General features: G+C 33.6%; 3 protein-coding genes, 1 long non-coding RNA gene and 1 pseudogene across 10 annotated transcripts in view; all 5 read left to right on the top strand.

The window, feature by feature from the left end:
- LOC134232496 (hemicentin-1-like) overlaps nt 1–18,201 on the top strand; it is a 38,459-nt gene extending 20,258 nt beyond the window's left edge. The window contains exons 9-19 of the mRNA XM_062714475.1: nt 712–960; nt 1,156–1,446; nt 1,940–2,203; nt 5,273–5,569; nt 6,130–6,423; nt 6,622–6,756; nt 6,951–6,963; nt 7,141–7,166; nt 16,792–16,998; nt 17,284–17,339; nt 17,782–18,201. Of these exons, the coding sequence (XP_062570459.1) occupies nt 712–960; nt 1,156–1,446; nt 1,940–2,203; nt 5,273–5,569; nt 6,130–6,423; nt 6,622–6,756; nt 6,951–6,963; nt 7,141–7,166; nt 16,792–16,998; nt 17,284–17,339; nt 17,782–17,985 (2,036 nt within the window). The 3' untranslated portion in view covers nt 17,986–18,201. The remainder of the gene's footprint in view (nt 1–711; nt 961–1,155; nt 1,447–1,939; nt 2,204–5,272; nt 5,570–6,129; nt 6,424–6,621; nt 6,757–6,950; nt 6,964–7,140; nt 7,167–16,791; nt 16,999–17,283; nt 17,340–17,781) is intronic.
- A 7,346-nt stretch (nt 18,202–25,547) lies between these two features.
- LOC134232495 (uncharacterized) lies at nt 25,548–98,077 on the top strand. 7 transcript variants are annotated; one of them, XM_062714468.1, is made up of 9 exons: nt 77,934–78,016; nt 79,250–79,261; nt 81,050–81,325; nt 81,974–82,066; nt 94,182–94,299; nt 94,850–94,875; nt 95,480–95,668; nt 95,962–96,017; nt 96,686–98,077. In XM_062714468.1, the coding sequence occupies exons 1-9, from the start codon at nt 77,950–77,952 to the stop codon at nt 96,875–96,877; spliced, it is 1,029 nt and encodes a 342-aa protein (XP_062570452.1). In that variant the 5' UTR covers nt 77,934–77,949; the 3' UTR covers nt 96,878–98,077. The 7 variants fall into 7 exon arrangements, with proteins under 7 accessions (XP_062570455.1, XP_062570453.1, XP_062570457.1 ...); XM_062714471.1 differs by lacking the exons at nt 77,934–78,016; nt 79,250–79,261; nt 81,050–81,325 and adding exons at nt 25,548–25,641; nt 29,786–30,061; XM_062714469.1 differs by lacking the exons at nt 77,934–78,016; nt 79,250–79,261; nt 81,050–81,325; nt 81,974–82,066 and adding exons at nt 25,548–25,641; nt 29,786–30,061; nt 31,563–31,655.
- LOC134232497 (uncharacterized) lies at nt 63,579–65,360 on the top strand (annotated as a pseudogene).
- A 23,894-nt stretch (nt 98,078–121,971) lies between the features above and the next one.
- On the top strand, nt 121,972–127,848 carry LOC134232491 (uncharacterized). Its single transcript, XR_009984792.1, has 3 exons — nt 121,972–122,572; nt 123,206–123,270; nt 125,842–127,848. It is a non-coding gene; the product is annotated as an uncharacterized LOC134232491 (long non-coding RNA).
- A 5,162-nt stretch (nt 127,849–133,010) lies between these two features.
- On the top strand, nt 133,011–143,270 carry LOC134232490 (monocarboxylate transporter 12-like). Its single transcript, XM_062714452.1, has 9 exons — nt 133,011–133,248; nt 137,625–137,692; nt 137,865–138,045; nt 138,473–138,562; nt 139,713–139,856; nt 140,028–140,762; nt 141,116–141,385; nt 141,602–141,727; nt 142,966–143,270. Exons 3-9 carry the CDS (start codon nt 137,865–137,867, stop codon nt 143,166–143,168), a joined length of 1,749 nt encoding a protein of 582 aa, XP_062570436.1. The 5' UTR covers nt 133,011–133,248; nt 137,625–137,692; the 3' UTR covers nt 143,169–143,270.
- The last annotated feature ends 909 nt before the right edge of the window (nt 143,271–144,179 follow it).

The raw sequence follows: 144,179 nt of genomic DNA, 5'->3' as shown, positions 1-144,179 counted from the left end.
CGCGTTGATTATTATGTGACCTTTTTGCACTAAAAACCAAAAAAAATTGGGGTATTAAAAAACTAAATAGGCAATAAAACATTTTCTTAAATCAAGCTTTTACGACTTAAGTGCCGATCAGTAACAAGTTTCAAGTACTTTAAAATAATGAAAGAAAAAGTTGGGGTCAGTGATGTTAAATTTGAAGTATTGGTCAAAATATGTGATTTTCAGGCGAAAAATGGTGTTAATTTTATCTTGACTTATTTAACATATCTTCATTTTTTTGGCAAAATTTGTTGAAGGAAAGTGTAATACGTGTTCTAAAAATATAAATTAAGACGTATATTAAATATTCCTAGCAATATCATAATGGAAAATATTCTCCGAGTAAAAGTATGTGAGGCTAAAGTTCCAAGATGTAAATCTAAATAATGTGCAGATTTGCAGAATTATCTGCTAAATATCCTTCCACTACTAGAAATAGTCCCAATTATCTGCTAAATATCCTTCCACCACAAGAAATAGTCCTTCATAAATCTTGCTTCTTTGTAGCTTTTGAGCAGTTTTTTTCGTTTAATGTTAAAACATTAACATTGTTGAAATTAAGTATGTTATAAAATTTGAATTTTAATAAAAAGTTTTGAAGTAAAAGGTTCTGCGTGAACTTTTCTAAAAAGCTGACGAGTGACATACCTTAAACACAAATGCATTTTATACATTAATAAACAGGTGGGCCTGTTGACGTTAAAATCAATGCAATGGAATTTCCAATAGAAAATCATCCGTTTGAACTGCAGTGCTCGGCAGATTGTTATCTTGGATGTTTATCTTATACATGGTTTTACAAGGAGATTCAAATTCACAATGGACAAAATCTAAACTTCAAAAACATATCAAGGAATCATAATGGAGAATACACTTGCACAGTTAATGACTACTTTGGAACAGCTTCTGATAAGTATTCTGTAAACGTTCAGTGTAAGTACATATTTCTACACATTTCATCAATACATATTTTTATTTTATATTGCATTGAAGTGTTTATTTATATAAACCTCTTTAAAAACGTAATTGTTCGTGAAATTTTGGAGAATACTTGACGTAACAAATTTATTTTCAATATTCATACATTGAGTCATGTTGTATTTTTTTCTATTTTCAATTTCATTGAAGTTGGCCCATCCACTGTAAGAATCCAATATACCACTAGTGACGGGAATTTACAAGAAAATCGTCATGGTTCGGTGTATATAACTTGTTATGCAGACTGTTATCCATCATGTTCTTTCAAGTTTTACCAAAATGGTAGGGAAATACCGGTAGTTGTTTACTATCAGAGACAAAATTATATATATATACAAAGGCAGAAAAATGAAAAAAATTCAGGACAGTATAGTTGCTCCGCAGAAAATCCGGGTATTGGACGCATGAATTCCAGTAACTTTGCAGTTATACTGATACTTTGTAAGTAATAATACGTACAATACTTCAATAATTAAATGTTTCATGTTAATATGATATACTATATACTAATAATTTCACGATTTTTAAAAAAAATCATTTGACCATTCTGATTAGTTCATTTCATATTTAAGCAAAATATACACATTCAATCGTGAATTTGCTTATTAATGACGAATATATAGCAAGGAAACATAGAAACATAGAATTCCTTGAGATAAGAACTAAATTTTTTAAACATATTTTATTCGAAATCATTATGCCCTTATCCTTCCGATGTAATTTTGAAAACCAGTAAAAATAATCCTTATGCGTTAGCTTCATGTCTTTCTCTCTTGTTGTCAAGAAAAAATTATATTATTTTATTTTTTTTACTATTTAAAACTATACCTTGTCGGAAGTTTTGAATTAGCGCAAGATATGATTCCTGCTTATAAGTGCAATGAAATCTAAATTATACAATTGTATTTACGTATCATTTGCATTTATCTTATAGATAAACCAAGACTCTCTGTGTCTGGAATAATTCCAGATATTATTGCCCCTGGATCTGTAAAACTTAACTTTAGCATAAAGAGTTTTCCTCCATCAAATGTGACAATTGTTCACAAAGGAAAAATACTGAAATACCACACCAATGTGACGGGTTCGAAATCTTACCAAATAAACATCACAACCTGTCTAGATGAAGGGGACTACATACTAGACGCTAAAAATGACGTTGGTTCTGTTAAGTACCGGAATAGAGTTACAGTTAAGTGTAAGTATCTTTCACGTGGCGCAGCGGTTAGTGCATCTGCTCTAAAGTCGCGAAGTAAGGAGTTGGTCATTACATCAGGTTCGAATCCCACTGTGGGACTGGTCCTTCGAATAAGACCGTATAAACCGAGGTTTAAGTTAGTGCCATCACGAAAAAGCTCCCTCATTGCTCAATGGCCGAGCGCTGAGTATTTAACAAAATATGCAGCTATTTCCTCTATGACAGAGACCTGATTTATATTATATTTTTGACAATTTATAACATTCACTTATTAGAGAAAACCACACATATTTAAATTTCTTAAAGTTTAATGGCGAATAATGGCCATGGCAGCACTACAATTTTCAGGAAATTACATTTAGTTACTGGTTACAATCGTAACCAAGGTTTACCGACCCAAATACATTGGGCGATTTTGGCAACCCAAATGGCAAATACATGTAAATGAAAATCATCATGAAATGGGCAAATACGTTGGGCGATTTTGACAACCCAAATGGCAAATGGCAAATGACAAATACATGTAAATGAAAATCATCATGAAATAGGCAAATATAGAAATGAATATGAAATAAGCAAATACACAAATAAAGCTGTTAAGCAACCTACTGGCAAATAATACATTGCAAATGTTTCATCCAGTCTGACACAAATAAGCAAATTGAAATTTCACACATATTGAAAATAATTATGTACATTTGTAGCGAGCTCTGGGAACAGATGCTCACTAAATATAACCCTATTTAAGTTCAGCTAAAGATTGCATAGTCTTATTCCATCGGTTATACATAAAAATCGGGAATCGTACGAAAAACAGTCACATGTTAGAGAATAGTGAGCCCTGGGGCAAGATAATCACTACACAAATAAATCACTACTCAAGTCCACCGACAGATTGTGGAGCGCATCTAGAGAATTGTAACTCCATTGGTGCGGGTACAGTAACGGTTACATCAACAGCCATCGGAGGTTACAGCCATGACGAAGTTAGGTGTTGAACTAAGAGATGTACAAGGTATATATATAAATCACTATTCAAGTCCAACAACAGATTGTGGAACGCATCTAGAGAGTTGTAACTTCATTGGTGCGGGTGCAATAAAGGTTACATCAACAGCCATCGGAGGTTACAGCCATGCAGTGCGCCTGGACGAAGTTAGGTGTTGAATTAAGAGATGTACAAGGCTGAAAATAGAAAAATTCAAGCAGCAGAAAATTGACACCAAACAGACAATTTATTTTATATATTCATACATTACACACAGGGTGTTGGTGGGTGGGAATTTTTTAACACAATATAAAATAAATAAATTTTTATCTTAAAATGCAGGATATGTCTGCTCCCCTTCATTCTCTAACGGAAAAGGAAGTCCCAAGGATTTGACTAAAATACCAAAAGTTAAAAGAACGGGGAAATGCTAATGACCCGATAACCCAGAATATGGGCCTCTCTAATAACGCGATTTAATTTTCAGCAATTAAATCGAATTATTTCCGTTTGGTGGTTTCCCGTTTTTATCATACCATAAACTATATTTCTGTTGAAAATAAAACTGATTTTTATTAAAACAAAATTAGAACAGAATAAAGTTAAATTTCAATCGTTGTTCAAGACTAAATTGGTCAAACTCAGCTTATATCATTAAAATGCTACTCACTTAGGTGATATTTCGTGCTGTGCATAATAGATTTATGCTTTTTACTGCATAAATTTTTTTCCGAATTGTGGTGGATAGTCTGTGTTGTATAATTAGTGTGCTGGAAGCACTTGAATTTGGTTGGTCACGAGATTTTGGCTGTCTTGAACAGCAGAAGGGGCAAGCATTGACAGCAGATTCTAAACGGAATATGGCAATCGGAAACAATTTATACAATTTTTACTGATATATAAATTACTGTCTCTTAATAAGAATGAAATTTCGGTAAACAATTCTTTTGCCGTAAACATCGATCGTATGTTAATATTAATGATAAACAAGATGACGTTCCTATCCCAAACCAACCTTATTTATGTAGATTATACATTTGTACATTATTATCTACAAATGGGTTTATGTGCCCTAGTTGTTTCAATACATGTTAGCAAGTTCTATGTACTACCTATTCAATGAAACATATGGAGATATCGAACAGCATTCCAGATCAAAAGTCCATAAAACAATACAAAATAGAAGCAGAGCAAACACGGGCCTCCAAAACATCAGAGGTGGGATCAGGTGCCATGGAGGAGTGAACTTTCCCTGCCAACCGGTCACACCCGCCTTGTGCTCCTTGTCATTATCGGGAAATAATAGAAAAATCCGTCGTCAATTCAGTGTATAAATAATGGACTAACAATTAGTACGAAAAAACGTCAGTCAGCATTTGACTCAGTGATAAATTGTATTTGCTGACAAGGTCATTGTATCAACCATAGAACTTACGAAATGATGACTTTAAATTCTTTGCTGAAATTCTTGCTTCATCAACTTGTTTGTCAGTATTTTACTTCGTTGCAGAAATTGTTCATACGTACATGTAGATCATGCTCTTGCGTATCTAACCAACTGAGATATGTAAACTCTGTATGCAGGTGATGAAGGTATATTGCTGCATATGTAAGGAAAGTTGACGATAGAAAAGTTAAAGTCATCACGTTTATCATAGAGCTTGGTTGTTAGATTACCATTAAGGACTTTTTCTAGTAGAATATCTAAATATGACAGAGAAGTGTCAGACTCTGTGGTATCTTTCATCTCAAGCTCACCAGGATACATCGTATCCACATAAGAATGGAAATTACCATTGTTAATTGACAGTATGTCGTCGATATATCTTAAATTGAGTTGAAGGCCATAACAAGTGTTTTCCTCTTTTCACGCATAGGATTATGCACAAATTCTGCTTCAAGTGAATACAAAAATCGGTCTGCTTATAACGGGCGTAATTGTACCCATGGGAATTCCAGTAGATTAGTACAATTCATGGTTCATTTGCAACAGGAGCTTTTTCATCCCCCCAACACAAAATCATATGTACAAGGCTAGTGAAATGGAAATGCTCATTTCTGTACATATTGTATATTTTCAGGCTCTCCTATGATCCTCGAATATTCCAATATCTCAAACAAAGGATATTACATTGGTGATCCGTTGAACTTGACGACAACATTTATTGCAAATCCAGATCCAGGTGTTTCATGGAGCTTTACGTCCTATAAATCAAGAAACGTGTCACAGAAAGTTGAGGAAAACCTGATATACAACAAAGTCAAAGAGAAGATGACAAGTATTATTGTCGATAAACTACAAGTAGACAATTTCGGAATCTATCAACTCATATTAGTAAATGATATTGGAAATGAAACAATGTCATTCAGCATCAAAGGTAGCTTAACTTGTTCAATTAGTTCAAGTACTTGTCATCAATTATTATTTAAAAACTGCAAATAAAATCACAAAATTATTACTGACTACGAAGGTGGTTAAATTTCATTGATCTTATTTGTTATCCACACCCAGAAACTGAGTGTATTTCTTTTTGCTCCCAATGCATACATTGTATATGAAAATTGGCAATAGTATCCTCAATGTAATTTTAACATAGTTACTAGATTGATGATTCAACGTCTTTAGCATTTTGCGCAGTTATAACATACATCATCTTTTCATAGTCTTAGAGAACCGTTTAAAACTTTTCATTATAGTGTAGTGGCCATATTTACTTTAACATTAAATTTCTTTGCGAAAACAGTAGGAAACGATTTTGAGTTCTTAAAAAGGAACTTCTAAACTAAAAAAATTCAATTAAGTACATGATGTTACATTTATTATGATAAATCGTAGGTTAATAACTGTTTGAACTATCATAATTATGCTTATGTTTGTATTGAAGTATATTAAAAATTGTTTTTGTTCATAAATACGTCTTTTTCTTCGAATAAACAGGTCCACCACAACCACCAACTGAACTGACCTTGGACTGTCTTAGTGCAGCTTTTTTGGAATGGAAACCTGGATTTGACGGGGGAACAGATCAAAGTTTTCTTATCGAATACACAACCAATATAACCTCCCTATGGTTCCCTCAATCAGAACTCTCTATAACTTCTAAGGATAACGACCGAATGTCTACTTATGTAACTTTAATGAACCCAAAGGACCGCTATTTTTTCCGTGTTATTTCAGAAAACATTTTTGGAAGAGTCATTTCGGATAAGATTGTCAATTGCACTCTTCAAGGTAGGCATAAATTTTTACATGCACATGATACATTTATTGAAAAAACAAAATTTTCCATTCAATGATTCTGCACATAAACATTGACCCTTTAGACTCTAAAATTGATAACAAAAACCGAAAACTAGTATATCTGAAGTTAATATGATTCGAAATCATTTTCTTACAAACATATTATTTATAAAATCCATTAAACTTCAGCTGTTGGAGAAGAAGAAAGTTTCCTAAGCCTTGACACCATTGCTGGAATCAGTGGGGGATTGGTTCTGATTTTGGTGGCTGTCATAGTCCTTGTGCTTTTTGGAGTAAAGAAATATCAAAATCACCACAGGAAAGGTACGTAATTTGTTTTGAAAGTTATATTAACATTAAAGTTCCAGTGAAAAGAATAGATATATATTATGTTTAATTGTGAAGGAAACTGCACGGGCTTCTTCTTATTAGAAAAAATGAATTAACCTAAGAATATACAAATGTACACGTAGATGCTATGCTAATGATTTCAGAGAAACTTTGTATCTTTTAAATAGGTCAAAAGGCACGGTAAGTTAGTGTTAAAAAATATTATTTTTTGTTAACCTTTATACTATTCATCACTTTATGAAAATTACAGATATCTTAAAGTTTTTACAGACAATTACTTAGAAAAAATATATAAATTTAATTGTATAAATAAATTAAATATATTTGACAAGTATTTCATGTATATTTCGGTCCCAGGAAACAAAACGCTGCCCAAGAAGAAGGTATTTAATTATCTTTATTACCTAATCAAATGAAATTTGTTGTTTTATTGTAAATTTAATATTTTCATCTATTCTGTATGTGTTTTCACTTTTTCTTATCTTTTCAAACCTATCTATAGTATTGACCGGTCAATAGACTGCACGTTCTATTGACCGGAAAAAAAAAAACGATCCGGGTTTCAAATTTAGTTGTTTTAACACTGCACAGACATGGTAAACAATCATCTTATTCGATCTTTCGACATTAGTTTTAAAAATTGTGTGATTTCAATGCAAGGATATTTTATTTAATAAGAGTTACTTTAATAAATACAAAGTGGGACGTGGAGACCGGTCCTTCGGGTGAGATCTATTAACCGAGGTCCCGTGTCGCAGTAGGTGCACTGCTGGCACGAAAAAGGTCCCTCTCCACCGGCAAGTGGTGGCGTCTCCATATGCGTGAAAAATTTTCGAGAGGAATGTCGAATGAAAACAATAGTCTATACAATCAATCTTTAATTAATATTACAGATGCACCATATCTAGGTATAAATTTACAATATGGTACGGGAACCTTCTGTACTGAATATACAATTGAAACAAAACTAGGAATCGAAATGATAAATTCCATTCTGTCCTCCGGAAGCTTTGTGTGTAATAAATACTTCCTGTTTAGTTTACCCTTTCGATCCTCGGAGATCACGTGATAGTTTAGGGTATATAAGAAGCGATATCAGAGCTCTAAGTCAGTTCCAGACAGAAGTCGACACCAGTCAGTTGTTTCCAGTGAAGGTGAGAAACGTAAACTTGCTTAACAAGTCTTATGTGCCTGAATAAGGCTTTCGAGACTGTTGTATTTTTCTGCAAGTTGGTAAATATTTCTTGTTTGCTTAGTAGGAAGCGCAAGCGCTCCAGGACAGAATAGGACATTTTATAAATTGATAATTAAAGTCCTTGATTGAGAAGTTTTATAATTATTTGATTTATTCCTTAAATTGCTCAGGCAGAATAACCGAATCTTCGAACCCAGAAACGTTACATAAATTTGGTGGCAGCGCGTTGAGATTCGGTGAGGAATATTTTTTTATAATCAATTGTTAAATTACATTGAAATCATTATGGACAAGATGGTAGATGAGGAAATTTCATTCCTGGAAAAGAGCTGCGAACAACTGCGCAAAGAAATAGAGAGGTACTCAACACCTCTAGATAAACGTGTGCGAGCGCGCGATTCGGGGATTGCGACCATGGTAGGTGCAAGTGGAGGCCACGGTCATCCAAATTCATCTTCAACAGATGAAACGGTAATACAACAGAGTAATGAGCAGAGTGGATCCGCCACCGCGGAAAGTACAAACACCAATCATGTTACCATGAGGTCTGCGAAGGCGCAAAAGAAAAGGGACAGAGATGATACTGAACTTGCGGATGCGATGTTTAATTACTCTCTAGGTGATGATGAACATAGAGTAATGGAAGATGCACAGCAGACAGCGCATGCGCCGTCAGTAGTGATTGCGCCACGACCTAGCAGTGAAACGCCGCGCCTTTCATCAAAAGCACATCTTCATCCAGTTCATTTGCTGAATAACACTCTTGCGCATTCTCCTTTTGAATTTCCACGGGGTGTGCAATCGCGAGTACCACCGGAAGAACAAAATAAAATTAATCCTCCTGCGCAAATTAGAAATGATGAATTACCTCATGGGGGTCGGGCGCAAAGGAAAGCAAGCGTTCACTTCAGAGACAACCCTTTCTTGATACAACAGGAAAATATCAGAAAGGAAAAGGCTGCAAAATGTAACATCAAACCTGCAACTTTTGATGGTAGTCATTCCTGGCTGGACTATAAGTCCCATTTTGAAGCATGCGCTACCATTAACAACTGGTCAGAGAAAGAAAAAGGTCTTTACTTAGCTGTTTCGCTAAGAGGAACCGCGCAGGGTGTGCTTGGAAATGTTTCAAAAGAAACAGGACAGCAATATAATTTGTTGGTTAAGGCCCTTGAAGAACGCTTTGCGCCGCCAAATCAGACTGAACTTTACCATGCGCAGTTGAAGGAAAGAAAACAAAGAGCGTCTGAGACATTGTCTGAACTGGGACAGGCCATCCATAGATTAACTTGTTTAGCTTATCCGACAGCACCCTCAGAAGTAAGAGAAACACTAGGGAAGGACGCATTCATTGATGCATTAGTCAACTCAGATATGCGCTTACGCATCAAGCAGAGTAGACCTGGAAGTCTTAATGATGCTATTCGGCTTGCGGTAGAGTTAGATGCTTACTATAAAACGGAGAAGCGAGGAGATTTACGGTTGATTGAGGGTGTAGAACGCGACCATGTAAAACCTGCACCGCCATTAGAACTAGTAGACCTGATGACAAAGATGCAAACCCAGTTGGATAGATTGGAAAAACAGGTCCAAGATCAAAACTGGAGACCAAGGAAATACATATCGCAGTTGACAGACAAGAAAACAAATGATGGAGTGATTTGTTATTATTGCAAGGAAAGGGGACATATTCGTCGGAATTGTCCTAAACTTAAAAATAAAGACACAGATAAAAACACCAATACCCCATCAAAGAAATTAACTAGTGGGAATGCGCGGCGAATCCGTAGTAAGCGCCGGAGAAATCAACGTAGGATGCAAGGACACGTAGGTGGGAGCACCATGAGTACTGAGGCTGGAATTTTTATTGAGGCAGAGGTTAATGGTACGTCTGTAAAACTGTTAATCGATACGGGGGCTTCATTGACATTAGTCTCAAGAAGGGTGCATGATATGATAACGCAAGAAAAGCGACCTGAGTTAGAAAACAGTGCACAGAAAGTTTTAAACGCAAGTGGAAATGCACTTTCCCATTATGGAAAAGCAGATTTTCAGATCAGAGTAGGGCAATTTGAAACAATTATTCTAGCTATGGTAACAGATATCACAGTAGATGGTATCCTTGGCCTAGACGTTTTGAAGAAAGGTAGTGGTATTATATATCTCAACAATAACACGCTGAGACTAAACAATAAGGACTACCGCATTTCTTGTGAAGGAACCATAGGTTGTTACCGTGTCATTGCAGCTGATGACATTTGTATTCCCCCTAGGAGTGAAGTAGTTACTGTGGCTAAAATCCCAGGGCAGAATACATTTGGATGCTCAGAGTACATAGTCGAGCCAGAGGCAAAATTTCTGGAGAAGGGTCGTGCGCTGGTTGACCGAACATTTGTAAAAGGTAGCGAAACTGTGCCTGTGCGACTTATGAATATTACAGATGTAGCCCAACAGATATACAACTGTATAAAGGAACAATGATTGCGAAAATGACAGCTGTTGATGAAGAGAAAACACAAGGGACATCAAGAGAAACAAACGTAGGACTCCGATCTGATGTGCAAGAGTTACTTGACAGATGTAAGAAAACTCTTTCAAATGCACAAGCCTTGCAAGCTGAAAAATTCTTGCATAGATATCAGCATTTGTTTGCAACTTCAAATTTTGATCTGGGTCGAACTACAGTTGTTAAACACAGAATCCAAACTAACCCTACAGAGAAACCCATTAAGCAAGGAGCACGGAGAATCCCGTTACATATGTTACAAGAAGTTGATAAACAGGTGAATGAAATGATTGAAAAAGACGTTATAGAACCCTCAAATAGCCCTTGGGCTTCGCCTGTAGTTCTAGTGCGTAAAAAAGATGGTTCAATGCGCTTCTGTATTGATTATAGGCGACTAAATGCAATAACAGTAAAGGACGCATATCCCCTCCCAAATATAGAAGAAGCTTTTGATCACTTGTCCGGACATGCCTTATTCTCTACACTAGACCTCAATAGCGGATACTGGCAAGTTGCTATGGAGGATGAGGACAAGAGTAAAACAGCTTTTGTAACACGCAAAGGTCTTTTTCAGTTTAAGGTGATGCCTTTTGGTCTTACCTGTGCGCCCGCGACCTTTGAACGTTTGATGGAGACGGTTCTTGCAGGTCTCCAGTGGGATATATGCCTGGTATATCTCGATGATATAATAGTAATTGGAAAATCATTCGAAGATATGCTCAGCAATCTTGAAAAGGTTTTCGATAGACTGCAAGGGGCAGGTCTAAAGTTGAAAGCAAGAAAGTGTCACCTTTTTGCCACAAAAGTCTCATACTTAGGTCACATCATTTCGAAAGAAGGCATTGCGACAGACCCAGAAAAGATTTAAGCTGTTGCTGAATGGTCTGTACCTTCAAGCGTATCCGATGTTCGTTCCTACCTCGGGTTATGCAGTTATTATAGACGTTTTATTAAAGATTTTGCTATGGAAGCAAAACCTTTGCACCGTCTTACAGAGAAAGGGCGTAAGTTTCAATGGACAAAAGAGGCACAGGATGCATTTGAAACTCTTCGGAACAGATTGATCTCTGCGCCGATATTGGCACTACCAGACGTATCTTTATCTTTCATTCTGGACACAGACGCGAGCAATTACTCTATAGGTGCCGTGCTTTCCCAAGAAATATGTGGAAAAGAACGAGTGATAGCTTATGCTAGCCGCACATTAACAAAAGCAGAGAAACGATACTGTGTGACAAGGAAAGAGTTATTGGCTGTCGTACACTTTATAAAACACTTTCGCCATTATCTGTACGGAAGACAATTCCTACTAGAACAGACCACGGATCTCTTAGGTGGCTACTCAACTTCAAGAACCCAGAGGGCCAATTGGCAAGATGGCTTGAGCTTATTAGCACCTATGACATAAAAATAGAGCATCGCCCAGGACGAAAGCATGGGAATGCGGATGCTCTTTGTAGAATTCCGTGCACACAGTGTGGATTTGAACCTAACTGGGAAGAAGAAAAATCTAACCTGTCAGTGAGATCTGTGCAGTCATCCATGAAAGTAACAAACAAAGAATTTGATAAGGAAAATAAAAGTCTTGTAGAAGCACAAAAGTCCAACAAAGATATTCAACTAGTGCGCCAGTGGGTGGAAAAAGGCAAACGACCATTATTTGCTGATGTCTCACAGTATGGTTACGTGGTCAAATCACTATGAAATCAGTTTGAGAGGTTGAGCATTCGAGATGACTTCCTAGTGCGACAATGGATTTTACTCCCCTCAAATCGAGAAACATTTCAAGTTATAATACCAGATTCAGAGAGGAGAAATGTATTAAAGATGTGCCATGATAATAAAACATCAGGACATCTTGGTGTAACAAAGACGTTAGCCAGAATTAGACAGAGATATTACTGGCCGGGATTACAAAGGGATGTCAATCAGTATATAGCAGGATGCGATACTTGTACAAGAAGAAAGAATCCCATTCCTAGAAGACGGGCTCCAATGCAGATCGTTGCATCTGGCGTGCCTATGGAGAGAATAGCTTCAGACATTTTGTGTGAATTACCGGAAACCGACAGAGGGAATCGTCATATTCTCGTCGTGTCGGATTATTTCACAAAATGGACGGAAGCGTTTGCTCTTCCAAATATGGAAGCAGAAACTATCGCCCGAACGATTATGGAACAAGTAATAGTAAGATTTGGCGTTCCTTCCGTTCTCCATTCAGATCAAGGGCGTCAGTATGAAAGCAAAGTATTTTTGGAGATGTGTCGGTTGCTGGGAATCACTAAAACAAGGACTACTCCATATCATCCTAAATCGGATGGTATGGTTGAACGCTTCAACAGTACACTAATATCAATGCTGAGTGCTTCTGTCCAGGAAAATCAAAAAGATTGGGATTTACACCTGCCCTAAATCTTAATGGCTTATCGCTCCACAGTACAGAAAGTACGGGATTTTCTCCCAACATGTTAATGCTGGGAAGAGAGGCAACAACGCCTCTAGATTTGATGTATGAAATGCCGTCAGAGATGAAAGACATTCCAGCGCATCAGTGGGTATGGATATTGCGCGAACGCTTAGAGAAAGCACATGCGATTGTGAGAGAAAATATGCCTGGGGAGATGTTGCGACAAAAGAAGTATCATGATACCAAATTATCATGGTCATCGTTTAAGCCAGGGGATATGGCATATGTATACTTTCCAGTCAGAAAGAGTGGCTGCTCCCCGAAACTGACGTCGTTTTGGAGGGGACCATTCAAAGTCGAGAAGAAACTTTCTGATGTGTTGTATGAAGTTGCTTGTGATTCTAGAGGGAAAAGCACCGTCATACATTGTGATCGGATGAGAAAAAGTCATGCACAAGTACTACAAGGAGAAACCGAGGAAGACATATGTGATAGGAATGATACTCCAGCTGGAGATCATATGTCTCCCATAGATGTTCCTGTGGCTGAATTTGATGAACCTTGGGCTTTAAGTGAAGAAGCTGGTGCAAGCGAAAGCAGTAGACCGCGCCGTGCGAAAAACTTACCCAAATGGCTTCAGGACTACGAAGTGGATTACAGTGCTTAGAGCTATAAGATTAGCTATTGTAAATATGTAGATAACCTGTCTTGATAATATTGAAATATGAGTAATTGAAGTTTTTGTCTTATTTTAATAGATCATGGTTAACACAAAGATTACTCCCAGGAAGGAAGGTCATCGATGTCCGATGTGTAATCTGAGATTTCTAGACGAGGTTGAGTGGGAGAGACATGTGGTGGAAGGCGGTAGACGGCGTAGACAGAAGAAATTCGAATGCGCCGAATGTGATTATGCTACTAATAAGAAAAGTGACATGGGGAGACATCGCCGCACTCGACATAGTGAAGTAGTTTCCGCTGCAGCTGATAGCGGCACAGATGATTGGGAACAGTTGGACCCAGGAAACCTGTCTGATGTGGTCGGGAGCACATCACAGAGTCGTCCTGCTGAAGCCGTCTGTCAGAGGAAGCCTACCAGACCAGCTCCAGTCTCTGCGCCGATATCCAAGTCCATAGCAAGCCAGGACCCCTTGACGCCACGTGCCCCATCACCATTCCGACATCCAATGACAACTCCCAGAAAACGGTCCTCTGTTCATTTGGATGCACCTCCCGTACAGTTGCCATCTCTAACTCGGGAAGGCAGTACGCAGACAGACATGTATCATCAATTAGTTGATGCGAGTACCCTGACGGATAAAGACTGTGAAGAGAAAGGCACCCAAACAGAGAAAGACAAACGGCGAAGACTAGACAGGGTACAGGAGACATACCAAAGAGACGGGAAAACAGTCGTTGAAGTGCATGAGGAGGAAAGCTGGTTTTGAAAAGAATATTCTCAGTTGTTATTTTTCTGACATTGATATTGGATGACGATTTCATGTCATATTGGATATGTTTGCACATTTATGAATCATTGGTTGATTGTTTTCTTATTTTATCAATGACAGTGTTTGATGATATTTGTTTACTTTGTGTGTGCAACATTTGTTAAATCTTAGGAACAATGAAAGCCAGGTAGCTTAAAAATTTGTTGTTGTATTTTGTTTTATACCACACGTTATATCTTTAGCCCAGGTAGTTATTGATTTAATGCGGGACGCATTCCTGGAGGCGTGGGTAATGAAACAAAACTAGGAATCGAAATGATAAATTCCATTCTGTCCTCCGGAAGCTTTGTGTGTAATAAATACTTCCTGTTTAGTTTACCCTTTCGATCCTCGGAGATCACGTGATAGTTTAGGGTATATAAGAAGCGATAAGTCAGTTCCAGACTGAAGTCGACACCAGTCAGTTGTTTCCAGTGAAGGTGAGAAACGTAAACTTGCTTAACAAGTCTTATGTGCCTGAATAAGGCTTTCGAGACTGTTGTATTTTTCTGCAAGTTGGTAAATATTTCTTGTTTGCTTAGCTAGGAAGCGCACGCGCTCCAGGACAGAATAGGACATTGTATATATTGATAATTAAAGTCATTGATTGAGAAGTTTTATAATTATTTGATTTATTCCTTAAATTGCTCAGGCAGAGCAACCGAATCTTCGAACCCAGAAACGTTACACAATATTGTGAACACTTAATGCGGGAAAAAATTAGGTAATAAAACAATTATTTAATGCCTGAACAGTTAATAGACCAGAAAATTTTCCCCGAGGTGCAGGGAACAGCTCAGTGTGTTCTATTGCCCGAGGCCGCTGTATAGAAATATTTTAAATTGTATACTGCTGTAACAAAATAGCAATTTCCCTTTTTAATTATCATACTGCTTGTCACATTGTAGATATCTTCCTTATTGCGTCCATTACTCTGTAATCTTTGTAACATATTTTCGTCAGAACTCCATATATCTACTGATTCGACATTTGCATGTGGGAATATTTAAACTTCTTGATTTGATAATATTTGTAAAGTTGTCTTTTTAGCTCACCTGAGCCGAAGGCTCAAGTGAGCTTTTCTGATCAAAATTTGTCCGTCGTCTGTCGTTGTCGTTGTCGTCGTCGTTGTTGTCGTCGTCGTCGTAAACTTTTCACATTTTCATCTTCTTCTCAAGAACCACTGGGCCAAATTCAACCAAACTTGGCACAAAGTATCCTTGGGTGAAGGGGATTCAAGTTTGTTCAAATGAAGGGCCACGCCCTTTTCCAAGGGGAGATAATCATGAATTTGTTAAAAATTAATGGCATTTTTAAAAAATCTTCTTCTCCAGAACCGCTGGACCAGGAAATATGAAACTCATGTGGAAGCATCCTCAGGTAGTGTAAATTCAAATTTGTTCACATCATGACCCCCGGGGCAAGGGTGGGGCCAAAATGGCCGACCCAAGTTTAACATAGGAATATATAGGAAAAATCTTTAAAAATCTTCTTCTCCAGAACCACTGGGCCAGGAAAGATGAAACTCATGTGGAATCATCCTCAGGTAGTGTAGATTCAAGTTTGTTCAAATCATGACCCCTGGGGCAAGGGTGGGGCCAAAATGGCCGACCCAAGTTTAACATAGGAATATATAGGAAAAATCTTTAAAAAATCTCCTTCTCCAGAACCACTGGGCCAGGAAAGATGAAACGCATGTGGAATCATCCTCAGGTAGTGCAGATTCAAGTTTGTTCAAATCATGACCCCCGGGGCTAGGGTGGGGCCAAAATCGCCGACCCAAGTTTTACATAGGGATATATAGGGAAACCTTTAAAATCTTCTTTTCAAGTCTTCAAAGCTATGATTAGTGATATTTATATGGAATCATCCTCAGGTAGTGTAGATTCTAGTTTGTTCAAATGATGATTGCCTGGAGGGGGGGAGTAAATTCAAGCCCGATGTGCTCAGGTGAGCGCTGTGGCCCCTGTGCCTCTTGTTTTAGTGAACCAGTTTTAAAAGATTAGGAGAATATACCACTACTTATTTACATGTACGCATGAAATAAAACTCTGAATTTTATATATACATTATATTTTAACTATGAATATCAAAAATCATAAACTCCTAACAACAGTTTTGAATTTGAAGTCAAAGGACTGATTAAAAAAAAAGATTTTTTTTAAAAAATCATTCTGCCATTGGATCTTAAACATTTACTCTCATTCAATTTAATTAAAGAAGTAAATAAACAATAACATAAGAGATAAATATTTTTTTTTTATTTCTTTGTAAGGACGCATATTTTATTTCATTAAATACAACATAAATTATTGAGAAGCCTTAATTTTTTCATGGTCTTTCTTTGATATATGAACACTTTTTAATTATTTTTTAAATTTATTATTAATTGGAAAACATCATTCTACAGATTGCGGGATGGGTATGATTGAGAATACCTTATATATCAGTGGCGACGACGTAAATAATTCTACAATATTGTCCTCAAAATATCCACAGAATGATGCCGTAAACACGGAAAGCAGGAATGACGTTTACTCAGTTGTTAAAAAAACTGAGAAGATTGAACCTGACTTCCCCATGTATGCTGAAGTCTGTAAATCCCGACCAGTAAAGGGTGAGCACTAATAAGACGTTAACCAGAAAGATGATGATAACATTAGACGTTGGTGCCAATTTAGGCAAAGAAAAGTTCTTTATAGGAAACCCCCATTTCCTTATTAAGTATAATATTACATGTACCTGCATGCTTTATACCGAGCATGTTTTTAATTATCTTCTAAAATATGTATTTGAAATATAACTTCATACCTACATATATACTTCATACCTACATATATATGATATAAATTTTCATTCATATATATATGAATGTGATGTACTTTTTTCATTATCTTTACAGATAATCCAGCAATAAAGAAAAAACCAGCAAAGAAGACTAAAAATAGTACGGGCAAAGTAAGTAAGCTTTGAATCTATCGACTATTGTATACAGGGTTATTTTCCCCCCGTGTTATTTTCGTCCTTTTACACTTGCTAACAATTTTACCCCGTTTTAAACTCGCCCAGTCACTACTTTGTTTAAGAAATTATACTGTGTTCTTTGAATTCGCCCCGTTTTAAATTCGCCAACTTGTGACAAGGGCGAAAGGGGCGAAAATAAAACGGGGACAAAAATTTCCCTGTATACAGTATTTAAATAAAAGGCGTTAAATGCAGTTTGACTATGGTCATAGACCATAAAATGGTTTAAACTTTATGTTTATGCCTTGGTTAGCTTCATAAGAGGGAGATTTCAAAATAAGATCTAAAAATCTCTGCGCAATTCAAATTTTTCAAAACGGAGTACTCGTTGCCATACATTTACGCATTTTGGAATCCTTATTTACATATATTGCAGACCGTCAACAAAGATGGACTGGTTTACGTGGAAATTGATTTGAAAAAAACGCCGGTTTTAAGCGGGAATTCCGTCATTCATGGATCGGACAACAAGACGCTGTATGTTGACATTGATTTTACCCAGCATGCCGACCCACTTCCGGAGTGTGACGTAGAGGACAATGATGACGCCAATCTAAACGAAAAGAAACAACAGGAATAAATTTGCACCAGATAAACGTCAACTTAAACACTGAAAGTTTACAGCCGTTAAAAAATCATTTTCGTCGTTTGCTGTAAAACTTCACCAAAATATTGACGTCAAGTAAAATCGCCCTAAAAATATATGTAAAAGGAGTCACTTTGATAATGTTAAGTAATTTTAGCTTACTTCAACGGATTTGAGAGTTTCTGAAATCTCGTCGATGTTCCATGTAAACGATTTTTTCAAGCATTTTATGATCTATATTGATGAGATATGCATAGTTGATGTTTGGTAAATTTAAGTAGATGCTGTACTTATGTAAATGAGACCAAATTTAATAATATATAGAAGCAGGTTAATATTTTTGAAGCAGGTCTCAAGTCCAAAAAATTATAAGATTTAAAGTGAAAATACACAAAATATTGATCTTGTTAAGAACTGTAAGATAAAAGACCCATATTGGAGGACGACCTTGCTTTCAGTAGTAACAGTGTGATTAATGATGCACTTTTCAATTTTTTCCTTGCTATGTTTGTATTTTTTCTGTATTTTTAGGTCACCTGAGAAAACTCAGGTGACCTATTGCTATCTGTTTTCGTCCGTCGTCGTTCGTCGTCCGTCGTTCGTCGTGCGTTAACATTTGAACACTTTTAACTTCTTCCCTGAAACCACTGAACCAATTTCAACCAAATTTGGCATATAGCATCTATGGGTAAAGGGGAACAAAAATTGTGAATTTCATGGCCCCTGCCCCCCTGGGGCCTGGGGGTGGGGCAAAAACCACTAAAATTAGTGCAATCTTTAAAAATCTTCTTCTTTAATCCTGGACATCAAGCAGTCAAACTGTTTGTATGATTGTAATCAGCACTGAGTCCTCTACCAAAATTGTGAAATTCATGGCCCCAGGGTCAGGGGTTCTAGTACTAGGGCGGGGATAAAAAGGTTATATAGTGAAAATGCATTATTTCTTTAGAATTCTTCTTTTCTGCTCCTGGACATTAAATAAACTAACCAAGTGCATAGGTAAGTTGAAAATGACCGCCTTTTCCAAAATTTTGAAATTTATGGCCCCAGGGTCAGGGGTTCTAGTGCTAGGGCGGGGCTATATATATTATTAAGTAAAAATGAATTATTTCTTTGTAAATCTTCTTCTTTGCTGAGTATTAAATAAACTAACCAAGTACATAGTTATGTTGAATAAGGCTACCTCTTCCAAAATTGTGAATTTCATGGCCCCTGGGTTGGGGGTTCTGGTGTTAGGGCGGGGCTTTATTGATTATACAGTGAAAATGCAAAAATTCCTTAAAACTCTTCTTTTCTACACCTGAGTATTTAACCAATGAACTTTGCACATAGTTATGAGGAGGAAGGATGCCTCTTTGAGATTTTTGAATTTCAGGGTCCCTGGGTTAGGGCTTCTTGTGTTGGGGCGAGGCTCTAATGTTTATATAGTGAAAATGCATGAATCCTTTGAAAATCCTTCCTTTGTTGTTGGGTATAATGCCAAATGATCTTAGTATATATTTATGACAAAAAACCTGCTTCTTCCAAAAATCAAAAATGGTTAATTTCCTGGTCCCTGGGACAGAGGTACTTTGAGGGGGGGGGGGGGGGGGGGGGGTACATAGTCTGAAATAATTTAATGCTTTGAAATCTGCACTTTGGTATTAATCAACAGCATTGTGAAATTAAATTTTAAAAAATTTCTAAAATTTTGAAAGATATGGCCCCGGGGTCAGTGGTTCCTGTGGGATGGGGAGCTAAACTGTTGACCAACCCTAACATAAGTAGCTCTGACCAAGGGGCCCTGAAATTCACTAAAAGTGGAAATGCATTTTCTCTGTGTTACTCTGATCTACCTCTAGGTATTAAGTAACCAAAATAAGCATGCTGATTGCATAATTATGATAAGCAATGGTGCCTCTTTCAAAATTGTGAATTTCATGGCCTCTAGTTTAAAACATGAATCACATTCAATTGTTGGAAAGTTGTCGCATAATACTCAGGTGACCTATAAGGCCCGTGGGCCTCTTGTTTGAGTTTTACATGTATGTTCTATAAATAAATATTGTATCTTTCACTGCTGTGTTGTATATATATATATATATATATATATATATATATATATATATATATATATATATATATATATATATATATATATATATATAAGATTTATACAGATGTTGGTGGCAATATAGATAATTTATTTTGTATTTGTACACTATGAAGAAACTAATATAAACATATTATTTGATGGAGGAGAAAAATATAGTGATAAAATTCGCAGGGATGATACATTTAGATCTTATGATGCACAAACCCTGACTTTGGTTCAGATGCTGGATTGGACCTAAATTTTCAGGATGATCTTTAAATCTTGTAAGCCGTAACCCATTTGAGAACATATAATATTTGAACCAAACTTGTTTTGTTTTTGCAATAAAGTATGCACATCACCAGAGTTGGCAGGGATGTTGAATTTGATCTTCATTTTCCTATAGGATAAGTGGTCAGGTTAAAGTTTTTGCAGTATGCTCAATCCAGCGTAATTCATGCGACTATCTGAACCAGACGCTTATGGAATTTACATCTAGTGATGTACACTATTAGACATGCTACATGTTCTGGATTTCGCCTACATTTTTTGGATGAATAACTTTGTTCAAGTTTTGAACAGGTACATGTACATTTCAGTGTAAATTTAAGCCCAATCTTCACCTAATAAGTTCTGATAGATGATGCAGCTAGGGATACTACACGCTTGCTTTAGATTCTGACCGCTATTATTTTAGGTCACCTGAGTAAACTCAGGTGACATATTGCTATCTGTTTTCGTTCATCGTCGTCCGTCTTGCGTCGTTCGTCGTGCGTTAACATTTGAACATTTTTAGCATCTTCTCTGCAACCACTGAACCAATTTCAACCAAATTTGGCATATAGCATCTATGGGTGAAGGGGAACAAAAATTGTGAATTTCATGGTCCCTGCCCCCCTGGGGCCTGGGGGTGGAGCCAAAACCACTAAAATTAGTGCAATCTTTAAAAATCTTCTTCTTTACTCCTGGACATGAAGCAGTCAAACTGTTGGTTTGATTGTAATTAACATTGAGTCCTCTACCAAAATTGTGAAATTCATGGCCCAGGGTCAGGAGTTCTAGAGCTAGGGTGGGGCTAAACAGGTTATATAGTGAAAATGCATTATTTCTTTGAAATTCTTCTTTTCTGTTCCTGGGCATTAAATAAACTAACCAAGTGCATAGGTAAGTTGAAAATGATTGCCTTTTCCAAAATTGTGAATTTATGGCCCCAGGGTCAGGGGTTCTAGTGCTAAAGCGTGGCTATATAGATTATAAGTAAAAATGCATACATTCTTTGAAATTCTTCTTTTCTGTTTGTGGGCATTAAATAAACTAACCAAGTGCATAGTTATGTTGAATAAGGCTGCTTCTTCCAAAATTGTGAATTTCATGGCCCCAGAGACAGGGGATCTAGTGCTAGGGCGGGGCTATATAGATTATATAGTAAAAAATTAATTACGTTTTTCTTTGAAAATCTTCTTCTTTGCTCCTGAGTATTAACTAAACTAACCAAGTACATAGTTATGTTAAATAAGGCTACCTCTTCCAAAATTGTGAATGATCATGGCCCCTGGGTTGGAGTTTCTGGTGTTAGGGCGGGGCTTTTATTGATTATGTAGTGAAAATGCCTAAATTCTTTAAAACTCTTCTTTTCTGCACCTGGGTGTTTAACCAATGAACTATGTACATAGTTATGAGGAGGAAGGATGTTTCTTCGAGATTTTTATATTTTAGGGTCATTGGGTTGGGGCTTCTTGTGATAGGTCCGGGCTCTTATGTTTATATAGTGAAAATGCATGAAATTCTTTGAAAATCTTTTCCTTTGTTGTTGGCTATAATGCCAATGATCTTAGTATATATATAACAAAAAACATGCTTCTTTCAAAAATAGTTAATTACCTGGCCCCTGGGACAGAGGTACTTTGGGAGGGGGGGGGTAACATAGTCTGAAATAATTCAATCTGCACTTTGATATTAATCAACAGGATGATTAAAATATAATTTTTAAAACATCCAACATTTTGAAAGATGTGGCCCCAGGGTCAGTGGTTCTTGTGAGATGGGGAGCTCAACTGTGGACCCGCCCTAACACAAGAAGCCCTGACCCAGGGGCCCTGAAATTCACTAAAAGTGGAAATGAATTTTCTCTTTGTTACTCTGATCTACTTCTGGGTATTAACCAAAATAAGCATGCTGAGTATATAAATTATGATAAGCAATGGTGCCTCTTTCAGAATTGTGAATTTCATGGCCTCTGGTTTAAAACATGATTCAAATTCAATTGTTGGAAAGTTGTCGCATGATACTCAGGTGACCTATAAGGCCCATTGTCCTCTTGTTTTTTTTGACTGAGTTATTGCCAGGCATTTAATCTTATATAATCCTTTAAAAAAATAAGTTTGCCTAAATATTTAGTGTTTCCAATTTTTAAAAACAATTAGAAACAGGTTTAGAATTCAAAAAGTAATGAAAATTTTGTATATTTTTCATACATTATGAAGATATACAAAACAGAAATTTGGGGAACATATCGTCTGACTTTAATCATGGAAATGTCATGCTAATCAGAATCTTCAAAATTACAAAATCATGGAAATGGACCAATTAATTACTGATTTTGTTCACTATACAATATTCGTCGGTCGTTTAAACATTCCAGCCACAGTTCTTCGATAATAATTACAAAGTCTGCATCATAACATTATAAGATTTCCCATACGAATTCATCGCAATAATTCAACTTGTGGTTGGGCCAAATGTCAAATCCTTGGAAACTATTGAAGGAAATTCGCGTGACATGAAGTCCTAGGGTTTTCGAGTTTTTCATTTCCAACCTTTGAAATTTTCACATTCTTGGATTTCCAAATGTTTCAAACCTCGAGTGAAGGGGTATTTGTTTCGTGGAACATGTGGTTTTAAAATGCAGAAACAAGTTTTAAAATGATACTTACTTAAAGGTCAGTCTCAGGAAAAATATTGATAAATAATAGGGATGTCAATTTTACTCGGACAGCGTAGTCGAATAGTCGAACGATAGTTGAACATTCGTTTTTAACTATTTTTAGCTCACCTGAGCCGAAGGCTCAAGTGAGCTTTTCTGATCACATTTTGTCCGTCATCCGTCCGTCCGTCTGTCTGTCTAGCTGTCTGTCCGTCCGTCTGTCTGTCCGTCTGTAAACTTTTCACATTTTCGACCTCTTCTCAAGAACCACTGGGCCAATTTTGACCAAACTTGGTACAAAGCATTCTTGGGTGAAGGGGAATTTAAATTGTTAAAATGAAGGGACATATTCCCTCGCAAAGGGAGATAATCAAGAAAAGACAAAAATAGGGTTGGGTCATTAAAAAATCTTCTTCTCAAGAACCACTGGGCCAGTAAAGCTGAAACTTATGTGGAAGCATGCTGGGGTAGTGTAGATTTCAAATTGTTCAAATAATGACCCCCGGGGGAAGGGCGGGGCCACAATGGGGAATCAAAGTTTTACATAGAAATATAAAGGAAAAATCTTTGAAAATCTTCTTCTCAAGAACCACTGGGCCAGAAAAGATGAAACTTATGTGGAAGCATTCTGGTATAATGTAAATTCTAAATTGTTCAAATCATGACCCCCGGGGGAAGGGCGGGGCCACAATGGGGTATCAAAGTTTTATATAGAAATGTATATGAAAAATCTTTGAAAATCTTCTTCTCAAAAACCACTGGGCCAGAAAAGCTGAAACTTATGTGGAAGCATCCTGGTATAGTGTAGATTCTAAATTGTTCACATCATGACCCCCGGGGGTAGGGCGGGGCCACAATGGCGAATCAAAGTTTTACATAGAAATATAAAGGAAAAATCTTTGAAAATCTTCTTCTCAAGAACCACTGGGCCAGAAAAGCTGAAACTTATGTGGAAGCATGCTGGGGTAGTGTAGATTTTAAATTGTTCAAATAATGATCCCCGGGGGAAGGGCGGGCCAAAATGGGGTATCAAAGTTTTACATAGAAATATATAGGAAAAATCTTTGAAAATCTTCTTCTCAAGAACCACTGGGCCAGAAAAGCTGAAACTTATGTGGAAGCATTCTGGTATAATGTAGATTCTAAATTGTTCACATCATGACCCCCGGGGGAAGGGCGGGGCCACAATGGGGTATCAAAGTTTTATATAGAAATATATAGGAAAAATCTTTGAAAATCTTCTTCTCAAGAACCACTGGGCCAGAAAAGATGAAACTTATGTGGAAGCATCCTGGTATAGTGTAGATTCTAAATTGTTCAAATCATGACCCCCGGGGGAAGGGCGGGGCCACAATGGGGTATCAAAGTTTTACATAGAAATATAAAGGAAAAATCTTTGAAAATCTTCTTCTCAAGAACCACTGGGCCAGAAAAGCTGAAACTTATGTGGAAGCATCCTGGTATAATGTAGATTCTAAATTGTTCAAATAATGACCCCCGGGGGAAGGGCGGGGCCACAATGGGGAATCAAATTTTTTATATAGAAATATATAGGAAAAATCTTCTTCTCAAGAACCACTGGGCCAGAAAAAGTGAAGCTTATGTGGAAGGATTCTGGGCTAGTGTAAATTCTAAATTGTAGGAATCATGACCCCCGGGGGAAGGGTGGGCCTTTATAGGGAATCAAAGTTTTACATAAAAATATATAGGAAAAATCTTTGAAAATCTTCTTCTCAGGAACCACTGGGCCAAAAAAGCTGAAACATATGTGCCTATGGAAGGATCATGGGGTAGTGTAGATTTCAAAATGTCTAAATTATGATCAGTGGGGTAGGGTGGGGATGCATTATGTATAGCAAGGGGGAAATCTGGTAAAGAACAGAATGGTCAAAGCTTCTCAGGTGAGCGATGTGGCCCATTGGCCTCTTGTTTCATATCATGTTCACTGTTTGACTTTTACAGACTAGTTTACATTATTTAACCTACGCTATCACCATTATAAAACAAACTTCTGAATTGTAAACATGTACGTAGTACAATAAAAACTGTACATCAATGCGTATCCTATGCATTTAATTTCAAAAATAATATATTAGGTGCGCAACTGCACATTTTATCTAAATGCAGGATATCGAACGCTCGTTATTGTCCTTTATTTACTTAACGCAGGCACGTAGCATCGTTTTTGAAAGTAAGGGGGCCAACCAGAGAAAATTGTTTTCTTTATTTACCCGAAAAAGTTGACAAGCAAAAAAAGGAAAATAAAATATTAAATAAGGATAAGGAAAAGTGTAGAAGAAATAGAAATCGGTATATCTTTATTCGTCAAAAGTAAAATCTACAATTATATATACTTAAGTTCTGACTCTAAAAACCAAGACAGAAAAAGGCAGTTGAAAAATGCGGTAACAGATGTTTAAAACGGAAGAAAAAACTAAATCACTTTAGATCTACCATTGGATGCTGTAATGTTATTTAAGAAATTGATCTTCATTTAATTCCTGAATTCAAGTGACATTTTTATTTAAGACAAAAATTTTCTTCCTTATTACACAACAACATACGCTACAGCAAGTGAGTATACAGATGGAGAGACTGGTCAACATTTGTCTTTTGCTCGCGTTGATTTTTGTGCGGATTTCTCTTCAATATGGTGAGTAATACACTTAAATTATCTTACTTTTTGAATGCTTCAGATACATAACGAAAATAAAACCTTGTCAACATTTTTTTTCCATCGAGATCGATGTTATATAAAATTAACATTTTTAATTCCGATTCATAAACAAAAACAATTTACCACATTGTGTACTAAAATACGAAAGGTCTTCAATGCAATTGAAATAAGGTAAATTCTTTGTTGTGTCAGATACATGTACTAATTATTCATTTTAGCATTTCAAATTACACTTATTCTTCAAAAGAAGCTGGGGATTTATGTTAAACATAGATTTGTCAGTCTGACCTTTTGCAAAATGAAAAAAAAACACAATATAGAAAGTATATTGAATTTCTTACTGGGATATTGATACTTGCGAATACACACATCATAGCTATCTTTAGATGTATATGCACATTAACTTTAATAAAAAAAAAAGTAAAAGCAGCTCTGGAGTACCCAAAAGCATAGAAGCTTTAAATAGAGTTTATAGTGAAAATCTAGACATTTCAAAAATTATTGTCTTAAATCAGCTATGGGTAATTTTGTAGTAGGAGAAGGAATTAAAAAATGTGGTATATCATAAACAACAAGTATTTATGTTTTATTTCTGAAGGTTGATGTATGGGACTTGAGGCAGGTTAAAAGCTATACGTGTCTTGGACAAAGAGTGTATGGTTAAAGTTAATTTTCACGTTTGTTCATTGTAAACTTTCTACATATGTCTTTAATTTCACGCACTATGAAAGGATCTCACGACTAAGTTCATATCATTTACTTATCACAGTACTTGACGCTGTATATATAGGATTTGAAATACAGTTCCTAATAAAACTTTCTGTACGAAGTTTGAAAAGTAAATACTAGATAATTACTATTAATTTATATTACAGTGGACCCTCATTTATCCGACACTTTGGTTCCTAGTAATTTGTCCGGATATGTGAAGCGTCCGGATATCTGAATTACCATTTAAACAAAACAAAATAACATTAAAAAATTCTGTTCCCATGAAAAGTCGTCCGGATACTGAAGCATCAGGATATCTGGTGTCCGGATATCTGAAGGTCCACTGTATTAGGTTGAAATCTATATACATGTATAGTGTGCTTTAAACTTGTGATTATTTCTTTTATCTAGTTTTTATAACGGTCATACAAACTTCTTTAGCCAATATAAGATGTAGACAAAAGTTTAAATTGTACTTTATTCATAGTGTCATCAAGACAATTTTTTTGATTAGCTAAATGACATTGATATAGGAAAAGTTATTTGGTGAACTAACCATACCGGTTTCTAGTTTAAGACTACAAAAGCTCAAACGATACTTTCTATGAAAGACAAAATTCATAAAAAGTGGGAGGAAAAAAGTAAAAATATACAAGAAGCAAAGCAGTGAATAATATATTATTGGTCCTGGCAAAACGTTTTTACAAGACCCATGTCTATTAAGGTCAAGAGCAGCACCAAAAATATAATTAGTGCCTCGTTATGCTGTATCATTCCATTTTTAGCTCACCTGAGCCGAAGGCTCAAGTGAGCTTTTCTGATCAAAATTTGTCCGTCGTCTGTCGTTGTCATCGTTGTTGTCGTCGTTGTTGTAAACTTTTCACATTTTCATCTTCTTCTCAAGAACCACTGGGCCAATTTCAACCAAACTTGCCACAAAGTATCCTTAGATGAAGGGGATTCAAGTTTGTTCAAATGAAGGGTAACCCTAACCCTAACCCTAACCCTAACGCCACGCTCTCTTCCAAGGGGAGATAATTATGAATTAGTGAAAAATTAATTGCATTTTAAAAAAATCTTCTCAAGAACCACTGGGCCAGGAAGGATGAAACTCATGTGGAAGCATCCTCAGGTAGTGTAGATTCAAGTTTGTTCAAATCATGACCCCCGGGGATAGGGTGGGGCCACAATGGCTGATCAAAGTTTTACATAGGAATATTTAGGAAAAATCTTTATAAAAACCATCTTCTCAAGTACTTCAAAGCAATAATTAGTGATTATATAGGAAGAAAATGTTTTTAAAAAATCTTTTGATCAGGAACAGCAAAGTCATATGATTTATTAATATGAAGGCATTCTAAAGTAGTATTAAATTCAAGCCCCCCCCCCCCCCGCCTTTCAGTAAACTTTTCAGTTCTGATCTGATTTATGTTTTTTTCCTAGACGATTTTTCTCAGCTGAGCGATGTGGCCCCTGTGTCTCTTGTTTTTCATTGGATTAAATGTACCTTTTTAGTAATTTTCTCATTCGTTATCATCAAAAGATTAGGAATATAGTTGGTACCTCCTTATGCAGTATCATTCCACAATTATGTAGCTAATAAATAGTCTCTAATAAATTACTACCAAAATTCTAGAGAATTTTAGCGTTCAATATCTTGACGTTTTATTGAACGCTGACTTTGTATTACGTATACGAGTATGCCCGAAACATTCCGAATACGAGCGTTCAATATCGAATGCCCCGTTGTAAACAAAAAAAGTCGTCTGGTCAAATTCTCTAAGCTAATTTAACGAAATGGAGTGGTATCTAGGTAAGATGTGTTTATTTTTCACACAAAATGAAATTATCTATTAAAAATTTAGTTCGTATTAGACCCTTTAAAACCTAAATATAGCAAATCATGTCGCTCGGTAGGGTAATCGGAATAATGCGATATTGAACGCTTACAGAACAGACGTTAATTTGAATACCGATATTTAAAAAATCATTAATTCCTCTTTTTTAGTCGGAATAATTATTATAAATTATGTGAAAATGGTTTAGCCATATATAAAGAAGTTATTGAACTTATATTGGTGAATATTGGCGCTAGTTGGCTGTTCAAATGCACCGCAAGCTCGTGCATTCTTTTGCACAGCCAACTTTTGCTAATATTCACCAATATAAGTTCAATAACCCTGTTATATTTTTCATTGGGTTAAAGGTACCTTTTCAAAAATGTTCTCATTCGTTATCCTGAAAATATTAACGAGTCGGAGTGGTTTAGAGCGTTCATTGCTCTAGAGTCCTTGAGTTGGAATTGATCCCACCATGTCTCATGAATTAAGTAGTTCCATTTTGAAAGAATTTCTAAGAAACTTTATTTTCTAGCATTGGGATACTATACCAATACGCTTTTGAGATATGAACATGATAAATGTTCATGTTAAATTTTTCAAAAAAAAAAATTTCCGAGATCTCCAATAACATTAGGTGACTAACGATTTTCTTTTGTTTGGAATGCTGCGGATACATTGCGAAAATAAAACCCTGTCGAATAATTTTATAATCAAGATCGGTTTGATTTAAAACAATAAAATCAAACATACAATTCTTTATAGGATACAGTAAAATTAAAATATTACATTGTGACCAAAATACGAAAGTCTGTTAAGAGGCTGATTGGAAGTTCTGTTTTAATATATAGGTTCTAAACTTAAAAAAAGACACAAGTTTTGTTTTAACTTCTCTTGAATATTAATAATCTGAAAGAAGTTGATTATCAACCATTGGGAAATTTATTTATAAAAAAAAACACTGTTGCAAAGGATAACAAGAAGGGAGAATCTTCATTCCTTTGCGGTATTAAAATCATGGAAACCAGTACTAACCAAATAGAAATATCACATTTCATCCTTGGCATGTCTTACAAGGATTCATGTCTATTATTTTATTTCTACAATTGCTTTTATGATTGTCTGTATGACTTTTTGAAAATAGATGAACAAAAATATTGATTTTGAATTTTTTTCCATAGTTACATAGATTTTAGATATATTAAAAAACACGATTTATTGAAAATCTCTATCTTTATTTAAATTAGTTAAACAAAAACAAAAGATCTTTTAGTTTTGTATATGTGAACAACAGAATGAGAATCATTTGAAAACAGTGTAGGAAAACAGACAGGCCTAGGACTTCTAGGCAGACGACGACTTACAATAATTGTATAAGCTCTTCTGGTCTTTGTGCCAGGAGATTCAATAAATCGCGTCATAGAGGCTAATTTATAATATTTATATATAAAAAAAATATCTTAAAAAAAATATTTTACAAATACTTATCATTAATCATATTTGGAGGTTTAAAACATCTTTCTTTAGATATTTTCCATGTATGAACATAGTTTGCAAAATTTCTATTTCAGCTTTTAATGTAACTGTAACACCAAACATTCGAAAAATATTTTATTCCGATTTTGTAAAAGAGCCCAAGAATAACATTACATGTAAATCTAACTGCGCGAACTGCAGACATAGTTGGGAATTTTATGAAGAGGAACGACACGTGAAGACTGTCAGAGGAAAAGTTTTATTCTTGAGTAACATTGTCGTCAGGAGGAAATATAGTCTTTTCTTTTGTCGTGTTTCGGCATCATTTGAGAACTATACAGATAGCCCGAGGATTGAGGTCATTATTCAAGGTAAGTAAATCTTTACTTGACTTCGATGAGCTCTGTGCATGCACCATGTAATCCATAAATACATAACGGACAGGGTGATGAGATTGAAGTTGTTTTATTGATTAAAAAAAACAAACAATTCTCTATTTATGATAGACATTTTCAATTAAAAAAAAGATCTGTATGACGTTAAGAAAGAAAGTCACAAAAAAGTCGTTCACTATCAAAATGACCATAAGAAACAATGGAATAAAAACAAATTACACACTTCAAAATAATAATGAAGAAAAAGCTTTACATCTTTGAACCTTTAAATATGACCTCTTTTATTTCTCTTGAAAACCACGGTCGTTATTTAACCCTGATATGAAGCCACCAAAATAAATTTTTTGAACAGTAAATAGTAGCTCAATGGACTATTTAACGTACTTTCTCTTACTTTATTTAATATCTTTATTATTTTTTTAGTGTGGGAAGTAAGCTAGCAGCTTTTGCAGATAAAAAAAAATGAATACAAAACATGTTAACGAGTGTGTTTTTTTTCTGCAAAAGCTGCAAAAATAATCTCTTTACTAAAAACCAAAGAAAGCTTTTTATTCTTTAAAGAAATAAAACAATCTAAAACATTATGGTTATCGCAAACAAATCAGCAAAGATGGTATGTCCACGGGCTTTGCTGAAAGCAAAGTCCTTGCTTTAGGCATCATGATCAATTGTTTTACTATAATAGCACAGTAAACAAAAACCCAAACAGCACCAAAGCGGACAATAGTCCCATTGCGAGACGATATTCAAACAAATATTTTTAACATCCCAATCGTTGGAAAAGTTGATAATTAATATTTTTACTGGAGAATTCATTTGAAAGAGAAATCAGATATTTGCTTTATTGGGATAATCGTGATATAACAATTTGTGCACATATCCTACTGAATGCATATTTGTAAACGAACTTTTTTCAATAGCACAGGCTTTTCGAAATTTTGAAATTGCTGAAGAGTTTCATATCGTTTTCGTCGATGTTATGTTAGTGGTTATATTCTGTTTTGATATTTAAGGAAATTAATAGAAAAGTGAATTTGAATTTTAAGAATTAACATGCGTGAAGTCGCTTGACAATGTACATGTAACATTGTTTCTACATGTAGTTGGCGATAAAAGTACTTTTTATTTGAAAGTAAAAAAAATCTATTATAATACACCTGTGCATTATTTTAACTATTCCAAGACTACATTTTTAAATTATGAGAAAAAAATGCTTATTGAATAGTAAGTATGCGAGAATTTTTTGGAAATATTATTCATTAAATTTTAAAATTATAATATATCGTGGGGTCTGGACTGTTAATTTCAGCTACTGGTATATGGGATACTGTTTTAAATCATAATCATACAAACTCAACCAGTTAAAAATAATGGCCAAAAGGAAGAATGTTAAATATATACTAATTTCGGATCAGACAATATACTTGAACAATTAAAGCCCGGCTTTCAGTTCTTTCAATACTTTGATATTTTGTAGAAATTAGACCTACCACACTAACTCCAAGTAGTGTATCGATGACCCAGCCAAGTTTCAACACCGTGAACTCTAATTCTACGTCTGTCGTGAAGTGTAAGTTTTGTACCAAATAAATCAAACCAGGAACACATCAACGTACAAACTGGTTAATATATGTACACACAAGAATCGTAAAGGAATCCTCTTAAACTTAGCCGCGTTTTAGATGGATTTATGATAAGCAAACAATGATGTTTTTTATTCTAAAGAATCCTTCAATGTTACAAATGCTTTGCTTAAATATTTTTAATCAAAGATATTAATTGCATTTATCACTATATTGTGATAAATCCCTTTAATACTAGTTCTTTGACATGAGGGTGATAAGTCGTGCGCTCTTGGTAGTGGTTAAACATTATCGTGACTATTTGTTTTAAATAGATGACGCAATATAATAAGGGGCGTTATAACCCCGATTTTCATAATCTACCGAAAAAGCTAGCAGGGCAGACATGTTGCAAAACTACGTTGCAAAATTTCATGTCATAGAAATACCCTAAATATCCGCTGCCATCGGATCGTAATGTCACTCAAATCAAGAAAGATGGGGGAAACAACATGCGTGATACAGCAAAGCGTATAAGAATACGAAGTAAACGGATGGCGGAGATAGCAGTTAAGAAGGGGATATGAAGATGACACACGTGCCACCCCGGATTCTGGATGGGTAAGGTCTAGCCCCCTTCCCCGCAGTTACGCATTTTAACGCATATACCATTTCCTATATTCTAATGCAAAGTCATGCATATACCGTTTCTCCGCAATCACGCATTTTCACCCACTTTAAAAAGTTCATTTAATCTTAAATTTAATGCCAATTTCCTTCTATTTTATACTTGCAAAAATTTCATAAAATGAAGAAAAGTTATATTTGTATTAAAATATAACGTCATAATATTATTTACGCTAAACTTTAGAGAACCGTGTACCACGCTCTACGGTGCTTGCGGGGAAATGGTAAATGTCTATTTCTATGACGTGAACATTACCGGTAAGTGTATGTTGCATAGCAGTTCAGTAAGTTGTAAAGAGTTAAAGGAATTGAGAGTAACAAAGCTGTACTACAAGATATTATTACTGAATGTCAGTGTTAATGTGGCATGGGTCTCTAGATCAGGGTTAAGGTACAAGTTAGTGGCTCACCACGATAAGTGGCTCATCATGATAATTACCATTAGTCAAAGGTGCCCCAATGTCTAGTCATCTTAGATAAGATTAGGCAGTATGGCAAGGTCCTACATTGATGTGGCATGATAAAAAATATTAATTTAAAAATAATAATTATAAAGGTTTTGTTTATAATTTTTATGTCAAATTTAATGAAAAGCAGTTACACTCGATATCCATTTTTAACGTATACATCTCTAGACTAGAAACTTTTTATAAGTTTAAAGAGAAAGCTAAGAAAAAAAAAACATGCTTAGTATTATTAAATGCTTGGGCTTGCTAGAGTCTTTTGGTTGGTAGAAATACACCGGATACAAACTCCGAGCAGTAGTTCAAAGAAATTAAAATAAATAAATCGTCAATGGGGAAGGTTTGATTTTGAGGGTAATTGGGTAATTTTAATATCACCAGGGCAGTACGAAACATTAACTTTATGAACATTTCATCGGAAATTATATTAGGATAATGTTGGATTTAAGCTTGATGAATGAACAAATACTTAACAAATAGAGTCTGAACTTGGTACACCTAGCCATGGCCAATTTTTGGTACATATCAATAGTAATCCCCTAACTACTACATGTAACGCGTTATTGATTATCGATCCCTAATTGCAATACTATTCATTCCGGTATTATGAACAAATGTTCTTTTACAGCATTATTATAGGGCATTTCTGAACAAATTAACAACTATGCAGGTGGAATCCATAGATTGTGTGTAATGTGGGATATGGCATTCATAGGATACTGAGCTACCCAAAATGACATCATTTGTCCTCGAGGAGAAACGTTTTTCCTCTATTTGATAAAAAGATTTTAAATTGGGTTTGGAGTAGGGAAATCAAATTAAAAGAATTTGGCTCTTTGTTTTAGAGTTTAACCCAAGATGAATCTTGATAACAAGTACATGGAAAAACTAGCTTACAAGTGTCTAATATACATGAATATTTATAAAATTTGAAATTTACTGGTCAGGGGGTGAAATGGAATGAACTAAAAACTTTCATAGAGGCGGGTAAACTTGAATTGTTATTGAATTAAAGAATGCACATTACCAGAGTTTTTTGGACGCTGAATTTTTCCACATAAGTGATCAGGTTAAAGTTTTTACAGTAGGCTCAATCCAGCGTAATTCATGCGCCTTAATTAGAACAGACTGTTATGGAATTGATGCACACTATTAGACATGCTTCATGTTCTGGATTTCCCCTTCATTTTTGGATGAATAACTTTCTTACAGTTTTGAACAGCTACATATACATTTAAATGTAAATTCAAGCCCTACCTTCACCTGATAAATTCTGATAGACGATGCAAATACAGATGCTATACGCTTGTTTTGGATTCTGCATTTGACCGCCATTTTAAGCCTGGGTTATTGTTGGATTATCTTGTGTCCAAAGACTACATAGACATTGTTAATGAGGAATTCAAGCATCTTAACTCATCTTCATTGTACTGTATTTAGAATTAGTTAAGAATTAATTTAAACAAAGTACTCGTAATTAATGTATAAATTGCGATTATGATTCTCTGATATTGAACACTTTTTGCTACTTACATATATGGTGCGGAAGTCAAAATAAATTCTTTTCTTAACGAAAAACAAATATTTTTATGAGATTAATTATACATTAAACTGCATTACTGTAAAATCTATGAAAGGAAGAAACATCACATTTGCAGTTCTGTGTATATAAAAACAATTTTATGATACAAGTTACTTTTTAATCTCAATTGATCTTATCAAGACAAAGGGCTAACGGTGGGAGTGGACGGTTAATTTGACATAGACTTTAAAGGGAACGGAATTTTGGGATCCTAACATGAAATTTAAAATATTTCATTGATTCAAACATGGAAATGTCATATTAACCAGAATCTTCAAAGTTACAAAATTATGGAAATGGACCAATTTCTTACTGATTTTGTTCATTATGCATTCCGCGTCGGTCCTTTAAAAAGTCCAGCTGCAGTTCATTGATAATAATAATAACTACAATGTCTGCATCAAACTATAACAAAATTTTCCCAAATGAATTCGCAATAGTTCAGCTTGTGGTTGGGCTAAATGTCAAATCCTTTGAAACTATTGAAGGAAATTCGCGTGACATATTCCTAGGCTTTTCTTTTTTTCATTTCCAACCACTGTAATTTTCATATATTTGGATTTCCAAATGTTTTAAACCTCGAGTTCAGGAGTATTCGTTTCCCATGGAACATAAAGACTTTAAAGCCGAAAGCAATGAAACATATAGAGATAACGAACAGTATTCTAGATCAAAAGTCCATAAAACAATACAAAATAAGGGCAGAGCAAACAGGGACCTCCAAAACATCTAAGGTGGGATCAGGTGCCATGGAGGAGTGAGCAATCCCTGCTGACCGGTCACACCCTCCGTATGCTAATTGATAGAGAAATAACAGAAAAATTTGTCGTCAATGCAGTGTATAAATAATGGACTAACAATTAGTATGAAAAACGTCAGTCAGCAATTTGACTCAATGATAAATTGTATTTGCTGACAATGTCATTGTATCGACCATAGAACTTAATACGAAATGATAACTTTATACGAGACTGCTGATATTTTTGTTTCATCAACTTGTTTGTCAATTACTTATCTCGTTTTAGAAATTGTTCATACGTAGAGCATGCTCTTGCGTATGGAATCAACTGAGATATAAATTCTGTACACAGGTGATGAAGGTATATTGCTGCATAAGTAAGGGAAGTTGACAATTTTTAAGTTAAAGTCTTTATGTTTATCATAGAGCTTGGTTGTTAGATTACAAGTAAAATATCAAAATATGAAACAGATATGTCAGACTCTGTAGTATCTTTTATCTCAAGCTCACTGGGATATATTATATCGACATCAGAATGGAAGTTACCATTATTAATTGACAATACGTCGTCGATATATCTAAATGTCGATTTGAAAGCCACAGCAAGTGTTTTCTTCTTTTCAGGTAAAAGATTTTGGACAAATTCTGCTTCATATTTATATAAAAATAGGTCTGCTAATAACAAGGCGTAATTGGTACCCATTGGAATTCCAATAGATAGTTGGAAGGACCTGGTTTTAAAAAGAAATACTGTAAAAGTACTTTTTTCCGCGTGGTATTAATTTACGCTAAGTACGCGGTCACAAATTCCCCGCGGAAATTTGTCCAAGCGTACTAAATATAAATGTAAGGCATAAAGTAAAATTCTAGAAAATCCGCGTAATTTTCTACCCGCAGATTTAACAGAAATTGAGATTCCGCGGAATTATGACCCCGTGGAAAAAAGTACGTCTACAGTACATATACATTGTCAATCTGAAACTCAGGCATCTTTTAATGTCACTTTCAGAGTACTTGTTTGTATAATCAGAATGTATCTTAACAAAATAATTTTGTAAATTGCCAATGACAAGATAAGTAAATTTACAATTCCATTTTTATTGAAAAAGCAGCTGTCAATAATATCAGAAAGACTGGCCTTTAGTTTATCGTGGGGAATGGTTGTGTATAAAGTTGAAAAGTCATTAAAAGCTGTTGATTATGGTAAAATCTTGTGATCTCAAATTGTCCAAAAGTTCCTTGGATTTTTAAGTATCCAAATCTGATTTATATTACTTCTTGAATATATTGTTGCAAAGTACTCTTAAAGTTTCTCCTTCGCTACTGTTAATATCTTTGTGAGGAGTAAAGAAAGAGGCTTAGTTGAACATTTACTGGAACCTGCTATGTATCTTTATTTTATTAAGGATTCTTATGAAGTCTCGGAATTCAATATATATATGATAGTTCAAAATCATTTTGGTTCTTTGGGATATTAAAAATATTCAAAACTGACATATGATTTTGAAGAATTTCCTCCCTAGAAAGGGAACTATGAGTATATAAGTTGGATTACCACCGGTAGAATTAAATCCAAGTTCTTCTAAAATACAATTTATATAATAAGCCTCACAAACAAAGACAATGTTGTTACCTTCTTTGTCAGCAGGGACCAGTACGTACTGATCATGTAATCTGTCTAATTCTTTTTTCACTTCTGGATTGTTAAGTACAAAAGGATAGATGGTTTTCATATTGCCCCTCAATCTTTTAAAACGAGAATGTAACATAGATCTGATACACTTAATCCATTCTGATAAAGTTTCAATGTCTTCTTTTTCATATTTGGCCCATCGTCTGACGTAATCTTCTACAGAATCCATAATATTTATAAAATCTCGACGCCCGTTGATAGATCGGTGATACCAATATTTAAAAGTATTGATCTAAGGTCCTCATTGTATATTTTTTTCACCTGTAATAATGTGTCCAACAGGACTATGGTTATAGGGTGAAGACGAACATGAACACGATGAAGGATTATGTTTCAGATATTCGATATCCTGGTCACGTAACGTTTTCTTGTAATTAAGAAGTTTGGAAGCAATAGTCGATTAGTATATTGATAGGAAATACAAGTGTAGTCTTGAACTTGAATTATGGTGGAATGCAAGATTGAAGTTTAAGGAAAAGATGGATTTTCTTAGCTGCATTTTTTTCAGTAAAACGTGGGGACTTAAAAAGCCTATATATGTGATTTGCAATATCCATAATCACAGATCGGAGCATATATTCTGGTGTCGAGGAATCGAATAAAAAATGAACCTTCCTTGAACTTTTCAAGTTTTCAAGAAGACTATCTAAAAGTTGTAAAGGGAGAGAGTAAACTTTGGTGCGAATATGATGTAGACCTATCTGTTGATTTACACAAGGTACAAGTCATGTAGCAATGTATCAAAAGTATTAAAGATTTTTGTAAGACCGATGCCGATTAGTACTCTTACGTATCTGTGTATGGTTGAAAAGTCCCATCACACATTTATATTGTTTCACTGTGGACTGGCAAGATTTCCAACATTATTGACAATGTCATTACATCCATAGGGAAAGGTTGTCCCAAGTTTTGAAATGACGCTTACGTATAACCCAGTCTTACAGAAAATATATAGGTAAATAAGGATAAGGAAAAGCGTGGAAGAAATAGACGCGTGTCTTTATACGTCAATAGTAAAATCTATAATTATATATCCTGAAATTCTTAAAAACCAAGACAGAAAAAGCAGTTGAAAACTGAGGTAAAAGATGTGTTAAAAACGGAAGAAGAAATTAAATCACTTTAGATCTACCATTGGATGCTATAATATTTTTTAAGTAATTGATCTTCATTTAACTCACGAATTTAAGTGACATGTTTTTATTTAAGACAAACATTTTCTTCCTTGTTATGCAAACATCGTATGGTAAAGCAAGTAAATACAAATGGAGAGACTGGTCAACATTTGTCTTGTGCTCGCGTTGATTTTTGTGCCGTTTTCTCTTCAATATGGTGAGTAACAATTATCTTACTCTTTGAATGCCTCAGAAACATTACAAAAATAAAATCATGCCAACATTTTTTTTATCGAGATCGATAATTTCTAATTCCGATTCATAGAAAAATTATTTACTACATTGTGTACTAAAATACGAGAGGTCTATGATACATTTGAAATAAGGCAAATCCTTTGTTATGCCAGATACTAATCATTCATTTTTACATTTCAAGTTACAACAATTCTTCAAAAGAAGCTGAAAAGTGTGTGTGTGTGTAGGGGGGGGGGGTAATCAACATAGGTTTGTCTGTCTGACCGTCTGCAGAAATTAAAAAAAATCATAATCTGGAAGGCGTATTCTTACTGGGTATTGATACTTGCAAAAACATATGGTTAAACTGAGTGAGAGAACTGCACTTAATTGCTTTCATCATACTAACTTTAGAATTTAGTAGAATACATGTATATGCACATACATTCACATAAAAAAATTAAAAGTTGCCCTGGAGTGTACAAAATTATAGTGACTTTGAATAAGGTTGGTGAAAATCTAAACATTCTTAAAATGATTTTCTTAATTCATTTATAGATAACTTAGAAAATATGAGAAAAAATGAAGAAAAACATGTTATAAACAACAAGTATATGTTTTATTTCTGAAGGTTGACGTATCGGTACTAAAGGCAGACTTACAGCTACATGTATACATGTCTCGGACGAAGAGCGTATAGTTAAAGTTTATTATAATGTTTGTACATTTTAAAGTCTCTACATAATTATGTCTTTATGAAATTTCACGCACTATGAGAGGATGTCACGTCCAAGTTCATAACTATTACTTGTACTTTACTCATAGCATAGCATCTTCAATACTACTGAGTTTTTGATTAGCTAAATGACAATCGTCATTGATAGAAAAAGAGTGATCTAGTGAACTACCATATCGGTTTCCAGTCTGAGACAAAAGCTCAAACGATACTTTCTATCAAATAAAAATAATAAAAAGAGCAGTAGTGGGAGAGAAAAAGTAAAAAATATACAAGCAGCGAAGCAGTGAAGAATAGATTATTGGTCCTGGCAAATTTTTTTTCATAAGATCCATGCCTATACAGGTCAAGAGCAGCACAAAAATAAAATTAGTGCCTCGTTATGCTGCATCATTTCATTTTTTTTGTCATTGGATTAAATGTATGTTTTTAGAAATTTTCTTATTCGTTATCATTAAAACATTAGGAATATGATAAGTACCTCCTTATCCAGCATCATTCCAATATTTGTCATTGGGTTAAATAAACTTTTAAAAACTTTTCTCATTTGTTATCCTGAAAAATAATAACGAGTTGCAGTGATTTATAGCGTTCATTGCTCTAGAGTCCTGGATCAGAATTGATCCCTCAATATCTTATGAATGAAGGAGTAATATTTTGAAAGAATTCTAAAGAAACTTTATATTCTAGCAAACATTTTTATACCGTAAATTACAGTGAATATTGATTATAGAAGTGCATATCTTAGTGTACATGTACGTATGTAGAAGGATAGCTTTTTAAAGGATTTTCACAGAATATTCTTGGCATTCGTCCAAATAAATAAAAATTTACATATCTTAGTTCAATTTATTTGCGACTCAATCTTAAAGTTATATATGGTGCAGCGAAGCTAAAATATACCAATACGACTTTGAGATATAAGTATGATAAATGCTCAAATCAAATATTAAAAAAATAAATCCGAGATCTCAAATAACATCGGGTGAGTATCAGTTATCTTTGTTTTGGAATGCTGCGGATACATTTCGAAAATAAGACCTTGTCGAAAAACCTTTATAATCAAGATCAGTTTTATATAAAACAATAAAATTAATCATACAATTCTTTATAAGATACTGCACAATTAAATAATTGCATATGAAAATCTGTAAAGAAGCTGATTTGAAGTTCTGTTTTGATATAGGTTCAAAACTTAAAAAAAAAACAGAAACAAAAATACAAGATTGAAATGTACATGGTAAATGCTATGTACGTTCGAATTAAATTTTTTTTTACCGATTTTGAACTCGAATAACCTCACGTTCCTCTAGTTATATTAACTATAAACAACAATATTTTATTTTGTATTGAATATTAATAAGAGCTAATGGTAATAATAATAGCTGTGGAAAAATACACTACTAAAACCATAATGGAAGATCTGATTATATTATTAGTATATTTTCACTTTATTTCTCTCCATATTTAATACCTCACTATTCTCTTTAAATCTGTTTAATTGCTTGTACTTGATGGTCTACTTCTTCGGATGATAGTTTGCAATTATTGTTGGTTATCGAAACATAGTGTTATGCGATCAAATTAAATTCACACCTCCGTCATTTTTGTTGGCAAATTAATCTGGATTTGCTTTAAGAACATTTCTCTATGACCACTTTCAAAACAATGTAAGAAAACAGACAGGCCGAGAAGGCAGACGACGACTTACTTGTATAAGCTCTTCTGGTCTTTTTGCCAGGAGATCCAATAAATCGCTTCTTAGTGCATAATTTTTAATATCTAAATATATTAATTATTTTTTAAAACATATTTTGAAAATACTTTTTTATTTTTATTCATCATAATCATGTTTGGAAGTTTAAGACATTTTTCTTTGGATATTTTCCAGTTGTATAAACATAGTTTGCAACATTTTTATTTCAGCTATAAATGTAACCGTAACACCAAACATAGAAAAACTATTTTATTCCGATTTTGAAAAAGAGCCCACAAAGAACATTACATGTGAATCTAACTGCCCGAACTGCACACATAGTTGGATTTTTTTTTTTTGAAGGCGGAAGTCATGTGAAGTCTTTCTTCGAAAAATTTCTACTCTTGAATAACACTGTCATCACGAGAAAATATGTTTTTTTCTTTTGTCGTGTGTTGGCATCAAATACGAACTATAAAGACAGCCAGAAGATCATTATTAAAGGTAAGTAAATCTTTACTTGACTTCTATGTGCTCTGTTCATGTGCCATGTAATCCATAAATGCACAACGGACATAGTGATGAGATTGCAGTTTTTATTAATTAAAAAACAACTCTCTATTTACAATAGACATTATCGAAAGTCATAAAAAAGTGTTTCACTGTGTTTCGGATTTCCCCCATGACCAAACTAACCCACAGACTGGATCACCCCGATTTATGCCCTGAATATTTAATATATGTATCGTAATATTATATGTACATATCATGGGAATATCGACAATCATCATATTTTATTCATGAATGCATTATAATTCATTTTCTATGTTTATTTCACGAATATCGTTTGATTCTATTATACAAAATCCGAATTTCCTCCAGAGATCAGCCCTATCATAATAACAAATGGCCGTTTGGCATTGTTATTCAATCAAGGTACCAAAATCCAACTTGGTATCGTTTCCAAAACAATTCCCAAACAACAAATCATCCCTTTTCCCGTATTTGTAATACTAAAGCCTTTACTTAAATTAGTGCAAAAGTTGTTATACCATACAGGGAAAAGAGTACCAATTAATTTCCCATAGAACTCTATACAAACCTTATGCTCTCCCAGTAATTTACTAATTCCCTTTCAAACAAATCCCTGATATCATTTGTGTACATGTTTACATACCTGAATTCAGCCAATCAGGTAAAGACTACCCATTTAGTACTCTGTTTCATCTTGTTCAACCAGGAAATGATGTAAACTACCGGTGCTTTGGTACCCTTTTACCTATAAACGTCGCGCGAATATTGGCGGTACCGCTGCGCAGCATTGTTAAGGCTTGAAAAAGGGGGCGGGGCCTAATTCAAATTTAATTGGAAAAGTTTACTGTGACTTCACAAAAAATATGACTTTTATGTATTTCTTAGAATACCTGAAAATGAAATAATTTGCAACTTTTAACTGTAGTAGCATAATAAACAACAATGAACCTTATCAACGCATTAAAAAAACTTGCTAGTTAAATCCCATGTAGGTGGTTATAAACAAAGCACTTATCGCGATGATTTTGGTAAAAATAACGTATTTCATGTGTGTTTAAGAGGCAGATTGAGGAATTTTTTAACAATGAAAAATGCGTTTTATTATTTAACGGAATATTATTTACAGATTTTAAATAGTCGATTAATACCAATGTATATCCTTTGTATAGTGCGATTATTCATTAACGATCAAGAAAGTGTACTTTATTAATTATGTCGTGTATCTATGCACAGGTTACGTATATTTTACATCGAAATGCCTCATATTTCGTACTTTCGCAAGGGCATACACTGAAGAGATCTTAACCATTTTTTTTAAATATAGATAAAGGACATTTTTCTTAACTTGAAAAGTTCTGCTGCTATCTTTAAATCGAGGGCGTGATTTTATAAGTACATAAAATATTTAGTAAAAGTCAAACATATTTCAACATTGGCTTAATTACCTGAAGATTTTACTATTAAAACGCGAATTCTATTCAAAGCAGCAGAACTTTTCAGAAACTACAAAGAATGCAAAAACAATTTATAGCGTGAATGTTTAATTTCAACTAGGGTATGCCCTTGCGATATTGAAATTTGTTAATAACCTACATTCAGTACACGAACTATGCATTCAACACGTGACTGTCCATCGATGGGACCAAACTTCATACAGTACAGACTGAGTTATACTATGCTATTTCCATAAGTATTTAAGTTCTGTGATAATAAAACAGCTTAATTAAAATAAATTTCGTTTTAAAAATATCCCCCTTTTTGCACGTCTATTTTCCGTTGATTTCTCACAGTAGGCCTTAACAGTGATGTGTGGTTATTTGCGCGTGAAGTAATTCGCACATATGAATGAAAAGGTATATAAAGAAAGCGCTTTGGACGTTTTCTTCAGTCTGGGACGTTGGTCAGTCCCATTAACATCTGACCAACTCAAAGAATCCCAACTCCCTATAATTGGGTTAAAATCTAATGCTACCCATAATTGGTAAATTGATCTAATATTGGGTAACCCAATCTGCTGATTATTATATGCTCTGACCCAATATCAATTCTTGGGTAACCCAATCTGCCAATTTTTGTATGCCCTGACCCAATATCAATCTATGGGTAACCCAATCAACTGATTATTATTGTATTTCCTGACCCATTATCTATTAGTATACTTTGATTGTATTTTATTAATCATAAATTATTATATTTATTGTTTTAATAAATCCATTCTTAAAGATAAACAAAACTTGTTAATTAATTAAAGTAAATCTCAGGAATAAGAGAACCACAATGGTCTAGTCTTCTTAGATAAGATTAAGGCAGTATGGATAGGTCCTACATTGATTTGGCTTGATAAATAATAATAATTTTAAAATAATGAAATTTTAAAGGTTTTTATAATCTTTATGTAAAATTTAATGAAAAACAGTTACACTCGATATCCACTTTTTTACTTATAACTGTAGACTAGTATATATTGTATTTAAAGTTTTAAGAGAAAGCTCAGAAAAAAACATGTATTATTAAACTAAGTATTACTGTAAACGTGGAAATTTTGACGATGTGCTAATTTTGACTAAATTGACGATTTTACTTTTCTCGTCAAAATTTACACTCGTCAAACTTCACATCATATTGATAAGCGTCACAATAGACATTGACCATTGTACAACTTTACCTCTTAATTTTCTCGGCTTTCCCCTATCAAACTAGATCAAAGTTACTGTTAATTTCTTTTGTAATTTGTTATGAAAACATAGTGATATATAATTATCACATTTTTAAAACCATTGTATTGGAAATAGTGTATCAAATAATGCATGCGTAATTACCACGCCGTGTTAGACCTAGTTTGTCACCTCAGGCAATTGATCGCTTATATAATTAAAACAAGATACAAAAGGACGATTTATTTAACAATATTTTTACACACTTCACTTCAAGTTTTTTTTTTACAATCTTCACACTGTAGATAGTCTTAAAGAAAAATTAAATTTTAGTGATTCCGACGCTTGTGAACGAGTTAATCAGGAAGTCCCGGTCCTTGCTCATAACCTCATGAACTTTCATGATCCACTTCGCATGAAGCGGCTTGATCGTAGATGTCCTCATGTCAATGTCGACTAACCCAATGTTTTCACCGGGTTTCTGTTTCTCCAGTTTCTGACGAACTTTTTCAGAATACCAATTTTGAAACTGGGTTTTAAGAAGTTCTTTGTATTTTTTATTAACCGTTTGATCGAGCGGCTGTAGTTCGTCAGTACAACCAGCCGGGACAAACACATAACGAATATTAGCTTTCTTTAATGCTGATAAGACTTTTTCGCTTCTATGAGCAGCGAAGACGTCAAAGATTGCTAAGGCTGGTTGATTTATTTGTGACACGGGTAAGTTCTCGCGCACTGACTCAACATACGGAACGATAACCCCCTCGATGTATTCAATCATTGTGTCTTCCGTACTCCAGTGATTAGCTGAGTGCGTAATTGCCCAATCTAGCCCTAAATGCTAGGGCTTGCTAAAGTCTTTGGGCTGGTAGAAATACTCCGGATACAAACTACAAGCAGTAGTTCAAAGAAATTAAAACAATTAAAACAAATAGATAAATAAATTGTCAATGGAGAAGGCTTGATTTTGAGCTATATGGGTAATGTTAATATCACCAGGGCAGTGCTGAACATTAACCTTATGAACACTTCATCGGAATTTATATTTGGGAAATGTTGGATTTAACAATGAACAAATCCTTAACAAATAGAGTCTGAACTGGTAAACCTGGCTAATTTTTGGTACATATCAATGGTAATCCCCTTACTACTAACGCGTTATTGGTTATCAATCCCTATTTGCAATACTATTAATTCCAGTATTATGAACAAATATTGTTTTAGATCACCTTCTTTTCAGCAGCAGTATTAAAGGGCATTCCTATACAAATTAAGTAACAACTATGCAGGTGGAATCCATAGATTGTGTGTAAAATGGGATATGGCATTCATAGGATACTGAGCTACCCAAAATGACACCATTTGTCCTTGAGGAGAAACCCTCAATTTGATAAAAAGATTTTAAATTGGGTTTGGAGTCGGGAAATCAAATTGAAGGAATTTGGCTTTTTGCTTTAGACTAAATTAAAATGCACATGGATGGTACATTTTGGCTTAAAGGACCTAATCATCTCGCCTGGATCATTATTGTTTAAGAGTATGGAAAGTTCCTGCTTATGCCGCAAGTTAAAAGTCCAAATTCACTTATTTTATCTAATATAAGTTTAACCCAAGAAGAGTCTTGATTACTAGTATATAAAAAAAACTAGCTTACAAGTGTTCATTATACATGAACGTTTATAAAATTTGAAATTTACAGGTCAGGGGGTGAAATGGAATGAATTAAAAACTATCATAGAGGCGTGAAAACTTAAATTGTTATTAAAGAATGCACATTACTAGATTTGGCCCAATCCAGCGTAATTCATGCGTCTTATCTGGAACAGACTATTTTAGAATTTACATCTAGTTATGGAATTGATGCACACTATTAGACGTGCTACATGTTCTGAATTTCGCCTACATTTTTTGGATGAATAATTTTGTTAAAGTTTTGAACAGGTACATGCACATTTAGATGTAAATTCAAGCCCTACCTTCAACTTATAAATTCTGATAGATGATGCAACTAGGGATGCTACACCCTTGTTTTGGATTCTGCATTTGACCGCCATTTTAAGTCTGAGTTATTGTCAAGATCCTGTGTCCAAAGACTGCATAGAGCTTGTCAATGAGGAGTTCAAGCATCTTAACTCATCTCCAGTGTACTTATATTTAGAATAAGATAAAAATTATTTTAACAACGTAAATTATAATCTATTAATTGCGAATATGATTCTCTGATATTGGACATGTTTTGCTACCAAGATATAGTGTGCGGAAGTCGAAATAAATTCTTTTCTTAGCGAAAAACAGATACTTTATGAGACTAATTGTACATTAAACTGCATATATTTAAAATCTATAAAAGGAAAAACATCACATTTGCAGTTCTGTTTTTCTAAACACTATCTTATAATACAAGTTTCTTTTTAATCTCAATTGATCTTATCAAGACAAAGGGCTAACGGAAAGAGTGGACGGTTAATTTGACATAGACTTTAACGTGAACGGAAGTTGGTTATCCTAACATGAAATTTAAAATATTTCAATGTTTTAAACATGGGAATGTCATATTAATCAGAATCTTCAAAGTTACAAAATAATGAAATGGACCTATTTCTTACTGATTTTGTTCATTATGCATTCTGTGTCGGTCGTTTAAACAATCCAGCTGCAGTTCTTTATTAATAAATACAATCTGCATCAAACTATAACAAAATTTCCCAAATGAATTCGCAAAGGTTCAACTTGTGGTTGGGCTAAATGTCAAATCCTTTAAAACAATTGAAGGAAATTCGCGAAACATAGTCTTAGACTTTTCGAGTTTTTTTCATTTTCAACCAATGTAATTTTCATATTCTTAGATTTCCAAATGTTTTAAACCTCAGAGATATTAGTTTTCTATGGAACATAAAGACTTCTTTAAAGCAGGAACCAATGAAACATAAAGAGATAACGAACAGTATTCAAGATCAAAAGTCCATAAAACAATACAAAATAAGAGCAGAGCAAACACGGACCTCCAAAACATCAAAGGTTGGATCAAGTGCCATGGAAGGGTGAGCATCCCCTGTCGACCGGTCATATCCGCTGTGTGCTCTTTGTCAAGATCAGGAAATAACGGAAAAATTCGTCAACAATTCAATTTATAAATAATGGACTAACAATTGGTATGAAAAACATCAGTTAGCATTTGACTCAATGATAAGTTATATTTGCTGACAAGGTCATTGTATCGACCATAGAACTTACGAAATGATGATTTTAGACCGCTGATTTTCTTGTTTCATCAACTTTTTGTCAATTATTTATCTCGTTTTAGAAATTGTTCATACGTAGAGTACGCTCTTGCGTATGGAATCAACTGAGGTATAAAAATTTTGAATGCAGGTGATGAAGGTATATTGCTGCATAAGTAAGGGTTGACACTTTTAAAGTTAAAGTCTTTACGTATATCATAGACCTTGGTTGTAAGATTACAAGTAAAATAGCCAAATATGAAACAGATATATCAGACTCTGTGGTATCTTTTATCTCAAACTCACCGGGATATATTGTATCGACATAAGAATGGAAGTTGCCATTATTAATTGACAATACGTCGTCGATGTATTTAAATATCGATTTGAAGGCCCTAGCAAGTGATTTCCTCTTTGCACGTAAAAGATTCTGCATCATATGAATATAAAAATAGGTCTGCTTTTAACGAGGTGCAATCGGTACCCATAAGAATTCCAATAGATAGTTGGCAGGACCTGGTCTCCAAAAAAAAAAACATAGATATTGTCAATTTGAAACTCAAGCATCTTTTAATGCCAACTTCAGAGTATTGTGTGTACAATCTGGATGTATTTTAACAAAATAATTTTGCAAATGGCCAATGACAAGGTAAGTAAATTTACAAGTTCCAATTTTATTGAAAAAGCAACTGTCAATAATATCAAAAAGCTGGACAAAGTCGTAACTTTTTAAGCTGTTGATTTTGGTAAAATCGTGTGATTTCAAATTGTCCAAAAGTTCCTTGGAATTTCTAAGCATCCACATCTGATTCACACTACTTCTTGAATGTATTGTTGCACAGTACTCTTGAAGTTTCTCCCTCCCTACTGTTAATATCTTTGTGAAGATTAAAGAAAGAGGCTTGCTTGAAGATTTACTGGAACCCGCTACTTATATTTGTTTGTAAGGATTCTTGTGAAGTTTCGGAATCCAATATATTTATGATAATTCAAAATCATTTTGGTTCTTTGGGATTTCGAAAATATTCAAAACTGACATATTATTTTGAAGAATTTCCTCTTTAGAAAGGGGACTATGAATAGAAGTTGGATTATCACTTGTAGAATTAAATCCAAGTTCTTCTAAATTAAAATTTATATCATGAGCCTTACAAACAAAGCCAATGTTACCTGTTTTGTCAGCAGGGACCAGTACGCATTGATCATGTATCTATCTAATTCTTTTTTCACTTCTGGATTGTTGAATTCAGAAGGATAGATGGTTTTCATATTGCCCCTCAATCTTTTAATAGAGATTGTAACATAGATCTGATACATTTAATCCATTCTGATACAGTGTCAATGTCTTCTTTTTCATATCTGGTCTATCGTCTGGCGTAATCTTCTACAGAATCCATAATATTTATAAAATCCCGACGCCAGTTGAAGGATCAGGGTTCCCAATATTTACAATTATTGATCTAGGGTCCTCATTATTTATTTATATCACCTGTGTCCAGCAGGACTATAGTTATAGGGTGTAATTAAGACGTTTGGAAGCAATAGTCGATGTTTATTTATAGGATATACAAGTGTAGTCTTGAACTTGAATTATGGTGGAATACAAGATTGAAGTTTTAGGAAAAGATGGATTGTTTTAGCTGCATTTTCCTCAGTAAAACAAGGGGATTTAAAAAGCCTTTGATATGCAATATCCATAATCACAGATCCGAGCATATATTCTGGTGTCGAGGAATCAAAATGAACCTTCAATGACATTTTCAAGAAGACTATTTTTAAATGTTTTAAAGGGAGAGGGTAAAGTGTGCTGCGAATATGATGTAGACCAAACTGTTGATTTACACAAGGTACATGTAGTAATAAATCAAATGTATTAAAGGTTATTTGTAAGACCGATGCCCATGACTAGCCTACGTATCTGTGTATGGTTGAAAAGTCTAATCACATTTACTTTATTACACTGTGGACTGGAAAGAATTCCAACACTACTGACAATGGCACTAATTCATAGAGAAAGGCTGTACCAAGTTTTAAAATGACGCTTACTTATAAGTCAGTCTTACAGAAAATGTAGATAAATAAGGATAAGGAAAAGTGTTGAAGAAATAGACGTGTGTCTTTATACTTCAATAGTAAAATCTATAATTATATATCCTTAAGTTCTTAAAAACCAAGACAGAAAAAAGCAGTTAAAAACTGAGGTAAAAGATGTGTTACAAACGGAAGAAGAAACTAAATCACTTTAGACCTACCATTGGATGCTATAATGTTATTTAAGTAATTGATGTTCATTTAACTCACGAATTCAAGTGACATGTTTTTTATTTAAGACAAACATTTTCTTCCTTGTTATGCAAACATCGTTTGATATTGCAAGTAAATACAGATGGAGAGACTGGTCAACGTCTGTCCTGTGCTCGCGTTGATTTTTGTGCGGTTTTCTCTTCAACATGGTGCGTAACAATTATCTTACTCTTTGAATGCTTCAAAAACATTACAAAAATAAAACCTTGCCAGATACTTATCATTCTTTTCACATTTCAAGTTACACCAATTCTTCAAATGAAGCTGAAAGGGTGGTATTCAACATAGGTTTGTCTGTCTGACCGTCTGCAAAAATTAAGAAAAAAACATAATCTGGAAGGCGTATTCTTACTGGGGTATTAATACTTGCAAAAAATATGGTTAAACAGATTGAGAACTGCACTTGATATCTTTCATTATACTATTTTTAAAATTTAGTAGAATACATGTATATGCATATTGATTCACGAAAAATTAAAAGTTACCCTGGAGTGCTAAAAAATATAGTGATTTTAATAAGGTTGGTGAAAATCTAGACATTTTTAAAATGATTTTCGACTAAACGACTAAGTTAATAACTACATGTATTACTTATCACAGTACTTGACGCTGTGAATATAGGATTTGAAATACAGATTCTAATAAAATCCCCTGTAAGAACAATAAAGTGTGCATAAAATTTATGATTATTTGTTTTATATAGTTTTTATAACAGTCATGCAAACTTCTTTAGCCAATAAAAGATGTATACAAAAGGTCAAATTGTACTTATCTCATTTTGACTTTAAGACTATTTTTGATTATCTAAATGACAATCGTCATTGATATAGAAAGAAAAACCTACCATGACAATGACAAAAATTTATTCTCTTAAACGTACAAACATACATTGGGAGGAGGTAGGAAAAGATACAAACACATAGAAAAAAAATTATACTACATGCATGATAAACAGTACAAAAATCATGTTAAAGTCCGGTGTAAAGACGAATAATGACCCCCATCGAATAATGACCGGGCCTACCCGTAGAAAAAAAATCATTTTTTGTAGAAAAAGTGTCATAGGGGTCATTATTTTATATGTGAGTCCTATAAAAAATTTGACTCCCATTGAAAAATGACCCCCTTTAAAGTGAAAAGAGATTCTTTAATTGTCAAGTAATAAAATTTCTTTTTAATTTCCTCTTTATAGTGTTTGCTTAAAGAATAATATTCCACTTGTTTTTAGAAATCAAACCATGCAACAATCAGGTTCAAATACTCTTTAATAGAAAAATTAATTTTTCCTTCATTTCAACTTTTAGCTTGTATAAGTTTGGCAAATCCTTTTTCACAATGAAAGAGGAGGAAATTTTAACCCCCCCCCCCAAAAAAAAAAAATTACGTTAAATCAAAACAAAAATAAAATAAAATAAATGAAAAGCAAAAATATAAATAAAACTCTATACCTTTAAATAATTACGAAAGCCGGATAGGCTCATTTTTAAATAGGAAAAAAAAAATTAATTCGTTATAATGAGTACATGTATAGTTATCTCGTTATAACGAGATAACTAATTCGTTATAACGAGATAACTAAGTCGTTATAACGATATAACTAATTCGTTATAACGAGATAACTAAGTCGTTATAACGAGATAAATAACTCGTTATATGAAAAGCAAAAATATAAATAAAACTCTATACCTTTCAATAATTACGAAAGCCGGATAGGCTCATTTTTGAATAGGAAAAAAAAATATTTAATTCGTTATAACGAGTTAGTTATCTCGTTATAACGAGATAACTAATTCGTTATAACGAGATAACTAATTTGCTATAACGAGATACTAACTCGTTGTAACGAGATAATTAAGTCGTTATAACGAGATGATTAACTCGTTATAACGAGATAACTTATTCGTTATAACGAGATAATTAAGTCGTTATAACGAGATAACTAAGTTGTTATAACGAGATAACAAAGTCGTTATAACGAGATGCTAACTCGTTATAACGAGATACTAACTAGTTATAACGAGGTAACTAACTCGTTATAACGAATTAAATATTTTTTTCTTTTCAAAAATGAGCCTATCCGGCGTTCGTATATACTGTATTATGATATGAAAAGTTAATTGAAGACCATTTTTTTTATGTCCCTGTAATCGAAGATTCGGGGGTATATAGTTTTATCGTGTCCGTCTGTATGTCTGTCTGTCTATCTGGCGGTCTGTTTCTGCGCAAAAACTTTAACCTTGACCATAACTTTTCATTTATTGTAGCTATGCCTTTCATATTCAATATGTGTATATTCCTTGTGACAAGACCTTACTTTGGGTACCACCAAATTTGACCTTTTGACCTTTACCTTAGAGTTTGTCCCATTTTACAAAAAAAAATGCCAAATTTTTAATTTACTTTGGCTACAACTTTTTAGCTGTAGATACTAGTACTCTCATACTTCACAAATGTAATCCTTGTTCCATCGAACCTTTCTTAAGAAACCATCAACTTTGACCTTTGAGTTTGACCTACCTTTCAAACACTTATCCTTAGCCATTAATTTGGAATAAGTGGTGCTAGGGCTTTCCTATTTTTCAGTTGTATTTCTTGTGAGAAGACCCTACTTTGGGTACCATAATATTTAAATTGCATTTAAAAAAGTTTAATCTTCGCTATGTTGCCATACAGAGGCATAGCTGTTTCACAAACACATTTTTTTTATATATAAGAGGAGTTGCGGATAACAGATGGATACCTCAAAGCTTAACAGACGGACGGACGGACGGACGTCCCGATCACTATATACCCTCCCGCTTTTCAAGCGGAGGATATAATAATATGTTATACTGCTGATTTTTTCTGTCAGAACGATGATTTCCACCATAGAAAAAGAATGTTTACCTAACCCTTTAGGCTCGATAAATCTTTACTCCTTTAGATTCTGAATCATCGCATTGACCTTAAGGTTTCGTCAAAGGTCAACATGTCCAAAAAATTTTTTACAATAGCCCTAAAACTATGTGAAGTATAAAGTTAAAACTTTTACATTTTATAAATTTTTCATTTATTAACAGATAGAAAGTATCACTTGATAAAAAAATAAACTTGGAAAAAATATTAATTGAGAAAAACTCTTCTTAAAAATGCATATATATGCATTCTTAAAAATGCATATATTTTCCAAAAAATACACCTAATTAATCCCTTGCTCTTAGTGAAAACCATCATTGCAGAAACAAAATATGTTTATCAATGGAGGGCAAGTTGGACTTGGAATGCCTTTGGAAAGTTTTTTTCCCTGTTTATTTTGTTCAAATATTAAGACTTGAAAGTGAAAGTACATTGCAAATGGCAGATTTTAAAGGGGTCTTGTCTTTATACATACATGTATCATGCTTTCAATAACAGCCTTTCAGAGACCATTCATGTCCAACTTGCCCTTCAATGATAAAAATATATTATTTCTGCAATGTTGGTTTTCACAAAAAGGACAGAATTAAGTAGGTGCATTTTTCTTTATATATGCACATTTTCTGATACAATTTTTCTAAAAAAAAATATTTTTTAAAAATATCAAGTGATATTTTCTATCTATTAATCAATGATATATTTATAAACTGTAAACGTTTTGACTTTTTACCACACATAGTTTTGAAGCTATTGTAAAAAAAATATATTTTTTAGACATGTTGACCTTTGACGAAACCTTAAAATATAGCTATATTCGTATGTTATGAGATCAACATATCATCAGTTTATTCCAAATAAGCTCAGGTGAGCATTTTGGCCAATATGCTTCTTTATCTAATTTTTTTTGCCCCTTAAAAATTTCAGCTTTTATCCACAGGGAGTCATTTTTCTACGGGGGTCATTTTTCTTCACGTGGGTTCTGCAAATTTTTAGGGTGATGACACTTTTTCTACTGGCAAAAGAGTCATTTTTCTACGTCGAATAATGACCGGGGGACATTTTTCACTGTCGCAAAATGACCCCTGGTGATTATTCGATGGGGGTCATTATTCGTCTTTACACCGGCGGTTTCTAGTTTGAGACTACAAAAATTCAAACGAAACTTTCTATCAAAGACAAAGTCATAAAAGGTGTAGTAGTGAGAGAAAAAAGTAAAAATGTATACAAGCAGCAAAGCGGTGAAGAATATATTATTGGTCCTGGAAAATGTTTTTATAAGACCCATGTCTACACAGGTCAAGAGCAGCACAAAAATAAAATTAGTGTCTCGCTATGCTGTATCATTCCATGTTTTGTCATTGGATTAAATGTAAGTTTTTAGAAATTCGTTATCATCAAAACATTAAGAATATAACTGTTACCGCCTTATGCAGTATCATTCTAATATTTGTCATTGGGTTAAATATTCTTTTTAAAAAATGTTCTCATTCGTTATCCTGAAATATGTTAACGAATCGGAGTGGTTTAGAGTATTCATTGCTCTAGAGTCCTGGATTGGATTCATTCCTCCATATTTTACGAATGAAGGAGTTACATTTTGAAAGAATTTCTTAGAAACTTTATTTTGTAGCAAAAATTGTAATATTTTGTATTATTTTATGGAATTTGAGATTGAATACTGTTGGTTATCTCCATATCCTTCTTCCAACCAATTAGAAATATATATCAAAATTCATCCATATGTTAGAAGGATCTTTGTCCATTATTTCATTGCATTTCTTCCTACAATGCTTTTATATTTGAGTGTAAGACTTTATAAAAATAAATGAATAAACATACCCGGTATATTAATTTTGAATTTTTTCCCCACAGTAACATAAATTTTACATATACTAAAAAACTATGATTGATTTAAATTGTCAATTTATTGAAAATCCCTATCTTTATATAAATTAGTTAAACAAACACAAAAAATCTTTTAAATTTGTATATGTGAACAGCAGAATGTGAATCATTTTAAAACAGCGTAGGAAATCTGACAGGCCTAGGACTTCTACGTAGACGACGACTTATTATAATATACAATTATATAAGTTCTTCTGGTCTTTGTGCTAGGAGATCCAATAAATCGCTTCTTAGTGCTTAATTTTTTTAATATTCAAATATATTTATTCTTTTTTAACATTAATAAAATACTTTTTATTAATCATGTTTGGAAGTTTAAAACCTTTTTTAGACATTTTCCATGTATAAACATAGTTTGCAACATTTTTATTTCAGCTTTTAATGTAACTGTAACACCAAACATTGGAAAAATATTTTATTCCGATTTTGTAAAAGAACCCACAAAGAACATTACATGTGAATCTAACTGCCCGAACTGCACACATAGTTGGACTTTTTATGAAGGCAAACGACATGTGAAGACTGTCAGAGGAAAAGTTTTATTCTTGAGTAACACTGTGGTCAGGAGAAAATATGGTCATATCGATATCTTTTGTCGTGTTTTGGCATCAAATGAGAACTATACAGATAGCCAGAGGATCATTATTAAAGGTAAGTTAATCTTTACTTGACTTCGATGTGATCTGAACATGCACTATGTGATTCATAAATGCATAACGGACATACTGATGAGATTAATTTTTATTAATTCAAAAAAATTGCCTTTTCATAATAGACATTTTCGATTAAAAAAAATATTTGTATGATATGAAGAACGAAAGTCATAAAAAGTGTTTCATTGTTAAAATAACCATAAGAAACAATGGTATAAAATTTTATTACACACTTCAATATTAATAATAAAGAAAAAACTTTACATCTTTAAACCTCAAAATATCTTTTTTATTATTTCTTATGAAAGCCACGGTCGTGCTTTAACCCTGATATGATGTAACCCGAATAGAATTTTTGAACAGTAGCTCCACTACCAATGAAACATACAATGGAGTACATACAAAAGCCATTGTACATTGATATAATATTTAACGTACTTTCTATATATATTTCAATTTATATAAAAGGTATTTATTGTTTTTTTAGTGTGGGAATTAAGCTAGCAGCTATTGCAAATAAAAAAAATACAAAACTTGTTTCTTGCGGTTTTTTGTGTAATAGTTGCAACAGTAATTCCTTTACTAAAAACCAAAGAAATAAAGGATATGGAGAAAACGAACAGTATTCAATATCAAAGTCCATAAACAATACAAAATAGGAGCAGAACAAACACGGGCCTCTAAAACATCAGAGGTGGGATCAGGTGCCATGGACCGGTCACACCCGCCGTGTGCTCCTTGTCATAATCGGGAAAGAACGGGAAAATCCGTCGCCAATTCAGTGTATAAATAATGGACTAACTTTTAGTATGAAAAACGTCAGTCAGCATTCGACTCAATGATAAATTGTGTTTGCTGACAAGGCCATTGTATCAACTAAAGAACTTACGAAATGATGACTTTAAACGAGACTGCTGATATTCTTGTTTCATCAACTTGTTTGTCAATAATTTACTTCGTGTTAGAAATTGTTCATATGTAGAGCATGCTCTTGAGTATCGAATCAACTGAGAAATATAAACGTTGTATGCAGATAATGAAGGTATATTGCTGCTTAAAGCATTGCTGTGATGTCATTCCTTTGTTCTTGCAGTCTAAAAATTTACCAGTGGCAGTCTGATATTAGTGAGCAATCTGATATTAATCGTAAAATCAGACTGTCTTAGTACTGATATCCTTCAAAATTAGACTGCTACTGAACAAAAGAAATAAAAAGTGTGATAATTTAACAAACAGCAATTAGAATTTCTCAAATAGAATGATGTCAGGTTTTGAAACATTGCATGATCTTACAGAATTGCAAAATCAAAAAAATTGAACTTTCAATTACATGTACAACCATAATACTGTAATAAGAAGAAGAACATGTGGCAGACCAGATAATGCAAATAAAACAAAAAAACCACAAAAACTGGTCAACTTCTGATAAACTTGTTAAAATTAAAGAAGTGTTTCAACCCCTTTCTCTGGTTTTTGAAAAAGAGTTAGCGTACTGGGGATCACCAGAGAAGCACATAAACTTTCAAAGCTTGTTTTTTCTGTAATGAAACATCCAAAAAAGGGTATATGAAGACGTTTAAAGGTACTTGGACACAGATTTGAAGTTAATATTTTCTCATTTTTTCTGTATAATATCACGAATTATATATTTTAATAGTATTTCACACAAAAATTAATTAAAAATCTTATTTCATTTAAAAGTTATTAAAACTTTAAATTTTTTGGCGGGTTTGATTGACACATCCTTGCACTTTCACAAATTTTAACTTTATTCTTAATCCTTAGGGAAAGTGGCAATTTTGATGTGTTTTAATGAGAAATATTAAAACATTTATCAAGAAAAATAATTTTATGCAGAGTAGAAATGTTAGAAAGCAAACACCTTCACAAATATCGTCATTCCGAACTAAGAGATGCATACAGAGTTTAGCAAATCGAGCACACTCGTGTTATGTACACAGTTTTTGTAAACAGGCCTCGAGTTCTGTTATTGTTTATATTTAGAATTCACCGGGTGCGTTCAATCGTCACAGTCTGCTTACCACAACTGCACGGACTGACAATATATTGTGTGTTTGTTTTGCTTTCGAACGTGTCTACTCTGAATTTTCTGGATTACATTATTAATTTTTTTCATTTATACAAAACGAGATTGCCACTTTTCCTAAGGATTAAGAATAAAATTAAATTTGTGAGAGTGCAAGGATATGTCAATCAAACCCGCCGAAAAATTTGAAATTTCAATATCTTTTAAACGAAATAAGATTTTTAATTAATTTTTGTGTGAAATGCTATTAAAATATATAAGTCGTAATATTATAGAGAAAATAATAATTTCAATTCTGTGTCCAAGTACCTTTAACGTAAAAAAAATGAAATGGACTAGTGTACATTTAGCCTCTGCTTAATTTTCTGTGGATATTCTTCATATCAGCATTTTCCATTCCATTCCAAATTCATCATTCACTCGATTGTTTGTATGATAATTCGTTGCACTGCTTTAATCTCCGTGTATGTTTTAATGACGAAAAAATTTGTCCCCACTCTCCCCTCTCTCCTTATCAAATTCTTTCAAATACCTTCTTCAGTGTACCCAAATCCCTATATACTGATTACTTTTCATTTAAGCCTGCATTCTTGAAAGAATTGCTTCAGTGGTCATTAACACCTTTGTCTTTTGTTCTAATATCGGACTGTCTCAGGTAAATCAAAGCCAATGTTTTAAGTACGATATATGCCGAATACAATTCTGTATTAAAAAATCTCAGACAGTTTTCGGCCCTAACGGGCCTCAAACTGTCTGATATTCTTTAATACAGAACTGTATTCGGCATATATCAAATACATAAGTAAGGGAAGTTGATAACAAATATTTTATTCTTTAAATAAATAAAACATTCTAAAATATTATGGTTATCAAAAACAAATCAGCGAAGATGGTATGTAAATTAATGGGATTTTTTGTAGAAATCAGACCTACCACACTTTAATAGATAGATTTATGACAAGGAAACAGTGATGTTTTTAAAAAAGAATCTAAGACTTGCAATGTTACAAATTTTTTATTTAAATATTTTAATCAAAATCATATATTGCATTTATCACCATATTGTGATAAATTCTTTAAATACCAGCGCAAGGGTGATAATTCGTGGGTTATTGGTAGTGGTTAAACATTTTCGAGAGTATTTGTTTTAAATAGATGACGCAATATAATCAAGGACCGTTTGACCCCGATTTTCGCAATCTACCGAAAAAGCTAGCAGGACAGACATGTTGTAAAATTAGGTTGCAAAATTTCATGTCCTAGAAATACCACAAATATCCGCTGCCATCGGATCGTAGTGTCACTCAAATCAAGGAAGATGGGGAAACAACAAGTTAGATGTGATACAGCAAAGCGTTTAAGGATACAAATTAAAAGTATGGCCGAGATAGCAGTTAAGAAGGGGATATGATAATGACATGTTCCACCCCGGATTCTGGATGGGTTAGGTCTAGAGAAATTGAGTTTAACAAAGCTGTCCTACAAGATCAAGAACACTAATCAGTCATCCATGGCTGGAAGAAGTGCCAATGGCCAATCTCGGGGGATGGGGGTGGGGGTGAGGTTAAATGACGGGTACGCATGCATTTGTAATCTGGCAGATATTCAAGTGATGTACCGGGGTAGGTTCAACAATTTAAAAAAGAAATGAATTTATATTATCAGAACGTCAGTGTTAATGTTGCACAGGTCTCTCTGGATTAGGGTTAAAGGTCATAAGAGACAATACCTGGAATAAATTTTGTTATGTCTAGAAATGAGTTCCTTTTTTATAACTGATGGTATGTAAGTTATTTAGACGAATCTGAAAGAAAACTGACACTCCAGCTCGTCAAAATCTTTCTTCGCAAAACACTATATACAAATATGATGACTTTTCTCCCCTTGTTGATGACGTCAGAAAAGCCCACTTGACGCGATGCCAATGGTGGACTGTTTTACTTTATTCTAAAAACGGCCTAGTGAATATTAGATCAAAATGATACAGTGCGTTGCGTATAACTGTAACATAAGAAGTCAGAAGAGTGTCTCAATGTTTTTATTCCCAAAGGATCCTAAATTTAGAAAGATTTGGATACGAAATCCTCGCAGAGATCCCTTAACTGTCACATATTTTTCTAAGCTGTGTTCAAAACATTTCACGGCGGACCAGTTCAAGATACATCCCGCTTTAGCTAAAAAGTGTGGGTATAAGAAACTAGATCTTCGGGCAGATGCAGTCCCAACGCTCTTCGACATTCCAACGACGAAGACAGAGAAAAAACAACGAAAATCGACTGCTTACTTTAAGCGAAGGACGATAGAAGTACGTATTGTAGCCTACATTTGAAAAAAAAATTGTTTTTTTAATAAAAAGTATGTTCCCAATTATATTCTTCAATAAAAATATTTAATGCATAATGAACATATACCAGAGAATTCTGTGCCCATCAATATAATACGTATAATATAAATGTATAAATCACTACATCGTAATAAATATACATACACGAAGAGAGAGAGAGAGAGAGAGAGAGAGAGAGAGAGAGAGAGAGAGAGAGAGAGAGAGAGAGAGAGAGAGATCTATACATGTATGTAAAGAAATTCATAGAACTCTTGTTTACAATATCCTGTTGCATGTCTTTTAGGCTTTAAGAGATAATGTGGAAGATGATGCAGAATTCGAAGAAGCCGAAGTAACTGGGCAGTCTACATTGACAGATACTACATGTAGAACAAGCGAGACCAGTACTGCCACTGCAAGCAACACTTCCCAGTTTGATTTGGTAATGCACACATTATTGCATTTCTTTTTATTATTATTATTATTATTAATTTTAATATCCACTGGCGGTTTTAGATGGGCAACGGGCCCCCTTTTGTGAATGATATATTAAATATGATTTATTTTGTATTTGTGGGTGGGTGGGCGGACTTCTACAAAATTCCTGGATCTGCCACTGATATTTCTGTCTTTAAATAATTTATTGTATTTGAATTTTAAAAAGTTTACAGTTCAGTAATGTTAAGAGAAATGATAGCTCGGTAAGCTCACTTTTTCACAAGTCTAGCTGTGAAATAACATACAAAAGTAATATTAAAATGTAAATTAAATTGTTCATAGAAATTGAACAACGATTTGATGTTTTATTTTTCAGGTATCTTAAGAAATAGGGATGTCACATCAATTCAACGTGTTTACTCAGACTTCTCTTAACCACTGTGTAAGTAATTAAAATTCAAAATATTTAACAATACTTTTTTTTTTCATTTTAAAAAATGTATTTAAAATAAAAATATTCAAATACATGCACAGGAACGTCAAAGTGTCATGATACAAGCATCTCCAGTAACGAGGGAAATAGGTGTTCAGACAGACATTGCCTTACTCAGTTCTAATCATCTGGCAGTAGAATTTGATGATGACATGCCTACAGATTCTGATCATTCTGACATTGAAGACTCGGACATTGAATGGACATTCCCGGATCAGGATAGTGACGAAGGAGATATTAAACCAGCGACCAAGAATGACATGAATGGGGATACCTACGAAAGCCCAGAAGGCTCATTCGAGATTCGAGTTTCCAAATACGAGATTCGAAATTCGAGATCCGGAATTCGAATTTCGAGATTCAAGATCCAAACTAACCAATCAAAAACGGGTTCAACATTTAATTACTCCCCTTTATTATTTTTTTTACTATCAAGAAATCATTTAATATAATTATATCCTTTGGGTCATTTGTTTAAATTACAATGCAAGAAAGAGTGTAATATATATTAGAAGGAAATTTAAATAATAATTGTAATTTTGATTAGCAAGATATGTTTCAATTTATATTATAGATTCTTACATATTAAATAGATTAAATATATCAGGAGTACATATGCATATAATTTTGTATTGTCGACTAATCTTAATTTTTATGTATTTCCTCTATTAGGAAAACCAGAGGTACTTGTGGACCGCAGAGCTTACTGGCCATTTATTTTACAAATTATATTTATTACATTTATTCATCATGTTTACAATACGAAAAAATCGCTGGCGTAAAACCCCCAGAATAATCGCTCAAAAAAAAAAACACTATACATTAGTACCCCCCTATACAAGAGAGAATGCTGTTTTAAGGATAAAATGTGGGATTATTACGAGATGCAGAATCAGTCCGATAGCATGGACTAAGAAATATATGTAGAGACAGTGTGAATCGACATTTAAAGTTAAAATAAAATAATTGCATGTTTTCAAACCTAGAAATACCAGTGGGGGTACAACGTAAACAAACCGGAGTTGCATACCTTTCTCTCTTATAATGTATAGTGGGGCATTTTTTTCTTTTTTTGTTAAGCGATTATTCTGGGGATTTTACAATTTTTTCGTATTGTACACATGATGAATAAGTGTAATAGATATCTTTTGTGAAAAAAAATGTCCAATAAGCCCTGAGGTTGAATATCGAAAGGCGGGGGGGGGGGGTCCGTCTACAAGTACCTGTGGTTTTCTTAATAGAGGAAATACATAAAAAATTAAGTTTAGTAGACAATACAAAATATATATATATATATATATATATATATATATATATATATATATATATATATATATATATATATATATATATATATATATATATATATATATATATATACTACTGATATATGTAATCTATTTAATATTGAAGAACCTATAATATAAATTGAAGTATATCTAGCTGATTAAAAATCCAATAATTATTTAAATTTCCTTCGAAAATTATAAAATACTCTTACTTGCATCGTAATTTAATAAAATTGCCCATTTGTTATAATTATTTTAAACGATTTCTTGATAGTAAAAACATAATAAAGGAGATTAATCAAATATTGAACCCGCTTTTGATTGGTTAGTCTGGATCTTGAATCTTGAATCTCGAATTTCGAATCTCGGATATCGAACCTCGTATTTGGAAACTCGAATCTCGAATGAGCCTTCTGGGCTTTCGTAGATACCAAGTTTATTGTGTACAAGAGCAGTCTTGAACATCTTCTACCCACGAATTGAACTGTGGCATTAATTTCCTCAAAACCGATCATACTTGGAATGTTCTAGGTACATAAGTTAATAAATGTTGTAATAACATTTATTAATAGGGATAAATTCATACACAAAAATGATATACATGGTAAATAGACATATGTACATTACATTGTTTATAAACATAATTGTTTACTGATTCTGAATCACAATAGTATGGTGTAGTACCTAATTGAATATATCTATATTTGGTATTTTGCTTTAGGCATTGCTGTCAGTGTCCATTCTACGTGCAAAAAGTGCAATATCTCCTGGGAGTGGACGAGCCAACCTTTCTCTGGTATGATGCCATGGGGAAACCTTATTGTTGCTGCTGCCATATTATTCAGCGGATGCAGTCCTGTTAAGGAGGAACAGGACCTTTAGCTGAAAAAATTCCTGTCAATGAATTTTTTTCGCATTTTTTATATTACTAATTTAATATGTACTTCACATTTTAAAACGGTCCTGTCATGGGATTTCTTGACTTATTTAAAAGATATCGCCCCACAAATACCACCCTGTGTAGAGTTTGTATGGAGTTTAGATACTTCATGTTTACGGGCCCATAACGGAGTCCATCATGCGAATTTTTACGCACAAACGATAAATATTATGGATAATACTAAATACTCAAATATTTCAGAATATTCATACGGTTTAAATTATCTGAAAGTAATTGTTTTAATTTTATATAGTATTTGGGTGGGATAATTTCTGCATTTTTCAAGGCAGCTTCAACGACAAAAACCTCATTGGGAAAAAATTCTGTCAATAAATATTTCTAAATTTACGATTAAATGTCAGTCCTTCATCGTAATTATTTACTGCATAAACATCACAGGGTGAAGCTTAACTCAATATCGCACAGGACATCGTTCAATTAGACGTAAGCGTGATAAAAACGCTTCACGTTTGTATTTTCCGAGTGCGGGAAATCAATTGTGACGTCACACGAAAACATAAACATTCAAAATCATCTAAATAGAAAGAATCTCTGCTACTAAACGCGAAAAAATATTAATTTAAAAAAATCTGCTTCAGAAATTTATCACGAAACATTGACTGTGACCTGTTTATTATGAAATAAAAGATTATGACGGATGTGTGTACTTGATCTCGCTGCACTGAAAATTCAAACACTACGTCTATGACGTCACTGACGTCAAACTGCAGGGTAAAGAGAAACAAATGTGTGGATTTGGCAACTTTAATATCTAAATAATGGCAAGATCTTTAAAAATTTTATGAACAATAATTTCTAAAATTTAATGTTTAAAAAACAATTTTAGAATTTAGAATAATATTGCACAAGAACTGCTGATTTTAACAACGTTTAACATGTATATCATCACCGATTAAGGCGTAATATGTCTTTTTAGTCATGTGACATGTTCCCTGTCTCCCCTTAAGGCTCTCAACTTCCTTAATTTCGCAGGCATCAGGAGTTTCAGTTACAGGACATATAATGCCCTACAACAGCTCTATCTTGTTCCAGCAATTGAACAGGTATTGTATTACATGTATTAGTATGCTGTAGTATTTTACAATTTTACCATAAATTCTCTAATTTGGTTGGTTTAACTAACTGAGGTTATTGATCAATAGGTTTGGCAGCAGAAGCAGCAAGGTATGTTTGAGGAAATAAAAAGCAAAGACCACGCTGTTAAATTAGGTGGGGATGCCCGGTGCTGCTCTCCTGGACACACTGCAAAATTCGGCTCATACTCAGTCATGGACCTGAGCACGTCAAAAGTTTTGGATATACAACTTGTCCAGGTATTACATCTATATATATTAAAATTCTTCAAAGTTATAAATCCAGAAATTATATGCATATTGATTGCGATAAAATCAAATTTATCATTAGTTAGATTCACAATACCATGATGCTCTCAAGTACTACATGTACTAGTATCTGATTTCTACTCAGAGCAATGAATGCCAAACTCGTATCATATGGAGCTTGAAGGGCTAAAAAGGTGTTTGAGAAAGCTTCACGAGGAGGAAATATCAATATCTCATCTTGTAGCAGACAGGCACAGTCAAGTTAAAGCTTACATGAAGCGCGACCAACCACAGATTGTACACATGTTTGATGTTTGGCATGTTGCTAAAGGTATATACATTATCTGTTATACATGATGATCAAACATAAAAAGTGAAAATATTAAGTTTGGGACGATATATCTCACTTTTGATCTCAGTTCCACTTTTCCACTATACATTCCTTTTGTTAAAGTGAGACTTGGATCAATAGTGAGCTCATCTAGCTTTTATGGCCCAGGAGCTATAAGTCAAGAGTATCAAATATTATACGTAATACAAATATCCGAACATGTATTGATATAAAAAAAGTATTGTCCCAAACCTAGAAAATAAAACCAGATGTAACAGTAGCAACAATATCTTTTCAACTCTATAGGAGTCTACAAAAAAGCTGGAAACTCTTTTGAAAAAGAAAAACTGTGAACTATTTGGGGCATGAACCCACTCTATTAGCAATCACATTTATTGGTGTGCAGTTTCAAGTCATGGGAATGGAGAGATGATTCTAGAGAAATGGGTCTCCATTTTAAACCATGTAACATGTACATGAAGGACATGGAGAACTATACCCGAGATGCCTTCATGGACCAGTTGATGACAGACAATGGGTCAGGAGAGGTATGATGCAAGTGTGGAATTGTTCAAATGATTATATGTACAATGACTGGATATGCAACTGAACAATATTGTTCATGTAAATATGAACATCCTAGTAACTATTGAACATTTAGGCAAAAAATGTATTATATGCATGACAAACTTAAACACTAGTACAACATTACAATATATGGAATTTAAATGATTCACTTGTAAAACCTGGATTTTTTTGTACAATTCATGTCAAAACTTCGTGTACATTGTACCCTTTCTTTTATTTAGGATCAAAGGCATTCTTAGAACTGGAAACAGTTGTTAGGGGAAGGATGCTGCTGACAGATATAAAGCAACTATCAAATGTCGACCAAACCTCCTTCTTAGAGGCTTATCATAAAGTAATGTGCTCTTTTGCACCCAAAGCTGTACACTTCTTTTATATACAGATGCAGGCTCGGTAATATTCTATGAATCATTGTTAATATTTTCAAAATAAAATGTTCAAAACATACATATTGAGCATTAATTTTTACTTCAAGGGCTGATAATTTTTAGACCCTTTTAAATTCTTATTATATGAATTTTCTAAACAGGATATACCTAGCAGCTCTGCATTTCAATGAAAATGTAATCAGGCCACAAAGCAGAACAAGGGAGGGGGAGAGGCAGTACAGTGTTTCTTATCCAAAAGGTCGCCATGGAGAGGGTGTTGCAAAGGAAGTTAAAGTTGATCAAATTTTCAGTTACCCCCCGTTCACACATAGACGCCGCTTCTACTACGATCAAAGCGTGTCCAAAAGCGTGGCCGATCGTGACAAATCACAGGAGAAACGTCGTCATAAGCGTAGTATGATCGCAGTAGGGTCTTCATGATCGGAGAGCTCTACACTCTCGCCATGCTTATTTTGAACATGTTCAAAACAAGCGTAGCGGGATCGTGGCCAACAAGAATCGGGGTGAAGTCGTAAAAAGAGCGTAGTAGAAGCGCCGTAATCGTACAAGCAGCGCAGAAGCGTCGTAGAGAGATCTTCATGATTGTAGTAAAAGCGCCGTAAGAGCGTAGGAACTTACCAAACACGCTTACACAACGCTCCCTCTGCGTTCTCACTACGTTCTCACTACGATCTCCCTACGCTCCTGATGATCCTACGAAGACCTACTATGACCTTACGCCGATCATATCACGACCTATCAGACAGGAGTTTGTTCTTATAGCGCTGATATTTGACCAATCATCATCTGTAAACTACATATAAATGGGGACACTATACTTGGTGATCATTTACAATTGAGCATTTTCACATCTTGTTACAGTAATAATTGAAATTGTTCTTAAACCATGTGGTAAAGGCCCAAAACAAACTGCGGTCATAAGATATGCATCATCGCTAAAATCGTACTACAAAAATCTGCGGTTGCAAGATATATTAACATCATCGCCAAAATCGTACTAGAAGCGTAATGCAAACGTAATATGATCGGCACCACCGTAGCGACATCGCAGTATAGTCATCTAGGTCTGTGTAGCGTCGTAGTATGGTCTTCAATGTCTTAGTGGCAGCGTAGCGTAAACGCAGTAAACACGGCCGCTTGTCGGCAACGGTCTGCGTAACATCGTAGTAGAAGCGTGTTAGCAGCGCGTTTGACGTAGGGACATCGTAGTACGGTCGTAACGAAGACCATAATTTGCCAAAATGCTCTATTTAGACGCCGATCGGCGGCGATCTGCCCCGATCCAAAAAAAATTCAGATCGTGGCTTGATCGGGATGATCGCCATAGAGTCGCAGCTCTGTGTGAACGGGGAGTTAGTAACAGTTCAGTTCTTATTTCGTGATTGAATTTTATTAAAAGCATAAATTGGATTCAGTTTTATTTATACCATTGATGTGAAGAAAATATCTACGTTTATGACTCAAAATACATCAGTAAATATTATTTTATTCCTACAATTTAGATTATATCTCTGACATGATACACCCCTACTAATGTGTTCGGAACCTTTTATTTTTCGATGTTCTGCAAATTATAAACCCCGATGAGTTCAGAGTAGCTCTGACAGTGGCTCTGGCGAGAGTTAGCGAGACTTCAGCGAGATAGGGTAAATTATTCACGGAAATGTGGCTAGGAAGTGACTTGCACGTGGAGACATGGTAAACAAAAAAGTTATGTTGCGTTTTAGTTTTCACCACCCTATAATATCATTCTGTAGAAATGTACTTCAATTGATCTTTCTTGAATTAATTCAAGTTTAAATTATAAATATTCTCTATGATACAATTTTCTGCTGTCAAGAATTAAAATTTCTTTTTAGACAAATATTTTGCATGGGAACCGGCCGCGGGACTATATTTTTTGGCGTCAGATTAGCAAATGAGGCACCAATGTGACTTTAACTGACAAATCAGATGAATGAGAATTGCATTGTGGGTTACTATACGAATACTACAAGAATTTTACGCTTGATAAATTCCTTTATTGTACTATCGGTGAAAACAATTGTCAGGTGGATTCTCTTGCCAACACGCATATCACGAGTATAGTTATGTAAAAACGTTTTGTCCATTTAAATGCATACGAGAAGCTGTTCGTTTCCCCTAGCCTTGAAGTGCTGGTGTTCTGAACTTGACACTAATTACGTATACACTTTATTTAAGATATTTTTCTCTAGTTAACAACAAATTAAAAACGCTTATATTTTTTCATAGTTTCTAATGTTTGCATTTTGTTCATCATATTTATATAATAACATTTTTTTTTAATTTTGCATTCCATTTACATGGTCATAGATTGACCTGAACTACGTGTTCGAAGTAACATGTAAAATGTATTTGGCGTCAACGTATGCAATCAACAATTGGCCAGTTGCTCGTGGTATGATCCTCTGTGCGCATTAATAGCAATAGCCATATAAGGCAAACAAAGGTTTGTCTGTGTAGATGATATTACACATTTTTACCAGCTAGTGAGCTGGAATTTTTGCAGTAAACTATGATAAGATTTATTAATTGTTACTTACGCCTCCCCCCTCCCCTTTATTAACCCATTTCTGTTGAAAATCATGAAAGTCTTTCAGAAAGGTGTGGAAACACATTTTTTACAGGACATGTTTTCAGAAGAAACAGACTATAGTAATTTCCTGTTTACAGCCAATTCTATTTATAAAACCGGTTCTGCCCTATAACCTTTGAATAGGTACACTTAAACCACGTGTCTTGAATTTAAATCACAATAACATTAGTAGGGGTGTGATAGATGCCGTTGTGGATCCGCGCACTGTCAATGACGGCTATACAAAAGCAAGCGAGACTATTAACTTGCCTAGGAGATTACATGAACCACTATCACAGAGCACACCTAAGACACCAAAACATGTGACAGAAACATGTTACGTCGTTTCAATGATAATTGATACTAAAGGTGTTTCAAAAAATTCATTCATAATCTGTCCAGATTAGGTCAAACACTTCTCATGTGTGTTTCCATCGAAATAAACTAAGCTAATAAATCATATATGCATAGTTTAATATGCATTTTTCTCCTCTTTTAAAATATACATTGTACCCTGTTTGAAAAATGTACATCTGAATTTAGTGACAAAATTTTATTTTCATTACATCAACTTTTTTTCTTCGCCGGGGTATCGAAATCCACAATACTGCTGGTTAGGAAACGTCTGATAGCATCAACAACACATGCTGGAAGGATCCTCCTATCGTACCTTTCTAATCGTTTCCAAATAAACCTTGCAAATCGCCGATAGGCAAGGTGTCGATAAAGCCTAATAGTAAAAAAAAGATCACTTAAAATGATATGGAACTTATTGGCGAAAATATATACTGTAAACCAACTTTTATTCGCGTGCGAGAAATTTTCGCGAAGTTCGCGAGAGCCTCGTCATCGCGAATATTTCTCGCCGCGAACCAGTTTTTAAAGTCTATCCGTCTATAAGCAACAGAACCTAAATAGAGTTGATCGCGAAAATTAATCGTCGCGAACAAATTTTACCGTGGTAAATCGCGAAATAAAGTCGTCGCGAATAAAAGTTGGTTTACAGTATCCCTGAAAGTTTTCTGATATTGTTTACATTTATATATTGTCAATTGTCCCTGTTTCCTGAACTTATCATTCATTAACTGGTTCATCATCGCCAGTGGGTCCATTGTCCTGAATATACTCATAGTACGACAACTTCAAGACATGATGATTCAGACAATTAACAACAAAGCTATCATGCTCAGTGATGCACCTCAAGTTCCCTGTATGTTCTTTTTTTGCTACATCAGGTATACCAAAGCAGCATTTACACTCTCTTGTCGTTTTCATAATGACACAATTGCCACAACTACACCTGTGTGATAAAATAATCACTTTTTGTCAGTCTAAACCAGAATTATAATAAATGAATTGAAGTCATGGATAGACCAGATTTAGTGATAAATGTAGAGGCACATGTATAAGGAATACAAAAATAAACTGGATCGTTGTATGTATATAGCTGGTCCATATGGAACGCCAAATTAACATATCTTCAAATAATTGAACCTTTCTTCAAATTATTGTACCTATCTTCAGTTGAATTGTACCTATCTTCAAATGAATTGAACCTATCTTTAAATCAATTGTACCTACCTTCCAATGAATTAGAGATAGGTACAATTCAATTATACTTATCTTTAATTCATTTGAAGATATTGGTACAATTGATTTGAAGATAGGTACAAATGCAATGAATTGAAGATAGGTTTAATCGATTTAAAGATAGGTACAATTAAATTGAACCTATCTTTAATTACTAAGATATTAGCAATAACAACTACTCCTTTCATCATACGTCATTTCCGATACGTCACAGCTGGCGTGAAAGTTTATCGGAATCATCATCTGGCTGCAATACAAGATATACCTACATGATATACATGTGTATTTTACAAGTATATGATGCTTTTTGCACATTTTGAATTAACTTTATTTCTCTTTTCATCATTGTTGTCGTCGCTCTGTAGGTTCTGTGCGTTTCCCTCCATACTCAATATTGTCTCCAAGGGAGCGTTCATTATTTACCAGCAACATAAAATGAATTGAACCTAGGTTTAATTGAATTGTATAACCTATCTTCAAATACTTTGTGGATATGTTTTAATTGAACCTATCTTCAAATCAATTATATCTATCTTTAAATCAATTCATTTGAAGATAGGTACAATTATTTGAAGATAGGTACAAATATTTGAATATATGTTAATTTGGCGTTTCATACGTCCAGCACAACACCCTGATAAAGGTATATAGCTTGACAGAGCTACATAGCTTGATCAGTGTATTACAAATACCTTGATCAAGGTATTTCATGAAAATTCATAAAAGTCTTAAAATATAAATATTGAAAGTCGAGTTCTGAGTTGTTGTCAGTAAATTCACCCATGCATGTAAAGTACTCAAACACAGAGAAATCGGTATAAAAGCATGTGTGAGGAGACGTTATTTTATGCTGTCTTTGTGATACCAGAGTGCCTTTAATGCACGAGTAGACTGTAACGTGGAATGAGCCAGGCTTTCCTTTAAAATCGAAAACAAGAATTTCTTCAAAGAAAACAAGAATTTATTTACAAAAATAATAATGATAAAGAAAAAACAATTACTAATAAATCACACAATCACACACACGCACACTGACTCAAATGATCGTACCAAAAATGTTATTTACAATAAAAAAAATAGATGTTTAAACAGCTATATCAACTATTAACACGTGTAATTCTCAGTAACTCAAACCAATTTAGATGTATTGTCCATCCATACGACAGTCTCAATCAAGTCCAACACTGTCCTTAAACCTCCCAAGCCTCCGGGGCTGTAGTCCCAGACTGTGGTTGGGATCAATGTTCACAAGTACTGGAGATTCCCGCGACCAAGTCGTACACATCATCATTGACATGTCTTCATCAACATTATCATCATTGACATCATCGTCATCGACACCATCATCAACATCATCGACATCATCGTCGTGATCATCACATCATCGACATCATCGTCGTCATCATTACATCAGTTACCACGAACACCTCAGCATGGTGCTAAATAACTTTCCTTTGTCAGTAAAATAATTATATACTCTACATATGGCAATGCTATAATATAATTATACTGGCTTTAATTAATAACCATATAGTTATGTTTGAGTTCAATATAACATAAACACTAATATACTTTCAATATCTTCAGTTTATTTACAGTTCACATAGATACTAAATAGATATAGCGATAAAACTTCTAACAAGAAAACCTACTCAAACACTCTCGCTAATGTCACACCTGTACGCACACACAGGTAAGTCATTGACTGCCTGCCAAGGTGAATTAATGTAACGAATTTTGAAGGTAAATAAAAACATGACAAAAAAATACTTGCAAAATATACTTACCACAGTCTGTTTTCCGCGCAGAAATAAACTAATATAATGCAGAAATCTTGCTGCAAATTAAAGGCACATGCTGGTGCAAAACTTAACCAATCTGTCCTGACCCATTAACGTGTCTTACACGGTGGACAGCTCTGCCGGGAATACCTAGCTATTGTTACCTGTCCTGTCGGCCAGAATTCTGCAAGGAATTCTGGGTGCTTACTACAAAGGTGCTCGAAGGGAAAAACTTGAAACAAACAAAGGGGTAACCTAAAGGTTGAATTAGTGATTGTTGCATGGACACATTGACAAAAACTCAGATATCGACTTTCAGTATTTAATTTTTTTTGCAATAAACTTATACAGCATTATCAACCTATAAACCTTTAGCGGGGTATTGTGCTGGACCTGTATAGGCCATGACCTTTCCTTTTTTATATAGAAAACTATAGATAAATTATATGTATTTTTTAATATATAAAAAAAACTTATAACTGTTACTTCTTAGATACATTAAAAATGTAAGTGATTCATTCTAATTGAAAAAAGATAAAAACCATTCATCATGTTCATCTACCAATCTAGGGCCTAACTATATTCATAAAATATAGATTATGATAACAATCTTTATTCAAAGGGCTTCAAATTTAAAATTTATATAGCATAATACAGCATTAGTTCATAAACACGTTTTCAACTACTTGAAGAATTCAAGTATCATCATCTGTGTAGAGGAAATTCTGATCTGGTCGTAGAATTCTCGTGTGAGATATGGATGCATAGTATGCTTACTGCTTAGCGTAATATTGTTGTTGCTGTTGTTGTTAAAAATGCTTGTAAGAAAATATCAAATGTATCTGTTTACCAGTCAGTATTATACGGAACAGCTTCAACAGGTTCGGAATCGTTTTCCTCTTCACTACATTCAGACGATTCAGAAATTGAAAGTGGTATCTTATGACGTCACACAATCAGAAATTCAAGAACGATAATCAGGGAGCGACTTTCTTGAGCAAGTAACTTTGAGCTTTAGATTTCTGGTGCTTAACGTTATTTATAAATTGGTGGAATATTTTCAATGAAGGTTTTGAGGTACAAAGAAGAAGGTATGGTTTCCATACAAACTTTGCCCTGTTATTTTCTTTAAAATGAAACTGGTGTAAAAGTTGAAAACTCATGCTTTTTAAATAATTGAAATTCAATGCAGAAAAATCATACAAGTCATTTTTCTCACATGTGTTTTTAAATGCTAATTATGACGTCATAAACATTGCATTTTCCCGTTTTTTCTTAAAAAGTTGCAGAAGACACCAATTTTCAACGAAATTTTCTTTCAGATAACATTGTCCACAGGCATCGCCCACAAAGATCTTGAGATATGTGATTGGTTATTGAATTTTGCACAAAATATCAAAAACTTAACGTGGGCGACGGCTGTGGACACTGTTTTTAAAAGGAAAATCACCCTTGAAATGTGCCATTTTGAGGCTTTTTCTGTTGAAAATAGAGAAATGCTTCACATTAATGACGTCATATTTTAAGAATGGTAATCCTTCATGCCATATTCTTTCTTGATTAATCACACTCATATACTTAAGTAATATTTAAGCCAGTTTCAAAACTTTTTGATTTACATTTTTAGGGCGCAATAAAGCTAAAACCATACCTTCTTCTTTGATATTCATGGGTGGAAAACATACTGTTAACACTTGTCTCTTATGACCTTTGAGGTAAGTCACTCCTCAAATTTGTTATATCAAGGAATTTTTGGGAAGTATATTTAATCTTATTTTACATAAAATAGTTTGAATAATATTTATCATTGAACAAATCTTGCAAATTAATGCGCGTTTATTATTATGTGACCTTTTTGCACTAAAAAATAACATATTTTGGGTATTAATTAACTAAATAGGCAATAAGATATTTTCTTATATCAAGCTTTTTAGGAGTGAAGTGCTGATCAGTCACAATTATCGAGTAGGTTAAAATAATGAAAGAAAAAGTTGGGGTCAGTGATGTTAATTTTGAAATATTGGTCAAAATATGTGATTTTCAGGCAAAAAATGGTGTAAATGTTATCTTGACTTCTTTAATGTATCTTCATTTCTTGGCAAAGTTTGTTGAGGGAAGGTGTAAAACTTGTTCTAAAAATATAAATTAAGACCTATATTAAATATTACTGCAATATCATAACGGAAAATATTCTCCGTGTAAAAGTATGTGAGGCAAAAGTTTCAAGACATTAAATTTAATAAATGTGCAGATTTGCAGAAATTTCTGCTGAATATCCTTCCACCACAAGAAATAGCTATAGACCCTCATAAATCTGGCTTCTTTGTAGATTTTTAAGCAGTTTTTTTTCGACGAATGTTAAAAAAAAATTACATTGTTGAATATAAATATTTTATAAAAATTGAATTGTAATAAATAGTTTTTAAGTAAGAGGTTCTGACTGAAATTTTCTAAAAGGCTGACGAGTGACATACCTTAAGGTACAAGTTAGTGGCACACCTTCATGCAGCCATCAGGATAATTACTGTTAGTCAAAAGTGTCCCATTGTCTGACGGGTGCCGTCTTATCATCCTAGATAAGATTTAGGCAGTATGACAAGGTCCTATGTATACATTGATTTTGCATGAAAAATAATACTAATAATAATGATAATAATTAACAAATAATAATTATAAAGGTTTCTATAATCTTCAAGCTCAGGAAAAAATACATGCTAAGTTTTATTAACGATGTCAACTCCTGATATTTAAAGTCTTAAACTTTTTTGTCAAGTATATTTTTATTTCCTACACACATAGCTTAATTAAAAATCATGTCGTAAAATATATAGGGATCAATACGCTTCTTTTGGCGCTACAGTACATTTAATATGAATCTTCGAAAGATATTTCAGAAAGATATTTCTCTGCAAAAAATATCTTTGTGTGCAACCAGCATGGAACAATAGGAATCTAAAACTAACAGTACTGTATATACTTCAAAAGGAAAAAAAAATGTTAATTTTCTTCTAAAAAACCTTTCGCCACAAACCTGGAATAATTTGAATCCTAATTTCGATAGGCTAATGTTTTTAACAATAAATCAGAAAACCTTTCGTAATTTTTTGAAACTCTTATCCAAAAATTATCATCAGATGTTAAAAGTGTAACAAAGCCAAAAAGATCGAAAATTATGCCATTTAGAGAGGCAAGATTCTATTTTTCTTTTTTCCTATTCAAATCACGCCCTTTTCTCATAATGCCTAAAAATTCACTCTAAAACCCTTTCTCCTAAGCCTGAAAACAACACTTGATGTTTTAATGTTATCGTCTGTTAAAAAGCTCTGTGTTATGACCTAAAATAGAAATGCCTTCTGCTTGAACAGGTACATGTACATTTCAGTATAAATTCACCCCTACCTGTACCGAATAAATTCTGATAGATGATGCAACTAGGGATGTTACACGCTTGCTCTAGATTCTGCGATGACCGCCAATTTTATGGCCGAGGAATTGTTGGAAGATTGTGTGTCCAAAGACTATATAGATATTGTCAAAAAGGAATTCGAGCATCTTAACTCATTCCCAGTGTACTTGTATTTAGAATTAGATTATAATTATTTTTAACTAAGTAATTACATGTAATCTATTAATTGCGAATATAGTTCTCTGATATTGGACACTTTTTGCCACTAACATATGTGCGGAAGTCGAAATGAATTCTTTTCTTTGCGAAAAACAAATATTTTATGAGACTAATTATACATTAAACTGCATATCTGTAAAATTTAGAAAAAGGAAGAAACATCACATTTGCAGTTCTGTTTATGAAAAAACTATTTTATGATGCAAGTTACTTTTTAATCTTAATTGATCTTATCAAGACAAAGGGCTAAAGGTGGGAGTGGACGGTTAATTTGACAATAACCTCTAAATGGAACTGGATTTTGGGATCCTTACATCAAGTTTTAAAATATTTCAATGTTTTTTAAAATGGTTCCAAATGTCATATTAATCAGAATTATAAAATTATGGAAATGGACCAGTTGCTAACTGATGTTGTTCATTATGCATTCTGCGTTGGTTGTTTAAACATTCCAGCCTCAGTTCTTTGATAATAATAACAAATTCTGCATCAGACTATGACAAATTTCCCGTATGAATTTTTGCAATAGTCCAACTTGTAGTTGGGCCAAATGACAAATTCTTGGAAACTTTTGAAGGAAATTCGCGTTACATAAAGTCCCAGGCTTTTTTTTTTTTTTTTTCATTTCCAACCATTATTATTTTCACATTCTTGGATTTCCAAACGTTTTAAAAACTTTTAACCCTTGAGTTCAGGGGTATTCGTTTCCCATGGAACATAAAGACTTTAAATGCGGAAGCAATGAAACATATGAACATAGCGAACAGTATTCAAGAACTAAAGTCCATAAAACAATACAAAATAAGAGCAGAGCAAACACGGACCTGCAAAACATCAAAGGTGGGATGCGGTGCCATAGAGGAGTAAGCAACGTCTGCTGACCGGTCACACCAACCATGTACTCCTTGATCATCGGGAAATAATGGAAAAATCCGTCGTCAATACAGTATATCAATAATGGACTAACAGTTAGAATGAAAAATGTCAGTTAGCATTTGACTCAATGATAAATAGTATTTGACAAGATCATTGTATGGACCATAGAACTTATATTTTGGTACTTTTGGATCTTAAAGATATTCAAAACTGACATATGATTTTGAGGATTCTTCTTTGAGTATAACTATGAGTATAAGTTGGATTACTACTTACAGATTTAAATGCAAGTTCTTCTAAAATACAATTAAATAATGAGCTTACAAACGAAGACATTGTTGTTACCTGCGTTGTCAGCAGGGACTAGTACGTACTGATCATGTTATCTAATTCTTTTTTCACTTCTGGATTATTGAATACAGAAGGGAAGATGGTTTTCATATTGACCCTCAATCATTTATATGAGATTGTAACATAGATATGATACATTTAATCCATCTGATAAAGTGTCAACGTCTTCTTTTTCATATTTGGCCCATCGTCTGGCGTAATCTTCTACAGAATCCATAAAATGTATAAAATTCTGACGCCATGTGAAGGATCAGGGTTCCCAATATTTAGGATCTTCAGTTTAAAAATTTTGATCTAAGGTCCTCATTGTTAACTATACTTAAGTCACCTGTAATAACGTGTCCAGCAGGACTATAGTTATAGGGTGAAGAAGAACATGAACACGATGAAGGATTATGTTTCAGATATTCGATACCCTGGTCATGTAACGTTTTCTTGTAATCAAGAAGTTTGGATTCAATAGTCGATGTATATTTATAGGAAATACATGTGTAGTCTTCAACTTGAATTATGTTGGAATGCAAGACTGGACCCTTTTGTGATTAAGGATATTTTTACTTATATTAAGGGCGTCATTTCCTTTGTTGGCATATTGAAGTTAAAGGAAAAGACGGATTTTCTTCAGTAAAACATGGGGGATTAAAAAGCTTATGATATGCAATATCCATAATCACAGATCAGAGCCTATATTCTGGTGTCGAGGAATCAAAAATGAACCTTCTTTAACCTTTCCAAGAAGGCTATTTAAAAGTTTCAAAGGGACAGATTCAAGTTTAGTACGAATATGATGTAGACCTAACTGTTGATTTACGCAAGGTACATGTAGTAATGAATTAAAAGTATGAAATGTTATTTGTAAGACAGTTGCCCATGACTACACTTACGTGGCATATTTCTGCCCCATAGATGCAAGATAAATTATGTTAACATGCAACATTATTATGTAGACATGCAACATATTTATGTCAACATGCACGATAATTATGTTGACATGCAAGTTAACAATCTTATAAGAAAATATAAAATAAATATGGTTAAATTTACTTTATAACGCTGGTATCTGACATTGTAGTTGCAAGATGCAACATAATTATGTAGACGTGCGACTTATTTATATCAACATTCAAGATAATTATGTAGACATGCAACGTATTTATGTCAGCATGAAAGATAATTATGTTAATATGCGACTTATTTATGTCAACATGCAAGATGATTATATTAACATGCAAGATATGTATGTTGATATGATACTTGTTATCTTGCATGTTGACATAAATATCTTTTATGTAAAAATATAATTCGCATGTTCACATAAATAGGTCGCACGTTGACTTAAATAAGTAGCATGTTAACATAAATATCTTGCATGTCTACATAATTATCTCGCATGTTATCATAAGTATCTTGTGTGTTAACATAAATATATTTGCATGTCTACATGATTATCTATTATGTCAACATAAGTAACCCGCATCTTGCCATAATAATGTTGCATCTTGCATCTACGATGTCAGATACGGGAGTCAGTACGATATTTTACCTATATTTAAATTAGATCCTCTTAAAAGATTTGTAACTTGCATGTCAACTAAAATATGCATGTTGACATACTTTTCTTGCATGTTGACATAATTTTCTTGCATGTTGACATAATTTATCTTGCATGTAGGGGGCAGAAATATGCCACCATACAACGCTTACGTCTCTGTGTATGGTTTTAAAAGTCCTATCACATTTACATTGTTACACTTTAGACTGGAAAGATTTCCAACATTATTGACAATGTCATTATAACCCAGTCACTGATCCATAGGGAAAGACTGTCCCAAGTTTTAAAATGACGCTTACTGATAACTCAGTCTCACAGAAAAATACAGATAAATAAGGATAAGGAAAAGCGTGGAAAAATAGACGTGTGTTTTTATACGTCAGTATTAAAATCTATAATTATATATCCGTCAGTTCCGACTCTAAAAACCAAGACAGAAAAAGAAGTGGAAAACTGAGATAAAGGATGTTTCAACGGAAGAAGAAGCTAATGCACTTTAGATCTACCATTGGATGCTATAATATATTTTAAGTATTTGATCTTCATTTAACTCATGAATCCAAGTGCCGTGTTTTTATTTAAGACAAACATGTTCTTCCTTGTTTTGCAACAACATACGCTAAAGCAGTTAAATACAGATGGAGAGATTTGTCATCATTTGTCTTGTGCTCGCATTGATTTTTGTGCGGTTTTCTCTTCAAAATGGTGAGTAACAATTATCTTATTTTTGTGTCAGTCTGACCTTTTTCAAAATGAAAAAAAAAACACAATCTAGAAGACGTTTTCCTACTGAGTTATTGATACTTGCAAATACATATGGTTCAACTGAGTATGAAATGCACTTAATTGTTTTCATCATAACTATCTTCAGAAGTTGTATAAAATACATGCATATGCACATTCATTTATTCAAAGAAAAAACAAAACAATTAAAGCAGCCCTGGAGTACCCAAAAGAGGCTTCAAAAAGAGTTGGTGAAAATCTAGTAATTTCAAAAATTATTTTCTTAAATCAGCTATGGGTTATTTATAAAGTAGGAGAAAGAATATATAAAAAAATATGTTATATTATAAACAACAAGTATGTTTTATTTCTGAAGGTTGATGTATTGCTACTTCAGGCAGGCTAAAAGCTATACGTGTCTCGGACAAAGAGTGTATAGTTAAAGTTAATTTTAATGTTTGTGTATTGTAAACTTTCTACATATGTCTTAAATTTCACGCACTATGAGGAGATCCCACGACTACTAAGTTTATAACTATTACTTATCACAGAACTTGACTCTGTGCATATAGGATTTGAAATACAGTCTCTAATAAAATCCTCTGTAAGAAGTTTGAAAAGTAAATACTATATTATGTTGAAATTTTTTACATAGTGTTCATCAAACTCGTGATTATTTCAAGTTCAAATTGTACTTTACTCATAGTGTATCAAGACTATTTTTGATTAGCTTAATGACATTGATATGGGAATTGTAATCTGGTGAACTACCGTACCGTTTTCTAGTTTAAGACAAAAGCTCAAACGTTACTTTCTATCAAAGACAAATATCATAAAAAGTACAGTAGTGGAAGAACGAAGTAAAAATATACAAGCTACAATGCGGTGAAGAATATATTTTTGGTCCTGGCAAAATGTTTTATAAGACCCATGCTATGCAGGTCAAGAGCAGTCCCAAAAATATAATTAAGGCCTCATTGTTTTTGTCATTAGGTCTTTATTCTAAAGCTTGGGCAAAGATTGTAGACAGAAATATCTTGCATTTCTACATAATTATCTCGCATGTTAACATAATTATCTTGCATATTAACATAATTTACTTGCATGTTGGCATAATTTACTTGCATGTTGGCATAATTATCTTGCATGTTGACATAAATAAGTTGCATGTCTATATAATTACATGTATGTTACATCTTGCATCTTAAATGTCAGATACAGGCGTTAGTAAGTAAATTTGTCCATATTTAATTCTTATATTTTCTTATTTGATTGGTAATTTGCATGTTGACATAAATACGTTGTATGTCTACATTATTATGTTGCATGTTAACATAATTTATCTTGCATGTAGGGGGCAGACATATGCCACCATACATATAGGCTGCTTCAGCATTGGTATTGTTATGTACACAAAAGGGTTCCTTACATTGTTTTGTACACAAAGGTGTTGACCAAAAGAAGGAGAATGTCTTCACTCTACCTGAAATAACAGGGTCAAATGAGTAGAGAACGGACTATATTCAAAAAAGTTACCACTCTTTCGCGATTGTTATAAAGAGGAAAATATATGGTCGTGTTTTAGTGTGTGCATTTTTGCGCTTCCTACATAGATATATATAAATGCAACAATTAATTATCATATTTGTGTTACTAAGCACGAAGAGGAACAGCCGAGTATGAAAATTTAATCAGGTTAGAACTAAGAAAGGGGGTAGATTTCACTTTTTATTTTAATTAATAATTTTACTTATATGTAATTAAACGGTATCCGCAACTATATGGTAAATAAGTTTAACATTAGTGCTAAATTTTCAAACCACTGGATTCTACTGATAGCAAAGAAACACTTTGGAAGCGCTAAAAATGGACTTGCGTATAAACATTTAGATACCTCGGACCTGCTCTGATCAAGTTTCACCAATGAATTATCGTTCATAATATCGAACACTTGCGGCAGTTGAAAGACCTAATATTAATAGAGAGAATTTTTTTACTACATCTATTTCAATGAGTTATTGTTTGAAATGCTGCGGATACATTGCGAAAATAAAACCCTATAGAATAATTTTTTTTAATCAAGATTGGTTTTATATAAAACAATAAAATTTTGCATAAAATTCTTTAAAAAATACAGCACAATTAAATTATTGCATTATGACCAAAATACGAAAGTCGGTACAGAAGCTGATTGGAATTTCTGATATATAGGCTGTAAACTTTAATAAGACACATATTTTTTAAAACTTATTTTGAATATTAATAATCTGAAAGAAAGTCGATTATCAATGATTGGTAAAATTTATTTTAAAACTTAATACTGTTGCTATAGTTACCAAGAAGGGAGAATCTGTATTCCTTTGCGGTATTGAAATCATGGAAACTAATTAGAAATATTACAATTATCCATATGTTACAAGGATCTTTGTCTTAGACTATATTATTTCATTGCATTTCTATACTAACAATGCGTTTATATTTGAGTGTATGAATTTATAAAATTAAATGAATAAAAATTTTAATTTTGAATTTTTTCTCCATAGTAACATAAATTTTACATTTACAAAAAAAAATCATGATTGATTTAAACTGTCAATTTATTGAAAATCCCTAACTTGATTTTCATTAGTTAAACAAATTTGAATATGTGAACAGCACAATGAGCATCATTTTAAAACAGTGTAGGAAAACAGACAGGCCTAGGACTTCTATGCAGAGGACGACGTCCAATAATTGTATAAGCTCTCATGGGCTTTATGCCCGGATATCCAATATATCGCCTAATAGTGCCTAATTTTAAATATTCAAATATATATATATATATATATATATATATATATATATATATATATATATATATATATATATATATATATATATATATATATATATATATATATATATATATATATATATATATACATACTTTATAATAATCATGTTTAGAAGTTAATGACATCTTTCTTTAGATATTTTCCAGTTGTATAAACATATTTTGCAACATTTTTATTTCAGCTTTTAATGTAACTGTAACACCGAACATTGAAAAACTATTTTATTCCGATTTTGAAGAAGAGCCCACAAAGAACATAACATGTGAATCTAACTGCCCGAACTGCACACATGATTGGTATTTTTATGAAGACGGAAGAGATGTGAAGAGAGTCGGAGGAAAAATTTTACTCTTAAATAACACTGTCGTCAGGAGGACCTATAGTTATTTCTTTTGTCGTGTTTTGGCAACAAATAAGAACTATACACATAGCCCGAAGATTTTTGTCATTATTGAAGGTAAGTAAATCTTTACTTGACTTCAATGTGCTCTTTACATGAACCATGTAATCCATACATACATAACGGACACAGTGATGAGATTGCGGTTTTTATTAATTCAAAAACAATTCTCTATTTATAATAGACATTTTTTTAATTTTTATATTACATTAAGAACGAAAGGCATAAAAAAGTGTTTCACTATCAACATAAAAAACAATGGTATAATAACAAATTACATTCTCCAATATTAATAATGAAGAAAAACTTTTCATCTTTAAACCTCTCAATATTATCTCTTTTGTTTCTTATGAAAACCAAAGTCGTCCTTTAATCTTGTTATGAAGCATCGAATACATTTTTTAAACAGTAGCTCCTCTACCAATGAAACATACAGTGGTGTACATACATAGTTCTTTGTGTCATTGATATAATATTTAACGTACATTCTCCTACTTTTTATAAAATGTCTTTATTATTTTTAGTGTGGGAATTAAGCTAGCTGCTATTGCAGATTTTTCTGCAATAGCTGCAACAGAAATTCCTTTACTAAAAACTTAAGAAAGTATTTTTGTTTAGATAAAGAAAACACTCTGAAACATTATTGTAATTGAAAACAAATCAACGTAGATGGTATGTCCATACTGTTTTTTTTTTTTTTTGTAGAAATCAGACCTACCACACTAACTCAAAGTAGTGTATCGGTGACAAAGCCAAGTCTCAACACCCTGTACGCTAATTCCACTTCTACCGTTAAGTGTAAGTTTTGTTATATTAACAAAGTTAGAATTTATGATACGCAAGTAATTATGTTTTTTTCTAAAGAATCTTGCAATGTTACAAATGTTTTACTTGAAATATTTTTAATCATATTATTAAATCATAACTTATAGATGTTGAAAATGATGACTGATTTTAAATGATTACCATTTCGTTATTATCGGAATCTGTGCGACGGCAGGACTTTTGATTATCGCTGTTGTCATTTTAAGAACTATTACAAAAACGACTAAAAAACGTGAGCAGTTGATGTATTTTAAGAATATTTATTTAATCCAAAAAATCTTAGTATTTTTAGGACTAAGTTACATAAACTGATTAAAGAGAGTTATTTTATAAGTGCATATACGTTTTTCATTTTATGATGTTTAATGACCTTCCTCTAATGGAAAAAGATTTTTCTCTCTCGCTGTTTACGTGCTTATGCTAAAATTTATCTTCGATTTGGCCTAAAACTAGCCTCACACATACGGTTAACTTAAGAAACGTTAAACGATTTCTATTGGTGTTAAACGAATACTTTGTTTTTTGTATATAAAAATGGTAAAAATTTCCTTTGAGAATTTATGTATATGTATGAAAATGAAGCGGCAATAATTATATATTAGTATAATGTGAAAAATTCTGTGTTCAAATATTGGAAATATATCATATAATATTATATCGATCCAGGGAGCTCCTGGCATCCCTGGTGAAGTATTACTAGAGGGCTTCTGTGGAAGTTTTGCCTCACTGTTATGTTGTACATTATTAGCTCACCTGAGCCAAAGGCTCAAGTGAGCTTTTCTGATCAAAATTTGTCCGTTGTCTGTCGTTGTCGTCGTTGTCGTTGTCGGCGTTGTCGTTGTAAACTTTTCACATTTTCATCTTCTTCTCAAGAACCACTGGGCCAATTTCAACCAAACTTGCTACAAAGTATCCTGGGGTGAAGGGGATTCAAGTTTTTTCAAATCAAGGGCCACGCCCTTTTCCAAGGGGAGATAATCATGAATTAGAGAAAAAATAATGGCTTTATTAAAAAATCTTCTTCTCAAGAACCACTAGGCCAGGAAAGATGAAACTCATGTGGAATCATCCTCATGTAGTGTAGATTAAAGTTTGTTCAAATCATGACCCCCGGGGGTAGGGTGGGGCCAAAATGGCCGATCAAAGTTTTACATAGGAAATATAGGAAAAATCTTTTAAAAATCTTCTTCTCAAGAACCACTGGGCCAGGAAAGATGAAACTCATGTGGAATCATCCTCAGATAGTGTAGATTCAAGTTTGTTCAAATCATGACCCCCGGGGGTAGGGTGGGGCCAAAATGGCCGATCAAAGTTTTACATAGGAATATATAGGAAAAATCTTTAAAAATCTTCTTATCAAGAACCACTGGGCCAGGAAAGATGAAACTCATGTGGAATCATCCTCATGTAGTGTAGATTCAAGTTTGTTCAAATCAAGACCCCCTGGAGAGTTGAAGTTCAAGCCCCCTCCCCCCCCACCCCCCAGTAAACTTTCAGTTCTGATCTGATATGTGCCTTTTCCTAGCCAATTGCTCAGGTGAGCGATGTGGCCCCTGGGCCTCTTGTTGAATAAATGATTTGAAAAAAAAGAAAAAAAAGAAAAGTTGAAAAAAAAATTTTGAAATGTTTACAAATTAATGATTCTATCGGGGTTCTAGATAGAATTTAATTTTTGTGTTGCAAGCTGAACAGAGCCACACTATGGGGTCTCACACCCGTCTGGTTGTCTAGCTGTCCGTCTGTGACAATTTAGACCTCAAGAACAGTATTTTTTGCATCATTATTGTTCCCCGCTTTCGCGAAAGTGAGGAGACATTAAATCTTATTCGTCTGTCCGTCTGTTAGTCAGTCTGTCAGTCCGTCACAAAAACTTTAACCTTGCCCATAACTTTTGATAAAGCGGAGCTTTGACTTTTATATTTCACATGTGTATTTCTTATGACAAGGCCTTTTTTAGGTACCACCAAGTTTGACTTTTTGACCTTGACCTTGGAATTTGACCCACTTTTAAACAAAAATTAAAAATAAAACCTTTTACTTTAGCCATAACGTTTGAATGATAGATACAAGGACTTTTATATTTCACATGTGTACGAGGGTTGTCCCATAAAATTGTGGACAAAGCGTTTTTCGCGAAAAGTAATGGGCGCACCAAGCTGAAATTTTCAGTAAATGTTTATTCATTATATTTAAGTGCATTATTATGTTTTTGATAATATATAGACAAAAGTAAAGATTTTATAATGCTTGAATGTGCACAGGGTACGGTCCTACGGCGCACGGTAAAAATAACAAGGTTATATTAGAGAATACACAAGAATTAATTCGTAATAAAAGTTTTCAATACATAAAATTGGAATGAAAAGTATCATTATTCGATTCCTTAATCAATTTTGTCGTCTTTATGAAAATTTCAATGCATTTGGTTATTTTTTGGCAGTTTCCCGGTTTTTCGACATTGGAAAGTGATAAACACAATACTAAAAAAATCGCGATTTTTGTGACGTTACGGCGCACCGGAGAGCAGTTCAGTTAGATTTGGATGTTGTAATGATACCTTAAGAGACTTTAAATGATTACAGAAGAAAGAAAATATGACAAAAATCACCAGATCTTTAGAATATAAATGAAATGGAAGTTTTCTTAGTGAATTCTTTTTGATTGAGTCCTCAGGTAGTACAAAATATACGGACAAACTGGTTTTGTAATAGCAAAAGACGCTGTCATTGTCGACCGTTGATATGAGATTCTCTGTTATTTAAATGCTGGTGAGAATACTGTCCAAAACGTGCTAATGAATTTTCAAAAGATTGCATGTGTGTGCCAGATGGGTTCCTTATCTGGTTATAGACACTCACGTATATGAATCAATGGAATTTTTAAATTAAGTGGGACTTATCCAACTTTATTTTAGCAAAGATGATACGTGACGCTGTTTTAGACACTTTGACGTTATCATCCGTGCGCCGTAGGGCGATACAATACATAACATCTAATAATTTGTTTATTTATGCAGATATCTATTTGAAATTTGCTCTGTATATTCATAATATATGTACTAAAAAGTAGTGAAAATTTCAGATTTCAAATTTCAGATATGATTACTTTTCAAACTAGACAACTTGTCCACGATTTTATGGGACAAACCTCGTATTGTTTGTGGCAAGAACTTTCATTTGATACGAACAACTTTGACCTTTTGACCTTGACCGTTGAGATTTCCGTACTTATATAAAAAAAATTCAACCTTGGCCTTAACTTTTAAATGGTAAGGGTTAGGGCTTTCATATTCCACATATGTTATCGTTGTGAGAAGACCTTTCATTGGATACCAAGAACTTTGACCCTTTGACCTTGACCTTGGAGTTGAATTTACTTTGTAAAAAAAAACCTTGACAATAACTTCTGAAGGGTTAGGGCTAAGGCTTCCATATTTCATAAATTTAATCCATGTGACAGGACCTTTTATCGGATATAAAGAATGACATTGTTCTTGGAGTTTGACCTACTTTAAAAAACGTTCACCTTGGCCAAAACTTTTGAACGGTTAGGGTTAGGATTTACATCTTTCACACATGTAATTTTTGTGACAAAACCTTTCTTTAAAAAAACAACTTAGACCCTTTGACCCTTGGAGTTTGTCCTATCCTGTCAAAATTTATCCTTGGCCATTACTTGTGAACAAGTGATGCTTGGGATTTCGTATTTCACAATTGCATTTCGTGTGAGAAGACCCTACTTTGGATAATAATATATTTAATTTGCATTTAAGAAAAGTTTATTCTTTCCTATGTTGCCATACGGGGGAATCAGTGTTTCACAAATGCATCTTTTACCTTTTATGGAGAAGAGACGGACTTTCATATTTGACATGCGAATTTCATGTGACAAGATATTTCCGAGCATGCTATGATTTTTGACCCTTTGACCTTCACGAATGACCTTTTTTTTAAAAAATCAATTTCAGTGATAATTTTTGAATGACATATGATATTGCGTTCATATTTGACACAATATGTCATAAAAAATAACATCTTAATCACAAAGACATCGAAAGCGGGGACCACAAATTTTTAATTTGCTTGTTGTATTTGATAGTTAGATTTTGTCACATTCCACATTTTTTGCAGGCAAAGAAATGAAATATAATGCTAACAGCAAATGAATAGCTGACCCCTCTTAGATTTGTTTACATCATTGTTTACATCATACATGCCTTCTGATATGTAAATCAGAAGGCATGTTTTCGTAGTTACAACAATCTTGTTCCGATCTTTTACCATAAAAATATTATATATTTACAAATACTGCAAGTTTTTTTTACTAATATGCAATCATCTTTACCGACAGGTATTGTATGACAAGCCCTTTTGCTATTTACTGTAGACGTACTTTTTTCCACGGGGTCATAATTCCGCGGAATCTCAATTTCTGTTTAATCCACGGGTAGAAAATTACGCGGATTTCCTAGATTGGCACTATATGCCTTACATTTGTATTAAGTCCGCTTGGACAAATTTCCGCGGAAAATTTGTGCCCGTGTACATAGCGTAAATTAATACCACGCGGAATAAAGTACTTCTACAGTATTCGAAAATAAAATTTATCATAAAATTACAGAGATATCTCTCATTTAAGAGAGATATCTCTTAAAAAATAGAGATACATGTATCTCCAAACTTAAAGAGATATCTCTCCTTTTTGAAAGATACCTCTATTTGAAAGAGATATCTCTTAAACTAAGAGAGATATCTCTTATACTTCGAGAGTTATCTGTTTTTATAAGAGAGATATATCTTCCTCTTAAACATATATCTTTTTCTACTTGAGAGATATCTCTTTCGTGAAAAGAGATATATCTGAACGTTAACGTTACAGAGATATCTCTTTCACCTAGAGAGATATCTCTTTTAAGAGATATCTTACCAAATTAAATAGATATCTCTTAAAGTAAAAGAGATATCTTCAAAAGTTCTAAAAGATATATTTCTCACGCAAAAAGAGATATCTCTATATTGCAAAGGGATATCCCTCTTCTTTAATTTTATTCAAATTGCATTTAAAAATACTTCTCCCTTTACCGGAACTACGCTTTTTATTCACGGAAATACATTAAAGTATCTTTGAAACATTCATTATATTCTACATTATATATAGATTTCCTAAAAATGACAAGTAATTCAGTATTGTTTAAATTTCAAATTGGTAATAGTTGATTATTTCATAAGCTGAGAAAATTCGGTTCATGGCATTTGAGATTTTAATTCCGCTTTCCTGAATATTAAACTTTTAGCATTTTTAGCAACAAATTTGCCATTATTATTTCTAACAAGGGATTAATAGCATTTTTACGGAAGCGTATTGCTGCCACTTGAAAAAAAAATATTGTAAGTCATACGTACGACATAGTAAGTCGTACGTACGACATAGTAAGTCGTACGTACGACATAATAAGTCGTACGTACGACACAGTAAGTCGTCCATACGAGATACTAAGTCGTACGAACGAGATACTATGTCGTACGTACGACATAATAAGTCGTACGTACGACATAATAAGTCGGTCAAACGACATAATATTTAGTCGTACGAACGAGATAATAAGTCGTACATACGACATAATAAGTCGTACGAACGAGATAAGTCGTACGTACGAGATAATAAGTCGTACGTACGACATAATAAGTCGTACGTACGAGATACTAAGTCGTACGAACGAGATACTATGTCGTGCGTACGACATACTAAGTCGTACAAACGACATAATAAGTCGTACGAACGAGATAATAAGTCGTACGTACGAGATAATAAGTCGTACGTACGACATAATAAGTCGTACGAACGAGATAATAAGTCGTACGTATGACATAATAAGTCGTACGAACGAGATACTAAGTCGTACATACGAGATACTAAGTCGTACAAACGAGATAACATTAACCCCTTGTAATCATGTGTACAAGATAATATGTTACTTATACGATATGATATGTAGTTATTCGGATTTCTTTATAATATCATGAATAGACGGACGTACCAATATAGTCTGGTCCTGATTTTTAAAAAGAAGGCTAGAAATAACTTCTAACGGCAAATAATTATTATTTGGTCCAGCATAGTTTTTTAACCTATTTCGAGTATGTTAAATCCGAAAAAATATGCTGGCCTTCATGAAAATGGCGTTAAAGAGGTCAAAATGGCGATTTAAAATGGCGGACATCCAATTTTTCTAATTTTCTCTTAATGTCGTTCAAAATGGAGAAGTAATGAGTGAATATCTAACTGAGTGTAATAAAACTATAAAAATTATAATAGGATGCTAACATTATTAGTTAAACTCAGAAAATTTTGTCGTTTCTACGCTTAATTCGATTTTTCTCTGACTTTTTTGTCTATTGCTTCTATATTCTTCTTTGTTCAGGATTTTACATTTGCAAATATCTATACACTGCAGATTTGTATTTTTCCCTCTACAACTCACTATTCTACAATTGAATAATAGTGCAGCTGTAAGTTAAAAGTCAAAATAGCGAATCAAAATGGCGGATATTCATCTTTTTCTTCAAATTATTTAATTCTTAATATACGTAAACCATAAATTTTCTTGATTGTCTGGTTCTGTGTCCCTACATTTGCATTTTGTTATTCTCAGTAAAAAAATTCAACTGAACCACTGGGCCAATTTCAACCGAACTTGCTACAAAGTATCCATGGGTAAAGGGGATTCAAGTTTGTTCAAATGAAGGGCCACGCCCTTTTCCAAGGGGGAGATAATGATGAATTAGAGAAAAATTAATGGCATTTTTAAAAAATCTTCTTCTCAAGATCCACTGGGCCAGGAAAGATGAAACTCATGTGAAATCATCCTCAGGTAATGTAGATTCAAGTTTATTAAATCATGACCCCCGGGGCTAGGGTGGGGCCACAATGGCCGATCCAAATTTTACATAGAAATATATAGGAAAAATCTTTAAAAATCTTCTTCTCAAGAACCACTGGACAAGAAAAGATGAAACTCATGTGGAATCATCCACAGGTAGTGTAGATTCAAGTTTGTTAAAATCATGACCACCGGGGCTAGGGTGGGGCCAAAATGGCCGACCCAATTTTTACATAGGAAGGTATAGGAAAAATCTTAAAAAATCTTCTTCTCAAGAACCACTGGGCCAGGAAAGATGAAACTCATGTGGAATCATCCTCAGGTAGTGTAGATTCAAGTTTGTTCAAATCATGACCCCCGGGACTAGGGTGGGGCCAAAATGGCCGACCCAAGTTTTACATAGGGATATATAGGGATACCTTTTAAATCTTTTTTTCAAGTACTTCAATGCCATGATTAGTGATATTTATATGGAATCATCCTCAGGTAGTGTAGATTCAAGTTTGTTCAAATCATGAACCTCTGGGGGGTGGTTAAAATTCAAGCCCCCCCCACCTCAGTAAACTTTCAGTTCTGATATGTGCTTTTTCCTAGCCGATGTGCTCAGGTGAGCGCTGTGGCCCCTGGGCCTCTTGTTTATATAAAAACGTCGGCATTAAGCGAGGAATGGCTACAAATTGAGATCTATAGTCAGCTCTTAGTCTCAGCCATAGAGAAGCTGGGATACTTTATCATGTCAATGCCTAAAGTGACAAGGAACCCCATCGTCTCAAGCCACGACAATAACAATTGCAATATTGGATAAATAATGCCAACTCCAGTGATTGGTTTTTGGGAGTTGAACTATGTTCAATCTTCCATGGTCGTCACGCGATTTATGGGGCAGTAATTTTACAATGAATTATATAGCGGTCGTCGTGGTGCTTCTGTTTCGACCAATTTACTCCCCTGTGATATTCAATATGAACTCGCACCAGTCTATATAAACTCGCAGAAACGTCCGCAATAAAAATAGTCCATCTCATTTTTTGATTTTATCTAATTTTCATGAATGATTTGAAAGTAAATTAAATTGAATTTTATTTAACTTTTTTTGAATAGCATATTTTTGTCATATCTCCGAGAAATGACTCATAGATTTGATTTCCGGATGAAAAAATAGTCCCAGTTTTCTGTCATTTATCAATCGACAATCCTCGGCTGACTCCACTACGCCCCAGCTGTTAAGAGTTTATTCTGAATAGTAAACTTTTTGAGTTAAATTCATTCTCTCCTTTATATACCAAGTGGTTTTTATGGTCATGTCATTTAGGAAAATCTTTGGAAAGGGTCAGAATTATTTTGTCTGCTGTCAGAATAAGAAGCTGTGAAATATATGTAATGTCACAAGGAACGCTAAGGTTTTACACAACGTCTTTCAATTTGTTTCAGCAATGAAGAGACAGTACAACGTTTCGTTTACAAATACTACAGAAAAAAAATCACTGTCAGACATTTATTTGTATATTTGTTCTGACAAGTAAAATGATCTGTTAGACTGGAAAAAGTTTTGTCAGACCAGATACATGCAACTCATTTTTTTACGTTGGTAAAGGGAAAAAATAGCATTTATATGCTATTAAAGTTTTTTGATATTCGATATCACGATTTCAAATGACATTAATTTTTAATTTCACGAATTTATCAGCATTTAGTTGGTCACGTGTTCAACACTGGAACTAAACTTGAAAAATGTGCGTGGCTTTAATTAATAATTAATCAAACAATTAAAATGAATGAATAAATGTGTATGCAGACACAATGGTACAATAATCCCAATGATCAATGTGTGAAAACATATCGTTCCTCATGTTTTTTTCTTGTGGTAGCTCGTTAAACTATGTCTGATTTTTTATTACATTTGAATCAAAGCAAAATCACAAAAATTAAGTGTCACTCGCGTGGCGCAGTTGTTAAAATACTGAGTAGCTTGCTCTAGAGATTCAAAGTAAGGTGTTGATCCTTGCGTCGCACGTTCGAATCCTGCGGGATGCATTTGGAGATGAACCATTGATGAGACCATTGTAAACCGAAATCCCATTTCGCAGTAGGTGCTGGCACAAAACGATCCCTCACTGCTCAATGGTTTTGAATGCCGTATAGCTAAACATTTGTAGACCTATATGTGTAGCTAGCTCCATCGGCAAGTGGTAATGTCACAATATGAGTGAAAAATTATCGAACGTAAAACAAACAAAATGTAAAATATTCCGACATACTTACTTCTATATAGAAATTACTTGAAATGGAATTTAAATTATTGAATATAAAGATAGATACATTTGAAAGAAAAGATAAGCACAGAATTCTATAAAAATTGATTATTGTGTCCGAAAAGAACCATTCATACCCAAAACAGAAAAGCAAATGCTTGTTTTAATCAGAGAAAGGAAAATGACAATCTAGTGTCTGTTGATGGTAACGTCGAATATAAAGAGTGTTTGTTTGTTTGTTGGGACCAAATATCTTCAAAAAAGAGTAGGGGCGTTTGAATGAAATGCTTCATAAGTAGAAGGGCATTATTTGAGTAATAAATGGTACTGAAAGAAGTTTGAATCCTACCCACAAAATACCGGTAGTATTTTCGAGCTTGGAAAATTTTGATTTTTTTTATTTGGTGGTGGGGATTGATTGTTTGGTTTAGTTGTCAGGTTTTTATCAAGTAAGTTGAATTGTTTTTCTCTGACACCCCCCCCCCCCCTACACACACTTTCAAAATCGGTGCTAAGTAAATTGAACTTATTTCTAATGCCTGGTGTTGTTTATCTTTCGAATCGGCACTAATTGACCTGTATCTAAAAGTAGCTGCAGAACTGTAGCTCTCCGCAAAAATATTTTGACAGACAGCAGAGCTGCAGCGCCATCCATTGTAAAAACTGTATATTTGTTGAGCACGAAAAGTTGACCTTAGTTCTGGATTAATTCTTTCTAATTCTTACCTCAAACGTGAAAAAGATTTATAAAAATTCCTTCCTCCTCTATGAAGTTCGCTTATATTTGACATTTGCACGAAGTGCGTTGGACCAATTTATCTTGCAAGCCAAAATTGCAGCATAAATAGACGACATTTTATATGATCTCAATTTTGAGGCCAGAAGGGGCTGAAGGGCTATTAACAACAATTACAAGGAATGTTTTGTTGTTGAAACAGTGAAAGAATATTTTAGAACATGTTAGTAATATTTTGATATGACAGTTAAAAAAACATGGAAAAATAAATCGAGAAACAGCGCACTTTTTCTGCGCAGTAAATATATACCTGTCAGTTTTTTTTAATGGGTGCCACTGTAGCTCTCCTGTCTATCAAAATATTTTTTCGAAGAGCTACAGTTCTGCAGCTAATTTAAAAGTAGCCCCATGATCTTCGCAATTCAGATGCAATTGAAATTATTTTTAATGCTTCATGTTGTATCTCTAACAAATTAGTTCTGGCTGACTTAAGTCTGAAAGCATGAAAATGTTCCTCTACTTCCTGTGAGATCTTTCAGATTACAATGTTCAACTCCCATGAGTACTTTCAGTACTTTGATTAACAAAACATTCAATATGCGTTTTTGTTTACTGAAAATTTCAGTTTTATAGATGTGCCAACTGATGTTTTTCATCAGCCTTCCAGATATTAAGACCTGGTTTTCTATAATCCTAAAAATTGCTCCTCGTAATACTTATCAAGTTCAGGTAGATGATAGACAGATAGGCAAGAGTTCTGCTTTTTTCTGACCACGTAAATTGATGAAATCTTACTATATTTTATTAAAGGTATTCAATAACAGTTTTCACGATTTAAAAAAAAAACTTAAAACAATACAAAATAGGAGCAGAGTATTGTAAACCAACTTTTATTCGCGTGCGAGAAATTTTTGCGAAATTCGCGAGAGCCTCATCATCGCGAATATTTCTCGCCGCGAACTGGTTCTTAAAGTCTATGTGTCTATTCACAAGAGAACCTAAATAGGCTTGGTTGCCAAAATTAATCGTCGCGAACTAGTTTACCCCTGGTAAATCGCAAAATAAAGTCGTCGCGAATAAAAGTTGGTTTACAGTAAACACGGACTTCCAAATCAAAAGAAGTGAGATCAGGGTTATGGAGGAGTGAGCATTCTCTGCTGACTGGTCACACCCGCCATATGTGCTCCTTCTCATGATCGGGAAATAACGGAAAAATCCAGTGTATAAATAATGGACTAACAATAAGTATGAAAAACCTCAGTTACAATTTGACTCAATAATAAATTACATTTGCTGACAAGGTAATTGTATCGACCATAGAACTTACGAAATAATTACTTTCAACGAGACTACTGATATTCTTGTTTCATCAACTTATTTGTCTATAATTTCCATCGTTTTAGAAATTGTTCATTCGTAGAGCATCTATTGCGTATCGAATCAACTGAGATATATAAACTCCGTTTGCAGGTGATGAAGGAACATGTACATGTATATTGCTGCATTAGTAAGGGAAGTTAACGTTTAAAAAGTTAAAGTCATCATGTTTATCATAGAGCTTAGTTTGTTATAAGGCACTTTGAAAAAATTTCCAAAGTACGTTAAATTTGGGACCAAATCAACGCACTTTGAAAAAAATAAGCTTTTTTTTCAAAGTGCGTTAATATCGACCATATTAACGCACTTTGAAAAATTGTGTATGGATTGGTCAATATTCTTGCAAATTTTAAGAGGAAGAACAAAATGACAAAAAAATAGCGATATCACATAGGCTGATTTTTACCATTTAGCTTTTCCTAATAAAATTCACCTGGCTTGGTATATTTTACTTAAGTTTATATTACACTTTTAGCACTATGGTAACATATTCTGAAATTTGTTTTCACCTGTAAACCTTTACTGAATGTGATTTGTCTATATTTGTTTTTTCATTGAAATATTACTAATTATTTCCAAGTCTTTTTTTCATATTCCAGTTCTTAAGAGAAAAATATCTAAGAACCATCCACTTTTCTAAACTTGTGACATGATGATATAAAATCTTTTTCAAAGAAAAAAATTTGCTTGTATCATCTGTCCTTAAGGCCTTAATATGAACACTACATGTATATATGGCACAAAGAAAATGAATGTAACGCAATTTGCTTTTTAAAAATAAATTTTCATATTACTTTGTTTTTACGCTAAAAGGTTTTGTTTATAAAAAATATTTACTTACAGCTGACGACAGTTTCTTATTCATTGTTACTGGTATTTCTGGAGTAGCATTTCTAATCATCACTGTAATTGTGGTTGGAATTCTTTGTTTGCGAGCAAACAAGAAGAGTACGTATTTGATGTTTGGGGAAAGGGAATTATTCTCTCCATTAATGAATATTTCCAAATGTCAATTATGATAATAATAAGATTAAATTGAAATAATTAAATTTAATTAGAGAGAAATCTTTTTTTTCTCCCAATTCAAACTCTTTTAATGAAAAAAATGTAAAAATAACATTAACATTTACCTGTTTTTTTTCGGTTGGAGAATGTACATTTGTATTTGGTATTAAAATTCTATACCTAATTGAAAAAATTAAAACGTTAGATAAGTATAATAATAGTACAGAGAAAAATAGGGATCAAAATTCCTTGGAAATACATAATGATTTAATGATTATATAAGAATATGATATAATTTCAATGAATTTTATGAAGCAAATGCTTTAGAAGAACTTATTCTTTTTATAGGTAAAACTTCTACGTAAGTACTATAATATTACTTTGTCCATGATATTCAAATATTTGCAAACTTGGGGAAATTAATTGTAACTACTGCTTTTTAACATTTATTTCTGCCGGTTTTAAAAATCATTCCTGAGATCTTGCAGAATATTTTTGCTTTTCAGAAAAAATGATACTACCCAAAAGAAAGGTATTTGTCTCTTATCATATTACATATTATGATTACTCGATTACATTTGAATTCAACAAATACAAAATATGAAATCTTCTCTTTGCAGGAAATGAACGATGTTTGGTGGTTCTTTATATATATACATATATATATATATATATATATATATATATATATATATATATATATATATATATATATATATATATATATATATATATATATATATATATATATATATATATATAATCTTAAAACTTTCGCATATGATCATGACCAATCAGAATTTTTAAAATCCTTCTTATAATGAGAAATTATTTTATTAACAAGCTTTAAGAAAAGATTCTCATTTTGTTCTTATCACGATGAATAAATAAATAAATGAAACATGACAGTAGAGTCCCCCAACCATTCAAAGTTTATAGCTAGACAGACATACAGTTTAAATACTATTTTCCCTGATTCGGTGATTACAGGACATAAGTATAAACATCCATAAATAGTCATTTCTAGCACACCTTTTTTTTTTTTTTTTTTTTTTTTTAAAAAAACCTTTTCCTGTATTTCAATTTAATAGTTTATTAAACAATTTTTATTTCTTGTATGTAACTTATTTTCAAAGATCCTGCGTTAGAATTGACGGAGAATGTTCTCGATATTACTGCCGACGACGTACCTGAAATGCCACCTTCGGCCCCTTCAGATAACGATACCACTGCATCAGACGTTTACGCCGTCGTTAACAAGGAAAACAAAAATGTGAATCAAATTCCTACCTACGCTGAAGTCCGTACCTCACAAAAAGGAAAGGGTGAGTATCGAAAGAACACAGTATATGTTTAACAGCTACAATTTTTAAATCCCTTTTTAAAAACACTAAAATACAGTGAAAAGGCTGTGATAAATTGTTATATAAGCCAAATTATAATGAATAACAATGAGCATAATATGAGTTCCTTCTCTGACGGTATTATCTTCGGTTTTGATCCGAATTTTATGTGAAGGTGGTAAATATAAAATATATAATTTAAAAATGAATGATCAGACTGATACTTTATTAAAGATACGTTCAAATTAAAAATTCAATCATTTTTATTTTCACAGACAACCAAAAAACGGAAAAGAAATCTGATGAGAAGGGAGAAAATAATCCTGGACAAGTAAGCATTAATTGAATGCTCTCCAGAAAATAAATAATTCCAAAGTACACATTGGACACAACACATTTGTATACTATTGTTAATCCTAGCTAATCCCTTTTTTCAGGTTTTAATGAACTTAAACATATATCCGTAAACTATTTAAGGAATGTTTTTAAGTTTTGTGTGAGTTCATGGTGCGTGGATCACACAGACTTGTCATGCTAGCGCTTCATGAAAAATATGCCTATGTGCAAGTCCTGTGTGATTTACACACTAAACTTTAAAACATTCCTTATATTTACATTTTACATGTCTGAAAGCACCAAAAACATACGTTAATGCCATCTGGGGTTACAAAAGAGGTATATTACTAGATAAGGGGGAATTATTAGACCAGGAATAATTGTGATTAGAATAATTTTATTGTAACTATAATATTTTGTAGCTATTAAGGCTATTGTTAATAACCTGTATTTGATATGGATTCTTCCGTTTGGTCAAACCGAACAGAGGATGATTACTTCTCCTTACCATATGATCCCAGCTACTGAAATTTCCAGTGGTCCGAATTTTTTGAATTCCGTGCTTCAAATTTATTACTTGTTCAAACATCTGTAACGTTTATTACATATTTGATAATATATAAATTATTTCCATTTACGTCAGAGACGAAATTTGTGTTTCAGAGCGCAAACAAAGATGGAATGGTTTACATTGAAATTGATTTTAACGACAAGCCCTCCAATGGAAATGCCGTCTTGCATGGAGCCGAAGACAAGATATTGTATGTCGACATAGACTCAGTCAAACATGCTGATCCACTTCCAAAGAATGAAGGGGAAGGAAATCATGACTCCCAGCAAAATGGGGAGAAATAACAGGCAAAATAAAATGACAGTCGAAAAATACAACCCTCTGGAAATTTCAGTTTCCATGACGCTTGTTATGAACTGTAACAATCATTCCAATAACCGCGTGGCAATTTGCTTGATCCACATTAGTAAAATTTCATATATTGAATACCTAATTACCCATTGATGGGATGTCTTACTTACAGTAAAAATAAAGAGGTGAAAGTTAATGCAATAAGTTTATTTGCTATCGCCATTTTACTGGAAATTTTTTAAAACATTTTTAAATATAAAACCGTCAATCCTCCATAAAAAATCAAGAGATCCAAAGGGGTTCTCATATCTCATATCTTGTTTTCTAAAACGTGAAAGACGTGTTTACTAATAATGTGGTCTCCTTGTTTCGTTTATGAGTAGTTTTAAAGGATTCAAATACTGTACACAGGGAAATATTCGCCCCCGTTTTATTTTAGCCCTAATCTTGGTGGGGCGAATTTAAAAAGGGGCGAATTCAAAGAATACAATATTATTTCTTAAACAAACCTGTGACTGGGCGAATTTAAAACGGGACAAAATTGTTTGCATGTGTGAAAGGGCGAAAATAAAGCGGGGCGAAAATAATCCTGTATACAGTATAAGTATTAAAAGGAACAATTTATACACTGTTCATTTCTGTAAGTGTCTTGTTTATTTGTTTCTTTTTTTTATTCACACAACATACAACATTAAATAATTATGTATTAATATCCTTTTTTCAAGCAAACGAACAAATTCTTTTTGAAAATGTTGTGCATAAATACATTCCTATAAAATGTGTTTTATTGTCTCCTCTTCAGTACATGTATGTAGAACATAGAGCCATTTTTTAAAATTTCAAATAAGAATGACTTTGTTGTTTAGAATTTGTTTATAATCCTGTAGTAAGACCATTGGCGTTAACAGTCTTTTGTTACCTGTCTGGTGTTACGTAATTTTTTTCCCCATTCCTGAGTACCAACTTCTTAAAACTCACTCCAGTGTGTTTTACCTGTTGAAACAGAAGAACTTTTATACCATAATTTCATAATAGCAATTTTTGCATTTCATTACTGTGTACAGTTATTTGACCAGTTCCGAATAAGAAACCGATTCGGCGGTGCTCTAAATATACGAGGCATTATTTCAAAATCTAAGTTTTTGTCAAGGTAGTTCAATGACTTGTGGAATTAAATATTGTTTCATAAAAGTTCAGCCTCTCCCCGAAAAAAAATTATTTCGCAAGTTAACATAGGCACTCATTTTACCAGTTACGAATAAGTCGACGAGTTCCGAATACCATATCGGTTCCCATTCTATTTAAGGAATGAAGCTTATTTCAACTTACATTATACGATATAACATAACTTGGGGCAGTTTACGCTTTATAAACCGCGAAACTGTTTATAAAAAAGCGTAAACCGTCCCAAGTTTTGTTATATCGTATAATATAAGTTGTAATAAGCTTCATTCCTTATACTTTAATTTCACTATAGACAGTGATACAATTTTCCCCCCTAAGTAAGAGTTCACATTAATTAAATTTTAAATGTTACATCAAGCGGAGTAATATGTTTTTGACGTAACTCATTGTGACGTAGGCAAGTTATGTTATACAAAATGAATAAAAATTTTTTATCTAATCAAATGACGTGTAACAAGTTAAATTAAATTATTCAACTCTAAATTGAAAAATACACATCCCACACATTATCCTTTGACATGCCCAAGAAAAGTTAAATTAATTGCTTATCAATAAGGGCACCCCCCACTTTTTTGCCAACAATACTTTTACTATTGAAAATGTTCATTGAAAGGCTCGTTGGCCCCCCATTTCATACTAAAGTAAAGTAATATGAAGGAAATATACTAACTGTAAGCTTAAAAAATGGATGTTGAAAGGAATTGGTAGTGAAAAAAAAGTTTGCCTCTACCCCCCCCCCCCTCAAATTAGGATTTTCGACTTTGGGCAATTTTCCTTCTTTTTTTTTTTGCTTGTCAACTTTTTCAGGTAGGTAAAAAAAATTTCTGTGGCTGGCCCCCCACTTTCAAAATTGATGCTACGTGCTTGAAGTTATTAGTATTTCCAAAGGATAAAGAGAAACTAGAGGTACTGTGAGCCACTTGAAGCCACACGCCTCTTATATGATTATTATGATGAAGTCCGGGTACTTTCTCTGTGAGACCCGAAATAAATGTCAGATCAAAAAAAAGTAAAATGAGAGGTCACAATAACATCATGTAATAAAGAATCTGTGAAAGTATCACTTAATCTTATTCAGTGGTATAGGTGGCAGAGGATAGTTTCGAATAAAGTACCGGTCAAAAAAATAGAAAAAATAGAGAAACCTGAGGTCTGAATGCATATTTTAGATAATTTTATAGCTAGAATATTTTATGGGTGAATTTGGAGGGAATTGGTGGCCTTGTATATTTTATTAAAATATGACACTTTAGTGTCACAACTACTGTATGTGGGATATGGACTAGAAATACGAAACTAAGATCAGAAGTCACTCTTCCGGTATTTCACCAGAAAAGCGGGGTGGGTTCATAGGATGAATTGTAGCTTGAAAACGAGGTGGTTGAGCCATTATCTCTTGCTGTTCAGTGGTATGTACAAATGTTATTCTGCAATTTGTGTGGTAGCTTAGGTCATGAGCACGGGCCTGGAAGCAGTTGCGGCTGCGGCGAAATAGTGAAAATAGGCTTGATTCACATGAAATTTTGAGATTGTCCCTGTGCCATCTTTAAGGCTCATTGTGTAAGTTGTACATGTTTTATTCCTAAAAGCTTCAATTTCCTCTAGGGACTACAACATACTATTATTACATGTAGAGGGAATTTAAAATTTTTCAATTCACATTTTAAAAGCAGCTCAATATTAAGTAAACCGTCAGTCAAACGTTTTGATTGCAAAAAAAACTATTTATGTATTCTTATGCTTATAGGCAAGCTCACCGCAGCTTGTTTTTGCTAATTTTGTAAACTATCCTCTCCCATCTATAGGAGGAATTGTGGATAAGAGATAGATATTATACATGTACCCTTCAATATTAGAAGGAATGGCAGAATCCATGTTTTGCTAACGAAGCCCAAATTATGTGTCGGATCAAAAAACTGAAATAAAAGGTGCACTTTGGCACTATTTAACAAAGATTCTGTGGAAGCCTCATTAAATTTCATTCAGTGGTAGAAGAGGAGTTGCGGATAAGAAACGGGTACCCCAAAGCGTATCAGACGGATGGATGTACAGACAGACAGACGCGCTTACCAACTGGTGGATAAACAAACATCCCATCACTATATTTCCCTTTCCCCCTGCTTGTCAACCGGGGGTAAAATAAGTCATGTTTATTATAAAAAAAAAAAACAACGAAAAATTAATTCATAATAGTGTTTATAATGGGTATTCGGAACTAGTTAAATGACAACATGAAAACATTCCGATATCTTCAGGTGTTCTATACATTTATTTTCAACAAGTTTTTAGTATTTGTTAGAGTACATAACAAACTTACTTTTGATACCTAGAATGTTGTTTTATGTGAACTATTGATGTCTCTACAGAGGTTTTTCTGCCACGTCGCGGCGATTCAGATTTGTTGCATTGTAAAAGTATGTCGACGGTTTCAAGTACGATAAACGAACCGAACTGACAGCAAAAAATCTAAACTTTATATAAGTCAAACACACATAAATAAGCCTTCTTACAATAGGTATCAATTCATTTTTACACCTTTGAATTTATTAATTATCAGCTCTTAAATTAATAATTAATCGGTCAAAATTCGGAACTGGCCAAACGACTGTAGATATTTGACATAACTAATGGATTGCTTAGCTTTTAATTTTTTTTTCCTGACAAATTTTTTTCATACAAGCCTTTATAGCACGAATCATGTTATATTCTAAAAATAATCTTTATATTTGAATTAGTGTTACAAAAAATTCATGTAGATAAAAAACCATCCACACTTTTGATTTCAATAACTTGTTTAATGCCACTGTCGAACATTTGTTTATTGTAAAATGGTTTTCCGCCAATATGAAAATGGTGATTGATAAATATTGGTGAGTCACAAACAACTTCAATCTTTTTTAGGGCTTTGTAATATTTTCCAGAACTCAAAAGTTTTTGTCTAAAATGTACTCTTTTAAATTTTTCATGAGGTTGATACATTTGTATATACATGTATATTCCATTCCACAACTTATAATATTTGTTCAGATTGAATTTCGGAATGATGTTTTTCATCCCATCTTTGTAAAAATGAGATTTCTTATCCAAAATAATTTCATAGAATTAATGGACTTTTACGAGAAGCGCTGACTTTCAGAGTTGACGAATTACTTTTACACTAGAATAGTGTACGGAAGCTCTTTAACGACACAAATATTTATCTCAACAAATAATAAAAAAAAAATAATGGGCTATTTCAAAGCACATATAATTGTCCTTGAAGAAAAAGACAACCATCCTACCCTAAACTCCCGGCCTTCACATGTTAGTGCCCCAACATCATTACTATGACCACTAGCAAGGGATTTTTTTATCTTTTATCAATTCTGTACCTCCGTACATGATGTTTAAATGTCCAAGTAAACAGTCAACTGTCAAAGTCAGTGCTTCTCGTAAAAGTCCAATAAGGACATCCGATTATATTCATATGGGAGGCGGGGGGTATCATTTAGTGAGCTCATTGCTCACAGTACCTCTAGTTTTTTTTGGAAAAAGATATTGCATCACTTGCAGGAAAAAATGGTCTTCTTGAATAAAGTTAACGAAAAATCTGCCTGATCAAGGAATTAGTTGACTGGTCGACAGGGGATGCTAATGGTACCTGGTCACACCTCGGATGTTTTGGAGGTCCGTGTTTGCTCTGCTCCTATATTGTATTGTTTATTGGACTTTTGAACTGGAATATTGTTCGTTATCTCCATATATTTCATTTAAAATGGAATACATTTTCATAAATTAAATTGTTGTATTTTATTTGTGTAGATTAACTTCTGGATGAATAAAATAATCTGAATTGCCAATTGTTATAATTAAATTTCAGTACCAAAATTACTAGTTTTCTTCCATTATTCACATATATAAAACGTTATAACATGTTCACATTTTGGAGGATGCACAAAATTAAATTGATAAATCCCATATTATAGAAACCTCTTTTGAAATTATTGAACCACTTATAAGGTGTGCTTTTTTAGGTCACATGAGTCACAAAGGTGACCTATTGCTATCCGTTTTCTTCCGTCGTCGTGTGTTAACATTTGAACATTTTCAGCTTCTTCTCTGAAAGCACTGAACCAATTTCAACCAAATTTGGTATACAGCATCTATGGGTGAAGGGAAACAAATATTTTGAATCTTATTGTCCCCCCCCCCCGGGGCCTGATGGGTGCGGCCAAATCCACTAAAATTGATGAAATCTTTAAAAATCTTCTTCTTAACTTCTGGACATCAAGCAGTCAAACTGTTGGCATGAATGTAATGAGCATTGAGTCCTCTACCAAAATTGTGAAATTTATGGCCCCAGGGTCAGGGGTTCTAGTGCTAGGGTGTGGCTCTATTGATTATACAGTGAAAATGCATTATTTCTTTGAACTCCTGGGTATTTAATACGCTAACTTAGTACATACATGTAGTTATGATGAGCAAGAGTGCCTCTATCAAAATTGTGAATTTTATGGCCCCAGGGTCAGGGGTTCTGATGTTAGGGCGGGGCTCTGTTGATTACAAGTATATAGTAAAAATGCATTTATTCTTTGAAAATCTTCTCTGCTCCTAGATATTTTAAAATAAGCTAAGTACATAGTTATGATGAACAAGAGTGCTTCTACCAAAATTATGAATTTCTTGGCTCCAGTTTAGGGGTTCTGGTGTTAAGGCGGGGTTCTATAATGATTATATAGTGAAAATACATTACATCTTTGAAAATCTTTTTCTCTGCTCTTGGGTGGTAGGCAGATGAACTACCTAAATAGTTATGATGTGCAAGGGCTCTTCTTTCAGAATTGTGAATTTCAAGGCCCCTGGATCAGGGATACCGAGGAGGATGGGGGGGGGGCTTTACCTAAAGACTGAAAATGAATTGTTTGAAAACTGCTCTTTGGTATTAATCAAACATTTTTGATACACAAGTGTGTCTTTTCAGAAATTGTGCAATGTGTGGGCCTATGGTCAGGGGTTCATGTGTGGTAGGGGCACTTCTGATTATTGCTGAATATTACTGATTAGTTGAAATGCATTTTTGTTCCCCTACCCTGCCTATGGGTATTAAGTAACCAAACTAAGCAATGCAATTGCTCAATGTATTGTTATGATTAGCAATGGTGTCCCTTTCAAAATTGTGAATGCCATAGCATCTAGCTTAAAACATGAACCAAATTAAATTATTTGAAAGTTGTTGCATGATGCTCAGGTGAGTTATAAGGCCCATGGGCGTCTTGTTATTATTCACATAATTATTACAAACGTTATAAAATGTTCACATTTTGGAGGATGCACAAAATTAAATCGATAAATCCCATATTATAGAAACCTCTTTTGAAATTATTGAAACACTTAATATAAGTAACATTTTTCTTCATTAATTATTTACATATGAAAACTGCATAACTTTCTAAAGTGATGCCTGACTGGTGTTGTTAGTACACAATAAATTATTTTCACACGTTAAGTGGAGAGAGGGGGAAATCACAAGTAATGTCTGTCTTGAGTTTAAAATTAAAATTTGCCAATGGACTTTTTTGATGAATCTCAAAATTATTGTGAAGTATTTCTTTCTTGAATACTAACATACAGTCAAGATACCCATTGCTAATAAAAATCTGTATCGTATTAACCTATTTAAGAAAATCTTGGTTATAGATCGATGTTATAATTACATTCACATCTCCAACTTAAACTTTTAAAAACATATTTCAAGTCCAATTAAACACATTACAGGAAGATGATAAATTAAATGTAAATTAACGAGAATTGCAACATGTTTTTATTTCTTTCAAAGTTTAGCTTTTTACCTCGGGTTTCTTTACTTGTTTCTTTCTCTTATAGACAAAAACACACTATAGGCATTAAAATCAAATGGATTACAAAGTATTGAAAAAAGGAGAAAATCTGAAGAGTTTTTGGATATTTTGACCTTGAAATTCTTATATAGGAAAATAACACGTGGACTTATAAATAATGGATAGATAAAATTGAGGATGAAAAAACATATTTTTACATGTATTCAATGTTCTTCGAAGACCAAAAGAAGTCAATGTGAGAGGGAATGAGATGGATTTAGCAAAATTTAGAATACATGGTCATGGTCACAAATGAAAAGTATGCAACCAAGTAGATACGATTACTTTAAGAACTGTTACTGGGTACTAGTCAAGTCCTTTACAATGTTGCAACGCCATATTCAGGTGATAGGTAAGCTAGTCTTTTGAGCCTCATAACATTGATAATACATACCAATGAGTGTAATTCTGATAACTACATGTATTACGTTTTCTTAAAACCTTTTTTTAAAATTAAAATTCCAGAGCTTTACATTGAAACAGAAAAGAAATAGCAGGTACTTGTTTAATATGACAATTCTTTCAGTGATTTTCTAAAAACACCTTTCTTGCTCATCACCGCATCTCAGTTTCTCTGCAAAACAGAATGCTGAATTGGTAGGTCAGCATTTCCTAGAGAAATTGTTGGATGATTCTTTTCCAATAATATTGATAGTAATACTTTCTTTAAATGGAAAATATATTAACATGTTTCTATTAAGATTCCTACACTTTGATTCTTGTGTTATTTCAAAGGAAATATATTCACAGTTTTGGGCCTCTTTAATCCGAATACATGTACCTCGGTATATGTTTTTCTGAGAAAATCACCAGGAGAAATGAAACGCTTGTATCACTGAAAATTATCTTTGATAATTGTTATACATTGTCTTTTTTCTGCAAACAACGTGAGAAAGTGAACCGTCCAGATGCTAAAACAACTTTTTATTCGCGACATTCTTTAATTCGCGAATATTTCTCGTCGCAAACCAAACAATTAATCCATTTATTTATGTTAATATGCATGGCCTCTGTCTCGAAAATAAGAAGTCGTGGTATTGATAAGTAAAACTTTTTTAATAAGCCTACTACTAATCTTACTGGACAGAGCTTTTATAGAAAAACTAATGCTGTCTACGTAAATGAAACTTATCTTTGTGGCCTTATTTATGTTGGTGAAACCAAGAGTTCGCTTAATAAAAAATATCAAGGCATATATTTTAAATTAACAATAGGGGTCATCAGTTTCTATTCAAACACATTGATTTACATAATTGCTCATTTTATTTTATCACTGAAAGTTAAAACTATAGAAAAGATTTACCATTGTTCAAATAGTGAATCATTGAATTCACATAGACTACGAAACGAATATTTGACACGGAAAACTAGACACAGCCTTTTCATTAGGATGCAATGACTATGTCGATATTGTTAGAACTCTTTCCAGTCAACAGCAATACAGAAGGCGTAGTCATGGGCCTTATGTAAATCAACAGTTAGGTCTTCATCACAGTCGCATCAAACTTTACTCTTTTTTAATCTTAGAAATAGTCTACTTGAGTAGATCAAGGAACGTCCTTATTAGAATTTCTCGACACTTTTATACACGCTCGGATCTGTGGTAATAGATATTACAGATGAAAGGTATTTTAAACCGCCACGTTTTACGGTACTAAAGTAGACTAGCAAAGGAATTGACGTAATTACAAATGGATCCAGTCTTGTATTCTACCATATTTCGAGTTAAATGAAGCGGATATCTTGTATTTCCTACAACTATACATGTACACCGACTACTTCTTCCAAACATATCAATTACAAGAAACTTAATGTTGGCTAGATATCGAATATCTGAAACATTATCCTCCTTCATGTTCATGTGCTCACTATTGTCCTGCATGACACGTCATTACTGGTGACGTAAAATATTGTTAACATTTAGGTTCTTAAATCATTAACTTTAAAAGGTCCAAAATTAATACAGGGAACCCCAACCATTTGACTGGAGTCATAATTTTATAAATATTAAGGATTCTGTTGAAGACCGGCCAGGCGATGGACCAGACATGAAAAAGACCTTTACGTGTTTTTGGAGTATATTAAATGTATCAGATGTAAATTAAAACTTCACATTATGCGATTCAGGGGCAAATGAATACTAGCTATCATTCTGTGCTCAATTATTGAGAAGTGAAAAAAGGATTAGATAGATAACATGATCAGTATGTACTGGTCCCAGCTGACAAACCAGGTAACAACATTGTCTTTGTTTGTAAGTCTCGAGCTCATTATTTTGAATGTATTTTAAAGGAACTGGGATTGAAATATACCAGTGCTTATCCAACATTTACCCATAGTTCCCTTTCTAAAGAGGGACTTTTTTTTTATATTCTAAACAAACAAAATGAATTTGAATTACCATATCTATATTGAATTCCAAAACTTAATAAATATCTTTATACATTGCGGGTCCTAGTATGTTCTACCAAACCTCTTTCTTTACTCCTCAATAGAGTATCAATACCAGAGAAGGAAAAACTTCGAATTCACAAGTACTGCAGCACAATATACCCGGCCGTATTCGAGAAGTGGTGTAAATCAAGTGTGAATCCTAAAAATTCTAAGAATTTGAAATCACAGAATTTTATTTACCAAAATGAAAAACATAAAGCCTAGGACTTTTTAATTCTTTGTAAATCCATTCTCCGCGATAAATAAAAGTCCAGGCTTTTTGGCATCATTGGCAGGTGCTTTTTCGATAAAATGGAACTGGTTGTCAGTGGTCATATGCAAATTTTTGCGTTAAAAACATTCAGGCTTAGACTGTACACACGTTGATATTATAAAGATGCTTGAGGTTTCCTAGTAATATGTGTTTGGTTTATGGAGACTAGATCTTCTAATATCTTATTGGAATTCTCATGGGTACTCGCCATTGTGGTCCGTTCTTAGCCGACCTATTTTTGTATTCACTTGAAGCAGAATTTATTCAAAATCTTAAACATGGGAAGAAAACACTTGTGGCCTTCAATTCAACATTTATATAAAATATTGACGATGTATGATCAATTAACAATATTTTCCCCCATTCATATGTCGACATAATATATCTCAATGGGCTTGAAATAAAAGATATGAGTCTGACACATCAATTTCTTACTTGGAAGTTTTACTACAAAAAGGGGTAATGGTAACCTAACAGCAAAACTTCATGATAAACATGATGACTTTAACTTTCCAATCGTCAACTCCCTTCCTTATGCACTTATATTGATATATCCTTATCACCTGCACGGCGTTTATATCAATACGCAAGAGCATGTTCTTCGTATGGGCAATTTAAAGAATGAAGTTGTATATTGACAGAAAAATTGATGAAAGTCATCATGCATTTCGTAAGTTCTATTGTAGATACAAAAATATTGCAAGGAAATACAATTTATCATTTAGGCAAATGCTCACTGACGTTTTTTTATACTTATTGTTAGACACTATTTACATGCTGACGGATTTTCCCATTCTTTCCTGATCATGACAAAGAGCCCAAGGCGTGTGTGACTAGTCGCCAAGGGATGCTCACTTCTCCTTGGCACCTGATCCCACCTCTGACATCCTAGATGTCTGTGATTCCTCTGCTCCTCATTTTTATTGTTTGAATGAACTTTTGATTTTGAATACTGTTTGTTATCTCCACATATATAATGGGTTCAAACTAAAAGTCGCAGATTAATACATAAATGATTGTGTGATAAATTGTTGTGATTAAAATGGTTAACAGTAACCCAGACTCGACTGTACTGAAAATAACAATGATACAACAATGTATACTGTTAACATCGAGTTATAAATACATCAAGATTTCAAAGTCTATTAAGCCATAACATGTTGATAATTACATCAAAATTTTAAAGTAATCTCTTAACCCCACTCAACTCATTATTCATTGTATTACATGCAAAATCAAATTAAATAAGCCGCAGCAAAATCACAATGGATATTTAGCACTAACACACCCTTCTATACATCTATTTGCATTTTAAATTAACATGGAGATTGTTTCATTGTTTTGATATTGTTTAAGTTATATCAAAATAAATCACGCATGCAAAGCATTTTTTTCAGTGTAGAATGATCAAACAGTTACAAAAACTCGCCAACACCTACTTCGTCGAAAAAAGTTCTGAACGCATAGGTATTGTTGTTGTAGATAATGAGCAAACATTTGGTGCGTCTCTTAAAAGTTGATAACTAACAAATAAAGTTCGAGTTTCATATTGATTGACCCATATTTACAAAAGTTATTGCTCTTGGGAATGTAGGTTTCCTCTGAGTCTGTCCGTCCGTCTGTCCGTCCGTCCTTCTGTCAGTCTGTTCGTACGCCCGTCTGTCCCATTTGGTTTTCCACCACCCTTCTTTTTCCTTAAGATTTTGAGCTGATTTTTGGTATAAGTGTATTTTGATGAATTGCAAATCACGTTTGCATTTCGTTCTTGATTCGTTAATTGATTATTAACGGAATTATGGCATATTTTATTTTTTTATTATTTGGATTATGATCGAGTTATTGATGCACTCAATTAATTTTCCAAACGAGCTTGTTTCCTAAAAAGAAAGAGGGAACCAGGTAAGGGACATGTATTGCTTGTGCAACGCTCTCAGAATGCTTGTTAACTTGTTTGTCAGCGTAGCTTTAATGTCAGACTGACACATCTACTTTTCATAAATCATAAGAATTTTTTATAATGATGAATGACAAAAAATTAGATTTTAATACTAGTAGCTGACAACTGAAAGCCAAGATATAGAATGGGGAAAATAGCGGAAGAAATATTCAGATAAAAGATGTTTAAACGGAAGAAAATAAAATAGAAAAATCCAATTCTTCTACTTCAGAATGACATAATTTACTGTGAACATCTTTATTTACCTCCTAATTTCAAGGGTCACTGTCTCATCATAACAGACTCTTCTTCCTTGTTAAATACACATCATACAACGAAGAAAGTTTAAGATGGAGAGACTTATTAACATTCATCTCCTGCTGGCATTTATTTTTGTGCAGTTGGTTTCACTTAAACAAAGTGAGTAACAATTGCTTTTTATTAGCTCACCTGAGCCGATGGCTCAAGTGAGCTTTTCTGATCACATTTTGTCCGGCGTCCGTCTGTCCGTCTGTCCGTCTGTCTGTAAACTTTTTACATTTTCGACTTCTTCTCAAGAACCGCTGGGCCAATTTCAACCAAACTTGCCACAAAGTATCCTCGAGTGAAGGGGATTCAAGTTTGTTCAAATGAAGGGCCATTTCCTCATTCAAGGGGAGATAATTGGGAATTAATGAAAATTTGGTGGCATATTTTAAAAATCTTCTTCTCAAGAACCACTGTGCCAGGAAAGATGAAACTTATGGGGAAACATCTTCAGGTAGTGTAGATTCAAGTTTGTTCAAATCATGACCCCTGGGGGTAGGGCGGGGCCAAAATGGCCGACCAAAATTTTACATAGAAATATATAGGAAAATTCTTTTAAAATCTTCTTCTCAAGAATGACAAAGCCATAATTCATCATATTTATATGGGAGCATGTTCAGGTAGTGTAAATTCAAGTTTCTTCAAATCATGACCCCCGGGGGTAGGGCGGGGCCAAAATGGCCGACCAAAGTTTTACATAGAAATATATAGGAAAATTCTTTAAAAATCTTCTTCCAAAGAACGACAAAGCCATAATTCATCATATTTATATGGGAGCATGCTCAGGTAGTGTAGATTCAAGTTTGTTCAAATCATGACCCCTGGGGGTAGGGCGGGGCCAAAATGGCCGACCAAAGTTTTACATAGAAATATAAAGGAAAATTCTTTAAACATCATCTCAAGAATGACAAAGCCATAATTTATCATATTTATATGGAAGCATCCTCAGGTAGTGTAGATTCCAGTTTTCTTCAAATCATGACCCCCGGGGATAGGGCGGGGCCAAAATGGCCGACCAAAGTTTTACATAGAAATATACAGGAAAATTCTTTAAAAATCTTCTTCTCAAGAATGACAAAGCCATAATTCATCATATTTATATGGAAGCATGCTCAGGTAGTGTAGATTCAAGTTTGTTCAAATCATGACCCCCGGGGGAAGAGCGGGGCCAAAATGACCGACCAAAATTTTACATAGAAATATATAGGAAAATTTTTTAAACATCTTCTTCTCAAGAATGACAAAGCCATAATTCATCATATTTTACAGAAGCATGCTCAAGTAGTGTAGATTCAAATTTGTTCAAATCATGACCCCCAGGGGTAGGGCGGGGCCAAAATGGCCGACCAAAGTTTTTAAAGATATATATAGGAAAATTCTTTAAAAATCATTTTCTAAAAAATAGCAAATCCATGATTGGTCATGGGACTACTTTTGGATTTAAACTTTACAATAAAAAGCCATTTTCTACTTTTTCCTACCCCTAGTGCTCAGGTGAACGATGTGGCCCATGGGCCTCTTGTTGATAAATACAAGGAAAAAATTAAAACCTGTTGAAGAATCTAGAAATGGAGATTGAATATGGTTTATAACATTAAAAAATATAAATTTCAACGTATGAAGATATTTAAAATTTGGTACATCCTTTGTGATCCCAATTGATTTTCATGCTGGAGATAGTGACAAGATCTTTTTTTTTATCGATTTTGATTTCAATTCATTTACCTTGTCATTTGATTTTGATTTCGAAGCTTTAACCTTTGACATTAGCTGCCATGTAAAGGCATCAGTGCTCCATCTTGTTCTTTACTTTTCATTTCCCATAATGAAAATGTCTAAAGTCTTGATTTTATGGTGATGTTTGCTCTTTGTATAGCACATTTCTGTGAATTTGATAAAGCATTCCATTCTTTTTTCAAATTATGTAAATGAAATCCAAAGGAGTGGAAATAATGATTTATATTTACATTCATTTAATAAAATTTCATTTTTTTTTTAAAGAAAATCATAATTGTCGATCATCAATCATTAACACCTCTTTGCATATCGCCTGTATAAATTTCTTAAGCAGTGGCTCTTAATCTATGAAAAATACAATGACGTACATTTCAAAAATACAATACAGTATTTAATTTACCTTTTTTTTCTTCTATATGATAATGTATATAGAAATATTTATAGACAATAAAATGTCTTTCTTTGTTAGTGTGTTAATTCACGTTGAAGCTATACTGCAGGGAAAAAAATAACCCGCATACCGGGGTTATCCATTTTTTTCCTGCAATAGTTGCAACATTTTCCCCCAAACTAACAAAGATAAAGTGGCTGTTTCAAATTTGAGATATGAATTAAAACATTTACTCACATATAAACAGTTTAATATGTTTATATAAAAATACTATTAAGCTCAAATAAAACAAACAATAGAATACTTTCCAATACATTCACCAAAACACGCATTAGTAGAACAGACAGAATAAAAGCATTGTAAAACACTGAATTCATTAAATTGTAAGGAATATATAAAATGTACTATAGATAGAGAATAATACATACCTTTTCCATATCACATCCTGTATCAGCCCGAGACATGCACCAATATCAGCCAGATGGCCGAAGGCCCGAGTGCTGATACTGATCGAGAGCTGATACAGAATGTGATACATAAAAGAGTATGTTTTATTATGTTTATTACATAGTAAAAAAATAGAGTACACATAAAACAAGAGGCCCATGGGCTTTATAGGTCACCTGAGCATTATGCAACAACTTTCCAATGATTGAATTTGATTCATGTTTTAAGCCAGATGCTATGGCATTCACAATTTAAAAAGAGGCACCATTGATCATGATAACAATACACTTAGCAGTTGCTTAGTTTGTTTACTTAATACCCATAGGCAGGGTACGGGAACAAAAAATGCATTTCAACTAATCAGTAATATTCAGCAAAAATCAGTAGTGCCCCCACCACACATAAACCCCTGACCCTGAGGCCTAGATCCACACATTGAACAATTTTTGAAAAGGCATCCTTGCTTTTCAAAAATATTTGATTAATACCAAGGAGCAGATTTCAAACAATTCATTCATTTTCAGTATATAAGTACAGTCCCCCCCCGCTCTATGGTACCCCTGACCCTGGGCCCTGAAATTCACAATTCTGGAAGATTAGGGCCCTTGCTCATTATAACTATACAGGTAGTTCATCTGCTTAATACCCAGGAGCAGAGAAGAAAATTTTCAAAGATTTAATGTATTTTCACTATATAATCAATAGAGCCCCACCCTAACACCAGAATCCCTGACTCTGGGGCCATAAAATTCACAATTTTGGAAGAGGCATTCTTGCTTATCATAACTATGCACTTAGTTAGTTTATTTAATACCTAGGAGCAGAGAAGCAGATTTTCAAAGAATTCATGCATTTTCACTATATAATCTATAGAGCCCCACCCTAACACCAGAACCCCTGACCCTGGGGCCATAAAATTCCCAATTTTGGTAGAGGCACTCTTGCTCATCATAACTATGCACTTAGTTAGTTTATTTAGTATCCAGGAGCAGAGAAGAAGATTTTCAAAGAATTCACGTATTTTCACTATATAATCAATATAGCCCCACCCTAACACTAGAACCCCTGACCCCGGGGCCATAAAATTCATAATTTTGGTAGAGGCACTCTTGCTCATCATAACTATGCACTTAGTTAGTTTATTTAATACCCAGGAGCAGAGAAGAATATTTTCAAAGAAATAATGCACTTTCACTATATACTTACATGTATTTAGCCCCGCCCTAGCACTAGAACCCCTAACCCCAGGGCCATGAATTTCAAAATTTTGGTAGAGGACTCAATGCTCATTACATTCATGCAAACAGTTTGACTGCTTGATGTCCAGGAGTAAAGAAGAAGATTTTCAAAGATTGCATTAATTTTAGTGGTTTTGGCCCCACCCCTCAGGCCCCAGGGGGGCAGGGATCAAGAAATTCACAATTTTTGTTCCCCTTTACCCACAGATGCTTTGTGCCAAATTTGGTTGAAATTGGTTCAGTGGTTGCAGAGAAGAAGCTGAAAATGATCAAATGTTAACGCACGACGGACGACGCACGACGACGGACGAAAACGGATAGCAATAGGTCACCTGAGTTTACTCAGGTGACCTAAAAAATGAATAAATAATCATACACAGACTTCTGATAGGTACATAGCTACAGGGCTGATACGGCTATTGTGAAGTCAGGCATATCGCATGTGCAAAAATCCTGTTTTTATTACTATGGACTTAATAAACACCAATAGCAGATCATAAAACGTGAGAATACCTGTATCGACTGACGAGTAACACCGAGTGTATGATTCTTGTCCTCGAACAAAGTGTGCTAAATTGAGTCTAATATTAAAACCGGACACGCATAAAAAGATTACTGAAGGAAAATGCACAAATTCCAATTAAAATATTTCAAAAGGCTGTAAAAAGGTGCAAAAATTAAACTATTAAAGTGTGACACTACATGTCGGTGTATTCGAACCACGACGTCTCACTGCTGGTAAAGTGCGAATCGAGAAAATCTTGGTTTCGGACACCAGCTACAATTGGCACCTGTGAATTATCTAGTTTAATACATATTTTTTTTATAAAACACAATAAAAATCACTTTCTAGAAAGCAAATTTATTAAATAGTTCAGCGATTGGATTGCTTTTATACCGAAAAGGGCTCATATCGAAATATTACTTGTAAATGACTGTTTACATCGTGTTTTTCACGTACTCGCATTTGCAAAGTACATAAAGTACTACAGGACTAATTGGACAATTAAGTTGATGAATCTAACTTTCATCCAACGTTTTTGTATGTCATGGACACAAACAATCTGCTTTAAATGAATTATTTCCATGGGATTTGCCAATAACTAGCAAATTCATTTTATAGGTGCTACAACTGGTTTCTGTTAAATTTTGACACAGGCGACTTTTGATTTGTGTAAATGCGACAACTGGTTTACGTCTCTGAGACTGTTGGTTTATGTTACTTAACGTGAATAATTTGAAATTATTCAAATTTACATGAAAAGAATAATTGTTTTTATAGTTTACAGTAATTTTTGACTATTGATTGAATCAATACATAGTGTTCCATCAATTCTTTTTACGGATATTGTGTTTTTGGTTAAATTATTTTGTTACTTTTAAATAGAGTGATATGTTGTGAATGAGTAAGACGATGACACCAAATAATCCAAAACTACACCAGGTATACATATAAGAATGTTGTGATCAAGCGAACAAGCTTTTTAAAGCAATAAACGAATGCATAATGGAAATATTTTCCTTGCAGTATATGTTTATTCAAAACACGATGCGAGTATCTTTAGAGTTGAGTTGCATATAGTCTAAATTTATCCAGTAACATCTCAGTTACGTAGTATGCAAGTTGAGTGCTTTTTTTCTGAAAATAGTCTTTTGATTTTCTTTTAATTCATGTTTATGATTTTTTTTATGCAGATATTCTTGCCCCCCCCCCCCTTTATAATCGTAAAGTAGCTGCCTTCCTGTAACTCGCTTGTCTGGAAAAAAATTGAGAGAGACGACCAAATTGCCACTCATACAAAATGGTTTTAAAAAATTATTACGCACAAAAGCTGTGCTTGGTGCTAAAATAATTCCTCAAGATTCTTATCTCAACTGCACAAAAGCTAAAAAACGTAATCCTAAGACCTCTAGCAACAACTCTTGTAGTAGACTTGTTCAAGAATCGCGTTGCAATTGAAATTATTTCTCTTTAAAAGTGGAAGCAAAAATGCGAAATTCGATTGTCTCAATTTCATGTCAAGGAGGGCTATTTACAACAGTTGTGGAAATAGTAAGTGGATATTGTAAAGGAATTTACTTGTATTTGCAACATCCAATTAGAAATAGTTTGAGAATATGACAGTTTGAAACCGAGAAACTGCATTTTTTATGCACAATAAACATACACTTTTATTCCAGTTGTTGGCACTGCAGCTCGCCCGTCTGCCAATATATATATTTTTTTTTTTGGAGAGCTACAGTTCTGCAGCTAACCGTAAGGTTGAACTCTGGCAAATCCAGCCGTTGGGGAAAATGGAATATTTGAGGAAAGGTCTCCCACACACCAAGAAATAGACTGTTCTTCCTAGCTGCAGAATTGTATGTAGTGTTAGTGTTTTATTGGTCTTGATAGTCAAGGTTTAAAACATAAAACCATAACACGACAGTTCTGCAGATTTGTTCTTCCGAGACTGGGCTGTTTATTTTTGTTGGCTTGTCAATCACCTGCGACTCTCATTCTTCTTCCATATACATTTAAAAAAAAATTCACGGGTCTGCTTGTATAATAAATAGATAGGTCTATTTATGTCATTCAAATATGAGAATATTTTGTTGAAATATTAAAATATTCCATACAAGTTGATTATCGGATATACTTAATGCCTGTCCATGCCATATTTCCAAGTCAAAGGTTAAAAAATTATTCAGGAGATGAATAAAAAAGTTATAACACACTTTCATGTTTCAACGTCTATTTCCTTCAAATACTTATATATATCTCTTATTCCGGGGGGGGGGGGGGGGCAAGGTCTTTTTTTTTCGTTTCTTCTCCATTGAAAGTTAGTAGCCCTTAAAACATAGGTAGTCACTTGAAGATTACTAACAAGATGAAAGTGGAATTATTAAAATTGAACTATGGGATAGAGCTTTAATGGACATATAACATATTTTAGTGAAAAAGATTATTTTTAAAGAATGATATCCAATGTATACTAAACAGAGTGAATTCTGCATTTTTTATCCTTTAACTTTAATCACATAATCGAACAATTTAGGTGGGGGGGGGGGGGGTTATATGCAATACATATGAAATATTTGATAGAAGCTTTATTTATGAAACGACTAGTCAAGGACCGGAGGTATATGTTTTTGGGACGTATTCAAGGCTATCTAATGTTCGAAAATAGTCTTTAGATGCTTTACTATGAAAACAATGATACAGCAGTAAAACGTCGCGCCTTATGAAACAGAACAGAAGCCAAACGTAGCAATTACAGGTGCCGAAAGTCGCACATACATCAACCATACTCGCGCTGTATATCAGAAAACTTTATTCTGCATCAAAAATTTTAATCTTGTGAAACATTAAAGGCATGGGAAATCATAAATGACTCATACAATACATATTCATGTCACTTTTAACACAAATAACGCAGTGTAAATCGTGTTTAACATGTAAAAAGAGAATATGAATAGATCCAGTGAAATAGATTGAACGGGTGTAATCTGAAGCAGTTACTGGGTTGCTCCTAACATGTATTCAACTAACAAGCAATTCTACTGCATAAAATCATACTGAACATTCATAATTATGTCTTAATCAAATATTATATCATTTCTGATCGTTTAGTTGATATGAACTGCCTCATTGATGTAAACCAATAGTAGCTGGTGTCCGAAACCAAGATTTCCTCGATTCGCACTTTACCAGCAGTGCGTCTACTCTAGAAAAATCCTTATTTTATTTAGGGGCTGGTCTGCTCTGAAGGACTTCAAAGCCAAATTCATGCAAAAATTGATGTTAAAAAGAACAAACGTTTATTTAAACACTGCAACATTTAAGTCCGGAAACGACATAGTCCGGACTTTTAGGTACCCTTTCAAAAAGATATAATATAGAATTAATTTTTGAATGTGACTTTTTTTTCGGGAAATTATTATCTCTCATAGGTCATTTTTTAATCAAATTCTGAACACATCTTTTTGGAAAATTTAGATTAAAAACGTGTAACTTGCACTGTTGATCCTTTTCAACATTTCCATGATTTCTACACCAGGTTTAGTCCTCTGAGTCACCCTACGTAGTAGTTACCCCATATCAGACTGTTGGTTATGTGTAGATACCCGATGGGCGTGGTCATAATTAAACGAGGGAGCGTAGCTCCCGAGTTGTCATTATGACCACGCCCATCGGGTATCTACACATATCAACAGTCTGATATGGGGTAAATGACTTGTACCATAGTTTTCAAAAATCATTCATATGTAAGTCAGCTTAGGAATCGGTCGGACTGGTTCGCGTGATTGAAACATTAAGTGTTTGGTTTCAAAGATGCATTTGGATTTTATATGATTTTACGCTTCTTCGTGTCCTTCTGACCACGTTCATCGATTATAGGGTAAGTGATTTGTATACAATACTATTTAAATTTTGCTACATATTTTGCCCTAAACTCGGCACTCAGGGTCATTGAACAGTGAGGGATCTTCCTGTCAACACCTTCTGCGACACGGTACCTCTGTTTATACTTTATAGGTCTCCACGTCCCACAGTGGGATTCAACTCCTTATTTCGTGGCTCTAGAGCAGGTGCTTTAACCACTGGGCCACGCAAGCGACATAAAAATTAAACATATCTAGGCCCGTTTAAAAAGTTTGATTTATGTCATTGAAAAAATAACGTGTTTAGTGTCAATGATATATGTTAATTTGTTATGAATTTTTTCTCGTAAATTTCAATCGTCAAAATTTATTATGAACTTGGTTTAACTTAATTTTTTGTAAACCTGATACAAACTTTGCCGTACACAGTGGAACGTTGATTGAAATGTTTGTTAGGGGTTATGTATATTTCATTTTAAGGAAAATTAGATCTTTGATCGGCTAGATCCGCAATCGAAAATGTCATTTAAGTTCAGTAGTGTACACTTGCTTTTACGTCAAGTATGTACCGTGTTTCCTTTGTTCGTTATATTAGAATCTACTTAGCCAACGTCACCCTGGTCATTACACTATGTAAAAAAAATGTTTAAAAAATCAAGCGATTCACTTTTAAGTTTTAACTAAAGTATGTAAAGTATTAATGGCCGTTTTTAACTGTTATTTATTACAAAATACGGTATACAATTGAAAATTGTTACTCTCCTAAATTTGGTAAAAACCGTGCATGATCGTTTTATAAATAGTTCTTTTGTCCCGACTCGATGGGCGGAGTTATAGAAAAGTGTGGGTTATGTACAGAAAGCCCACACTTTTAACAAAAGAAATCACACCTAACTATGGTACAATGACCGATACCCATTGTTTTCTGTAAGCCATCTACTTCGTGCGTCGTCTGTTTTTGTTTCTGTAAATGTTTGAATTCTTTCACTCTTTCTTTTGATTGACTGAACCAATTTTGATATATCAAAGCCCCTATGGGTAATGGAAAACAAAATTATGAACTTTAAAGTCTGTACATCCCTAGGGTCTAAGGTAATTGCCTAAGTCTTTAATTAATGCGACTTTTCTTCTCCTGAGCATTAAACAGCCAAACTGAAATTCATGATACGTTTGTTCAGTCCCCCAAGTTGGGTCTAATTTGGTCATATAAAGAAAATGCATCATACCGTGGGTAAGTTTTCTCTTTACACCCGGTCAACAATTAGAAAAACGGCATACCAGGATGAATATGATCCGCAACGAGACGTTTACGAAACGTGTGAACATGTTCAGTTCCCAGTGAGGAGATAAAATGGTAATATATAGATATTGAAAACTAATTAAATTTTTAAAATTCTGTCTTACTCTAGTTCTTGGACACCTAGGATGCGACTTTGTTTTAGAGTAAAATGAACAATGAGCTCCCTTCATCTTTTGCATTATGATAAGCTCCTAGCCTTCTACCGAAATTGTGAAATTCATGGTTCAGGTTGAGCAAGATTATCATGATTTAAAAGTGCATCAAGCCTTTTTTTCCTGCATGATTTTTAATGAATTCAACTTTTACCAAAATGGAATAACACACGTCCCCTTGGTTAGGGTTCAATGTTTGGACTAAATTGGTTATATATTTTAAAAATGTGTATTTATGTGTACATATCTTTAAATTCTTCTCTACTAATGAATATTTGGTATGCAAACTTTAGACATGTTTATATTTAATATACCTATCCTTATAAAAGATAATTAAATACATTCAGCCATACGATAGATGTACCAGGGTAGGGGTAGATGTTCATATATTTGAAATACAAGACAGCTTTGAAAATCATTGCTACTGCTAGACAAAAACAAGTGAAACACTGATGCTCCCGTATGACAGCATTTTAGCAAGGATTGAAGTCATTCAAATGCAAATCAAATTCCAAGGTCAAATTCGTGGTCCCTAAAGGAAGGCCTTGTCATAATAAATAAGCAAATGACCTGTGAAAGGTCTAGTACTAACAGTTCCAAAGTTATGACCAAGATTAATGTTTTACGTATAGTTCAAACTCTAAGGTCAAAGTCAAAAGGTCAAAAATATCTATTATATCTATTTAAAGGTCTTATCATAATAAATACTCATGTAAACTATGAAAAACCTAGCACCAACTATTCAAAAGTTATGACCAAGGTTAAAGATGGATAATGTTTCGTAAAGTTGGTCATGATTAAAAGACTTCACACAAGGAATACAGATGTGAAATATAAAAGCTATAGCGCGATCCACTCAAAACTTATTGTCAAGGTTAAAATTTTTGCAGACATACACACAGACAGCGGATGGACAGGACAAAAACTATCTATATACCCCAAATCTTTGATTATGGGGTATAAAAATTCAAACTCTATAAGTACATTGAATACTCAACCCTATACTTATATTGTTGAATTGAACCTTTGGTTCAGGCCTCAGGGTGGGGCATATAAAGAACAAAATTACATTAATTTTAAAATTTATAGTCAAGGGCATTAAAATGAGCAGACAAACAACTTGTGTGAATAAAATGAGCAACAAAAATCCTTTATCAAAAATTAAAAAAAATCAGGGTCCTGTATCCAGGACTCAGCCCTCAGAGTTGGACTTGGAGTGAAATTTGATGGATAGTGTGTGAGGATGTGTTGGTCAGGGTGTGTGTGTTTTAAGATTTATGTCTCATTTATTTCGATAAACGCAAAGGTTTGCAATTTTTTCTCTTTCAGCACTAAATCCAATTATAATGCCTAACAACACAAAAACGTTTTACTCAAAGATTGGTGAAAGGCCCAAAGAAAATATAACATGTGTATCTGATTGTCTGGAGTCAAGCTACAACTGCGTATATATATGGATTACAAACCAAAATCGGAACACTTTTACAAAGGGAAAAATTTTATTCACACATAAAGGCATTAAAATGAACAGTACTTTCCAATGCTTTGTTTACATAAAAAGTAAACATTTATTTTACGGATACAGCGAGAAGATTCAAATTATTGTGAAAGGCAAGTAATTACACGTACTTAAATTCATCTTCGCTAGCAAAGATGACTTAAATTTAATTCGTATATTTCTCAAACATGAACTATCATGTCCATTTTTGCGACTAATAATTTATAATTTTATCGTCGACTTAGCATTGAGATTGTATTCTTTATCAAAATACAAATTACACATTATTCTCTATTTACACTGGTTATAAATGAATTAAAGAGTTCAGAATACATAAAATTAAAATACATAAAATTAACCAATATCTTTAAAAAGAAAAATGAAAAATAGATTTTAAAAAAATCAATTTATGACGTTTAAATTTCATTAGCTCAATATATATTATATAAAATTACTCACTTATATTAACATAATAATTATATTCCAATGTGTATATATTTTGATAAATTTATATGCATCGCATTGAGAAGGGAAGTGAGACACAATTATTTGGAAATAAGTCTTAATAGAGAATCGTTACCCGTTGTAATTAAATTGATTTTAGTTATAAAGTACAATTTACAACAACTCAACACACAAATAACTGTATCTCACTCTCACTTTGAATGACTGTGTAGTGTAGGGCGGTGCCATGAGAATTCCATCGGCATCGAAAGCAAGTTTTTTTAACTTGCCTAGCTAGCTGAGTGGTCTAGCGCGCTGTTCCTGTACTGCTATAAGAGACAGGAGACAGGTTCCGTGCAATTTTGTTTGTATGACCTTTGGTTAAAAATAAAAACAAAAAACGTTGAAAAAAGTTTGGGTAGAAAGAAATCAAAAAACAAAAAAGAACAGAACAATAATGAAGGAAACAAAATAAAAATTGTGATCAAGCTTGAGGAAAATGGTACCTCTGTGTCACTAAGCAAAACATGGTGCGTAGTGACAGAAGCGTTGTTGAATGACAATAAAAGTAAATGTGCTATGTACAAGATTTTCCAAGTAACAGTATCATACTGTAATTGTAATGGGAGAGTTTAGAGGTAAACAAGAAATATCTTAAATAGTCCATACTGATATGAATTAATAGTTATTAATTTGAAAAGACTAAATTTAAGATTTCTAAAAACACTTTTGATTTCAAGTTTTTTGATGAATTGAAAAGACACCATTAAATAGTTAATGGGTACTGGACTTACATGTCCTCAGAAATCACATCTTCTGGTGGATATATTTCTGCCGTGGACTGTGGTGGGGCAAGTTCATACAAATCTCTGATAGACTGGATCATGTATTTGCGACCCTTTTCGTACAACTTGGTAAATATCCGTCCATCGCTTGTCCAAAAGGAATGTACTTTTTCAGCACCTTTCGCACTTGCCAGTTCTTTGACAATTGATTGTCTGTATTTAGTAAGGTCTTCGGTTATGAATATCGTAGAGTCTTTTAGCATTCGTTTCGTTGTGTAGATTTTATTTTTTACTTTAAAATTTTTAAAACGACATATAATTTGAATATTGCCGTCTTTGTTGGGTTTGCCAATGGGATGTGTTTTTGTGGTGTGAACTTTAACGTACTTGTCGCATGTATAAACATTTGTGAGTTCTACTCATGTCGTCAAAGTCAAAATCAGTGGGTACAAAACGAAAACAATAGTCCCTCTGATAATAGCCTTCTGCCATTTCCGCCATCTTGAATCTGGTTCTTGAACCTCCCAACCCAGATTTTCAGAATTATTAAATTATGTACCGAAGCAGATAAAAAATGCCGATATGGATATATAAATATTTGACTGCTTATTCTTTAAATGTGTATTCATGTACATGTATAACGATTCTTTGAATATAAAATATTTGTCACACAATTTAATATTTTGTACACGCCATACTTCATAACTTCTGTATTTTAGGTGCTAAATATTATCATTAAGTAATTGATTAAAAAAAATTCAAAACAAGGATCAACGTGGATTTGAACAAGGGATCTCTCGCATACTAAGCGATAATCTTTCCCCTCGACCATCGACGATCTTGATATAATAACAGGGAATTATTTATAAACAATAGGTCACATTCATATTGTATACATGTTAACATCACTTGTACACCTCTTAATCCATTAGCATAAATCTGAACAATTCCAAGAGAAAGGTTATAAAATATGAGTAAAATCCGTAAACTTCCGAACAGCTTTGCTCGCGAGAACTAGATGAGACCAACATGCGAGAGGTGAAAATCGAGAGAAATACACAACAAGAAAAAAGAGGTAAAACTTTTATGTTTTTTTCCCCCGATTTTTAAGGTTTTTGAATTGCGCAGAGTTGAGAAACAAACGTTAATTTACTTGAAAAGAAAAAGTAGGTATGCAATTTCTGATTCTGCCAAGTGCTTTTTCACTTTAAAGTGTCAGGACAGCACCTCTCGATTTTGTAAACATGTTTCCACGTGGAAGGGAGTAGTTGTGTCGGTCAAGATTAACCCACATACATTGATTTAGTAAACAAAAACTCTCGTAAGTAGAATTTCATTTATTTTTTCGATTACCTGTAGCACAAAATGTCTAAATATTTAAGGGCATGTTTGTAAAATGCTGTTAATAGCATGTTAAATTGAAGAGAACATGCGGGTGTACTATAGTTCGTTCCTACTTGTAACGTACCATGCATTCATACGCAGAGTTACATGTATACGCGTCATTATTTTTACTTATCAATACCCAGTGATTTGTGAGAACCATGTGCCTTTTTCAAATACCAAGAGACTAAAATTTAATTCTATCCGTACATGTGTGTATGTGCACAATCAATTGTTTTTTAGCCTTTCAGTGTCAAGTCCGCTAAATATTGCAACATTCTGTGCTTTTGTTGTTGTTGTTTGTTTGTTTTTTAATGATACGCGCCATCACACACAAATTACACACACACAAAAATATTTATTCCACCATTAATATAATGGGCTTTACTGATTAATATGTCTATTGAAGAATGACATGTTAATTGAATTTGAAAATGAGCTTCCATTATATGAATATGTATGATACTGTAATGCGTAATGTGATAATTTCCTTTAAAAAAACAAATATAAAAATTAAAAAATTCAAATCAATCATGCGTAAGTAATAATGTGCAATGAATATTTCTTACAGGATACTTAGAAGTCAGTGATGTTAAAGTTCAAGGTTTGCCTATTGTGAGCTTTGTACATGTAATAGTAAGGATGATTTTACAACATTTTATATGCAATATTATTATTTTTAGGTCACCTGAGTAAACTCAGGTGACCTATTGCTATCCGTTTTCGTCCGTCGTCGTCCGTCGTTCGTCGTACGTCGTCCGTCGTGTGTTAACATTTGAACATTTTCAGCTTCTTCTCTGCAACCACTGAACCAATTTCAACCAAATTTGGCACAAAGCATCTTTGGGTGAAGGGGAACAAAAATTGTGAATTTCATGATCCCTGCTCCCCCTGGGGCATGAGGGGTGGGGCCAAAACCACTAAAATTAATGCAATATTTAAAAATCTTCTTCTTTACTCCTGGACATCAAGCAGTCAAACCGTTTGCATGATTGTAATTAGCATTGAGTCCTCTACTAAAATTGTGAAATTCATGGCCCTGGGGTCAGGGGTTCTAGTGCTAGGGTGGGGCTAAATAAGTATATAGTGAAAATGCATTATTTCTTTGAAAATCTTCTTCTCTACTCCTGGGTATTAAATAAATGAACTAAGTACATAGTTATGATGAGCAAGAGTGCCTCTACCAAAATTGTGAATTTTATGGCCCCAGGGTCAGGGGTTCTGGTGTTAGGGCGGGGCTCTATTGATTATATATAGTGAAAATACATGATTTCTTTGAAAATCTTCTTCTCTGCCCCTGGGTATCAAATATACTAAATAAGTGCATAGTTATGATGAGCAAGAGTGCCTCTACCAAAATTGTGAATTTTATGGCCCCAGGGTCAAGGGTTCTGGTGTTAGGGGGGGGGTTCTATTGATTATATAGTGAAAATACATGATTTCTTTGAAAATCTTCTTCTCTGCTCCTAGGTATTAAATAAACTAACTAAGTGCAAAGTTATGATGAGCAAGAGTGCCTCAACCAAAATTGTGAATTTTATGGCCCCAGGGTCAAGGGTTCTGGTGTTGGGGAGAGGGGGGGGGGCTCTATTGATTATATAGTGAAAATACATGAATTCTTTGAAAATCTTCTTCTCTGCTCCTAGGTATTAAGTAAACTAACTACGTGCATAGTTATGATGAGCAAGAGTGCCTCAACCAAAATTATGAAATTTATGGCCCCAGGGTCCAGGGTTCTGGTGTTAGGGCGGGGCTCTATAGATTATATAGTAAAAATACATGAATCTTTGAAAATCTTCTTCTCTGCTCGTAGGTATTAAATAAACTAACTAAGTGCATAGTTATGATGAGCAAGAGTGCCTCAACCAAAATTGTGAATTTTTTGGCCCCAGGGTCAAGGGTTCTGGTGTTAGGGCAGCGCTCTATAGTTTATATAGTAAAAATACATGAATTCTTTGAAAATCTTCTCCTCTGCTCCTAGGTATTAAATAAACTAACTAAGTGCATAGTTATGATGAGCAAGAGTGCCTCAACCAAAATTGTGAATTTTATGGCCCCAGGGTCAAGGGTTCTGGTGTTAGGGCAGCGCTCTAAAGATTATATAGTAAAAATATATGAATTCTTTGAAAATCTTCTCCTCTGCTCCTAGGTATTAAATAAACTAACTAAGTGCATAGTTATGATGAGCAAAGAGTGCCTCAACCAAAATCGTGAATTTTATGGCCCCAGGGTCAAGGGTTCTGGTGTTGGGGAGGGGGGGGGGGTCTATTGATTATATATTGAAAATACATGAATTCTTTGAAAATCTTCTTCATTGCTCCTAGGAATTAAATAAACTAAGTACATAGTTATGATGAGCAAGAATGCCTCTTTTAAAATTATGAATTTTATGGCCCCAGGGTCAGGGGTTCTGGTGTTAGGGGGGTGGGGCTCTATTGACTATATAGTGAAAATACATTAAATCTTGAAAATTTTATTCTCTGTCTCTGGATATAAAGCAGATGAACTACCTTTATAGTTGTGATGAGCAAGGGCCCTAATCTTGCAGACTTGTGAATTTCAAGGCCCCAGGGTCAGGGGTGGGGTAGGGGCTCTACTTATATACTGAAAATGAATTTATTGTTTGAAATCTGCTTTTTTGTATTTATAAAACATTTATTTATTTTTTGATATTAAGGGTGCCTTTTTAAAATTTGTGCAATGTGTGGACCTAGGGTCAGGGGTTTATGTCACAGTGTTAGGGGCACTACTGATTAGTTGGAATGCATTTTTGTTCCCCTACCCTGTGTATGGGTATTCAGTAACCAAGCTAAGCAACTGCTAAGTGTATTGTTATGATGATCAATGGTGCCTCTTTCAAAATTGTGAATGTCATATAGCATCTGGCTTAAAACATGAATCAAATTCAATAACTGGAAAGTTGTTGCATAATGCTCAGGTGACCTATAAGGCCCGTGGGCCTCTTGTATTATTTAATTATTATCTTCCTGATCATGCTGATTGAAATATATAAACAAAAAAGAATACTTAAGAATACCCATTTATTCCAATATCTCTTATACATGTACATCAATGTATAAAAGAATCCCGTGGAAAGAGAGAGAGAGAGAGAGAGAGAGAGAGAGAGCCAATATAATTGAAAATAATACATCCATCATTTTTTGTTTAATGCTCCAATGATTTATTCACATCCTATTCTTTTTTCAGCAGATACTTTGGTAATAAAGAATGGCTGAAAAAATTCTTTCCTCATGCTGCATAACAGTACATGTAAGTTCATATGAAGAAGAAAATCCATGGCATTAAACGAAACTTAAAAAGAGAAATAAACACAGTTGACAAACAAACAATTTTATACCAATGCATGAATCAGATCAGCATTATATGCAAAATTAAAAAGATTTACATATTTTTCTGATTTGCATGTAGTGCAATGATATTTGTGTCAGTATTTTTTACTCGGCTTTCTTTACGACATAATTGCAAATGCATGTATTTTATTTGGATTAATTAAATTAAAAGGATTGTATCAATTTATTAATCATATTTGTAGTTCACCTATAACAAAATAAATTATCTGTTATGAAAGCTTCAAGCACGAGAATAAGAAATAATGTCAAGTTCAAAGAGAAGGTATGTTGATAACTGGTGATGATATGTTATTGATGTACTTAAAATTTTACAGCAATTAAATAGAAAAATGAAACATATGGAGATAATGAACAGTATTCAAGATCAAAAGTCCATAAAAAATCCAAAATAGGAGCAAAGCAAACACGGACCTCCAAAACATCAGAGGTGGGATCAGGTGCCATGGAGAAGTGAGCATCCCCTGCCAACCGGTCACACCCGCCGTGTGCTATTTGTCATGATCGGGAAACAAAGGAAAAATCCGTCGTCAATTCAGGGTATAAATAATACACTTACAATTAGTAAGTATGAAAAACGTCAGTCAGCATTTGACTCAACGATAAATTGTATTTGCTGAAAAAAAAACAATTGTAATCTGTAGGCAAACTTTTCGAGATCAGGCAGGTCATGATTTGTTATTTTACTCATATTAACATGTTAGCATCCTCTGAGATAGTGCAGAGCAAATTTATATCTGTTCATATCATATTCTAAGGGGGTATGGTGGTTCTACAATGAGGTATCAAACTTTATGGTTTTATAAACCAACAAAGTTCTATTTTTAATAGCTAAAAAGATTCCGAAGTATTACATTTCTGCTAATATATAGATTATTTACATTTACGTCAGAGACGAAATTTGTGTTTCATAGCGCAAACAAAGATGGAATGGTTTACATTGAAATTGATTTTAACGACAAGCCCTCAGACGGAAATACCGTCTTAAACGGAGCCGAAGACAAGATATTATATGTCGACATAGACTCGGTCAAACATTCCGATCCACCTACAAAGAATGGAGAGGAAGGAAATCATGACTTCCAGGAAAATGGGAAAGCATAAAAAGTGGGGGAAAAAAGTTACAGCCGAAAAATACAACCCTCTGGAAATTTCAGTTTCCATGACGCTTGTTATGAACTGTAACAATCATTCCAATAACAGCTGGCACTTTGCTTGATCCACATTAGTAGAATTTCATATATTGAATACCTAATTACCCATTGATTGGATGTCTTACTTACAGTAAGATTAAAGAGGTGAAAGTTTAAGAGAAAGATTTATTTGCTACCGCTATTTTTACATGGAAATATTTTTAAAAATATTTTTTAAAATATAAAAACGTCAATGCGTATCCCCTATAGAAAATTAAAAATCAAGGGATCCACAGGAATTCTCATTTCTTATATATAGTTTTTTTTTAAACGTTAAAGACATGCATTTACTAATAATGTGGTCTCCTTGTTTCGTTTCTGAGTAGTTTGAAAGGATACAAAATATCAGTATTAGAAGGAACAGTTTATACACTGTTCATTTCTGTAAGTGTCTTGTTTATTTGTTGCTGTTTTTTTTAATTCACACAACATACAACATTATATAATGTATTAATATTCCTTTCTTCAAACAACGAACAAATTCTTTTTGAAAATTTTGTGTATAATTACGTTTATTACATTTTTACCTGTGAAATACTGTAATTTATTCATTGAATAAAAATGATATCCTGTCACAGTGTGAAAGGATATCAAAATGATATCCTGTCACAGTGTGAAAGGATATCAAAATGATATCCTGTCACACTGTGACGAATATCAGAAGTGCGGGGAATCTTGATTTCCCTTCCCATAACGAAGATTGCTGTAAAAAAAATCTTCCTTGACCTAATATCAGATAGATGGAAATAAACAAACCATTCTGACAGCGAATAAAACTGTCAAAATCACCAAAAATATGTTGCTAAATCCATGTTTACAGTGTTTTCACTTCATTTAGATATGACGTCTCGACCGCTCAACTATGACCTCACGAGCCTATGACTGTATTACAAAAAGACAGAGGCAAAGGAAAAATCAAAGAATTTTTTAAAAAATGTAATAAACAGAAAATTCAATGTTTTGTAGGTGAATATGGAATTTATTTCACTCGTGAGACAGGATTTTTCGATATTTTCACTCGTGCTTTGCACTCGTGAAAATATCAAAAATCCTGTCCCACTCGTGAAATAAATACCATATTCAACAACGAAACATCGAATATCCTCTATACATTCCCATAAAAGGTGTTTTATTGTCTCCTACTCAGTATGCAAAACATAGAGTCTTTTTTTAATTTCAAATAAGAATGACTTTATTGTATATAATTTGTGTATAATCCTTATTGAGACCATTGGAGTTAACAGTCTTTTGTTACCTGCCTGTTGTTATGTGTTTTTTTTTTCCAATTCTGAGTTTCAACTTCTAATAGCTCACTCCACTGTGTTTTTTCTGCTGCAACAGAAGAATTTTTATTTCATAATTTCATAATAGCATGAACTTTTACATTTCCTTACTGTGTAGATATTCGACATAATTAAAGAATTAGTTAGGTTTTTAGTTGAATTTTAATTAAATTGAATTTTTGTATTCTTTTGGTTATGGATAACTTCTGGATGAATAAAATAAACTGCATTGCCAATTGTTATAATTCAATTACAGTGACAAAGTTACTAGTTTTCTTTGATTATTCACATAAAAGAAACTTTATGAAAAGTTCACATTTTGGAGGATGCACAAAAATTAATCGAAAAATATCATATGATAGAAACCTCTGTTGATATTATTGAAACACTAATAAGGTCATCTTCGCTAGCCAAGGGTTTCCGATCCGAAGTCTACTCTAGAGTAGATTTCGGATCGGAAAACCTTGGCTAGCGAAGATGTTATAAGGTATGCTCTTTTATTTCTTCATTTATTAAACATATAAAAATTGCAAAACTTTCTGAAAGGATCCCTGACTCGTGTTGTAAGTAAACAATAAATCAACTTCACAAGTTAACTGGAGGGGGGGGGGGTCACAAGTAATGTCTTGATTTTAAAATTAAAATTTGCCAATGAACTTGGTTGATGGGTCTCAAAATTATTGTGAGGTGTTTCTTTCTTGTGTACTCACATACAATCAAGATACCGATTACTAATGAAAATCACATTAACCCATTTTAAGAAAATCTCGGTCAAAGACAGACTAATTACATTATAGATTTCCAACTTATAATATACATGTAATATAAACTTTTTTAAACATACCCCAAGTCCAGCTAAAACATTTCAAGAAGATGATCAATTTTATGGAAATTAATGTGCAAAAAAGGTTGTCCGAATATGTACTGAGTATTCCTTATTTTAATGTACATTAGATGCGTCAGAATTGTAATTTCATAAAAAAAAAAAAAACCAAAAAAACATTAAACATTTGCAACATGTTTTACCTTTCAAACTTTTGGTTATTTACCTTTGGTTTCTTTTTTCTTTTTTTCTCTTATGAACAAAGAACACTCTAGGCATAAAAATCCAATGGAATGCAATTTTGGGAAATAACACATGTACTTATAGATAATGGATAAATAAAAGTGAGGATAAAAAACATATTTTTATATGTATTCGAATGTTCTTATTTGTATTCCTCAACATAAGAATACAGGCTCGGATCTCTGGTAATCATGGTCATTGCAAACCAGACATTTTAAGGACAGATGATACAAACAATTTTTTTCCTTGGACGAAACTTGATATATCATGTCACAAGTTTATAAAAGTGGATATTTCTTAAGATTTTTTCTCCTAAGAACTGGAAAATGAAATAGACTTGGAAAATACAATGTATTAGTAATATTTCAATAAAAAAATATATATATAGTCAAATAACACTCAGTAAAGGTTTACAGGTGAAAACAAGTTTCAGAAATGTTACCTTGGTGCTGAAAGTGTAATATAAACTTTAGAAAAATATACCTAGCCAGGTGAATTTTATGAGGAAAAACAAAATGACAAAAAATTAGGAATATCACATAGGCTGAGTTCTACCATTTTCCTCTTCTTAATAAAATTCACCTGGATTGGTATATTTTTCTAAAGTTTATATTACACTTTTAGCACCAAGGTAACATATTCTGAAATTTGTTTTCATCTGTAAACCTGTACTGAATGTGTTTTGTCCATGTTTGTAATTATATTGAAATATTACTAATATTTCCCAAGTCTATTTCGTTTTTTAGTTTTTAGGAGACAAAATTCTAAGAGATACAGTATCCACTTTTCTAAACTTGTGACATGATATTAATTCTCCTCCAAAGAAAAAAATTGTTTGTATCATCTGTCCTTAAACCGTTTTGCGAAACTTACATATATGTAGATCCAACAAAAGGACTGACGTCGTCACTAAAAGATCTAGACGGTCTTATATTCCACCATATTTCAAGTTGATTGAAGCATTTATCTTTTATTTCCTACAAAAATACGTACATTGACTACTGCTCCAAAAAATATCAATTATGAGAAACTTTATTGAAGCCAGCTTATATCGAATATTTAATACGTTATATTTACATTTCCAATGTCTTTGTCCGAGATAAAATTACCAATTGTAAATGTAATTGATTTCCTCATGAATGTTTTGGCGCAGTTCCAAAAAAAACACGTGCAGGGCGGGACAACACCTAGAGAGAAGCAGGCTTGGAGCCCGTGGATTGGCGGAATCAAAGCATGTAAATATAAGGAATAACTGTCAGATTTTTCGAATTCATGAAGATGATCAATGGATTGGCTTGTGTGATAATTTTATGCATAAACGCCTTCGGCGTTTATGCAAATTATCACACAAGCCAATCCATTGATCACTTCATGAATTCGAAAAATAAGACAGTTATTCCTTAAATCCTCATTCATGTTTATCAGCTCACCTACAACAATTGTCCTGCTTGAAACGTTATTACTGGAGACCTAAATATAGTTATTAATAAGAACCTTAAATCATTAATTTAAAAATGGCCAAATTTTAAGGAACCCCGATCTTTTGACTGGCTTCATAATTTCATAAAATTATAATATGAATTCTGTGGAAGATTACCAAGCCGATGGGTCAGAAATGCAAAAGAAGACCTCCTTGACACGTTGTCGGAAAAGGTTAAATGCATCAGTTGTATATGTAAAAATCTCGCATTAAGCGATTCGTGGTGAAAACCAGCTATCCTTTTTTGCTCAATAGCTCAGAAGGGAAAGGGGAATTAGATAGATTATATTACATGATCAGTATGAACTGGTCCCCGCTGACAAAGAAGGTAACAACATTGTCTTTGTAAAGCTCATTTTTAATATATTTTTAGAAGAACTGGGATTTAATTATACAAGTGGTAATCCAATGTATACCAATAGCTCCCTTTCTAAGCAGGATATTCTTCAAAATCTCCTGTCAGTTTTGAATATTTTTGAAATTCCAAACAACTAAAATGGATTTGAATTACCATACTATATTGGATACCAAAACTTCATAAAAATCTTAAGAAACAAAGATATATAGTGGGTTCCAATAATTCTTCTACCAAATCTCTTTCTTTACTCCTCACTAAAGTATTAACAGCAGTGAAAGAGAAACTTCAGAAGTATTGTGCAACAATATATTCGAGAAGTGATGTAAATCAGATGTGATACTATAAAAATACCAAGAAACTTTTGTAAAATTTTAAATAAGAAAATTTAACCAAAATGAATAACATAATACATAAGACATTCAACTGTTTGTACATGTACAACCATTCCGCACGATAAACTAAAGTACAGGGTTTTTGGCATCATTGACAGCAGCTTTTTCAATTAAAAAAACATGGAACTGGCAAATCTATTTTTTAAAATCATTTCTATTGTATTTACAAGTGCTCAGAAGTTAAATATTATGAAGATGCTTTATGTTTTATAGTATCGGTTTGGTTTAGGGAGAATGCGTCTTTCAACAGTCTATTTGAATTTCAATGGGTACCCGCCAATTACGCTCCGTTATTAGCCGACCTATTATATGAAAGAGAATTTGTTTAAAATCTTATACATGAGAAGAAACACTTGTTGGGTCCTTCAATTCAATATTAAGATATATCGACGACGTATTATCAGTTAACAATAGTTTTTTTTTTTCATTCATATGTCGACACGATATGTCCGAGTTGGCTTGAAATAAAAAAATAACAGAGCCTTACAAAACTTTTACAAATTTGGATAATTTAATACAAAAAGAAGTTGGTCATGGTAAACTATCAACAAAGCTCTATGATAAACTTGATGACTTGAAGTTTCCCTTATTTACACAATAATATACCCCTATCACCTGCATAGGGGTTATCACAATTACAAGAGCATGCTCTACCTATAAACAATTTATAAAACGAAGTCGTTTATTGACAGGTAAATTGATGAAACAAGAATATAAACACTCTCTTTAAAATTTATAATTTCGTAAGTTCTACGATCGGTATAATGACCTTGTCAGTAAATACAATTTATCATTATTCAAATGCTGACTGACGTTTTTCATACGAATTAATAGGCTACTATTTCCACACAGACGGATTTTTTAAAAGAGGCACCATTACTCATTATAATTATAGACTTAGCATGCTTAGTTTGATTACTTAATACGCAGAGGTAGAGCAGAGGAACAAAGGGAAAAATGAATTTCTATTATATAATCAGTACCGCTCCATCTCACAGGTATCCCTGACCCTTCATGAAATGTTACAAATCAGATACTTTCATTGTGCCTCTTTGACTCTGTTTTTTACTTATATTTAATTACATGTATTTATATTCATTGACACAAATTTCTTTATAAAATATGAAAATAATATTATTTTTTTAATTTAAATTCAATTCAATTAAAAACACTTTTTTCTCATCATTTTTTTTTATGATTTATTAATTTATTTTGCGCAATATTATTAATATCAAAATTATGAAGACAAATAATTTTATTCCTCTTGTCCATTACGCGATCCTTGCTCTGCTATTTTAAACGGATACAATTGGATCCACGCCCATTGTATATGAAGCATGAACTGGCTGTGTGCGATCGATCATCCAGAAATCTTCTTCCGGTTCGCAGGATATCACATTGTTTACTCGATCAGCTGTTTTCATCTTCCGTAGTGGGATTTACGCACTGGATTAGCTTGTGAATAAAGGTCTGGGTAAGTATTTATAGCATTTAACGAACCTTTTAAAATCATAATTTTTTAACAAATTGCATTGTGGATACAGATTGTAAAATATATTTTTTACATGTTTTAAAATAATTGGTTTTGCTCTGTGCACTTCGTTGCGTCGCTTACGTTCAGTAAGGTCATTGATATGAACTCGCGGTGCATAAGTAAACAACTGATAGAAAACCGACTTATTGACGCGAGGGTGCTAAGTTCTTGTGAATGTTACAGATTTTCTCTCGCTGTGACTTTGTTCTGAGGGTTTGCGGATGGAATATTGATTATTGACTTCCGCGACATGTTAACTCGCGCCACGCCGACCTCCCCAGTTTTCCTATTGAAATATCACTGATATAATTCGTGACACTAAGCTGACACATCTACAATAACAACTTTTATTTTCTTTGTAAATATTCAAAATTCGCCTTACTTTATTTGAAAAATTACGCAGGTGTCGAAGTATTCAAGAAAATCACGTGAAACTTTACAGGAAGTATATTTCTGTCCTCTTTTGTACTATAATACATTTTTGCGTCATAAAGCATGTTCAGATAAAAACTATTCTCAGACAGAATTCAAGAGTTCAATGTCGATTAAAAAAACAGCTAAATGATTAAGTGTGATATACCACTTTTATAGAATTTATTTTCACAATTTGCTGACAACCATTTACAATCCTGAGTCAGCAGCCCGTATAATAGTGCAAATGTTCTCTAAAATTAGTGACCCTTGATTTAAAAATAATCTTTAAGTTATGCATGAGAGAGTACATGTGATCCAATTGCATTTTAAAATTTACATAACATTATAGTCAAGGATAATCGACGGAATGAAATTGATACATTTGTACCTGAATTTATAAACATTTTTTATTTTTAAATTATCCATGATATTTCACTGTTAAAATGAAACTGGAAATATATAAATTTAAAAAATGAAATTTAGAAGAAAAAACACATAATGAAAATTTATGTACACCCTTAAGATTTATATTTCGAATTAGTATTGGTATGTGAGGAATATAACAGAATTATAATAGAACACGATATAACTTCTTGTAGACAGTTTTATCAGTACTGTATAAGGGGCTCAATGTAAATTCACAATATGTTCTCGATTACTCTGTCTGGCACTAATATCGACCATGTGGCAGAACGGCCTGCCCTGTGTACTCGGTTCATATTTGTACAATGAACTCAGTCTTGATATTTAATTGGAGAAGACAGGGCCGAGGGTGGTGAAAATATCCAACACGTGTCAAGGTATTCTATATCATTACAAGCTATCGCACAAACGTCTTTATCTATTCTCAATGTACCCTACCAAAAATTCATGATCCCACATGTAACCCATGTTTTTCCACAGCGAACTATTTTTTATGTGCATTTGTCCTATGAAAATTATTTGAAACCTTATTACTTTGATAAGCAATGATACTTTGATTTACTATTTTATTTTGATGTTTTATATTCGACCTTTACAGGATTTGATTACGTGACCGACCCATTTCAATTCCAAATGAAGTTTTTATTATTCACTTTTTATTTATTTCTTGATTGAATATGGTACTTTGATAATCAATGATACTTTGATTTACCGCGTTATTGTTGTGTTTATGTTAACTGATTAATAATAGAAGATTCATTTTTTTAATGGCCTAGTAATCGAAAATTAGGGGGTATATGCATGTAGTTCTATATTGTCCTGTCTATCCGTCTTTTTTGTCTCTTTGTCAGCAAAAACTCCATTGGAGATTGAGCTGTGGTTTTCCGTATTCCACAGTTGCATTCCTTGCGGAATTACCTTTCTGTTGTCTCTCTAGGGTGCTACATATTTAACCCTCTGAGTCTGACTCACTTCACTTTTTAATAAAAATTAACCTTTGCCATAACGAACAGTTAGTGCTAAAGTGTTAATATTTCACTGTGACAAAACATTTCCTTATATTCAAAGATTTTTTACCTTGAAATTAGAGAGTGGCTTTTTTGCCATACCTAAAAAAGTTTGTACTAGGTCTTTCATATTTTCCATGTGACAAGTCCTTTCTTTGGATATTAACTACGGGTATTTATACCTTTCACGTTGACCTGTGAAAAAAAAAATCTTCGCCAAAAAATTAAACAGTTGGTGTACGAGCTTTTGTAATTTACCTGTGTGTTTCTTGTGACAAGTCCTTCCCCTGGAGTAATTATATAGTTCTGATCCTTTGACTTCGGAGTTTGACCCAGTCTTAAAACCTTTAATCTTTAACTTTCTTCTTGGCCAAGACTTTTGAACGATTGGTCATTTAACTTATATTTTCTAGGTTTATTCATTGAGACAGGTCTTAGCTTTGGGTTATAACACTTTTACATTTCTTGACATATGCCTTGAAGTTTGACTTGCATTTGATCGAAAAAATTTCGCCATAAGCTGCCATATGGGGCATCTGTGGCTCACAAACATTTTTTAACACACCTTCCTTATATATTATACAAAAAATGATATCTTTCAAAATAATATTATAATATTCATCGTATTTTAAACAAAGACATATTTAACTCTAAATATTCAAATAAATCATTTTCTTCCTATGTACGTATGCTGTGGTTTGCAAATTTATCCCACTCAATCTGTTTTATGAGGTAAAGAATTTAGAAAACCATAGTTCTAAGCCTTTATAAGTTATGGCAAAGGTTGTTGTTAAAGTTATTTTAAAATTACCTCATTCTCCAAGGACATAGATGTGAAATAAAATGCTTTTACACTAACATTTCAGAATTTATATGGTCAAGGTTAAGGTTTTTTTTAACGTCAAGGTCATTATGTAAAAATAAAAACGGGGAAAAAAAACAAAAACAAAACAAAACAAAAAAATACACATGAAAAATATGAAATCCTGGACACCAAATTTTCCTAAGGCTTGGGATAAAGTTTTTGTTTTTTAAATACATGTATATTACATGTAAATAGATGTTATTTATAAAGGACTGAAATATGTGTATCGTTGCTGAAACAGAATGTACCTCAAAGCTACATGTAAATCAAGATATTGAGACAGACTATCAGTACAAACTTTTCATAAAGGCTTACTGAAGGGGACATGCTCATGGAACCTTACTGTAACCCCACCCACACTTCGCCTTCATCCTATCTCTATGGACCCCATTAACTTATAAACGATATCGACCAATCTGATTAAAATCAGATCCTCGATCCCCTTTTTCGTTTTTTTTTATTGTCGCTACATGAGGATCGATCCTCATGTAGCGACATTAAAAAAAAACAAAGGAGTGGATCGAGGATCTGATTTTAATCAGATTGGATATCGACAAAAAGATGAAATTCGAACCTTAGGTATAAAATACACTTAAATAAAATTTTAGACAGATGATTTATAAAATATGAGTTATCTTTCTTGACAATGGGACACACTTCCTTAACTCCTTAGCTCCTCCAATTTTATCTGTATAACTGTCTTAATATAAGTTATGTCTCCTGACAAAATGAAATACCACCTTAAATACTTAGCTCCTCTGATTTTATCTCAGTAACTGCCTGAATACGTTTGTCTCTCTATCACTATAAGTATCTTATTTACACAAAAATGACACGAAGAGCGAAGTACTAATCTAAGTAAACAAATTATCATTCAAATTGATATTAAATTCTCATCAGCGGCATTTAATAGTTAACGTATGTCCAGTTTATTTGACCCCTGGTCAGATAAGGGGTACTCAACCTATTTATCAGCGATGTGATACACGTGTTGAAAATCAAATAGCAAAGTACCTTCACTTCTCAAGAAATTTGGTCTGAATTGCATCGTAAATGTAAACTTACTAGTATATGAACTTGCTAATATACTTTACAGTTCAAAATTGTATTGCCCATTTTTACACGCAGTCAGAATATTCACATATATTTAAAATGCACGATAATTTTTGATAAGGTGAATTTTTATTTTATTAAAACAAAAAATAACCACAAATTCTGAAAATTCTTCTGTTTATTATTAGCAGTGGAAAAATGCCTATTGCCTCTTAGGAAGAAGGTTCAAATGCGGCTATTTCTACTGGTCATTAAATATATTCACTTTAGTGTTATATTTTGAGGGAAATGGAGTGGTATCAAGCCGTAAGAATCAAGTCATTAACCCCGCCCTTTTTTCTGAATCAAAGTTCTCTTAATATCCATATTATGAAAGATAGGATACATTTACAATTTTTTGTGGCCACTCAGCATATTTTCTCTTAAAAGTGTAACATCTTTTTGCTTAGCGTATAGATAAACAACATGTTATATTACCTGGCTTTTTTTAAATAAACCTGCGCTCCTGAAAGATTTATGGAGTTGAATTAATCAGTTTCTCCCCTCTGTTTTAGTGGACACCACCATTTAAAAAGATGATCCCTTAGAAAGTAGACAAAGTGCCTCCCGAGAAATATCTAAGGTATTACATTTAAACTGACCAGGTAAGGTGTCTTAATGTCTTCAAAGGTTTCTTTCTATATAAATTAATTTTGATGCTTCTATAGATGCAATTCGCTTTACCTTTTATTGTTTAGACCTCTCTATTTTTATTGCAGACAAACACTTATTTCTAGTTTTCTATTTGATTATAGATGACTAAAGCAGGCAAAGACAAGGAAATGCCTTTCAAGAATGGAAGTGTCGACAAAGAAAGTGTATCAACGGATGAAGCACCACCGGCACCACCTGATGGGGGATGGGGCTGGGTGGTTACCTTTTCCTCCTTCATGATCAGTTTTCTCGTCGACGGAGTTTGTTTTACCTTTGGACTCTCGCCGTCCTCCCCGTCGGCCCCCGCCGCCGCCGCCGCCCCCGCCCCGCCGCCGCCGCCGCCGCCGCCGCCGCCGTCTCCCCGCCCGCCCCGCCGCCGTCTCTCCTCGCCGCCCCTCCTCTGTCCCCGTTCCCCTCCTGCCTCCTCTCTCTGCCTCCTCTCTCCCGCCGCCGCCCGCCCGCCCGCGCGGCCGCCGCCGCCCGCCGCCGGCGCGCGCGCGCGCGCGCGCGCGCGCGCGCGCGCGCGCGCGCGCGCGCGCGCGCGCGCGCGCGCGCGCGCGCGCGCGCGCGCGCGCGCGCGCGCGCGCGCGCGCGCGCGCGCGCGCGCGCGCGCGCGCGCGCGCGCGCGCGCGCGCGCGCGCGCGCGCGCGCGCGCGCGCGCGCGCGCGCGCGCGCGCGCGCGCGCGCGCGCGCGCGCGCGCGCGCGCGATATTCACAGAATTACACGAGTATTTTGGCGAGAGTAAAGGAAAAACGTCTCTGCTAGGTTCTGTATTGAATGGCGCCTACCTTTCTCTAGGTACGAAAAAGGTCGCTTTAGACTGCATGTTTGAACGTTTTATAACTTGATTTATGCAGCTGAACTTAAAGTTGTCGCTACATTTTATCACTACCTCGATAAATATATGCACATACACAAAATATTAAATTCAACGTTAAGACAATGCAATCTTTACGGACTTAATAGGGCGCATTCTAGATTTGGTTTAGGGGGCCTATAGCTAAGGTTATAGTTGTGTCACATACGTGTGCACAGACTTTTACAAACATGTACAGTATTATTAAACTTCTTTCATTGCATCGATTCCACTCTTGTTTTAATAAATTGTATTGATGGTATTTAAGAGCATATTTTCTCATTAAATACAGAAAGAATTTGTTTGCACTTACTGCATAATGATGGACTACCAAAAGTGCCATGGTTCCTTACGATGACGAAATAAAATTTCGTGATCAATCTCAGAGACCTTGTAAATAAATGAAAACGTGAACAGAGAAATTCGAACCACTAGACACATGAGAGGTTGGGATTCAATGTCTGGGAGAATTAAGCATCCCATGACGACTGCTCTCATTCGTCTTAATTGATTGAATCAAAAGAGTTATCCGTATAAAACCAGCTGCAGAATAATTTGTGTAAAGCATACCAGTCGAAATTATTCTTCTTCTTAAACCAAGCGATAGGTTTTGGTTGCAATTGAGGTCGTTATGAAGACCAATGCAATTTGCAAAATTATCAATGGAATTAGGACTGTAAAAACCCTTTATCATTAATTTATTTGTCAGTAGCCTTACTCGATTATATAAATTGCACTCAGTCTTGCTCTTACTAAATTTAAAGAGAAAAGAAGACGTACATGTACATTGCATAAAATTATACAATTTAATTTAAAAATGATTGAGGGAGGCGGCAAACTATACCTTAAACTCACTTAATGATGACATGGGTACTTTGTATTCTTGCATCTACAAATGTATTATAATTGCCCATTTTGCTTGCTTTGTAGTGCATTTGAGTTTTTGTGCATTCAATCATTTATAAATCTCTCCAGTTGTGATTAACTATCATACAGAAATCATCAAAATATATGAAATTTAGATTTACCCTGTATTTTTCATCTTTTGTCCGATTAACAAGTTATTGATGTTGTTTTTCCTCTATTGTTTAGGGCCTATTGTAGCGGCCTTCTGTAACAGGTTTGGGTGTCGGAAAGTAGCCGTCGCGGGGGGTATTATGGCATTCCTAGGGTTGTTTTTATCCTCATTTTCACCAAATTTAGATGTTATGATTTTCTTGTATGGATTTGTTGGAGGTAAGAGATGTCGTACATTCCCTTGTCAATTAATCACTAGTAATGTTTGTATGGGATTAACTCTTGAGTTTATGATTATTACAACTATAAATGTAAATATACAATAAAATTTATAATATGAAAGATGTTCAATGCTTCTAATTTTAAAAAAAAGTGTCTCATTCTTTACAGGAGCAGGGTTTGGTTTTATGTACCTACCGTCCATTGTCATGGTCGGGTACTACTTTGAGAAGAGAAGAGCTTTCGCCACAGGTATCGCTGTTTGTGGTAGCGGAATCGGAGGTTTCGTCTTTGCACCTATAACAAGCTTTCTACTAGAAAAATTTTCTTGGCAGGGGACCCTATGGATTCTGTCTGCGGTTGTACTCAATGCTGTGGCGTTTTCGCAAGCATTCCGACCCCTCTACACAAAAAACAAAGCAATCAGCAAATGTTCAAAAAATCTAGATTTAAAAGACAAAGAATTAAAACCATTTTGTGCTCTGGATCTCGAACTCTCTGAAAAACATCCCATCTATCGATGTAAATCTGTTGAAGTTGTGCATGTTTCCAATGGTAAAAATGACACAGTAGCTAGACTTGCTCAGAGCCAGGATATATCTTCTCTCAATGACAAACCACATCACAAACATCAGCATTCTGAAACAAGTACATTAAAACCATTATCGCGGAATGATATATTTTACAGCGGTAGCCTGAAGAACATTCCTCACAGTGTCAGTAGAAACAGTATCAAAGTATCGGTGTCTAGTTTATCTAAGGAAAAGGACAGTGATTCCGAAAGTTCGGAGGAAGACAACGGGTGTTCAAAAGTTGCCAAATCTCTCGCGGCTTCCTTCGATTTTACACTTCTCAAAAGTCCCACCTTCATTATCTACGGGATTTCCTGTTTTCTTTGTATGTTTGGTAAGGTCACCATTCATTTGGAGTTAATTCATGAAAAAGGATTACCTTCCGTAAAATGTAATTGGATGCTTAAGGAAGAACATTTTTGATTATAAATGGCTATATGATTACGGATTTAATTCAAAGCCATATAAAACATAATTTTTATGTAAACTTAAAATTGTCAAATATCTAATTTAAAGGTAAACTCAGCTTATTATCTGTTCGTTGACTTGTCATTACAAATATTCTACCCCCTTCTAATATACTACATGTATACATGTATCAGGTTTCTTTATTTACGCATAGCTTTCTTACTTATCGGCATTCTATGTGTCTTTTGAATTAAGTTTAAACATCTTAAATTCACACAGGATTTTTCATTCCATTCAACTTCTTGCCTGACCTGGTACACGATCTGAATCTTGAAAAAAGCCAGGGAGCCACGCTGATCGCCATTATTGGAGTGAGCAACACATTAAGCAGGTTATTGGTGGGTTTTGTCACCGACCAGCCCTGGGCAAACTCCCTCGTCATCAATAACCTCGCTTTGGTGGTGGGAGGGGTCACGACCTTTGCTGTTCCATTTTATAACAGCTTTCCACTTCTGATTGCTTACAGCATCGTGTTTGGGGCAGCTATAGGTTTGAATTTATTCTTAGGATCAATAAAATTTTCATTTTTTTATATTAATTTTCAAATGTCTTTTTAGAATTTTTATGAAAAAAAGAAAAGTTTAACCCAGAATTTTATAATATAACAAAAGTATCTGACATGGAGCTCAAAAATGTGAAAATACATGTAATAGATTAAACTTATAAAGAACAGACTATTTCTAACATTGTTTTTTCCTTTTATAGCGGCGTTTGTCTCCCTTCGGTCTATCATTATGGTGGAGTTGATGGGAATAGAGAAACTGACCAATGCCTTTGGTCTGGTTGTGCTTTGTCAAGGGTTATCTTCCTTTATGGGTTCACCCATTGCAGGTCTGATCATAGAATTTTAAACTTCTATGCTTTATTCTCATTTCTTTTTTAAATAAACAAGGAAATTCAAAGAATTGTGGTCCCCCACTTTCGGTGTCTTTGTGGTTGAGATGGCATTTTTTATAACCTACTGTGTCAAATATAAACACCCTATCATATGTCATTCAGAAATTATCACCAAAGTTGATTTTTTTTAAATTAGATCATTCCTGAAGGTCTTTGTCAACTGGTCAGAAATCATTGCATGCTAGGAAATATCTTGTCACAGTTAAAGCACATGTCCAATATGAAAGCCCTATCTCTTTTCAATCAAAAGTGATAAGGAACAAAATGTGTTTGTGAAACACTGATGACCCCGTGCGGCAACATAGCAGAGATTAAACTTTTCTTAATTAAATATATTTGTACACAAAGAAGGGTCTTTGACCTTTTGCCCTTGACCTTGGAGTGGAGATATTGTACTTATGAAAAAACTTTAACCTTGACCTTAACTTTTGAACAGTTAGGGCTAGGACTTTCCTACTTCACATATGTAATCTTTGTGACAAGACCTTTCATTGGATATCAAGATTTTTTACCCTTTGAATTGACCTTTGAGTTTGAAACACTTTTTGAAAAATTTAAACTTGGCCATATATTTTGAACGGTTAGGGCTAGGGCTTTCATACTTCACATATGGTAATACTTGTGACGAGACCTTTCTTAAGAAACCAACAACTTTGACCCTTTGACCTTGGAGTTTTACCTACCTTTCAAAAGCTTATCCCTGATCATAAATTTTGAACAGGTGGTGCTGGGGCTTTTATATTTCACAATCATATTTCTTGTGAGAAGACCTTACTTTGGGTACCAATATACTTCATTTGCATTTAAGAAAAGTTTAATCTTCGCTATGTTGCCTTATAGGAGCATCTTGATTAGACTTGCATATATTTTGACATGTGCATTACCTATGACAAAATATTTCCGAGCATACTATGAATTCTGACCCTATTGACCCTGACATTCACGATTGACTTTATTTTTTTTTAAAAATCAACTTTGGTGATAATTTCCAAATGACATATGATAGGGCGTTGATATTTGACTCAATATGTCATAAAAAATGACATCTCACCCACAAAAACACCGAAAGCGGGTAACCACAAGTCTTTGAATGTGCTTGCTTTATTTTATCTGTTAGTTTTTTTTAATGATATTTATAAATGTATGTATATTATACTTTGTTATCATTTCAGGTTCATTGTCGGATGAAACGGGTACATACAACATTACTTTTTATCTAGCCGGTGTAACTATGTTTTTGGCGGGAGTAATTTGTGTGCCGCTGCGCAGAGTTGCTAAGTGGGAGGGGCTTCAGACAGAGACGGAAGTTAATGTACAAACCAAAGTTGTAGACAATGATCCGGAATGTTCACCAATGCTCAACGAAAAATCATGATTTGCAGAATATCAGCTGAATACTGTCTTTTACTGCAAACATGTGTTGTTATTATTTTTTTAGTATGTTTTGTATATATTTTTATAAAAATCTGAAAATCAGTATTCATTACTTATGACGGGGACTGTGGATCTTATTTTAATTACACATCGAAATTAAAACGCTCTTTGTAAAACTTTTACTGCAAATATTTATACTGTTTCATGTACCTGTATTCCCGATGCATTTCTAAATTATACAAAGTTTATTTGTGATACTAGTAAATTAAGCGCATTTTGTGAAAAAGTAAAATAGTACATGTATAATTGAAATAAAACTTAATACGAAAAAAAGGAAAAGAAAATATAAGCATTCTTTGAGCATTCTGAAGATTCGTCGACCTGTTGCATGAGTTGGATCTGTTCTACCTCTATCCTACAAAAATGTTGAGCTCTTTTTTAGCTTCTGATACAGTCGAAAAAAGTACTTAAACTTCAGTATCTTTACTTTTGAACGGGTCAAGACTGCAATAATCGGCCAAAAATCACGTAAATTTAATGAACAAAATGTATTATTGGTTGTGAAATTACATTTGTTTTTCCGATACTTGTTTTCGCCTATCCTCGTAAAGAAAGAGCGAAATGCACCTTACATACTGCCAAATACCAGTGTGGTGGTTGGCAAAGTATGCTGAGAAATTTCACTGGGGTAGAAAACTGAAGGAGAAAAGTTGTATTAAATGTTGTGTTAATTAACGCGTTTCAACATAAAGTTCATACTATTGCTACTACACTGTAATATGCCAAACTGACAACATGTGCTGATAGAAGACAACATATTGCACATTATTGCCCGTGATAATAACAATCGTCACATGGATTCCATCATTATTTCTTAAAATTGTTCTCTAGATTTAGTAACATGAAGAAGGTCAATTTCGTCATATATCTATTTCAAAGGACACCAAAATATATTCGTCGCAATGATTTTTCTACCGCTATATCCTTTACTCGTATTTATCTGAAAATTAAA

This window comes from Saccostrea cucullata, unplaced genomic scaffold, assembly GCF_032062105.1.
Source record: "Saccostrea cucullata isolate Sc308-1 unplaced genomic scaffold, CSIRO_AGI_Scuc_v1 ctg207, whole genome shotgun sequence".
In the NCBI taxonomy this organism is placed as follows: Eukaryota; Metazoa; Mollusca; class Bivalvia; order Ostreida; family Ostreidae; genus Saccostrea; species Saccostrea cuccullata.
This window is presented reverse-complemented; position numbering and strand designations above follow the sequence as displayed.

Excerpts from the sequence above, each read along its gene's own strand:
- LOC134232495 (XM_062714468.1), top strand. The coding sequence starts at position 77,950 with ATGGAGAGATTTGTCATCATTTGTCTTGTGCTCGCATTGATTTTTGTG. Across the intron at positions 81,326-81,973 it reads GATTTTTGTCATTATTGAAG|AAATCAGACCTACCACACTA; the intron begins GTAAGTAAATCT and ends TTTTTTTTGTAG. Across the intron at positions 82,067-94,181 it reads TTCCACTTCTACCGTTAAGT|CTGACGACAGTTTCTTATTC; the intron begins GTAAGTTTTGTT and ends ATTTACTTACAG.
- LOC134232490 (XM_062714452.1), top strand. The coding sequence starts at position 137,865 with ATGACTAAAGCAGGCAAAGACAAGGAAATGCCTTTCAAGAATGGAAGT. Across the intron at positions 140,763-141,115 it reads CTGTTTTCTTTGTATGTTTG|GATTTTTCATTCCATTCAAC; the intron begins GTAAGGTCACCA and ends AAATTCACACAG. Across the intron at positions 141,386-141,601 it reads CGTGTTTGGGGCAGCTATAG|CGGCGTTTGTCTCCCTTCGG; the intron begins GTTTGAATTTAT and ends TTCCTTTTATAG.